This window comes from Ovis aries, chromosome 22 (assembly GCF_016772045.2).
Source record: "Ovis aries strain OAR_USU_Benz2616 breed Rambouillet chromosome 22, ARS-UI_Ramb_v3.0, whole genome shotgun sequence".
NCBI classification, from domain to species: domain Eukaryota; kingdom Metazoa; phylum Chordata; class Mammalia; order Artiodactyla; family Bovidae; genus Ovis; species Ovis aries.
Window position 1 is genome coordinate 24,211,407 of NC_056075.1, and position 117,857 is coordinate 24,329,263.

The 117,857-nt window shown below is 43.2% G+C and overlaps 2 protein-coding genes and 1 long non-coding RNA gene across 4 annotated transcripts; 1 reads left to right on the plus strand and 2 right to left on the minus strand.

The window, feature by feature from the left end:
• Positions 1–336: 336 nt before the first annotated feature.
• Positions 337–7,635, minus strand: LOC132658460 (uncharacterized). Its single transcript, XR_009598133.1, has 2 exons — positions 7,162–7,635; positions 337–7,017 (listed from the first exon to the last, which is right to left on the minus strand). It is a non-coding gene; the product is annotated as an uncharacterized LOC132658460 (long non-coding RNA).
• A 117-nt stretch (positions 7,636–7,752) lies between these two features.
• SLK (STE20 like kinase) lies at positions 7,753–69,253 on the plus strand. Of its 2 annotated transcripts, XM_004020168.5 has the most exons (19): positions 7,753–8,483; positions 30,659–30,823; positions 32,421–32,469; positions 34,813–34,962; positions 40,159–40,231; positions 40,390–40,584; positions 41,120–41,201; positions 42,408–42,536; positions 43,155–44,519; positions 46,528–46,658; positions 46,878–47,001; positions 48,437–48,616; positions 51,046–51,138; positions 58,597–58,726; positions 59,571–59,695; positions 60,227–60,415; positions 60,941–61,066; positions 62,326–62,439; positions 65,597–69,253. In XM_004020168.5, exons 1-19 carry the CDS (start codon positions 8,334–8,336, stop codon positions 65,741–65,743), a joined length of 3,717 nt encoding a protein of 1,238 aa, XP_004020217.2. In that variant the 5' UTR covers positions 7,753–8,333; the 3' UTR covers positions 65,744–69,253. The 2 variants fall into 2 exon arrangements, with proteins under 2 accessions (XP_004020217.2, XP_004020218.2); XM_004020169.5 differs by lacking the exon at positions 51,046–51,138.
• A 988-nt stretch (positions 69,254–70,241) lies between these two features.
• On the minus strand, positions 70,242–117,196 carry COL17A1 (collagen type XVII alpha 1 chain). The gene is made up of 56 exons (XM_027960412.3): positions 117,121–117,196; positions 112,315–112,374; positions 110,353–110,397; positions 109,326–109,430; positions 107,740–107,871; positions 106,668–106,715; positions 105,749–105,784; positions 104,565–104,612; positions 103,112–103,255; positions 101,714–101,872; positions 101,063–101,134; positions 99,695–99,766; positions 98,666–98,734; positions 97,192–97,353; positions 96,743–96,820; positions 95,522–95,566; positions 94,271–94,489; positions 93,329–93,547; positions 92,968–92,997; positions 92,566–92,592; positions 91,317–91,343; positions 91,152–91,214; positions 90,337–90,441; positions 89,983–90,045; positions 89,302–89,337; positions 88,637–88,690; positions 88,359–88,394; positions 87,815–87,850; positions 87,148–87,210; positions 85,890–85,925; positions 85,546–85,617; positions 84,810–84,836; positions 83,840–83,875; positions 82,035–82,070; positions 81,716–81,796; positions 80,447–80,482; positions 79,849–79,926; positions 78,899–78,952; positions 78,538–78,591; positions 77,859–77,918; positions 77,493–77,519; positions 77,158–77,190; positions 77,007–77,081; positions 76,648–76,698; positions 76,060–76,185; positions 75,408–75,545; positions 75,011–75,079; positions 74,607–74,726; positions 73,998–74,087; positions 73,788–73,898; positions 73,292–73,438; positions 72,712–73,029; positions 72,083–72,220; positions 71,806–71,868; positions 71,574–71,654; positions 70,242–71,208 (listed from the first exon to the last, which is right to left on the minus strand). The coding sequence occupies exons 2-56, from the start codon at positions 112,361–112,363 to the stop codon at positions 71,156–71,158; spliced, it is 4,452 nt and encodes a 1,483-aa protein (XP_027816213.1). The 5' UTR covers positions 112,364–112,374; positions 117,121–117,196; the 3' UTR covers positions 70,242–71,155.
• Positions 117,197–117,857: the final 661 nt, after the last annotated feature.

The window sequence follows — 117,857 nt, forward strand, 5'->3', positions numbered from 1 at the left end:
GTTCAGTTCTTCTGTGCATTCTTGCCATCTCTTCTTAATATCTTCTGCTTCTGTTAGGTCTATAATGTTTCTGTCCTTTATTAGGCCCATCTTTGCATGAAATATTCCCTTGGAATCTCTCATTTTCTTGACGAGATCTCTAGCCTTTCCCATCCTATTGTTTTCCTCTATTTCTTGGCATTGATCACTGAGGAAGCCTTTCTTATCTCTCCTTGCTATTCTTTGGAACTCTGCATTCAGTTGGGTATATCTTTCCTTTTCTCTTTTGCCTTTTGCTTCTCTTCCTTTCTCAGCTATTTGTAAGGCCTTCTCAGACAACTATTTTGCCTTTTTGCATTTCTTTTTCTTGGGGATGGTTTTGATCACTGCCTCCTGTACAATGTTATGAACCTCTGTCCATAGTTCTTCAGGCACTCTTTCTATCAGATCTAATCCCTTGAATCTATTTATCACTTTCACTGTATAATTGTAAGGGATTTGATTTAGGTCATACTTGAATGGCCTGGTGGTTTTCTCCACTTTCTTCAATTTAATTCTGATCTGGAGTTCATAATCTGAGCCACAGTCAGCTCCCAGTTTTGTTTTTGCTGACTGTATAGAGCTTCTCCATCTTCAGCTATGGTACTGTTTTTATAGGGTTGTAGTACTCTTTTTTTAAAGTAAAATTCTGAATTATTTAGCATTGATTCAGTTGTAGATTGCTGCTTAAGAAACTGTTCTGAAACGTAGTCACTTAAAGGAGTTGTTTACTTAGCTCATGAATCTGCGATTTGGGCAGGGCTCAGTGGGGAAGGCTTGGTTCTCCTCCATTGGATGTCAGCTGGGGTAGTTTGAATAGCGGCAGGAGGATCTACTTTAAGATGGTTCACTAGCATGGCTGGCACGTTGATGCTGGCTGTCAGGTGGAGCTCAACAAGAACTGACAGTCTGGGGCCTCTTTCCTTCCATATAGTCCCCTCCACATGGGCCTCTCCATGGGTTGTTTTGGGCTTCCTCAGAGTATGGTGGCTGGGTTCCAAGAATGAGTGTTCCAAATGGCAGGAAGTAGAAATTGCCAATTTCTTAAAGTCTGGGTCTGGAAATTTGCATAGTGTCACTTCTGCTGTATTATATTAGTTAAGCAGTCATAGATCTAAGATTCAAGGGGATGAAACGTCGATCCTTCACCTCTTGGTGGGAGGAGTTTCAAAAAATGTAGTGGGTGTATGTTAAAATTATACAGGTAGAAAAATGCACCAACCATAAGAGCAGAGTTAAGAGAAATTTTGCATAATAAGGGTATCCATGTAATCAGCAACCAGAAGTCACCCTTTACTCACCCCCATACACTGTCCTCTTCCACTCACTATCTCAAAGGCAGTCAACATCCAGGACTCTAATACTCAAGACTAGTTCAGTGTTTCTCAACCTTGGCTGGATAATTCCCTGTTAGGGGTGGGATGGGGAACTGTCCAGTTCATTGCAGAATGTTTAGCAACATCTTTGGCCTCTACCCACTGGATGCTAGGAACACCCCATCCCCTTATTGTGACAACTAAAATGTCTGTAAAAACTGCCAAATATCTGGGTGGGGGGCAAGCGAGGTCACCCCTAGACCCTAGTTGAGAATCACTGGGTTAGAGGATATTATCTCTTCTTTATTATTTGTCTAAATCCCACTCAATCATCAAGAACATAAGTTCCAAGAGGCCTCATGTTTTTATTTTTTTATTATTATTATTTTTTTAACTCTGTTTTTATTTCAACTGATTCCTCAGTCCCTAGGATACTGCTTGGAGTATAACAGAAACTTGAGACTATGTATTGGATGAAGGAGTGAATGAAAGATAGCAATTTTGAACAAGGATTTAAAGACTCAATTCTACATATGTTTATGCAGCTAAACATTCAGTCACACATAATTTGTTCATTTTTGTTAGAGATGCCATTTTATGAAGTTTCCATGGATAAAAAGTTGAGAATATATACGCTTGTAATAAAAATCTATATTGGTTAATTTCTTCCTGCAGCAACAAAAAATATGGGTCATAAGAATAGAAAAAAATTATAATCACCCAGACAAACAGGCAGCATCTCATGATAGTGTTAATGATTTACTGTAATAGGCCCCAAAACGTGGTTTGTAATTGCTGTGATGGCTTTGCGAAACAGGAATTTGCAGTAACAAAGTTTTCATTAAAACCCTGGGTGAGGCACTAGGTTCTAAAAGATTAGAAGAGGAAGAGGAAGAAATATGAGATGGTAACAAGGGGTTGGTAAGTTATTTCTTTACAGGAAAAACCTAAAAATTTCTTTTGGAAGACAGCCACTGACATTATTCTGAAAACATACCTCTTCCCTCCAGCATGTGACAGTGTGACGTCTTACTAGGTAAATTTCTTAAAGGTTATCCCAAGAAGAGTTTTCAGAGAGATTCTCAATGACTTTTGGCAGACATGCCCTTCTTTTTAAAATTCCTAATTGCATTGATTTACTCTTCAGTCAAAATTGTGTCAGAAAAATGGACACAATTACTAGCATACAAGGCAACTGAAGTTAGGGGTTTCATGAAAACAGAATTTTATAGTTGAGAAGGCTCTTAAAGATCATATGATCATTCTGAAGACGCAAACTATAATACTGCAAAATTTTGAATGCCTTGGGTGTTATCCTGCTTTCTGGGTCATTCTGAATTATTTTATCTCCTTGAAGCCACCTCTGTTAAAAGTAAAACTTGTGTATTCCTCCGGGTGTAGAGTAGTGACTTGCCCAAAGAACTGGTTAATCACAGGAGAAGTATTTTTTTTTAATATATTTGATTTTTATTTATTTATTATTTATTTGGCTACACCGGGTCTTAGCTGGGACATGCAAACCTTTAGTTGTGGCATGTGGGGTCTAGTTCCTTGACCAGAGATTGAACCGCCACTGAACCACCAGGGAAATTCCAGGACCAGTAATTTTGAGCCAGTCCTCAAAATAATCCCACCCAACATATATCTTATGTAGCAAAGATAGAAGAAATGTAATACATAGAAGCATAAAGCAATAGATTAGCACGAATGCTTCTATCAGCCTTACAGGCTTGATTGACTTCTATCAGCCTTACAGGCTTGATTGACTTCACAGGCTTTGTTGCCTGAATGATGTGGCTAGTTAACGTCTGAATGAAATAAATTTGATATGGATCATTCAAATCCTTAAAGTTCAAAAGATATTACGGTGTCTTGATTTTTACATTGGAATTCGAATACCACTTGTAAAAGAAATACGTCTGTATAGTGTTGTTTTTTTTTTAAATTTCCTAAAGATCTGAATATGTTAAGACTTTTTACGCTATGAAATGCTTATGATTCATTTCAGCAGAAGTGGCTAGGGATGAGGAAAGGGTGGGAGTGTAAGTGTAACAGCTCTATATGACGCAGAAAGGGAGATGAAGGAGAAGGGAGGATATTTTTGGATTCCCTTTTTGAATAAAAAATAGCTTAAATCAGGTAATTTGTTTACTTTTAAAACAGGAAAAAATGACCAAAAATCTGGTTTGGATTTTCGTGAATGACACACAAATTCTATTTCAGGAGAATAATTGTCATAACTGCAGTTTGCTTTCTTAAAATACCTGAAAAAATTCCTTCCTAAACTGTAACTCCACAAGGATAGGAAAATGTATTTATACCACAGGGTACTTGTACACGAAAGGTATTTGCTCCTTCCATGTAACTTCTACAGCAATATTTAAAGGACTTGGCAAATTTACTGCTTAACTTAGAAAAAAGGAAGGGAAAAGGAATTGGCATGTAGTTTGCTTTCCTAGGTATAAAGTTCTTTTATTTTCATTCATTATCCGACAAAAATATATAGAATATGACAGATACACTGGGCTAGATGCAGGGGGTGTAAGGATGAGCAAGACACAGTCCCTGCCCTCCAAGTCTACAGGGAGAAACATACACATCCCTTTAGAGACACATGCTCACACACACAAATACACATATAACATATACACACTCATACTCAAACATACCCAGCACCCATACACTTTCACACACTAATACACATTCATATGTAAAAATATTTATACACACACACACACACACACACACACACAGAGTTTGGGAGCTCACAAAGTGGAGACCATGAGTAGAGGATGCTTTCAAGTTACAAAGGGAAGGAGAAAGAAATAGCAGAGACAACAATCCTGTGCGACAGCTGCTACAGAAGCTCAGTAAGGACGAGGACAGAGTCACAGTGGAGTTGTTAAATGCTAAGGAAGTGGTTTCCTGAGATCTGCATTCAAGTTCGAGTCTTCCATTACTCCCTTTGAGGCCATGACCTTGCTGTTTATATTTAATGCTGTCTCAGTTTTCCTCACTTTTACATGGGAGCTATCGCAGAACCTACCTCAGGGTTGATACGAGGTTTAAATGAGATGATGTGCATAGACCACACAGCGCAGTGCCCAGCACGCAGTGAGTACTCCGTATATATTCAGTTTCTAATTTTCAGTGGTATCCCTGCTGTTATCAGTGAAGATTAGTGATCTGGTAAATTGTGAAGATAGTTCTCCTCTTACCAATCTCTTACCAAGTGAGTGTTAGTGACAAAACATTGGGTATTAAGTGAATATCATATATATATTTTTTTCCACGTGGTCACTGTTTAAGCTTAATTTTTAAAGGATTAAAAATTCAAGGGAGCCAAATTATTTTTTACAGATAACACAAACATCTAGATATTACAGGAATCCTAGTCATTACTGGGAAAATTGGAATCTGTTTAAATATCATCTCACTTGGCATTATTAAATAATTTCTGTGGGTGTAGCTCCATGGAAAAGCTATAAAAGCTATTATTAACTCTCCATGATCATTTCACCAAAGTATGTTAGTGAGATTCTTGATCATCTCATTTATACAATAATGACAATGTCATCTGATATTATTCATTGATATGATGAAACAATTTATAAAATATGAGGTAAAAGTGGCCAGTATACATTTGCAAAGGTTACATCACCAAGAATCAGAGAAATGTCAATAAGAGATAATTTTGGACTACCTTGGCAAAGCTTAAAAAGATGGATTGGTGCCATTGAGAGTCTGGTGGAACTGACATTCTCATACATGGATTGTTAGTAGGAACAGAGAGCAGCACTCTACAATCTTTCTGGAGGCCAATTTGGCAACAGGTAAAAGCACTTTAAATTATGTTCTTTGAGTCAGCAGTTCCACTTCTTGAACATTATCTTAAAGAAATATAATCAGACAAATACACAAAGATGCTTGTATATGCATGCTCACTGCAGCGTTGTTTATAATGACAAAAAACTGGAAACCACCTAAATGCCTGCCAGTGGAGAAATGCTTCAATAAATGATGGTAGAGCTATATATACTGGGACTCTATGTCCCTATTAAAAAGGATTAGATATATCTGTTCGTGCTGGCATAGAAAGATGTCCATGATCCATATCAGATGTCATTTTATATTAAAAATCATATGCACAGAAAATAATTTGGTCATACTTTTTTGGTCATATATCTATAACTTTTTAAAAGTGGTTTTGTTTTGGTATAATTCCTTTCTCCAGGGGACCTTCCCAACCCAGGGATCAAACTTAGTTCTCCTGGATTGTAGGCAGATTCTTTACCATCTGAACCACCAGGGAACCCCCAAATTCATCCACTGTAAGTCTACAATCCAAGGATTCTTGGTAAATGCCTGTAGTTTTGCAATCATTACCACAATCCAGTTTTAGAACCTTTTTATTACCACTCAAAGTTCCCTCCTGCTCATAAGGTTTTAACTCTTTACATGGTTAGGTTGGGGGTGAAGTTGGGTAGGGTGAAAGCAAGAGGGAGAATTATAGACAGCTTTAGTTTATCATTTCTGCATCATTTGAATTGTTTTACAAGACTATGCTATCTTTTAATTGAGAAAATGGTAAAGGTTTTTCTATTTTTAAAAGAACAAATAAAGGAAAGATATATCCTTGGACCCAAATCTACTTCTTATAATTTATCCTAAGGAAATAATCAAATATGTGGAAAAGAATCTGTGAACAAAGATATTCATTACTGTTTTATCTGAAACAGAGAAAAGTTATTATGTAATCTATTAAATATCTCATGATGGGAGAAAACATTAATCACTGAAATATGAAGAGCACAAGTTTCAAATCTTTATAGGCAGTATAATATTATCCATGTAAAAAAATTTAATGTACGGCCAGAAAGTTCTGTTTGGAAATATGATGAAGTCTTGCCAATGGTTATCTCTAAATGGTAGAAGTATAACATTTTTTATTTTCTTGTGTATTTCTTCAATTGCCACAATGAGCACATATTATCTTTTCATGTAAGCCACCTACATAAATGATAGCAATTGAAAATAGATTAATTACGGCATTGTTTTCACAGGTGTTTATGCTTGTCAAAACACAAAAGTATATAGTTAAATTTTATTTATTCCTTATAACGACTTATTTTTTAGTTTTAATTTTTATTAAAATATAGTTGATTTACAATGTTATTTTCAGGTGTACAGTGAAGTGATTCAGGTATACGTATATATATTATATATACATGTTCGTTTTTATTCTTTTCCATTATAGGTGATAAGGCTATCAAAAAATACAGAGTCTTGAGAAACAAAATCACCATATCCCTCTTACTAGAAGCCGGGTTTTGTTATGTCACTTTGGGATTGGAAGGCAAAATGATTTGGTAGGGTTACACAGCAATATGTCTTCTGCTCCAGATCACGTACGTTCATTCATTCATTCACTCAAGAGATGGGCTTACCTATCATATGCCAGGAATGTTGGTACAGTAGCTGGATATCGTGATGACTCATCAGCGACCGTCTTGAAAGAGCTCTCTTTCGAGGATGGGAAGGCACCATCTGACAGAGCCTAGCCAGCGCCCACAGTAGGTGGCCTTCCACTAGTGCTGTAGAAGGGGGTAGGAGGCAGGTCAGGAAGTGCAGGCCTTAGCTAGCGGTTCAGATGGAGCCATGAAGGGCGACACCAGGATGACGGCTATGGAAGTGGCCAGAAGAAGACAGATTACCCTCAAAAGAAAGCCCTAGGCATCACTTAAGAAGTGGGCTTAACTTTTACATATTTATGTCTATTTTACTTGCACATTTTTAACAACAGCAGGAATTGAAATTGAGCATTTACCAGCGCAGGCACAGAGCATAGGGATTTTTCCCATTGCCTTTAGTCCTCGCCACAATCCCCAGATCAGGACTTCAAGGACCTTGACTTCATCATGAAGAAACTGAGGCTCGGAGAGGTTACCCGCCCAACGTCAGAGAGCTGATAAATTCTGGATCCAAAGCAAACAGCCATCGCATATTCTTCCCTCCCACTCTATTCTGGGGCTCGTTTGAGAGAGAAAAAGTCCAGATCGGGGCAGCCCAGCTTTCACTCTTTTCACAGATTTTCCCAGATCCAGAATGGAGGCAACATCCGCTAGCACAACTAAGAGGGTCGTGCGCAAAGGGCAACTCCGCCAAAGCCGTGGACTGACAAGGATTTGGGGCTTGGAGGGCAAACCCCGAGGAACCATCAACCCGCTACCCGTTCTATAATCCACATCGCACCGGGAGCAGGGCGCCCGCAAGCCTCTTGGGCAGCCAGCTTGCGGGACTCAACGCGCGTGCGCGGGGCCAGAGGTGCCACCCCCGCGCGAGCGCGCGGAGAGCCGAGCGCGCGGCCGGGGGAGCTGGCGGGCGCGCTGCGGCGTCGGCGTCGGCGCGCGCTCCAGGCAGAGGCTGCGTGGGCTCGGGAGGGAGCGAGGCGGCGGCGGCTGCGCCCCAGAGCCCAGGGGACGCGCGGGCCTCGAGCCGCGGGAGCGGACTGCTGCAGAGGAGACCCGGGGTTTCCGGCCCGGGGCGGGAGAGCTCGGCCAGCCGACTGCTCGCCTCAGAGCCGCCAGCTGCGTCCCTAGCCCGGAGTAGCCGCCGCCCCTGGAGACTCGCTTTGACAAGGGCCTAACCGCCGCGGCCGCTGGCGTCCGGACCGCTCGGACCCGTCGGGCCGGGCCGGGTGGGGACGAGCGTCGGGGCAGGTGCCGCCCCACGAGGGCCGGCCGGGGGCCAGGCGTTTAAGCCGTGCAGCTCGCGGGCCGGGCTCGGCGGAGGGGCCGCCCGCGCAGCGCCCCCACCCCGTGGGCCGGAGGGGGAGTCGCGCCCCGCCTTCCCCCGGGACCGCCTGGCCGGAGCGGCGGGAGCCCGAACTGCCCGCGCCCGCCGCCGCCCGCCGGGCTCGCGCGGGAGACGAGGGAGGAGAAACTTTGCCTCTTATTGTTTTTGATCCTTAAGTGTGAGGAACTCTGTTGGGGAGGAAAAATGTCCTTCTTCAATTTCCGTAAGATCTTCAAGTTGGGGAGCGATAAGAAGAAGAAGCAGTACGAACATGTGAAGAGGGACCTGAACCCGGAGGAGTTTTGGGAAATTATAGGAGAATTGGGCGACGGAGCCTTTGGCAAAGTGTACAAGGTAAGAGGGAGAAAAGGGAAGTTACACTTGAGAGATCAAACAGCCAGCGGCCGGGAGTGGCACGAGGATTTCTTGCTCTCGCGTCCCGTTCCTGTCTTTGGGACCTTCTTTTGACTTCGTAAACGTACGTTGAAACTTTATTTAGGTTACCATCCGAGGAGTAGCTAAGACGTAGGGTTTAAGGTTGAACCAAATAGGGCCTGGATGTAGTTTAAAGAATGGTTGCCAAAGGGAGACAAGAGATGCAGTCTACTCTGTTCATCGTTAAAGGAAATGAGGGTGTTCTTTCATTAAAAGGAGGGGTCTGGTTTGGCCCTGAAATGTTTTCATATCAGAAACTCATATTTTAAAGTGGATTTCTATTTTTCTGTTAAGCTGTTTGCATTCATTTAAAGTGGATTTCTATTTTTCTTTAAAGCTGTTTGCATTCATATATATGCTTATACTAAAATAGTTTCCTTTTGGGGTCCAGGGTATGTATTTGGTTGTATGTATAGGTTATGCATAACCAGTCTCTTGGGATGAGAGCAAAGCCATTGCTACTTGCAGACTATTCTTGAGTTGGTTGATAGAAAATTTCCAGAAGGAAACCTGCATCTGATACTAGTTTCTAAATATAATAAGCATTGACTAGAAATCCATTCCAGGGCCTAAGAAATGAAAAAACACATACCCCCCGATATATATACACAAATATTTTTTATACCCAGATATTCGTTTCAGTAGAAGGAAGTTTGCTGTTTCAGTCTGAGGGCATTTGTGTTAAATGTTTACTATCCTGTAAGGAGTATATGAATGATGTCATTGGAATATTTTCATCCGAAGGGTGAGGTTTTCATGAGACAGTTTTTAAGGGGAAGGACCCACAGGGTTGCCTAGATGTGAAATATAAATAACTTATGTTTAGCTTACTCGTAATTTGGCCCCCACAAAAGTCCTGGGAGACATGCAGGTCACTAGTATCTCCATTTCATAGATGAGGATGCTGAGACACAGAAATTGTTCACATTCACACCAGTCACGGCCTAGATTTGAACTCAACCCTTCTGACCCTGTGTTTATGATTACTGCTTTTTTTTTTTTTTTTTTTTTTTTAGCTTAAACCTCTGGTGGTAGAAGTGATAGCATTTTTCCTTCTTTCTAAGCACCATCCCACCCTGCCTTTGCACTGGCTCTGACACATCTCAAAGCCCGCCTGCTTAGTCTGAAATATCTTCTCTTTTCTGTGTGCTTTCAAAACACATTGTTCATATTGCTCCTATGGCACCTGACACATGTTAATGTGTTTATGTTATTATGATAAGACCAGGGGCCCAATTATGGTATACATTCGGGTTACTTCTATTGCCTTAGCACATAGTGCATTTCTCTTTATATTTGTTGAAGTGAAAGAATGTGTGTTACCTGCTTGTGAGTGCTGTTGATGCTCTTGTGTGCTGTGAAAGTTGACAGAGTAAACTTCAGTACCTATTGTGGAGGGTATGGATTTCAACAGGAGCTTTCAGTATAGATGTGTGGTAGACGGGCTTTTAGTGCAATGGGAAGATGCTTCTGGGAGTTAAGAATTGTGTTTTATTGCTGATTGTCACAGACGAGCTTTGAGGTCTTAGACAGGACACTTAATGTCTCTGGACCTCCTTTTTCCTACCTGGAAAATCATCGATTTCCCTAAATGTTTAGATTCCTTTACTCATTAATGTTGTGTCAATATACAGCTATCTAGGAAAGGCGTAATAGATCCTCAAGGCATCTGGGATCTGGAAGTTAGAAGGCAGTAGGTGATTATGGGCAGTTTTCATGGTATGAATGTTTTATTGAATAGAAACAGTGTAGCATTAAGATACTGGCTCTGGAGTTGGACTGTATCTTGGCTCCCTCAATAGCAACCTCTTGCGTTGGGTAAGTTACTTAATCATTCCATGTCTCGTTTTTCTCATCAGTAAAACCTACTCCTCAGTATGTGAGAATTAAAGGAAATAATAAATGTAAGGCACGAAAAAGGGCTCAGGAAATGGCAGAAAATTACTGTCGTTCTATTTAGAGCTTGAAAACGAAATATGGGATGGGGCAGGAAAAGGGACCTAGGAAAATAGTAAAACCATTTTCTGGCCCAGGCAGATTGTGTTGACATGCTAATACTCTGTGATTTAATTCTTTCATGACATTGCAAAGTGAATATGTCTTCCTATTGTGAGATACCTATTGAAAATTTTCTGAAAAATAAAAGCCTTACTCCATGTGGTTTAACACTGTAAGACTGTGTCAAGGATAATTTTTGTGGGCTTGGTATGTATTTTAGTGTGATATTTGAAGAATGGGAGTTCTTTGCATCTTCTCTTTTTGTCTCACTATTTTATGCTTCCAAGGAGTAAGCTGTGAACTTTTTAAAACAGAAAATTTAAAATTTAAACTTATCTCACCTGTTATGTCTTTTTCCTAACCTCTTTTCCTGTCCAAGATTCCCTAGAAAATTTAAATTTATAAACTTCCTTCCGTGTAGGAGGAAAAGCAATCAAACCGTACAATAGTATGTATAGTGTGCAATAGAAAGCTGTTTCTGAAGTTGATTCCAACTATCATATGCTTATAACTGTTTACAAAGGTTAATTTCTAAATAGGCAATTGTCTTGTATATGTAGTTTCTTTGAAACATTTTTTTCATCATGTAGTTGTATTCTTTCCACTTAGTCCTGCACCACATAGCTCTGTGACAGTTACTTTCTTGCTTGAAAGAGCTTCCTGATTTTAAATTTATTTTCTCTTTTTTTAATAGTATTATTTGACATATAAGTGAAGATATGTAATATCCCTCACTTTTTTTTTATGTTTGGATTTCTGTTGCTTTTAACAGAAAAAAAGGAATGCCATACTTGTTGAATTGAAGCTGGGTTACTGACTTGCGCTGGATGAAAAGTGATTCATTTTATGACCCTGATGGGCATGCGCCTTTTTAAAAAATAGTGAAACATATAATCATTAGATTGAAAAGTACAACACATAGATGTACATTGAGCAAAGAGTAATAAAGTGAACTCAATATTAACAACATCAGAGTAAACGAATTCTGCCAGTATTCTAGAATCCTTTTCACCTCCTTTCTGAATTGATTCTGCTCTCCCACTAAAGGAAACCACTATCCTGCCTGTAAGTTAGTCATTTCTTCGTTTTCCTCATAGTTTACTATCCAGCAGTGTATAACCAAGCATCATACCTTTAGTTTCGTGTGTACCGAGTGTACTTTGTGTCTTACCTCTTTCAGAATCAGCTTTAGGTTTGTGAGATTTGTCTTTGTTATCACTAGAGTTGCAGTTAATTTTAATTGTTCCATAGAATTCCAATATATGATTACATCACCAGTTATTTACCGTTGTCCTGTTGGATATATCAGTTGTTTTCAGTTTTGGGCTTTTATACTGGTGTATGTATGCATGAATTTCACTAAGACTTAACTTAGAAGTAGAATTGCTAGGCTATAGGGTAGTGTATCTTTAATTTTACTAGACTATACCAGTTTACACTCCCACCAGCATCCTATGAGAATTGTCCTGACTCTGCATTCTCTCCACCATTTGATATTGTTGGAATTTTTAAGTTTTGACAGTCTGATGTTTTATTTTTTGTGTGGTTTTAATTCATCTTTTCTCTGACTACTAATAAGCGTTTCTTTTCGTAGGATTGTTAGTAACTTGGATTTCTTCTTTTGTGCTTAGTGTCTTGTTCATGTTCCTCTTGGATGTCTTTTTCTTGTTTATTTGTTGTGTGTTCTGGATTTTAACCATTTGCTGTTTATGGCTATTGCAAATACATTCTTCTGTGCCCATCTTTTCATTTTCTTTATGGTGTCTTTTTATGAACAAGAAATTCTTGATTTTAACATACTTCATTTTGTCTGTTTTTTTTTTTCTTTTTCAGTTAATGATTTCTGTATTGTATTTGAGAAATTCTTTCCTGGGGCACCCTTGCAGTTGTTGGGTGAGATGCTGCCTGATCATGAATCACCTAATAAAGCCAGTTCGATTTTTGATTAAAAAAAAAAAGGCGAGAAAAGTTTTCCTAACCTTAGATCATGGAGATAAATCGCTATCTTACTTCTAAGAGCTTTTATGATTTTGCCTGTAACATTTATGTCTACAACCCACTTGGTGAAGATTTTTGCACATAGTGGGAGGTAGGGGTCTTTCACAGTGGGCACGCAGGTGTCCCATGGCTCAGCACTGGGGGGACGACTCCTCACTGCTCTGCAGCTTGCGTCTGTTTCTGGGGTTTCTAGTCTCTTCATTGATCAGTGTGTCTGTTCCTTTATCAGTTTTCCACTTAATTAGGAAAGCATCAAAACAAATCTCTGCTAGAGAAAGACTTCCTTTTCTTCTTCAGCAATGTCTAGTGTATTCTTGGCCATTAGGGCTTTCATGTACATTTTAGAATTAGCCTAACTGAGTTACACAAAGGGCTTCCCATGGGGCTCAGTGGTAAAGAATCCTCCTGCCAATGCAGGAGACGCAGGAGATGTGAGTTTGATCCCTCCCTGGGTTGGGAAGATCCCCTGGAGAAGAAAATGGCAACCCACTCCAGTATTCTTGCCTGGGAAATCCTGTGGACAGAGGAGCCTGATGAGCTACAGTCCGTGGGGTCCCAAAGGGTCAGACACGACTAAGTGACAGAGCCTGCACACACGCATGCACGAGTTACACAGGAAACCTGTTGTGCTTTTTTGAAGGAGTTTTATTGAATTTGCAGATTAACTTTGTGAAAAATAACATCTCCATAATACTTGGTCTTTCCATCTATGCATCTGTTTTATTTCTAGATCTTTTTAAAAAAAGTCTGTCAATAATGAATCATAATTTTCGCCTCTAGAATCCTAGGAGCTCAGACTACTTGGGGAGTGTCTTAAATGCTTTGTTTTTGCCATTGGGATTTCCTCCTTGTTTTGGTTATGTACATCCTTCAGTAGTCTTCTGAGAAATGATACATGGAAGGTTTATTTTTTTTTAAGACTAGGCCTGTCTGGATATGTCTCTATTGTAATGTCACACTTGATGTATAGTTTGGTTGTAGAATTCTAGTTCAAAAGTACATTTTTCTTAGGATTTTAGACTTTTCCATTCATTGCCTTTTGGCGTCAAGTGTTGCTCTTGAAAGTCCGTTGCCATTTTGTTTTCTGGTCCCTTGTGATCTTTTTCTCTTGATAGCTATTAGAATTTACATTTTATCTTCTGTGCATGGTAATGTACTTTGATATAGGTATTTTTTTTCTTCCTTTCATTTTGCTGGGCTCTTGGTTAGTCTTTTCAGTTCAGAGACTCATGTTCTTCAGTTCTGTGACATTTTCTTGTTCTTTTTATTTGACATCTCCCTGCTCACCTAATTAAATGTCTCTTGTTGTGGTCTTAGGATTCAAGTAAAAGAGTTAAATGGACACTTAATTCTTTTACTTGACCTCTCTCTGGAGCACTTGAGACCTTTGACCGTCATTTCCTTTAAAAAGCTGGCTTTTAGGTCACCATAGTCCTGATTTTTCTCATACCTCTGTGTCTGCTCTTCAGATGTTTTTGCTGGCTCTTCTTGCTCTTCCTGACTTTCAGTGTTGGGGTTCCACAGGGCTGGATATAGGCCCTCATCTTTTCTTTTGAGAGCCCATCTTCTCCCGTGGCTTCAGTTACCATCTACATGAAATTTTGGTCTCTATCCCGAGATCTCCTTTCTGAACTCTGGATCCACCCATCCAGCTATCTATTAGAGCTTTCCACTTGAATGTCTCACAGCTGCTGCTGCTGCTGAGTTGGGTCAGTCGTGTCTGACTCTGTGCGACCCCATAGACAGTAGCCCACCAGGCTCCCCCATCCCTGGGATTCTCTATGCAAGAACACTGGAGTGGGTTGCCATTTCCTTCTCCAGTGCATGAAAATGAAAAGTGAAAGCGAAGTCTCTCAGTTGTGTCCGACTCTTAGCGACCCCATGGACTGCAGCCTACCAGGCTCCTCCGTCCATGAGATTTTCCAGGCAGGAGTACTGGAGTGGGTTGCCATTGCCTTCTCTGTGAATGTCTCACAGATTCCTTAAACAGCAAGTAAAAAACATGAATTAATTGAATTCCTGATGTCGGTCCCAAATTTGCTTCTCCTGTGTTCCTCATTCAGTAATTGACATCTCCATCTACCAATTGCATAGACCAGGGACCTGGAAGTCATTCTTAACATCTTCTACTTCTTACCCACCAGACCCAATCAATCGCCAAGCCTGTTAATTTCACCTATAAATATTTCTTGAATCTGTCTCCTCCTTTCTTTCTTTGTTGTTGTAATACTAGTCATAATTGCCATTATCTCTTACCTAGACTACTGCAGCGTTTTGGTGTATTTTGGGGCTTCATATAAATGTAATCATACGTGTGTTTTGTGTCTGGAATCTTTTATTCAACATTATGAGTAAGAATCTGTCTCTAGCTATATGTAGTAGTCCTCTCATCTTTTTTGTTCATTTGTTCTATAGTCTTGCAATATATGAAATATTAAAATTGATCCATTCTACTTTTGATGGACTTTTGGATTATTTCCACTTTTTGTATATTAAGAATAAGACTTGTGAATATTGTTATACATGTTGATGTACATTTACATTCATTTCTATTGTATATGTACCTGGGAATGGATTTTCTAGGTTATCGGCTACGTGTGTTTTAAGATTCAGAACATACTGCCAGTCTTCTAAAGTGGTTGTACCAATTTACACCCCCATCAGTAGGGGATGGCAGTTTTCTGAATTGTTCTATATCCTCAGCAACACTTGCTATTATTATTAATACTGTTATTAATATTTTATGTTAGCTACTGTGGTGAGTGAGAAGTGGTTTTATTTACATTTTCCCGATGACTGAAAAAATTGAGTACCTTTTCATGCCTGTTGAGTATTTGGGTATTTTTTCCAGTGAATTTTCCTATTTGTTGCCGATTAAAAAAAAAACTTTATCAATGTATATAAAACACACAATTCGCCCGTTCTATGTATATAATTTGGTGAGTTTTAATAAATTAGTACAGTTGTGCAACCATGACTGCAGTCTAGCTTTAGAATCCTCTTATGACCACCTGAAGCTCTCTTGTGCCCGTTTACAGGCAATTCCTGTTCCCACTGGGGTTTTGTTTCTATGATTACTGATGGGATTGAGTTTCTTTTTATATACTTATTGGCCGTTTGGGTTTCTTCTTCTCCGAAGTGCTTATGTTAAAGTCTTTTGGGTTCCTTTTCTCGTTGGTTTATGGGAGCCTGTGTTTTCCTGATATTAATCCTCTCAAGGTCTATGTGGTGCACCTTCTTTTCTCTTGCTTTATAGTGGGTCTTTTGTTTCTCCTTATGATGTCCTTCTTTATATAGGTGTTTCAGATTTTAGTGTAGTTCAGTATATTAGCTTTTTATGCATAATTGGTGCTTTTTGTCTTTAAAAATTTCCTTACCCAAAGTGATGAAGTTGTCCTTCTATGTTACATTCTTAAAGTTTTATGGTGTTATCTTCTATATTAGGTCTATAATTAAACTGATGTTGGTTCTTGTCTGTAGTATGAAATAGGGAGTCCAGTTTCATTTTTTCTCTGTAGATACCTAGTTGTCTCAACAACATTTACTGAAAAGATCACCCTTTCTGTACTGCTTTTCAGTGCCTCCAGCATATGTCAAATGTCCGTATACTCATGATATATCTCTCTGACATTCCTTATTTCTTTAGGATGAATTCTTAGAATTGTTAGGGCAAAATACGTGATCATTTATTAATGTTTACTGTGAAATTAACTCTAGAGATATATAAACTTACCTTGAAATTAATTTTTAGTTATGCAAAGAATTTCTGTTGATAAGGAATATTAACTTATTAGGAATAAAGTTAGTCTCTTTGGCCATCACTCTAATTATTGTTTCTTCTCTTCTCTCTGTAAATGTAACTATTTGGTTTCTGTATCAACTATCATGGTTTCTTTCTTTCTTTTTTTTTTTTTCCTTCTGGTCGTGCTGCACAACTTGCAGGATCTGTTTCCTGACCAGGGACTGATCTAGGCCGTGGCAGTGAAAGTCACCACCAGGGAACTCGCCATCATCAGTTTCATGTATATGTTCCTCGATATTTTTCTGTATACTTAACATACATGTACATGGGTTATGCCTGTTTAAACAACCTAACAACGGTCTTTTTCTGTGCCTTTTTGTTCCTTGACCTTTTTGAAGGTTAGTTTTTATCCTTTTAAAAAATACTTGCTTTTTCGATAGACAAAAAGAGTATCTATTTCATTTTCCATATCTTTGATTTCTAAAGATATCACCATTTTAAAAATAATTGAATTATCCATATTCTGATGAGTTGTTTGTTTTCTTGTTGATCTGAAAGTACTTTTTATGACTGTGAAAATGAGCACTTTATCGTAATGGTGTATTTATTTTAGTTAAATTAGTTTATGTTGCTTTTTTGATATAAAGACATAGTGTTCTTTATTTTACAAAATCTGTCAGTTGTTTCTTTGCCTTTTCTCTTCTTCGCTTTCATGCTTAGAAAAACTTTCCCTACCCAGGAATTAGATACGTATTTATCTATATTTTCTTCTTGACTTTTAATAGCATATTAAGAATTTTAATTTTAATGCACCTGGAATTTAATTTTTTCCTGTGGATTGACATGAAGCTCTGTTCACCCTTGTTTAGTCACTAAGTTGTGTTTGATTCTTTTGCAGCCCCGTGGACTGTAGCCCACCGGGTTCCTCTGTCCATTGCATTCTCCAGGCAAGAATACTGGAGTGGATGGCCATTCCCTCCTCCAGGTTGTCTTCCCAGCCCAGGGTTCGAACTTGCGTCTCCTGCATTGGCAGGCGGATTCTTTACCACAGAACCACCAGGGAAGGCCCTGTTCCACCCGAAAGAAAAAACACCCTAAAATATGTTTTATCTGTTTCTAAAAATGTAAATACTATTCTGAAAATATTGCAGAGTATAAAGAAGACTATATACATATAATACCTTTTAGGTTATATCTGTTGGTTAACCTGTTAACAAAAATTCAAGGGGAGACTAATGTGGTTAGAAGCTTGAACAGTACAAAAATGATACAATTGAAAAATGAAACGTTTCCGACCAGTCCTTTTCCCCAAAGTCAGTCACTGTAACAATATCTGTGTGTCTTTTCGGATAAAATTTTATGCCTGTTTGAGCATATGTATGAATGCTTGTTTGTAAAACTGAAAATATATTTACACACACACACACATGTATATACAGGTGAACGTAACTGCATATCAAATTGATAACATAGTCATACTGGAAAAGTGCTTGAAATAATTTTTGAGTAGAGTACTCTTGACTAGTGGGATATATTTATTTATTTATTTTAAAATTTATTTTAATTGGAGGCTAATTGCTTTACAGTATTGTGGTGGTTTTGTCATACATTGACATGAATCAGCTATGGGTGTACATGTTTTCCCCATCCTGAACCCCCCTCCCACCTCCCTCCCCATCCCGGCCCTCTGGGTCAAGACTAGTGGGATATATTTGAAGGATAAAAAGAATAGTAAAGAATGCTTGAACTTGATTAAATAGGTTTATTACTAGTAGTGATATTGATGCTATAATTCTGAAAATACTTTATATATACTATAGGATAGAACAAATTAGTTAATATAGTTTTGTTTTAAGAACTAGGGTTATAACTGAGAGAAAGGGGTTAAAAGCTTGAAATGTAAGGAAGAACCCTGTGATGATTTTTGAACTAGAGGTTTTAGTTTGAACTTATAACACATTCACTTGTGTGCACAAGTACACACACACACAATCAGTTCAGTTCAGTTGCTCAGTCGTGTCTGACTCTTTGCGACCCCATGAACCGCAGCTCCCCAGGCCTTCCTGTCCATCACCAACTCCCGGAGTCCACCCAAACCCATGAACACCAGGACCCAGGACATCCTTTAGGATGGACTGGTTGGACTTCCTTGCAGTCCAAGGGACTCTCAAGAGTCTTCTCCAACACCACAGTTCAAAAGCATCAATTCTTCCGCACTCAGCTTTCTTCATAGTCCAACTCTCACATCCATACCTGACTACTGGAAAAACCATAGCCTTGACTAGATGGACCTTTGTTGGCAGAATAATGTCTCTGCTTTATAATATGCTGTCTAGGTTGGTCATAACTTTCCTTCCAAGGAGCAAGCGTCTTTTAATTTCATGGCTGCAATACATATATACATATTCCTATTTTCTACTGACAAAGGCCTAGAAATGATGATAATTAATACTCCTACCTCTTGGTTTCTAAATACCATTCCCCATTAAAACTAACCAGGACTCATTGAAATGTCTGATCCAGGTCTAAACTAGAGAAGTACAAGGTGATAAAATTGAAAAGTAAAATCCTCTCCACTCCTTGTTTTTTCCCAGAGGAGCCTGGGATATATTGTATGAGAAAGCTCAAGGGTATAAGCTTTATGCTCATATGCTCAAAAATCAAAGAATATGGTCAAAAATTAATGGGGATGTGCCAAAGAATACAGGTTAGTTTGAACTACAAAAATATCAACAACAAAATAGTAACCTGCTAGAGGAATGCTAACTAGTTGATACATAAAGATTGATATAATTCAGAAAAACTCATGCAACCATACGATAGTAATTCAGGCAAAAATTATTGATGGATATTAAAATCATTGTGTGAAAGAGTGTGGAGGAACAGGGTTTCACCCCATAAGTATCATAATACCACCCCATATAACGTACCTTTACGGTAGAGAGAGCTGATGGATACCATCTTAAGTGATCAAACCTAGGGTTGATCAACAGTAGTAAGATAAGCTGTGTTTTCTGGTGCTACTCATTGGGAACTGTATAATCACCTAATGTTATGTTTTTTATCAAAGATATTTAACCTGAATCTAATAATGAAGGAACAGACAAATCCAAATAGTGGGACAGTCTACAAAAGAGTGATTTGAAAGCAAGGATGACAAAATGTTAACAGTTGGTAACTCTGGGTGAGGGGTATATGGTTGGTCACTGTCTGTTCACTCAATTTCTTTGTAGGTTTGGATTTTTCAAATTAGAAAAGGAAAGGATCATATTTTAAAATCCTATTCTGCACATTGCTTTATTTCACTTAACAATTCTTCTTTTCACATTTTTTTCTCCCTTTATATATTCATCATTTTTCTCTTTCTATGAAAGTAAAGTCTCTTTTCAGAATGGGTAACTACTTCTGTATTATGCTACTGCAGTTACCTGCTGTTTATTAAATACTGCATTGTATTTTGAACTCAATACCACATGAAGTCCAAATTCCTAGCATATATACATTTATGTTTTAAAAAAGGTAACTGAAACTTTGAATTGTAAAAATGGCTTTAATGTGCTGGCTTATCTTTTTTCCTTATAAAAATCTTTTGTGTTGAATTTCTTATCTTGACAGCAGCTTGTTTGGGCCCTTTACTTTTATAATTTAACATGGAGAATGTTTTTGTGGTAATGATCTTCCTTACCATTTGAAAGCCTTTATTTTTCTTGAATTAATTTCCAGAAGTAGTATGTCTTTGTCCTATTTCTAAATATTAAAAAAAAATTTTTTGTGTTCTCATTTTTTCAGCCTTTAAACTATGTAACCCGTGCAAATTCCTAAAGCTTATCTATCACACAATTATCAAAAATGTTGCAGTTTATTCATGCTGCTCAGTCAGCAAGTCCATGAAATAAATGGGAAAACTGTGTTATTTGAGAACTGGTAAAACATTTTAGAAATTGCTGATTTAACCAACATTAACTTATTATTGACACTTTGTTGTTGGTATCTTGACTGACCAATAACTAAGTTTTCTGTAAATAATGAGAGCAGTATAAATAAAGTAGTGTTTGGGAATATAAAGAGAATATTAAGTATATTCTTTTCTATTTTGTGGAATTCAGGAAATGGCATGAAAATGTGTTCTTTTAAAAGCATTTAAATTAATTAATTTGGCCACACCACGTGGTATGCAGGATCTTAGTTCCCTGACTAGGGATCAAACCCGTGCCCTCTGCGGTGGAGAATTCCTTTAAAAAAGGATATCTGTAATATTTTCCGCCTGTTAATGGAAGAGTATATTGTATAGCTGATCCTTATTATTTGCAGACTCTTTATTTGCAGATTTATCTACTTACTAAGATCTATCTGCAGCCCCCAAACCTGTGCCTGCAGTGCTTGCACAGTTTGTGTACTCGTGCAAAGTTGTGTAAGATGTGAGTGCCTAGATGCACTCTTTTCGTGCTGAGATCGAACCTGGTAGTGCTCTGTCTTGCCTCACCTCATACAGAGAGGCCCAGAGGATGGAAGGAGAGGGGGCTGCGTACTGTAGTGCAAGAGGCTCCTGGTTGGGGACGAGCTGGATGGGGTTTGAACCCAAACTCTGGCACCTATTGTTGGAGCAGCCTCGAACAAATCACCGACCATTTCTGAACTTCATTGTCTCTTTTGTGAAACAAATAGAATCTACCAGGGGGGAATGTGTGTGTGTATTTCTTCTAGGAGCAGTGGTTCAGTATTCACTAGTTCAGAGTTTGTAGTGACTCTGTAGAACACATGAGAATAAATAGTGGAAATTAACTGTGTATCTTTGCTAAGTTATGTTGAGTAATTTTGTTCTTATCTGATATTCACTCTTATTCCTACCAAAATCTTATCTGGGTTCTGAGACGATCACCAGGATTAGCATGTAATATAAAACAGTTAATAGTATCTAAACAGTCTAAAACTATCTTCTTTCTCTAGTGCTATTTTTTTTCCCAGACTGCTCTTTGGAAATTTGAATATTTATTAACCAAATATTTAATATACAGTTCTCCCATCTGTCATCCTCAGCTCCAAACACCCCTTTCTGTGGTTCTGCTTTGTGATGTTGTTCTGAGATTTTTGCAGATCACCGTTTCTGTCTTGCCAGGTGCTCGCTTTTAGTTTTCAGAAGTGTTGAACACTACAGGAGGAGGTGAGAGAGCGCCTGCATCTTTCTGCTTCCTGTGGCTCCCTGTCTGCTTTGCTGTTATTTTGACCATCATCCTAGGGAACTTCTCACCCCAGCAATAGCTGTCCCAGATTCAGTTTGTAGTTTTTCTAACACTCACAGAGCTAGTCTTATCATAACCCTTACAAACACCAGCTCTGATTGGCTAGTCCTCTCTTCCTCAAAAGGTACCCTGGTCTCACAAGATCCCTCTTCCAAGTTCAGAGACTCAGCAGCAGCTGAGCACCACTCTTTCCTCAGGGATCTGAGTTTCAGCTCTGCAGAATCTTTTCCTCCAGGTTGCTGAGTTTGTGTCATTGCCGTCTCTTTCCTTGGCTCCTGTGATTCGTGAAGATAAAAACATAGTGATTTTTAAGTGATCATGACTGATTTTTGAAAACTTTACCCATTGAAATTATAGCTCCTTTATTTTTTTTTTAAATTTTTTATTTTTATTGTTTTATTTTTTTTTATTTTTTAAATTTAAAAATCTTTAATTCTTACATGCATTCCCAAACATGAACCCCCCTCCCTATAGCTCCTTTAAATTAACATCTGAATGTTTGTTATTTCATTCTTGTTTTTATTAACATTTGTTTAGTTAAAATTTTGTCTAGAATTTTCATGCTTTTTGGTAGTAGATGCGATTGTTTCTTTTTAATGCCTTATTTGCATTATGTCTGTTTAAAGTATGGTTTTGCACACATCAATTTATTTCAGTTTTGAATTTCAGAGTTCTCTCAAACCAGATCGTGATGAATGTTTTCAAGCAGTATGTAAGAGGCACTATGTTTTCTAATGTAAATTTTATTTATTCTTTATATTAAACCAAATGGTACTATCGCTGACTTAATCAGTATATCCAGGGCAATGGAATAATGAAATTTGTTGCTACAAAGAACTGTAGATTATCTAGTATTAATTATTTTTCCTTTCATGCCATTCTATTAACAAGTAAAAGATACATCTTTAAAATCTCTCCTGCCATGAGTAGAGGCATGCAAAAGAAGGATGACTTTTTACCTCTACTCACAATATCCTTGGTCTCCTAGCACTGCTTGTGTTTTATAGTGTTCCTTTTCAAGGACAGTTGCTCTGCTCTCTTTCTTCCCAAAGTGTTACATGAAAATGGTGAGAGAAGGACATTTCTCACTGACTTATTTCCTGGCTTGGGGGAGGGTGAGTTCTGTGTATTATTTTTTCAACTGAAGTGTCTTTCTTGGGTAAACTTAGTGCCATGTTTCACCCAGTTAAGATAGACCTTCAGCTTTTTAACGTTTCTGAAACTGGGATAAGTCCCGATTCATTGTTTGATGCCTTAACGTTGTTCGCCAGGTGGCAGTTGTGATATATATATCATTGTGCATTCTGAATGCAGCTGTATCTCAGTATCATACAGTTGCAACCCGTTGATGTTTCAGTCAATAAACCATTTAAGAATGTTGTGAAGAAAGAATGTGAGTCCTGGTTGTCATCTAAAAGCTTCTTTTAGCAGCTGTTACAAGATCAAGAGAATATCAGCATTATGATTTCAAAATAGGAGGTAGTGTTCAAAGAAAATTTTCTAGACAGTAGCAGAGGAATACTTTTTAAAGAAATGCTGTATCACCAAAGCTTTTCGTGACCAGAGGATAATATTGTGTGAAAACACAGATATTAGATAATTCTGAGTGAAAAAGTGACTCAGAAGAGTCAACTGTGAAGCGTTTTATTTTTCCTGTATTTACAAAGATAATATGCAATAGCAGTTTTTCTCTAGATCTATCCAAAAGAGCTCTTAAAAAGGAATAATGTGAAAATTCTAAGTGACAAACTTCTGTCATAGTTTATTAGCAGTTTTTCTTTCTTTGCAGAACATAAGATAATGGGCTTCCCTGGTAGCTCAGTCAGTAAAGAATCCGTGTGCGATGTGGGAGACCAGCTTTCGATCCCTGGGTGGGGAAGATCTCCTGGAGAAGGAAATGGCTGCTGCTGCTGCTACGTCGCTTCAGTCGTATCCGACTCTGTGTGACCCCATAGACGGCAGCCCACCAGGCTCCCCCGTCCCTGGGATTCTCCAGGCAAGAACACTGGAGTGGGTTGCCATTTCCTTCTCCAATCCATATTCTTGCTTGGAAAATACATGAACAGAGGAGCCTGGTGGGCCACAGTCCCTGGGGTCACAGAGAATCTGACATGACTTGGTGACTACACCACCATTCTCTGAACCCTAAATATTAGGGTTACTTTGTTAGTAATTAGCATTAATTTCTACCTCTGTTTTAACCTAAGGAGGTAAAATGAAGCAGAGTATACCAGGAGAATTCCCACATAGAAGCTTATACCTAGTTTAATTGTTCTTCCATCGTCATCTCCAAGATTAGGTAATAGATCCCTAAGAAATATCCCGTAGACTGATGTTTTAGTACCTTATTGCCTCTATAAAAATAATACATGTCCATTAAAAAATGTAAACAGTGTGAAAACTACAGAGAAAGTCAAAGGCGCGTGAAACTGCCATCCCCCAATGATGTCTTTCCAAGTATTTCTTATATAGCTATCCCTATGTAAAAGTGGATGTGTAGTTTTTGTAAAATTGCATACATTTCCTGTTTAGTAAGTTGCTTTTCTTCCATTCAGAAATATATTGTGGTTTTTGTTCTATCTTAAGAAATATTAATTGATTAGTCAGTTAATTTTAATGGTTGCATAATTCTCCATTATAGAAGCATACTGAATGATTTAAGTAGGTTTTTGTTAATGGACATTTAGGCTGATTAAGTTTTCTTTATTATAAACAGTGCTTTGGTGAATGTTTTCTGCATATATATATTTATTTTATAAAATTTTCTCCTTATAAATTATTAAAATGGAATTGGGCATTTATTTATTAAGACACTTATTACTAGCTTTTGAAAGTTTGCTGTTTTTTCTTATAAAATTATAGATTTGCTGAAGTGATGGTAACATGCATAATGTTGAAAATCTCCTTTAAAGACCTTTGTGTGTGTGCTCGGTCGTTTTGTCTGGCTCTGCAACTCCGTGAACTGTGGTCCACCAGACTCCTCTGTCCGTGTAATTTTTTAAAAAACCTAGTTAGTATTTTTGACTTCCCTGGTGGCTCAGACGGTAAAGCGTCTGCCTACAATGCGGGAGACCCGGGTTCAATCCCTGGGTCGGGAATGTCTCCTGGAGAAGAAAATGGCAACCCACTCTAGTATTCTTGCCTGGAGAATCCCATAGACAGAGAAGCCTGGCAGGCTACAGTCCATGGGGTTGCAAAGAGTTGGACACGACTGAGCGACTTCACTTCAGTTAGTATTTTATGATTTGATTCCTAACTTTAAAATAACGATCTTGACTTCTGCTACACATTTGGAAACCTTCCCTTTGTAATAAATGGAAGTGAGAAGTTATTCAGTTAAAGAAAGAAAATGGAAAAGTTAAAGTGCTAAAAACAATGAAAAATGATTAAACTGATGGAAATATAGGGAAACTAGGAAGGGTAATGATTAAGATAAAGAAAGAGTTTTGGAAACAGCCTGGATTTGAATCTCGATTCTGCCTCTTTCTTCTTCCTGGCCTTGTGGAAGCATTTTAATCTCTCTAAGTTTATCCTTCTTTAAAGCAGGAATGCTAATATATCATGGTATCATTTTGAGGATTAACAAATAATAGTAATAATTCCAGGTAACATTTTTGAATTCTTTTTACTATGAATGGCAGGCAGTGTATTAAATGTTTACATGTATTTTTTCCCTTGGCAAATATCTGTTATATTAATTCTCACAAACTTGTGAGTTGTAAGTACATTTTATTGATGAGGAAGCTAAGTCTAAGAGAAGGATTTTGTAAGTTGCTTAACGTAGTTATTAAGTGGCAAAATCATAATTTGAACCCTAACAGTCTGATCCAGTAGAACCTGCAACTTGAAATTCTGTCTGTATTAAGCACTTAGCATGTATCTGTTAATATTTATGTTTAGACTACCTTTAAAAAATAAGTATAACAGAGAATGAGAAGATAAGCCACTGACTGGGAGAAAGTGTTTGCAAATGACATATCTGATAAAGGACTGTAATTTAAAATATATTAAGAATTCTTGAAACTCAACAGTTTGAAAATCTGTGGTCTGATTAAAATATAGCCCAAAGATTTGGGCATCTCACCAAAGAAGATATTCAGATGGCCAATAAGCATATGAAAAGATGCTCAACATCGTCTGTCATTAGGGAGTTGTAAATTTAAAGAAGCGGATACCACTACACACGTATTAGAATGACAGAAACCTCCACCAGCACAACCAATGCGGGCAAGGGTGAGGAGCAACAGTTTGGTGCAGTCACTCAAGTTGTGACCGACTCTCTGCTACCCCATGGACTGCAGCACGCCAGGCCTCTCTGTCCATCACCAGCTCCTGGAGTTTATTCTAACTCATGTCCATTGAGTCAGTGATGTCATCCAACCATCTCATCCTCTGTCATCCCCTTCTCCTCCCACCTTCAATCTTTCCCAGCATCAGGGTCTTTTCCAGTGAGTCAGTTTTTCGCATCAGGTGGCCAAAGTATTGGAGTTTCAGCTTCAGCATCAGTCCTTCCAAAGAATATTCAGGACTGATCCCTTTAGGATGGACTGGTTGGATATCCTTGCCATCCAAGGGACTGTCAAGAGTCTTCTCCAACACCACAGTTCAAAAGCATCAATTCTTAAGCTCTCAGCTTTCTTAATAGTCCAACTCTCACATCCATACATGACTACTAGACTATTGGAGCAACAGGAACTCTCAGTCATTGCTGTTTGGAATACAAAATAGTATAGCCACTTTGAGTTCACTTCAGTTGCTCAGTCGTGTCCGACTCTTTGAGACCCTGGACTGTAGTACACCAGGCCTCCCTGTTCATCACCAACTCGTGGAGTTTACTCAAACCCATGTCCATCCAGTCGGTAATGCCATCCAACCATCTCCTCTGTCATCCCCTTCTCCTTCTGCCCTTAATCTTTCCCAGCATCAGGGGCTTTTCCAATGAGTCAGCTCTTTGCATCAGGTGGCCAAAGTATTGGAGTTTCAGCCTCAGCATCAGTCCTTCCAGTGAATACTCAGGACTGAGTTCCTTTAGGATGGACTGGTTGGGTCTCCTTGCAGTCCAAGGGACTCTCAAGAGTCTTCTCCAACAGTATAGTACAAAAGCATCAATTTTTTGGAGTTCAAAAAAAGTTGGACTTTATAGTCCAACTCTCACATCCATACATGACTACTGGAAAAACCATAGTTTTGACTAGATGGACCTTTGTTGGTAAAGTAATGTCTTTGTTTTCTAATATGCTGTCTAGGTTGGTCATAACTTTTCTTCCAAGGAGCAAGCATCTTTTAATTTCATGGCTGCAGTCACCATCTGCAGTTATTTTGGAGCCCAAAAAATGAAGTCTCACTATTTCCACTGTTTCCCACTTTAGAAGACAGTTTGTCAGTATCTTGCAAAACTACACATACTTTTGAAGTGAAGTGAAGTTGCTCAGTCGTGTCCTACTCTTTGCAACCCTATGGACTGTAGCCTACCAGGCTCCTCAGTCCATGGGATTTTCCAGGCAAGAGTACTGGAGTGGGTTGCCATTTCCTTCTCCAGGGGTTCTTCCCAACCCAGGGATTGAGCCTGGGTCTCCCGCCTTGTAGGCAGATGCTTTACTGTCTGAGCTACCAGGGAAGGTGGTATACTATACACTTAATTTTACCGTATGATCCAGTAATTCTGCTCCTTTGTACTTACTCAGAGAAGTTGAAAACTTAAATCCACACAAAAAGTTGCATGCAGATGTTTATAGCAGCTTTATTCATCATTGCTAAAACTTGGAAACAACCAAGATGCCTTCAGTTGGTGAATGAATAAACATGCCTACTACATCGGTGTATCCAACTATTATTTAGCACTAAAAAGAAATTAGGTATCAAACCATGGAAAGATGTGGAGGAATCGTAAATGCATGTTACTCAGTGAAAGAAGCCAATCTGAAAAGGCTACATACTGTACGAAAAACAGAAAACGGTGGAGACAGTAAAGAGATCAGGGGAGGGGTTAGGAGAAAGAGTGGGGTGAATAGGCCGAGCATAGAGATCTTTAGGGCAGTGAAACTACTCTGTATGATATTAACATGGTAGATACATATCATGTATTTTCTCCAGACCCATAGAAGGCACACCAGGAGTTCATCCTAATGTAAACAGTGCACTTCAGATAATGATGATGTGTCAATATAGATTCCTCAGCTTTAGCAAATGTACCACTCTGGTGCAGAATGTTGGTAGTGGGGAAGGCTGTGCATGAACAGGGAAGGGTTGTATATGGAAGCTCTTTGTACTTTCTTTTTTTTTTTTTTTTCTTTGTACTTTCTGCTACATTATATCTACTTTTCTGTACATTATATCTACTACTGTGGGCAAGAATCTGTTAGAAGAAAGGGAGTAGCCATCATAGTCAACAAAAGAGTCACAATGCAGTACTTGGATGCAGTCTCAAAAATAACAGAATGATCTCTGTTCATTTCCAAGGCAAACCATTCAATATCACAGTAATCCAAGTCTGTGCCCCAACCAGCAATGCTGAAGAAGCTGAACGTTTCTGTGAAGACCTTCAAGACCTTCTAGAACTAACACTCCAAAAAAGATGTCCTTTTCATTATAGGGGACTGGAATGCAAAGTAGGAAGTCAAGAAATACCTGGAGTAACAGGCGCATTTGGCCTTGGAGTACAGAATGAGGCAGGGCAAAGGCTAAGAGAGTTTTGCCAAGAGAATGTACTGGTCATGGCAAACACCCTCTTCCAACAACACAAGAGAAGACTCTGCACGTGGACATCACCAGATGGTCGATACTGAAAGCAGATTGATTCTATTCTTTGCAGCAAAAGATGGAGAAACTCTATACAGTCAACAAAAACAAGCCTAGGAGCTGACTGTGGCTCAGATCATGAACTCCTTATTGCCAAATTCAGACTTGAAGAAAGTAGGGAAACCCACTAGGCCATTCAGGTATGACCTAAATCAAATCCCTTACGATTATACAGTGGAAGTGAGAAGTGGATACAAGGGATTAGATCTGACAGAGTGCTTGAAGAACTGTGGACCAGAGGATAGTGACATTGTACAGGAGGCACGGATCAAGACCATCCCTAAGGAAAAGAAATGCAAAAAGGCAAAATGGTTGTCTGAGGAGGCCTTACAAATAGCTGTGAATAGAAGAGAAGCGAAAGGCAAAGGAGAAAGGAAAGATATACCCATTTGAATGCAGAGTTCCAAAGAACAGCAAGCAAAGATAAGAAAGCCTTCCTCAGCAATCAATGCAAAGAAATAGAGGAAGACAATAGAATGGGATAGAAATCTCTACAGGAAAATTAGAGATACCAAGGGAACATTTCATGCAAAGATGGGCACAGTAAAGGGCAGAAATGGTATGGACCTAACAGAAGCAGAAAATATTAAGAAGAGGTGGCAAGAATACACAGAAGAACTGTACAAAAAAGATCTTCACGACCCAGATAATCACGATGGTGTGATCACTCACCTAGAGCCAGACATCCTGGAATGCGAAGTCAAGTGGGCCTTAGGAAGCGTCACTTCGAGCAAAGCTAGTAGAAGTGATGGAATTCCAGTTGAGCTATTTCAAATCCTAAAAGATGATGCTGTGAAAGTGCTGCACTCAATATGCCAGCAAATTTGGAAAACTCAGCAATGGCCACAGGACTGGAAAAGGTCAGTTTTCATTCCAATCCCAAAGAAAAGCAATGCCAAAGAATGCTCAAACTACCACACAGTTGCACTCATCTCACACGCTAGTAAAGTAATGCTCAAAATTCTCCAAGCCAGGCTTCAACAGTATATGAACCGTGAACTTCCAGACGTTCAAGCTGGTTTTAGAAAAGGCAGAGGAACCGGAGATCAAATTGCCAACGTCCGTTGGATCATCAAAAAAGCAGGAGAGTTCCAGGAAAACATCTATTTCTGCTTTATTGACTATGCCAAAACCTTTGACTGTGGATCACAATAAACTGTGGAAAATTCTTGAAGAGATGGAAATACCAGACCACCTGACCTGCCTCTTTAGAAATCTGTATGTAGGTCAGGAAGCAACAGTTAGAAATCGACATGGAGCAACAGATTTGTTCCAAATAGGGCAAGTAGTACATCAAGGCTGTTTATTGTCACCCTGCTTATTTAACTTGTATGCAGAGTACATAATGAGAACCGCTGGGCTGGATGAAGCACAGGCTGGAATCAAGATTGCTGGGAGAAATAACAATAACCCCAGATATGCAGATGACAACACCCTTATGGCAGAAAGTGAAGAAGAACTAAAGAGCCTCTTGATGAAAGTGAAAGAGGAGAGTGAAAAAGTTGGTTTTAAAACTCAACCTTCAGAAAACTAAGATCATGGCATCTGGTCCCATCACTTCATGGCAATAGATGGGGGAACAGTGGAAACAGTGAGAGACTTTATTTTCTTGGGCTCCAAAATCGCTGCAGATGATGACTTCAGCCATGAAATTAAAAGATTCTTGCTCCTTGGAAGGAAAGTTATGACCAACCTAGACAGCATATTAAAAACAGAGGCATTACTTTGCCAACCATGGTCCGTCTAGTCAAGGCTATGGTTTCTCCAGGAGTCATGTATGGATGTGAGAGTTGGACTGTGAAGAATGCTGAGAGCCGAAGAATTGATGCTTTTGAACTGTGGAGTTGGAGAAGACTCTTGAGAGTCCCTTGGACTGCAAGGAGATCCAACCAGTCTGTCCTAAAGGAAATCAGTCCTGAATATTCATTGGAAGGACTGATGCTGAAACTGAAGCTCCAATACTTTGGCCACCTGCTGTGAAGAACTGAGTCATTTGAAAAGACCTTGATGTTGGGGAAGATTGAGAGCAGGAGAAGGGGATGACAGAGAATGATATGGTTGGATGGCATCACCGACTCAATGGACATGAGTTTGAGTGAACTCCAGGAGCTGGTGATGGACAGGGAGGCTTGCCATGCTGTAGTCCATGGGGTCACAATGAGTCAGACATGAATGAGTGACTGAACTGAACTGCACTGTACTTCCTGCTTAGATTTGCTGTGAACTGAAAACAAAAAATAAAGTTGATTAAAAAATTATTATATTTATAAAGCAACTATGCATTGTAATCGTGGACATAATGATACTTTTGTTTTTAGGCTCAGAATAAAGAGACCAATGTTTTAGCTGCTGCAAAGGTGATTGACACCAAATCTGAAGAAGAACTTGAAGACTACATGGTTGAAATTGACATATTAGCATCTTGTGATCACCCTAATATAGTCAAGCTTCTAGATGCCTTCTATTATGAGAATAATCTTTGGGTAAGTATTTTTGGTTAATCTGTAGGAATAGCCAAAATAAGTAATTGTCCTAAAGAGATTTATAAGTTGTGTAGACCTTTTTTTTGACTACCTCTTCTGTTCAGTTACTTATGCTACTTGAACAAGAATTGACCCATTGATGAGAGGGTGATTAACAACACAGCAACGTATCCTTAGCTTCAGCAGGTGTTGAGATGTGTGTTTCAGAATACTATATTTCATGTTTGACATCGGACCGAAATGTAGAAACTTGGTGAAGAATTTTAAATTTCCTAAATAATGGAATTAGAGTCCTTTTTTGTTTTGAATTAATATTTTTTTCCCAGTTGGAACTTCTTTCTTTCTTTCAATTCTTTTTTTTTTCTCCCCAGGTCTTTAATTTATTTATTTGTTTTTTAATGTTAGTTTGAAGTGTCTTATATTAATTTCTTAATTTACATTTAAGTATTAAAATTTTTTTTTAACATTTCTTTTGTTTTGGCCAGGTCTGTATGTAAAATTTTTATTCATTTTTAGAAAATGTTAGGCATAAATATATAAATAAAATGTTAATATTCATAATAAGCACTCAGTCACTTGCTCTGCACCAACACTAATTTAATCAAGAGGACTTTTTTCAGTGGAGTTTTAGTTTGTCTTCTTGAAGAAATAAGCAAAGTATTACAAAAGAAGAGTAGATAGTATAAGCTATACCTGGTTGCGAATCAAAAGAGCTTTCCTTTTTTATTTTGGTGATGCTAGGCAGGAGCTTGAATAAATCAGTTAATCTTTATTAGTCTGTTTACTCCACTCCAGGATAATAATGATCTGTCTCCCAAATTATTTTTCATATCATATAATGAATTTGAAAAACAACTTATTGTAAAAAAATAAGCTCCTGTAAAAAATAAAGTGGTGTTCTATAGAGGAGAAAAAACTATGAATCTATACAATTTGTTACGCTATGTAATTAACAGAAACAGCTAGACAACTGTGAGGGACAGTGGGAGGGAGAGAGAGACATGAGTTAATTGAAGAATCATAAAAATACAAAATGGAAGCAGTGACGAGGATTAGGAAGGAAAAATGCATGGTGATGTGTACCAGGGAGGTTTGGGAAGGCATCCAGTGGGAAGTGATAAGTGAGCTAGTATCTGAAGCTCTTGTGTATGTTTTCCCCAAGTTTTTAGAAAAACTAAAAGCAACCTTTCAGGATGTATTCCTGTTAGTAAAGTTAAAAAATATACTTGTTCATTTAACCCACAATAATTACCTTAAAAAAGGAGATTATAAAGTCTTTGAGTGGTGAGGAAATGGATGTATAATATGGCCCTTAATAAAAATTCTGTACCTGGTAATTTTAGAGAGCCTGGGGCACTACAGGTGGCGGTGAACAGAGGTGTGCATACTTCCACAGTGTGCTCCCTTTGTGCTTTCTCACATGGATAGCAAGACTTATAACTCTGTTTACAAAGAAAGCCTTTATGGTTGTTAGCATAGTATTGTTTATGTAACTTAGGTTATTTGATAGCTATTTATCTATCTTTTTTGCTAGCTCGAAGGAAAAATACTCAGAGTCAGTGTTGTGTTAGACGTGTGCTTTTTTATTTGCCTGCAGATCCTCATTGAATTCTGTGCTGGTGGAGCAGTGGATGCTGTGATGCTTGGTAAATGCCTTTTTGTTCCTTACATTTATATCTTAAATGATACTTTAAAAAAAGTCAGTGGATTTCAAACATTTATACATGTATATTTATCTTATTGTCAAGTAACATTCAGTAAGTTAAATTAGCCTAATTATTTTTGTATTCTTCAGTTCAGTTCAGTAGCTCAGTCGTGTCCGACTCTTTGCGACCCCATGAATCGCAGCACGCCAGGCATCCCTGTCCATCACCATCTCCCGGAGTTCACTCAGACTCACGTCCATCGAGTCTGTGATGCTATCCAGACATCTCATCCTCTGTTGTCTCCTTCTCCTTCTGCCCCCAATCCCTCCCAGCATCAGAGTGTTTTCCAATGAGTCAACCCTTCGCATGAGGTGGCCAAAGTACTGGAGTTTCAGTTTTAGCATCATTCCTTCCAAAGAAATCCCAGGGCTGATCTCCTTCAGAATGGACTGGTTGGGTCTCCTTGCAGTCCAGGGGACTCTCAAGAGTCTTCTCCAACACCACAGTTCAAAAGCATCAATACTTCGGCGCTCAGCCTTCTTCACAGTCCAACTTTCACATCCATACATGACCCCTGGAAAACCCATAGCCTTGACTAGACCATAATGAAATTTTAAAATTAAATGTTGCTTCCTGACCTGCATATAGGTTTCTCAAGTGGCAGGTCAGGTGGTCTGATATTTCTGTCTGTTTCAGAATTTTCCACAGTTTATTGTGATCCACACAGTCAAAGGCTTTGGCATAGTCAATAAAGCAGAAATAGATGTTTTCCTGGAACTCTCTTGCTTTTTCCATGATCCAGCGGATGTTGGCAATTTGATCTCTGGTTCCTCTGCCTTTTCTAAAACCAGCTTGAACACCTGGAAGTTCATGGTTCACGTATTGCTGAAGCCTGGCTTGGAGAATTTTGAGCATTACTTTACTAGCATGTGAGATGAGTGCAATTGTGCGGTAGTTTGAACATTCTTTGGCATTGCCTTTCTTTGGAATTGGAATGAAAACTGACCTTTTCCAGTCCTGTGGCCATTGCTGAGTTTTCCAAATTTGCTGGCATATTGAGTGCAGCACTTTCACAGCATCATCTTTCAGGATTTGAAATAGCTCCACTGGAATTCCATCGCCTCCACTAGCTTTGTTCATAGTGATACTTTCTAAGGCCCCCTTGACTTCACATTCCAGGATGACCTGCCTCTTGAGAAACCTATATGCAGGTCAGGAAGCAACAGTTAGAACTGGACATGGAACAACAGACTGGTTCCAAATAGGAAAAGGAATACGTCAGGGCTGTATATTGTCACCCAGCTTATTTAACTTATATGAAGAGTACATCACGAGAAATGCTGGGCTGGAAGAAGCATAAGCTGGAATCAAGATTGCCGGGAGAAATATCAATAACCTCAGATATGCAGATGACACCACCCTCATGGCAGAAAGTGAAGAGGAACTAAAGAGCCTCTTGATGAAAGTGAAAGAGGAGAGTGAAAAAGTTGTCATAAAGCTCAACATTCAGAAAACTAAGATCATGGCATCTGGTCTCATCACTTCAAGGCAAAGAGATGGAGAAACAATGGAAGCAGTGTCAGACTTTATTTTCTGGGGCTCCAAAATCACTGCAGATGGTGATTGCAGCCATGAAATTAAAAGATTCTTGCTCCTTGGAAGGAAAGTTATGACCAACCTAGATAGCATATTCAAAAGCAGAGACATTACTTTGCCAACAAAGGTCTGTCTAGTCAAGGCTATGATTTTTCCAGTAGTCATGTATGGATGTGAAAGTTGAACTGTGAAGAAAGCTGAGTGCCGAAGAATCGATGCTTTCGAACTGTGGTGTTGGAGAAGACTCTTGAGAGTCCTTTGGACTGCAAGGAGATCCAACCAGTCCATCCTAAAGGAGATCAGTCCTGGGTGTTCATTGGAAGGACTGATGCTGAAGCTGAAACTCCAGTACTTTGGCTGCCTCATGTGAAGAGTTGACTCATTGGAAAAGACTCTGATGCTGGGAGGGATTGGGGGCAGGAGGAGAAGGGGATGACAGAGGATGAGATGGCTGGATGACATCACCAACTTGATGGACATGAGTTTGAGTAAACTCTGGGAGTTGGTAATGGACAGGGAGGCCTGGCGTGCTGCAATTCATAGGGTCGTAAAGAGTCCGACACGGGTGAGCAACTGAACTGAATTGAACTGATAATATGTGAAGACAGTAATATTTGTTACACTTTTTAAAAAAACATTTCATTGTATATAATCTTCAACAGTGACAATAAAGGTATTAAAGGTATATAGCCTGCTGATACACTTTCATGGTACAAAAATGCTTATTTGTTTACTTTTTCGTTGCAGAGCTTGAGAGACCATTAACTGAGTCCCAAATACAAGTAGTTTGTAAGCAGACTTTAGAAGCTTTGAACTACTTACATGATAATAAAATCATCCACAGAGATCTAAAGGCTGGCAACATTCTTTTTACTTTAGATGGAGATATTAAGTTGGGTAAGTTTATTCTTTTAGATAAAACGTTTGACTTTATGCTTTGAGATTTCTCCCTGTATGTCTGTTACTTAATATTGTTCTGTTATGACTCAAATATTAATATGTGAAACAGAGAATTACGTTAAAATATGTAAAACATGGAGAATTACTTCATGTTAATTTTTTAAATTGAGGCTTCCCAGGTGGTGCAGTGGAAAGAATCCGCCTGCCAAACAGGAGATGTGGGTTCGATCCCTGGGTTGGGAAGATCCCCTGGAGAAGGAAATGGCAACCCACTCCAATATTCTTGCCTGGGAAGTCCCATGGACAGAAGGGCCTGGTGGGCTGCATTCCATGGGGTTGCAAAGAATCAGGCACGACTTAGTGATTAAACAGCAGTAGCAATTTTTAAAATACTTCCTTGGCGGGAATTCCCTTGCAGTCCAGTGGTTAAGATTTGGTGCTTTCATTGCCAGTGGCCTGGAAACTAAGATCCTGCAAGACCTCCTGGCCTGAACTAAGATCCTCCTGGCCTCATGCGGTGAGGCCAAAAAAAAAAAAAAACTTGGGTAAATAATTATTCATTAACTCCCAGAATTTCTAAGTATAGGCACCTGATATAAAGACTCTTTAAACAATAAGAAAGGATGGATTGTTATTTTTAAAAAGACACACTTTTAAAAGACTGCCTAATAATTTTTCCCTTAAATTGTTATATGTAGAATTAATATTTATAAATATAATACATTTAGAAAATGACACATTATATAAAACCACTTAGTTTTGTCTTCATTTCCAGAACTCATCTAGTTGTTTTCTTTTTCCCTCTTTAGTTTTATATTCTATTTTGTAGATATGGTATCTTGGCTAAACTCACAAAGTAACTAAGTGTAAAAAAGATGCTAAATGAAGTATAAGATTGAAAATAGTTTTTTTTTTTTGCACTGAGGGAATAAATGATAATTTCATAAGGAGGAATAGATATAAACTTTAGATGGGAAATTAATGAATTTCATATATACACATACAGATGGAAGATACAGATCCCCAAGATATGAATTATAAAAAAACTCTGGTGATGAAGCCTAAATTTGAGTATTTTGGACAGATATTAAAAGGACAGAATATATCCAAAGGCCATGCTGATACCAGTGATCACAGTTCACTTTGCTTTGTCATGGCCTCTAAGCATGTATACTTTGATATACTACTAAATTTTAAATATTTTTTTGAGAAATAAATACAGGAAACCACGTTAAGAGTTGTGTAGCTTATTGACTTGTAGCTCTGTACACAATAGCTTTGTAATCACCACTTAGATAAAGAAATAGAAATATGTCAGGCACCGGCCACCCACTCCAGTACTCTTGCCTGGAAAATCCCATGGACGGAAGAGCCTGGTGGGCTGCAGTCCATGGGGTCACTAAGAGTCGGACATGACTGAGCGACTTCACTTTCACTTTTCACTTTGATGCATTGGAGAAGGAAATGGCATCCCACTCCAGTGTTCTTGCCTGGAGAATCCCAGGGACGGGGGAGCCTGGTGGGCTGCCGTCTATGGGGTCGCACAGAGTCGGACACGACTGACGCGACTTAGCAGCAGCAGGCACCTTAGGAGCTGCGTCACGTGCCTCATCTCAAGTCACTGTCCTTCTCTTCTCCACAGGTACCCTGTATACTAACCTTTATGGTAATCACTTCCCTGTGTTTCTTGATGGCCCTATCACCCAGTGTTCATCTCTTGACTTTAGAGTTTAGACTTGTCCATGTTTAAAGCCTGCTTTTTCTTTTAAGTCTCTTTTAATGTATGGCTCATGCCCCCCATCCCCCTCCCCACCACTCCTTTCTTCTCTTTATGTTTTATCTGTGGCATGCATGTTCAGGGCATGCTTTCTCAAAGAAAGAAAGAAAAGCTTCGTATTACCATGGTTGTGACCCTCCAAAGGCCCACTGATAGTACATGAACAGATATACAGTATATCTGTGACATTAAAATTTCATGAGAGAGAGGACTGGGGAAAAATGTCTGCAAAGGCTCTTTAGGAGAGGTTAAAAAAGGAGTTGAGAAACACTTGTCTGTGCGACCTGAGCTGTTGGACCTGTAGTTTTTCTTATCTTGCGTTTTACTGGCTGCATACTCCTGATGACGTCAGTAAGTTCCTCTCTGTATTTCCCTTAATTTGCAGAGAAATCCAAAGACTTTTTGGCAAGAGTCTGCGTGGTTTTGTATTCTTCCATTTATTAGGACATGGTATTTTAAGACCACAGCCTGAGTGTCAAGTATACTTATAGTTTCTGGACTGGCCTTCCTTCTAGGCCTTTCCAAAAAACAGAGCAAGGCTCTTCTGAATTCCTACATATGTCCTATTCAAATTCATGTGTTAATTTTCTGCCTTTTTAAGGCTGACTAGTATTCTGTTACCAGCATATGTATACGCCATGTCTGACTTACTCATTCATCCATTGGTGGACACTTTGGTTGCTTCCACCTTTGGGCTTCTGTGAATAATGCTGTTACGAACATGGGTGTATAATATCTGTTTTGAGTTCCTGCCTTCATTTCTTTTGGGCAGATACCCAGGTTGTATGGTAATTCTATGTTTAATTTTTTGAAGAACCATCGTACCATTTTCCACAGTGGTTGCACAAATTTACATTTCCATAGCAATGTGCAGGGGTTCCAATTTTTCTACCTCCTTACCTGCACTTGTAATTTTCTGTGTTTTTGATGACAACCATCCTAATGGGGGTGAAGTGATAGTGGGTGTGAATTGGTTGTGTTTATTTGCTCTTGCATTCCTCTTAGTTTAGTCTTTGTTTCTAAAGTGATTTTTTATTCTGATTTCTCTTGTGTTCTGTCACCTCATTCATGAGTTTTAAAATGCTGGTATATGTTACTTTTTTATGTCTTATATTTTAAAGTCTTGTAGCTTGTTTTGAAATAGTATAATTTTGATCTATTTTTGGTACATGTTTTCTGTAAGTGTTCTAAAATCTTTATTTGAATACAGCAATATACTTTTGTATAAAATAATACATGGCATTAAAAATAACTATTTTTGAAGATTTAGGATGCTGAAATAGTTTTGCGTTGGTTGACATTTAAAATAATTGCATTTTATTTCATTAATTCATGCATACAGAATGTCTTCCATTTCTGTGACATTGTATTAAGTATACACAGATATTATAGAACCGTAGTATCCTCAGGAGCCATATATACATTACAATAACCAAATTTTTATTATCAGATCACATTCTTGCAAATGGAAATAAATATGTAAATGCTATTTTAACAGACCAACATATATCTGCCACATTATTGTAAGTAGAACTGTGAAGTACTTAATAATGACCTTAATTTTCCCCCTTGCACAAGAATGAAGGTGGCTTCTTGTCCTTCCTTAGTTTATCGCCTGCTCTTAAGAGTACTTAGGGAGGTATGACTGTTGGCAGTGGACATTTGTGGTTTAGGTCTGGTTTTGGACCTCCTTGCCCAGTCATGTGTTGAGGGAAAAAAAGTTTAAAAGACTGTTAATGGGTTCTCAAAAAACACTGAAATGGAGTAAATACTGAGTTGACTGTGTGCTTAATCGCTCAGCTGTGTGCAACTCTTTGTGACCCCCATGAACTGTAGCCTGCTCCTCTGTCCATGGGGATTCTCCAGGCAAGAATACTAGAGTGGGTTGCCATGCCCTCCTCCAGGGGAATCTTCCCAACCCAGGGATCAAACCAGGTCTCCTGCATTGCAGGCCGATTCTTTACTGTCTGAGTCACCAGGGAAGCCCAAGAATACTGGAGTGGGTAACCTATCCCTTCTCCAGGGGATCTTCCTGACTGAGAACTGTAACTGGGGTCTCCAGCATTGCAGGCAGATTCTTTACCATCTGAGCTACCAGGGAAGCCCTCATAACACCACATTAGCAAGTGTAACATCATTCTGTAGGCAGTAGGCAGCTACCAAGGTGTTTTAAGCAGAACTACCTGGTCAAAAAAAGAAAAGAAAAAACTATATAATAGATACAAATAGTTAGAATACAGGGCAGGATTTGATGAGTTTTAAAAGTTCTACTGCCAAAGTATCACAGAGGTTAAAATTGCATATATTATTAGTGATAGTAGCTGCCATTTATTGTGTGTATTCTGTGCCAGACCTTGGGGCATGAATACAAATACTAGATCTTTGGTATTTATTCAGTTTTGAGAATTGTGGCATGTCAGATGAAATTTTAGGAGTGAAATGTATATGGCATGAGGTAATTTATGCAGCAATAGCAATTTTGTGTTGCTGTTAGTGATTGAGCTCTAAGCTGAAAAGGAGTAAACAATTGATAAAGTTATGTTGCTGTGCCCTATGATTTAAATCAGGAAGCATCGTTCCTGAGTTCTTTCTTATGATGTAATATTATGAGGAAATTAGTAAGACATACGCTGCCATTTGGGCTTCCCCGGTGGCTCAGCACTGAAGAATCTGCCTGCGATGCAGAAGACGCAGGAGAGGCGGGTTCAGTGCATGGCTGGGAAGATCCCCTGGAGGAAGGCATGGCAACCCATGCCAGTATTCCTGCCTGGAGACTACCATGGACAGAGGAGCCTGGCAGTCTACACTCCATGGGGTCCCAAAGAGTCGGACACAATTGAGCACGCAGGCATGCTGTCATTTAAGGCTTCTTTGGTATAATTTCTGTCTTTCACACTATAGAAAAACTGTCCTTCAATTTAATTGTAACATGTAGCACTACTTGACATTTATTTTGAAGTGGATAGATTGGTCTGTTTTAAAAGTACTATTTTTTTTGTCAGTTCTGGAGAATTTGTGATCTGAAGATGTGTGAAGATGGTGGTGTTAAGTGTATTAATGATGGAATCTTTTCTGTGGCAGTTTTTTTGTGGGGAGGGTGGGGATATGGTAGAAATAGCGTGGTCAAAATTAGGGCAATAGGGAAGTTACTTCTCTTTCCATTTTGTGTGCTGTGCTTAGTCACTCAGTTGTGTCCGACTCTTTGCAACCCCATGGGCTATGTAGCCTGTCGGGCTCCTCTGTCCATGGGGATTCTCCAGGCAAGAGTACTGGAGTGGGTTGCCACTCCAGTTCTATTTTGCTTACTCTTAACAGTGATCTTATTAAAGACTTGATATGCTTTTCCCTTAAGTTGAATATAGCAAACTTTGGTTAAAAACTATCAGTAATACTTTTGTATGGTTATTTGTTTCAAGCGGATTTTGGAGTATCAGCTAAAAACACAAGGACAATTCAAAGGAGAGATTCCTTTATTGGCACACCCTATTGGTATGTATCCAGTTTTATGGATTTGCTGCATCAGTTATGTCAGCAGTTACTATCTGTTAATTTTGTCCACATGTTTGATTATACCGTCTGTCTTTTATGTGGTTTGTGATCACCATTTTAAGTTAAACATCTTAATTTTCAATTCTCTGTCTTCATAGGATGGCTCCTGAGGTAGTCATGTGTGAAACATCAAAGGACAGACCCTATGACTACAAAGCTGACGTTTGGTCCCTGGGTATCACTTTAATAGAAATGGCTGAGATAGAACCACCTCATCATGAATTAAATCCAATGAGAGTGCTGCTAAAAATAGCAAAATCTGAGCCCCCTACATTAGCACAGCCATCAAAATGGTAAAATATTCCTAAACAAAACTTTTTAAGAAGCAAAACTTGAAGATTTATTCTTCCAGCTTTCCAAGGGTATTTAAACTTAGGTACATGGTACAAAGGTTGTATGAAGTAGAAAACTGATATTGGTGTATTTTCGAGACTTAAGGATCATATAAACTCTTGTAATTAACTTTCCCCATCAATTTGAAAATAGCAGTGATTGGAGTTCTACATGAAGAAGTATTTTCTGTGAGAAGCTGAGGCATATATGTGATCTGTCTTTGTGGAGTTTAATATAATAGAATTTTTGTGATTTTTAGCTTTCTTATGAACATTTGACTGTATCTCAGTGACTTAAAACTGTAAGCCTACTTATATACATGTGACTTGTATTTATAAATGAATGACTTATGAATATTAATATTCTCATGAACTAGTTTTATGCTGAGTTAATACTGTTACATACATGATAGAACTCAACCATGGTTTCTCACAGTTTTGATTTTAATAACAAGAAAATAAAATAGAATGTCATTATTAAAATTTTATTTTGAAGGTCTTCAAATTTTAAGGACTTTCTAAAGAAATGCTTGGAAAAGAATGTGGATTCCAGGTGGACTACATCTCAGCTACTGCAGGTAAAGTAGGAGTATGATGACAGTGGCAAGCCATGTAAGTGCTGGAGCATCTCTTTAGGATGAATACAGATTCAGACTCCTTCAGTTTTCCCGTGCAAACACAGGATACATTGTAGTAGTTAACATTTACTTTACAAACATGTGCTCCCCTTACTAAGAGGCATTTACCTAGCTTTTAAGTAATTTCTCCTACGCTTTTCTGATTCAGTTTGTGTTCTTTTCATTTTGTTTAGTTATTTCCACTTTGTCAATCACTTCCATTCGGTTTCTCCATTACTAGAAAACAAGTACCTTGCTGACAGGGGCCGGGAGCTAATTAATTTTTTTTTAGTGTCTCTTGCAATGAGGGTAAATGTTCAGTAAATATTGCTAACTTTAAGAAAAAATGGTGTTGAAGTGATTGAGTAATTTTGTTTTATAGCAGGACTTGTTTGTAATATTTGAAATAAAATTTTGTCAAACAATAGGAGAGGTAGACAAGTAGAATGACAGGTCCTGAAGCAGTTACTAGCAGGTTGAGTTATTGTGCAGCTCCTCCATTATGGTTTTTAGGTTGCTGTTTATCTGGAGGGAGAAGCAAGAAACATTGCCTTTCTGTCTATACAAGTATAACCTTGAAATGCATTTTCTCTTGTTTCACTTCCTCCACACTGGAAGGCCTTAGTCTGTGCCAAACGCTAAGTGCAGAGTATGGAGATGAATAAAATATCTTCTTACTCTTAAAAACATTAGAACTATGTAAAAAAAACAAACAGGTGTTTATAGACACTTTTAACAGAACTCTAAAGCTTTTTGTAATTATTTTATTGAGGTTTTATATGAGATGTAAGCATACTATTATTTTTTAAGAACTTGTAATGTATTTGAAACTTGGTTTACTTTTAATTTAGATTTTAGGTTATGAAATTTTCAGACATACAGCAGAGTACCTGAAGCTATTACCCAGAAGTAATGTATTACCATTTTTGACATAATTCTTTCAGATTCTTAAAAAACACGTGGAGATAAAGTTGCAGGCCGCCCCATTCCTGTTCAGTTCCCTTCCCCGCCGTCTTATCCCAGATGTAGTGTCATCTGAAGTTGTTTGTATTTTTCCTATTTACATGTCAGTGTTTTTACCACATAATAATGTGTTTTATATATATGAAACTCACTCCACAAGCATTTCAGTTGTTACTGAGTGTGCTCTTTTTAATGATCAAACAGCATCCTTTTGTGACTGTTGATTCCAACAAACCAATTCGGGAGCTGATCGCGGAGGCGAAGGCTGAAGTCACAGAAGAAGTTGAAGATGGCAAAGAGGAGGATGATGATGAGGAAACAGAAAATTCCCTGGTCAGTGTTTAAAAAGGAAGTTGTGTTTTGGCGATTTTCAGAGTTGAGTTATGAGTTACGATTCCACGTATGTCTAAGAATTAATTGATTGGGTGGTGGTTGTTTAGTTGTTCAGTCGTGTCCGACTCTTTGGCAGCCCCGTGGACTGTAACCCATGAGGCTTCTCTGTCTGGGATTTCCCAGGCAAGAATACTGGAGTGGGTTGCCATCTCCTCCTGCAAGGGTCTTCCCAACCCACGGATCAAACCTGTGTCTCCTGCATTGGCAGGTGGATTCTTTACTGTGGAACTACCTAGGAAGCCCGATTTATTGGGTAGCAATACAAAAACCTTTAATGTAGAGGTGAAGATTTATTAAGTTTGCTCCTTGCTTTCAAGTTTGTGCCTTGCTCTCCATTTTTGTCATATTTATTATGTGAAGATTTGTCAGTTCTTTACATTATTTTTATAATTTTATCAAATTTTACTGAATAAAAATATTAAATCACTATATATATGAATTCATCTTATATACATATATATATATATATACACAGACACATATATATGAAATATTGTTTTGGTCATCATCTTGAAATTAACGTTTTTAACACTAAAACTGTATAAAATCTTTTTTTAGCCAATACCTGCCAGTAAGCGTGCCTCCTCTGACCTGAGTATTGCCAGCTCTGAAGAAGATAAGCTTTCACAAAACGCTTGTATTTTGGAATCTGTCTCGGAAAAAATAGAACGTAATACTTCTGAAGATAAATTTAACAGTAAAATTCTTACTGAAAAACCCACCAGTGATGAACTTGAAAAGATTGGGGTGGGTACTGATGAACATGTTAATGATACTCATTTAGAAGCTATGGCTGAACTTCATAGTAAAGCAGCAGTAATTGAGGAAAATGGAAGAGAAGAGAAGAGACCCAAGCTTGAAAATCTTCCTGATACAGAAGACCATGAGGCAGTGGACATTAATTCCGTCAGTGAAGGAAAGGAAAATAACGTAATGATAACTTCAGAAACAAATACTGAACAGAATCTGAAACCTGAAGAAGAAACAGATCAGGAAAAGCAGCAAATGCTTGAAAATAAGCTTATAAAATCTGAAGAAATTGAAGATACTACTGTTCAAGCAATGGATTTAGTTTCTGAAGAGACTGGAGAAAGAGAGGCAGATATTCAGGCAATTGAAAATGAAGTTGAGTTTACAAAGGAAGACGCCCAAGAGAAATTGGGAAAAGATGACAAAACTGAAAAAGACATGATCAGTGATACAAGCAAAGTGATAGGAACAAATGAGGCAGAAGACGTTGCTCAGAGGGCAACTGAGAGCAGTGCTGAGGATGCTCAGCGTAGTGATGGGAAAGAAGTGGGTGGCGTAGGCCAGACATTAGCGATCAAGTCCACAGAGGGTCCTGAGGCTGGTGGTACTGGGGAAGTTTCTGTTGAAGAAGGAGTTGAAACTAATGAGGCACACAAAAAATCTGAAGACGGGAAAGGTGAGGAACAACTAATCAGCAGTTCAGAGAACCGACTGGAGACCAGTGAGGAAGTCGGGACAAATGAAGTTGAGATTATTGAATCAAGTGGCACTGAAGGAACAGAGGTCAGAAGTGTAGTGACTGATACTGACCAGAAAGCTTTAGAAAGTGAAACTCCGGATGTTCATAAAGCCGCTGCTCAGATGGACGCAGAGCAAAAAGAAATTCCATGTGAAGTGCCAGTTAAAGCAGAACCTCAAGTTATTGCCGCTTCACAGCCCAGTGAACCTCAGCCTGTTCCAATACCCAGTATTAATATCAATCCTGAAGATGCAGAAAATAAAGGAGAAGTTTTATCAAAAACTGAAACCATGTTACCAGAATCTGAGAATCAAAAGGAAAATGATACTGATTCAGGCACTGGTTCCACTGCTGATAATAGCAGCATTGACTTGAATCTGTCCATCTCTAGCTTCCTAAGCAAAACTAAAGACAGTGGATCAATATCTTTACAAGTAAGTGTATATGGGTCCGTGTTTGGATTTTTCTTTGTTGTTGTGGCAGTTGAGAGTTTATGTAAAACTGATGACTTTCAAACAAACCAACACTAAATCAGTGTAGTATTAACCCTATAAAATTCAGGGCTATGAGAGGAATCAATTAAAAATAAAACTAGAGAGATTCTGGATGTAATCATTAAATTTTTGGGTAGTACCTACCTATTTTTGCCAACTCAATATAAATAGTATAATAAATTGCTTACTGGTATTTGGATTTTCCTACTGCACATCTCTTGCTATAATTTTAGCAAGAATCAGAATATTTGAAAGAATAGAGGGCTTATAAGAATGATCTCTTTAAAGAATGTTTAGGATTTAAACATCCCTTGGTTTACTACTGGCCATGCAGATGACCACTCTTAACTCCTCAGTCATAGCCATTTCTACTGCTGTGTAAATCATTATGGGAAAACCAAACCAAACACTAAAACCCAGAATGCTTGGAGCTGTTAGAGCATAATTCTCCAATCTGAGTGTGCTTAAAAAGGTAATCATTAGGAAGAGCTATGTAGAAGTATGGAGTGAGGCCAGAGAATCAGTGTTTGTAACAAAAGATCCCATGGAATTCTGACACAAGTAAGCCACAGATTGCTTAGAGACTGGATTGACAGGTGGCAGAAAAGCAGGAACTTAGAACTGGCCTTAGGGATAGGACTCCAGGGCATGACTGATCCGCCTGCCTATGTGCCCCAGATATTACCATGTATATTGCTTAGATGGTCTTCAGTTTTTAGTTTATTTTGTTTCAGTGCCTGAAATTCCATTTTTCTGAAGTTCATTTACAGACTTAATAGTTACAGTTAGCCTTTCCAAAAAAAAAAGCAAATATTTCTGAGAATTAAGGCGACATTAATTGTGGATGCTTTAGTAGGAACCGAAGAAATGGAAAATTTGGAGGTTATAGGGAGGTAGGTTAATTTTGGAGCATGCCCACTTTAGGTTTTAGAAGATGTCTGGATAGGGTGGCCATAGTCCAGGGCTTAGGGGAGAGCAGTGTGAGGATACTGGAACCCTAGAGAGTAGAACAGTAAGAGGGTGAAGACTGCAAAGTGCCAAAGACCAACTTAAAAATTCTAATGCCTTTTAAATGTAGTATTTTGACATTCTCCTTTTGATCCCTCTGCTTTCTAACCATTTCCACCTATTACAACTAAGTAATTACCTGTTCTCAGTATTTACATGTTTACCGAGATGTGTTTATAGCAGTGTTACATACTTCTGTTGTTTCTCTCTGCCTTTAAAAAACATTTGGATGCCAGTTGAGGAATGAAGAGTTTGGTCTTGATAAAGAATTTCAGGCAGAAGCTAGCTGGCAGATCTGGTACGTTGGGTGGTGTGGTGGAGGTGCTGTCTTTCTAGTAACTCTAAAATCACTCCTCCATCTCTGACCCTGAAATGAAGGAGGGCTGGTGATATTGTTGATTAAATGAATTTTGAATCTCAGTTGTGGCAGTGTTTTAAAGTTATCTGAGAGCCTTTTCAAAATAAAAGCCTCAGCCTTTTCAGACTTGCTGATTTAAATTCTTTTGAGGGATGTGCCCCAGGAATTCATTTTTAATGGCGTTGTGTTTTTGAAACAGAAAAACAGAGGTGTCCGAGAACCTACAAGGTAAAAAGAGGAAGAAAGGATGGTTAACATGTAAAGATTGTACTAATTACTCATTTTTGTGAATTGATCATTACCACTTGTGCCTAATTGTGATGTAGCATAAAAATTATACATGCATATCAATGCATAATTTCACTTGAAAAAGATTGGTTTCATCTGTAAAGTCATGTGACAGTCAGATGCGGTGTATTTGGTATAATTGGTTTCAGAGATGTCTTACTGCTTTCTGTTCAGCTTTGTGTGTGTAGTCTTCATAGCAGTTAGTTCCCTTTCTTGTTTTTGTTTTTTTAAGAATATGTTTTCCTTCTCTAGTATTCCCCATATAACGCCTAACTAAAATAAAATCTTCCTCAGGAAACAAGAAGACAAAAGAAAACCTTGAAGAAAACACGCAAATTTGTCGTTGATGGTGTAGAAGTAAGTGTAACAACGTCAAAGATAGTTACTGATAGTGACTCCAAAACCGAAGAGTTGAGGTTTCTTAGGTGAGTAGAGAAACAACGTGATTTCAGCTGGTTTTGTGACTTCTCAGGTCTCTGCAGAGTCTGAGAATAGAGAAATGAGTAGTCTTGGCTAGTTTTGAGTTATGTTTTACTTTTCCATTGGAAGAAAATGTTAGTTTTCAAGTTTTTTCTTGTAAAACATTACTTCAGTGGTGTAATTTTTGCTCCTCTTTTTCTGTTGTCACCATTAAATTTTATCAGACGTCAGGAACTTCGGGAATTAAGATTTCTTCAAAAAGAAGAACAAAGAGCCCAACAGCAGCTCAATGGCAAACTGCAGCAACAGCGAGAGCAAATTTTCCGACGTTTTGAGCAGGAGATGATGGTAAAGTCTTGGAATTTTGTACCATTTTGTTCATAAAGAAATTTACTGCTTAAAAAAATCACTGCTGGAAGGTTTTATAACTTTTTCTCTGTTTACTAGATTTCTCTGGCTTTGTGATGTGTTTTTGGCCTTTTCTCTTTGGTGTTCTGGATGTTTTCTTTTTCTTTTCTTCCTGTTTTAGGCCATTTGCCTGACTTACAGTGTGTTGGGTGTCTTCATTTTTCTTTGATTAAAATGTCATGAAAATCTGGAATCATGAAGCTAATAGGTGGTTTGCAAATTTCTATTGCTGGACAACTTTTTATTGCTAAAACTTTACCTCTCAGAATCCAAGATTTTAAGCTACTCTAGAGCAGTTGTTTTCAAAATCGGTTGAGTATTAGAACTTCTTGGGGGATTTTTCAGAATATGCTTACTTCTCTGGCTACTAGTTAAGCTTCCACATCCATTTTCACAGCTGCTGGAGAAGTTAGTGCTAACTTGTCAAGGGTAATTGTCACTGAGTCTTTAAATTTTTACTTTGTGTCCAAAGTTGGAAAAGGAATTGTTAACGTGATATAAAATTTCAGTAACCTATGTTGAACATCTAGCTTAATGTAGGTTAGAGAAAAGGATCATTTGAAATGTTATAGGATTCATGGTTGATTATAGTTCTTATGTTTTATAATTTTAAGTGGTAAGGATTGTTTTGTGTGAAGTTTGGCATTGCTGATTTCATTTGTTGGGTCCTAACTGAGAATTCCTAAGGAAATAATGAGCTTTTGTTTTCATTGAGTATTTTTGCAGTATATTCTGTGTTTTCAGAACCTTACAAAAACTGTGTTTCTCCTCTCCCCATATTTTCCAAATATTTTGCTTTTTAATTTTTTAAAAGAAAACACTCTTTACAAATAAGTACCTATGTCTAAAATTGCAGTGTTATTCAAGTATTATATAAACAGGAATCTTTTGTTGAGAGAATAGCTTTATAATTCTAAAAGGTTTGTTTCAATGAAATAGGATGTTTATTTTAAGACTCTTGATGAGGAAGAGTAATTCTGAAAATGACAAGTAATGGTATGTTTTTAAAATAGACTTCAAATATGACCTTTGATTTATCAAAAATTGTATAGGAAAAATATTGAAATTTTTCTTACTTTAGTATTTCATAGCAATTGGATATTCTTCTGGATTGTCTATAATTTTTGAATATTCTATACTTATATAATAGAAGAAAGTATTTTCCTTATTAGAAAAAAGTGAAAATGCTCATCTTTTTGAAAAATTTTAAAAACATGTTTTAGTGAATTTGACTTGTTCAGTATTGCAGAGGGTACGGATTTTATCACTAAGTTTAAATGCCAGTTACCAATATGTGCTCTTAGGAAACATTTTCAGTATAACAAGTTGATATGAGCATTCATGTTAAATGATCTTGAGCTACATCATTTTACAGAGCAAGAAACGACAGTATGATCAGGAGATTGAAAATCTAGAAAAACAGCAGAAGCAGACCATTGAACGTCTAGAGCAGGAACACACAAATCGCTTGCGAGATGAAGCCAAGCGCATTAAAGGTGACCAAGAAAAAGAGCTGTCCAAATTTCAGAATGTGTTGAAGAACCGAAAGAAGGAGGTAAGTGTAACTGCCCTTTTCAGTGTCCACGTGTTTAAGGAATAAAGAATAATACTTGTTAGTTAAGTGGCACTCATTCTTTTTTTTTTTTCAGTCTTCCCAGCAGTCATGTAGGGTAGCAGTAAGGCCAGATGTTACCTAGTTTTACTGCCAAGAAAACTGGAGTAGAGAAGGTTTTATGACCTTTTCAAGTTCACAGACACGCATTAAATATCCAGCCAACCCGTGAAACAAGATTTCAAATTGAGTCTAATCCATTTTCCTTGTAACCTATCATTCCTCCTTTATTAATGCAACGATTAAGTCCTGACATAGTGATGTTTTTTTCAAGAAAACATGCTATGATCTATTTGCAGATGGCAACAGTATTTTAATTTAGTATTTATTTGCAAATTTAATTCATGCTTAAAAATTATTTTTTCTTGATTATCTTGAGTACCTTTCTCAGATACTGTGTCCAAACAAAAGCTGAATAACCTGAAATTTGAAATAATATCTCCAAGTTTATCAAAGTGTGAGATACTTTGAAGAATCACAGGTGGAAAATATCTGTAAAGTCATTTGACAAGAATGAATTTTTTCATTTTTCCTGAAACTGTTCCATATTGTCATAGAATCTGTTGTGTGGTATTATTTACTATGAAAGATTGTCATTGTTTCAGAAAGTGCATTTACATATTGTATTAATGTGTCTTTTTCTTCCCCAATTAAAATAAGAGAAATTTTACATATTAGCAGTTTTGAGAGATAATTTTATAATTTATTCTGATCCTTTAGTGTAGGAGGAGAATTTATCTTTTAATGATATAAAAGACCCCTTGGACAATATTATGATCAGATTTATTAGTTTTGGAGCAAACTAACAACCAAACTAGTGAATACATTTTCACCTTTGTTGCATGTCCCCAATACTCAGATTCATTGATTTTAACAGTGAAATGCAGAAAATGGAATATCATATTGTTGAACTTCAGGATCTGGTTTTAAAAGGATAGAATCAAATATTAGTCATACATTCTTTGATTTCTGTAGGTAAAGATGAGTGAAATGGTATATAGCCATTTGATGTGGCTTCCATTTCTAAAAATTACTGTTTTGTTACTGTTTATTTTATTTCATATAGAATTGCTTTATATACCATGATGTATGACTTTATTGAGACCAAATGTTAATTTTTCTTAAAACCATGGATAGATGGATAGTTTTTATTAAAAGGTTGTTTTCTAATATCAGATTAAATTTTAAAAATTTTGTAGGTAAATATATGATTTAATTTTAGAGATAAAAATGTTTCTAGTTATTGTTACTGTTTTGGAGTAGGAGAGGTTTAGCCATTGAACGAGTTTGAGATTGTGATATGCATATTTTAAATAATTATGTATTTTTTTCCTTATTGCTAAACTTCTTGCATTTGGGGAGTCTCTTCTTTTTAATGGTGATTTGGTTTCATGAGAGATTACTGATGGGAAATTTTAAATACACTTGTTAAATCAAAATCAGTCTCTTTCACAGACCATAAATGGCATGTGGTGATTTGGAATCTGGTTGCTTTTGGTGCTTCTACTTATAAACACATGATCGTCTTTCATAGTTGGATTATAGATTTGTTCTTAGGTGGAATACACATCTCGGATTTTGAAGTGATTAAAAGAAGGAGCTCTAAAATACACTTTATTTTATAATATACTTTATCTGGTGTAATAAATCATAGCATACTAAACTTATTTTTTGAGGGCTTTATATTACAGATTTTAAAGTTGACAATTGATTTTGGCTTAATTTATCAGCAAAGGAGAATGTTATTCTAATATAACCCCAAAGTTTTCAAATATGTTCATTTTTATCACACCATGTATAAAATGGTGTTTTATAAAAAAAGAAAACTTAGTGTGCATTTATTTCTCCTTTGTGTTATTCTAAGGCTTACTATTTTTCTTTTGATCTCATTAAGTGGATTTCATTTAGAATTATTTCATTGGTTTTATCAAGCCAATCATGAAATGTTGCAGTTTTATAAATGAATGGCGTTAGTTTTCCTTATATCCAGGATATCAAACAGTGTCAGTAGACAACGTCAATAGATACATTTGTAATTTTATGATCTTTCAAGGTCACTTAGGTTTATCACCTTTAGTTCAGCGTCAGTGCTGCAAGTAATTGTTTACTGATCACCTTCGAATTTAAGAGAGAATGATATGTAGGGATAATTAAGCAGCTAATTAACCTTTATATGGTGTAATGTCCCTTTCTGCACTATGATTAAGCATGTTCTATCCTTTCATTCTTTTTCTTCAAACTAACACCTGTGCTAATGCATGTTGAAAGGAACTTTTTAACAGCTTTATCTGACTTGTAGCTTGTCTGCTCACATAAATGCTTGCTGTGGAGAAAGTATTTTTCCCCACCTCCTGCATGCTTATACACTGTAGGTTATAAATGAAGTGGAGAGAGCACCCAAAGAGCTGAGAAAAGAGCTCATGAAACGCAGGAAAGAGGAGCTTGCACAAAGCCAGCATGCTCAGGTAACAGCAGCAGCTTAATGCTACTAAAAACAGAAAGCGGCATTATTCTCACAGCTCAATAAACCATGGTTAAAAGGGTAAATTCTGTACTTATTATATGATGTTGACATCCCCTCAGACAAAGGGTCCCAGGGCATTCTTTATGTAGTACTAAATTCACACTAATGGTGACATTTAAGTTGCTAATATGAAATTAAGTGAAATGTTTGGAAAGCTGACTGCAGATGAAATAAACGTGTATGTTAATGTATAATCCACTGTATTCTTATTTTAATCGTGATGGAAGCTTACATTTTTAAGTGGTAATGTCAATTTTTAGGACAGAAAAATATAGAGGGTGAGTATATAAGCTTTGTGCGTACAAAAAGAATGCATATTAAAAGGCCATTAATTTGGGAAATCCCCTGTTGGCCTAGTGGTTAGGATTCTGGGCTTTCACTACTGTGGCCTGGGTTCAATCCCTGGTTAGGGAAATAAGACTCCACAAGCTGGTAAATGATAATGTTAAATGGTAGATCATACATTTATTACTGTTAAACTCAACAATATAAGCTACTTAAAACCATATTTTAAATATTAAGTATGTTCTTTTTGATTCAGAATCTAGCAGTTATAAAAATAGATAGTTGTTACCTAAGTAAACTTGATTTTAGGTATGATAAGGCTGAACCTGTTAATGGGTAAATTCTTTACAAAGCTAGATAAATTGGTATTTTCAACAGAATTTTCTAGAATTACCTCACATTACTCTACGAGGTCTTTTATACTTGGGATCATCTTTCTTTTAATTAAGTTTGTACTCAGCCTGGAGGCAAAGAGAGAAATGAGCTCAGTTTGTAGTTACAAATGTTAATGGAAGGGAGAAGAGACATGGAATATTTATTATTTGTTGCTTTAAATTGCCTTTTTAATGTGGGTTTTTATGTAGTTTAAAAAGTTGGTTCCCAGCCTCTTGAATTTTGTAGATTCATGAAAAGGAATATAGAAACCAACAGAAACCTCTGGGGACCATGACCAGTGCACTGTCATTAAAATTTTTTTTGTTGTTTTTTGTCAAGGCAGGATATTTGAAACTGTCATTTACTTGTCACCATCATTTCAAACTAGGAATTATTTTAACACCATGAAAAATAAGAAAAATATCTTAGAATTTTAAAATTTTAATAAAACTAGGCTATTTAAATAAATTTAGTTTTTTTTTTTTTTCTTCCTGTGAGTCAAAATTTTGTCTTGGCCTCGTATGGGAGTTCCTACAGGCACACCTCTTTGCATTGTTCTTCGCTTCTTTGTGTTTTTGCAGCACTGTGGGTTTTTTCCCCCACAAATTGAAGGTTAATGCAACCCTGCATCAGGCAAGTGTGTCAGCACCATTTTTCCAACAGTATTTGCTCGCTTCATGTCTCTCTGTTACCTTTTGGTAATGCTCACAGCATTTCAGACTTTTTCATTATTGTTATATTTGTTATGGTGATCTCTGATCTAAAATCTTTGATGTTACTACTACAACTTACTGAAGGGTCAGGTAATGGTCAGCATTTTCAGCAATAAACTACTTTTTAATTAAGGTATGTATGTTGTTTTTTTCAGACAATGCTATTGCATACTTTATTTAATAGAATACAGTATAGCATAAACATAACTTGTGTACTTGGGAAACCAAATAATTCACGTGTTTTGCTTTATTGCGTGGACTAGAGCTGAACCTACAATATCTCCAAGGCATGCCTGTCATCAAGGTGGTAATAGCAGACACAGTGTTTACCGTGTGTCATACTGATTTCACCTGTATGAACTCGTGTAACCTCACAACGCAGGAGGTAGTTGCCCGTATGACCCACATTTTGCAGGTGACGGAGCGAAAGCGCAGGAGGTTGAATGACTCGCCAGGTTCACACATTGGTTAATGTTGGAGCTGAAATTCCCATCTAGGCACGTTTGCCTCCCTGTCTCACACACTGCGCCATGTCATCCTGCCTCGTATGTAAGCTGCCTGTTCTGTGCCTAGTCTCAACTCTTACTGGCTGGGCCAGTGGTCGTTAGCCATGTCTTACTGACAGCTGAAGAGGAGGTCCTTGTTGGCCCCACATCTGTTTTTGGATAATTCAGATTTCACTCCAGAACAACAATTTGGTTTTACCTTGTGAAGGGATATGGAGTTTAATTCCAAAAGGCAGTGTGTCAGACTCTATTATAGAGTCAAAAGTAAGAATTTATTTATTAATTAATTTATTTTTTTTTAAAAGTAAGAATTTAGTGTTGACCGAATCAGGTAATCCAGTGCTTTAATAGTGCTTTAATAAAACTTTGTAGGTGATTTTTCATATAGTTTGCGATGCCAGCCTGTATTTTCCGACTAAAGCTAAAATCAATAGTAAATTTCTTTCTGTAAATTTAATGACAAATTTAGTAATTAACTGATTTCAGAAGTATTTATATTTAGCTACTGCTTTTGATGAAGATGCTAGATTACAGAGCCTAATATTGTAAACTTTTTAAAGACTATGGATAAGAACCATACACATGTGAAACTAGACTCTATTGGATGATCTAGTCCAGTGGTCTTCAGACTGTACTCCCAGGGGCTGTTGAGTTTGGAAGAAGCACATTGCGAATTCTTCAGAAATGAGAACAGTAGAGCTCTGTACCCCTACGTCCAGAGCAGTACCACTTTTCATCTGTTTTATAAACTGTTTTGGTTTTTTTTTTTTTGGCGAATTTTTTAAAAAGAGAGTTCAGCTGGCTTAAAAAACAACAGCAGCAAACTAGAGGTTGGAAACCACTGATCTAGTTCAAATCCTTCATTGTACAGGCCCTTTTGTTAACTGACTTGTTCCAGGCCTCAGGAAGCTCAGCGTTTGTATAATTACTCTTTCCATTTACAAAAAGTCTCTCCGCTCTGTTCTCACCTGGGAGGCGCTGTATTCTGACCCACAGGGCGTTGCTCAGGCCATGATTCACTCTTTTCAGCTGTCGTCCTGCGCAGTCTTCAACGCCCAAATGCAGGACGTAAGTCCCCCGTGCCTTACAGGAGGATGCCGTCTGTTCTACCTGCTTTTCTTTGGCTCACATGTGCCTTTTCACTGTTAGTTTCACTTGTTATAGATCTAGAAGATTGATAAATGACAATGTCAGTAGTAATAACCCTACATGAGCTTTATAGTACAGTATTCTTTGAAGAGTGTTCACATTTAATTCTCACTGCCAACCCCCTAATACGGAGGTGGAGTGTACCCATTTTACAGATGAAGAAATCGAAGCACAGAAGGCTAAGTGATTTGCCTAAAGTTGCAAAAGAGATTAGTGGTAGAGCTGGAACTAGAACACGTCTACTATAGTGTTCTTTTTTCTGTCTACTCCACCACAGATTTTAATCTGAGATTTTCATCTTTTTTCAAGAAATGTCTTCCCAGTAGTTTTTTCTGTGTTTTTGCACATGTGAGAAATTGAATGCTGTGATTAGATTTTTATCTTCGTGTGAAGTGACGTTTTGATTGCATATATGTTTACGTAGATATTTTAATTATGGTTATGGTCAGAAAAGCCATGCTGAAAGTGGTGATTTCAGTTCCATTTAGTTTTCACTATTCAAATTGTCCCATTATGCATAGTGGGTTGCTATTCTCCATGTTGCAGTTTTAAATTAAGTGTGGAATTCCAGGCTGTATTCTTTCTCACAGTTTCTATAGGGGAACGAGTAGCTTAATTAACACTATAATTCTCTTTGTGATGTTTGATATACACAACTGGAGTAGATAGAATACAGCTTGATTTCAACCCCTTCTTCCCCCTCTCCTGAAATTACTTATTTATCTTTATTATTGACAGCCATTGGAATCTCTCATTTTCTAAAAGAGTAAGCAAAATGTTATTTTATGATGAGAGGGAGGAATTAATGAATTACAAACACTTTTCTGATCATTACCATTTTACACTTTTCTTTTAAGTTAAAATGATCAAATTCTGTATTAAAATAGCCCCACATATCATAATTCTTCCTTATAGTTTCCTAGAACCCAAAGCTGTATTTTTAATGTTTACCGTTATCAGACTAATAAAATTCCATTATCAGAATTAAAACTTGTACATTTAAAGGGCGCTCATTTTACAATTTATATGTCCATTTTGAAATTGTTATTCCTAGTGATAGAATTGATCTGTTGTTATTTTATTAAAGTGAATGTAGTTTGTGCAGTTTTTTTGGAATATTAAGATCACTTTTCTTTTAGATCCTAAGTAACTTCTAATTACAGGTTCCCCTGTGAATGGATTATACTCGGCTTTTGAAGTTAGGAACTTTAATGAAAGCTCAGTGATAGTAAATCTTCATTTCTTTTATGATAATAAAATATATTAATTAGCATGTAAGGAACCCTTTGATCTTCCCTGTAACTCAGATGGCAAAGAATCTGCCTGCAATACAGGAGACCTGGGTTCGATCCCTGGGTCAGGAAGATCCTCTGGAGAAGGGAATGGCAGTCCACTCCAGTATTCTTGCCTGGAGAATCCCATAGACAGAAGAGCCAGGCGGGCTACAGTTTGTGGGGTCGCAAAGAGTCAGACACAATGGAGTGACTAACACTGCCGCTACTGCTAAGGGCTCAATAAATAGGAGTTAATTATGTTGGTATTGAGAAAGAGGATAGATAACTGTGATGGAAGTCAAATCTTAACCATATTTAAAATCAATATAAAGAATACCTAATGAATAAGGGACCCTTTTAGGTACTTTTAAGCTTTAATATAAAAAATCAGTTGCAAATATTTTGGCCGTGTAATCATCCACACTCTGCTTAATTATTCAAGCCCATAGCTCAGTAAGGCAGTTGGTGTCTTTGCAGACTTGGAAGATGAGGAAACATTTCCATTTTATGTGCCTTGATTCCTACCTGTTGATCTTCGTTTTATCTTCTGGAGGAGCATGGTGCTAGTTCTGCCAGCTTCTAGATAACAGTCTTCACTCTTTTTTTCCCTCTTATACACTGGCCACTTCAGGGCTTGCTTCTGCAGTTCTTTGTCATTTACTTTGAATCTTCATTTCAGGATCCTTTTATTCCTTGCATTGCGTTCTCTGTGGTTTACTTTGGAACTTTTAAAAGTATGTTACTGAGGGAAGGGGCCCACTATGCTTTATAGGGACTGACAGATAAAACCAAATTGGGACCAATAGAGTGGAAGCTCCTTGAAGGGAATGCTGTCTTTTATTGATTTTAGTAACCATGTAAGTAGTACAGACCCCAGCATTTATTAAGTGCTTGAAAAAAGTTTTCTTTGAACTGAACTCTTACTTAATTTCGACAAATACAATAATATAACCAAAAATTGCATTGACAAGAAATCACATTCACTTTTTTAATGGCACTGGTTTATACAGTTGACCCTTCAACAATTTGGGTTTTGGGGTGCTGACCCTCTACGCAATCGAACATTCACGTAAAACTTTACAGTTGGTCCTCCACATCACAGTTCCATATCTGCACAGTCAGCCAACCACATGATGTTTAGGACATATTTAGTGAAAAAATCCACGTTTATTTGGACCCATGCAACTCAAACCTGTGTTGTTGAAGGGTTCACTGTGTTCACCTTTTTATTTTCACATAGGTACTTATTCATCCAATCTTTTAAACTTGATTTCTTTGTCTAAATGTAATATTTATATTTATGATAATTTGGACCAATTATTTTTGTCCACACATATTTTTTTAAGTTATATATGCAAACTAATGATAAAAATACTGAACAAAATAAAATTTTTGATGTATCTGCAGGTTATATTGTTTATTAAACAAGTTTACATATAGAAATTTTACAGTGAAATTAGAGAATCAGTTTAATTTTTATTATAAACAATATTTACTGTAAGAAAAGAGAAGCTTGAACAACTTATTTTGTTATAACTGCTTATAAGATAGGATGGAGATTTTGCAATCTTATTAAATAAATCTAATTAGGTTTGTAATAGTTATTGAGTTCTTTTCTTTTTTGCTATGATAAAGTTATGTGACTGTAGTCAAGTTGGCATTTGTAATTTTTTTTGTATAAATGCTCAGCATTAATTTTATCTACAAAACTGACAATGTACATTGTGTCTTTTTAAATGACACATAAATACATTTCTTGTCCCCAGTACAAAAGATCATAATCGATACAAAACTCTACTGGTGGAAACAGTTCACTAGTCTTTCTGCTGCTGTACATTTGTATTCATGCTAAAATACAAATCAGAGTGCAGACGAGACAGCAGCATTGTGACGACAAATTAACAGGATGTCATGGATGGTGAGACCAGATTCTCATTTCCAGAGAATCAGTAGTAAGAGAAGCATCTTGAGGAACACTGCTAGGCTCACTCTGCATTGAAGACCAGGCTGGTAGTGATCCAGATGCTTCCAGATTCTGTCCAAGGCCTGAAAAATGGTTCCAAAATGAATCCTGAGGTTTTATCATCTCTTAGATATGCAAGAGAAGGGATTATAGGTGAAGTGCTGCTTCAACCCTAAATCTCTAAATCCACACTCAAATTGATAAGAATATCCCTTGAATTAATTACAAGCTACCATAACTGCCAAATGAGGGATAGAGATCCAATTGGTTACTTGAAAATTTTGCATTTCTTCAATATAGGTATTGTTACTGTTCCATCTACAACTGTATAATCTAGCATAGCAACCATAAGTCCCTTTAACCTTTCCTTTCCTTATACAATAATTGAGAGATTTTGAAAAAAGCATAAATTTGGCATTTGAGCAGATAGTATGTATTCAGTAAATATTTGTTGAATGAGTGACTCCCAAACATGTTGGTGGACTTCTCTGATTGTAAAGAGTTTTGTTTGTAGAGTTATATAATGTAGCTCGCTTTCCTGTTTCTAGTTCCTGCTTCTCTAGCAGAGCATTATTTCTCACTAAGTCCTTAAAGTGTGGCTCTTCTTATGCACAGGCTGGAGACGCAGAAACGGTCTTTCTCTGCTAGTACAGCCACGGTGTTGCTCCCTAACTCTGTTAATAGAAAAATACAGACTTTAAAGTTCCCGGCTCCTGGTTTACTTGTTTGTTCTTTATTGCCTCTCTCCCTAAAAGGCATTCTTCTTCATTTTTATTGTAGCCACACTCTAGTGGATTGAATAGTCAGTTTTAGAAGGTGTAAATTTATTTTTTTCTCAAAGATGTCAGCATAATTGGGCATTTTAATCATGACTAGTTTATATAGACTTCTCTTGTATGTATTATTCTTAGTAGTGAGTTCACAATATTAAATATTCTAGTACTTTCTGGTCTTGAGTTGGGTGACAAATATATGATATGCCTATACTGTATAATTTTGGTGATTTTTAAATCTAGTTAACTTTAGAAACTTGGTTCAGAAATCTTGTTAATTACTGATACATACAGCCACATAGATAAATGGATGTTTTGCTCCATAGATACTTACTGACTGATGGTTAACCATGTCTATTAGGAACAAGAGTTTGTTCAGAAGCAACAACAAGAATTAGACGGCTCTCTGAAAAAGATCATCCAACAGCAGAAGGCAGAGTTAGCCAATATTGAAAGAGAGTGCCTGAATAACAAGCAGCAGCTCATGAGAGGTACATGAAATATGTGGCATATGTATATACAGGATATGTCTTGAAACATTGCAGAGATATACCTGGGAATTATTTGAATGCTTTCTTTTGCTAGAGTGGTAGAGGGAAAGAAAAAGGTAAATAAGAGGAAAATACTGTATACAATTCAGAACAACTGCAAGACATAGAATTCCTTTATGGCAATAGAAGTGAACAATAAAAGTGAAGTAAACATATAACCCCTAAAAAATCTTTTTGTCCAGGTGATGCTAGAAATACACCTAAGTAATTTTAGGTGCTCCTAGTAAGGACTTCCCTGGTGGCTCAGACGGTAAAGCGCCTGACTATAATGCGGGAGACCCGGGTTCGATCCCTGGGTTGGGAAGATCCCCTGGAGAAGGAATGGCAATCCACTCTAGGACTGTTGCCTGGAAAATCCCATGGACAGAGGAGCCTGGTAGTCTACAGCCCATGGGGTCGCAAAGAGTCGGACACGACTGAGCGACTTCACTTCACTTCACTTATACCCTGTAATGGTATACTTAATTGGCTACATGATAGAATGGAATTTTAAGTACTTATTTCCTCGAACAAATACTTTGGGTATTTTTTCTTTCTCATTGAGATGATTAAATGGAATTTTAGTGTTGGGAGTGGGGCATTCTTTGTTTACAGGACATTAGAACAGAATGGAAAGTGGTAATGGATATTATCTTTACATTGGTAATATTTCTTTTATAGCTCAGAACGTCTGTGTGTATTAATTAGTGTATTAGAACACTTTTATGTAAATATTAAAACAAGGACCAGCGTACATTCATGAAAAGAGCAAAGTGACATTTTGAAAATTACCTTCTTCTTCCAGCTCGAGAAGCTGCGATTTGGGAGCTTGAAGAACGACACTTACAAGAAAAACACCAGCTGCTCAAACAGCAACTTAAAGATCAGTATTTTATGCAAAGACACCAGCTGCTTAAGCGCCATGAGAAGGTTAATGAAAGGAAATTTGTTCACTTTTTTGTTCATTTTAAAGTTTGCAGAGCTGTTTATTTTTGAAACTTATATATTTTACAGAATAAGTTTTAAGTGTCTTTTCTTTCTTTTGTCCTAAAATTTCTTTGATGAAATCTGGAGTAATTAATTATATGTTGATCATTATTGCAAAACTTCTTTTCTACAAATTCCAAGAAAGGTAACTAATAAACAGTGCTTAAAGACCTGTTACACATTATAGTCTTCAACTTGTCTCTCAAAGGTAGCTATTTTGGCTCCTTTTTAATTCAGATATCTTAAAAATGTGGACTCCCTATATTTAGTATAAGAGAGTTAACATAAGACTCTTATTACTATTAGCTTTATTTTTCTTATAAATTTTTTTTTTTGGCCTAATGCTTTATTGATCAGTATGTAACAAGGGAGAGAATAATTTGGGGAACAATAGCAAAATGACATGTTTGAGCATACTTGTGGGTACTGGGTATTAAATTATCTCTATATCACTGGATTCTGAAACTTTCTCAGGAAACAGAACAAATGCAGCGTTACAATCAACGACTTATCGAGGAGCTGAAAAACAGACAGACTCAAGAAAGAGCAAGACTGCCTAAGATTCAGCGTAGCGAAGCCAAGACGCGAATGGCCATGTTTAAGAAGAGTTTGAGAATTAACTCAACAGCAACGCCAGATCAGGACCGTGACAAAATTAAACAAGTAAGTAAGCAGATTACTGTCTTCTTTTTTTAGGTATAGAAGTTTTGGATGGTCTTTAGAAGTACCACATAATTGTGTTGTAAACATTGGAGCCACTTTGGGCTCTGTAAACACATGGCTTGTCCTAGCTCCCTCTCCTCCAGTGCTGGCCACCGAGAGCTGCTGTCTCCCATGCCCCACACAAGATCCAGGGCTAGATTAATCCCAAGACCGGCCCTGGGAATAAGGCGATGTGACCAGCTTTACAATCAAACATACGGCCTCACTGTACTTCTGTAGTCACAGTTCCCACACACAGATTAACTGAGGTCACTAAGCAGATAGGAGAAACAAGGATTGAATCAGCAATCTCTGCCCGCCTCCCTACCCCCACCAAAATGTAGACTCCAGCTTTGAGTCCTAGCGTATTATTACTTGTAGCTTTAGTTTATTGTACTTTAAGCTTTGTTAAATTCCTTAATTACACTTTTGGAAGATGCAGAAATTACATTGCCTATTAACCATATTTGTTTTTCTTTCTTATAGTTCGCTTCTCAAGAAGAAAAGAGGCAGAAAAATGAGAGAATGGCTCAGCATCAAAAACATGAAAATCAAATGCGGGATCTTCAGCTGCAGTGTGAAGCCAACGTCCGTGAGCTGCATCAGCTGCAGGTCAGCTCCAGAAGCCAGAGAGCAGAGCTGGCAGCAGAGGCGCAGTGCCGGTGGCTGGCGTTGAGGAAGCGATAGGTGCTCACAGTAGGCCGCACATGGCTTGAGAAGATGCCAGAACTTAAAGGTTTTCTTTCCTCTGTAGACCCAAAGGAAGATCAGTTTAGTATCACAGGCACCTGTTGAGATTTTCTACAGCCGTGATTAGTATAAACATGAAGCTAATTTATGATATAGGAAGTTGCATCTTTCAAAAGTACTGTTGAGAATTTTTAGTATATTTTGCAAAGAAGATGAACAAAGTTTTGAAAATGATGTAGGCTGTTTTGTTACTTTCTGAATTTTAAAATTCTTTTTATCTCAGGATAAATAGTTCATTTTCTTCAAGGTTTTTGAAAAAAGTGATCAATATATGAGAAATTTTCTCCTAATATATAATTTCTAAAATGTTTACAATTTCAAAGTAGTGTATATACATTGTGGATATCATATATACTTAATTTTCTAGAGCAGAAAATAGTTTCTAATCCCGTGTTCTGGTACCATTGGATAAAATGCTTGCAAGGTGCCCTCTGTAGTGTCAGTTTTGTGAGTAAACCTTAGAATGGGAAATCAGGATCAAACTAATTTGTTCTTTCTTTTTTTTTTCTTTTTTTTTCTAGTTTAGTTCTTTTTTTTCTTTTTTTAAATTTTAATTTTTACTTTATTTTACTTTACAGTACTGTATTGGTTTTGCCATACATTAACATGAATCTACCACGAGTGTACATGAGTTCCCAAACATGAACCCCCCTCCCACCTCCCACCCCGTGTCCTCTCTCTGGATCATCCCTGTGCACCAGCCCCAACCATGCTGTATCCTGCATCGAACATAGACTGGCGATTCGTTTCTTACATGATAGTATACATGTTTCAATGCCATTCTCTCAAATCATCCCACCCTCTCCCTCTCCCTCAGAGTCCAAAAGTCTGCTCTACACATCTGTGTCTCTTTTGCTGTCTCGCATACAGGGTCACAAACTAGTTCTTTCTAGTCAAGTTCTTTTTATATGGTAAGTAACAGATCTAGCCTCTAAACTTGCCAAAGTGAAACTATGACTCATTTCATAATTCTTGGTCCTTGGTTGTTAGAAGAGAATTTCAACCTCAGTAATAGCTTTATGTTTGATGGATATATATTTTTTTAATTTTGGAAGATAATTGTATTTGTGAAAAATTGCTAATGTGATCTGAAATTTTTTTAATTCAAACTTTCTTTTCAGAATGAAAAATGTCACCTCTTGGTTGAACATGAGACTCAGAAACTAAAGGAGTTAGATGAGGAACACAGCCAAGAATTAAAGGAATGGAGAGAGAAATTGAGACCTAGGAAAAAGGTAATTTTAAAAGCTTTATACACTTGCATTCGTCCTCCTGGCTGTTGGCCCTTTACCTAATATGTGTCAGGGACGGGAGACACAGAGACGAGGAGTCCAAGTCCCAGAGGTTCAGAGTCTAGTTGACAAGCAGCTGCAGATCAGCAGGGGTGTTTCTCTGAAGGAGGTAAGTGCCCGGTGCAGAGCAGAGTAGCACAGTGTGCCAGCAACAGAGGAGGAATGCTCCAGTCTGCCCGGGGGAGGCAGGAGGCGTGCGAGAGGAGATGCCTTGTGAGCCAGATGAGGCTTGATGGATGAGCAAGAGCTTGCTGAGAGGACAGACAGATTGGAGTGGGATGGGGCAGTGTAAGTACAGAGAAGAGAAAGAGTGAAAAGGATGTGTGCAGGAGTCTCATGTAGCTCCCTGTCACGGTAGGTGAGAGGGAGCGTGTGCCTGTGTGTAGGCATTAGGGAGGGAGAGAAGGAAGGGATGACAGCTTAGTCTGGATGGGTGAACTGGAGCCAGATTATAAGGCCCTTACGTGCTGTGTTCATTGACAGTCTAGTGAAGTAAGAAAGGCTTCCTACCCCACAGCCAGCCAGCCATCTTCCTTGTGTGCGCTTGACTCCCTGCTAGCCTGGCCCAGCTGGTCAACCATCTTTGAACTCTGTCTTTTCTATTCCTTATATGATTCTCTCTCTTAGCTTTAAACCTTTATTTTCTCTTGGGCTGCCTGCCTGCTATACATTTCAACCATTCCTTTCTTCCATTCATCCAGTCAGTTAATCAAGGAAATAATATTTAGCTCCTACCATGTGCTAATAAAACTTTCTAGAACTGACCAAGTCAGCTGATAGGGTGGCTTTTTAACTTGAATTTTGTTTATTGTTACGTTTTTGAATAGGTGGTACATTCATGTGTTTCTGAATTCAAAGGGTACACACAGGGATGAAAGTGAGAAGTCCCTTCTCCAGTTCCTCCTTTCACCCTTTGAAGTCTAGCTTTTGCTTTAAATTCCTCCCCAGCTGAGCTGGTTGACAGTGGTCACAGTCCAGTGACATTATCCCCCTGTTATTCTTAAAAGTCTCTTCTCACCTGGCGTTTGTGACATAGTCTCTTCTTTCTCTGTGCTTTTTTTTTTTTTTTTAATCACTTTTCTTAGTCATCAAGTCACCTGAAAGGCAGACATTCCCCATTTTGCATTCTAACCTCTGCTCTTTGCATGATGATCTTGTAGACTGTCCTGGCTTCAGCTGTGGAAGCTGAAGGACATGTTTAAAGACAATTCCAAAACTTGTATAGAATACAAATTCTAAAGTGATGCAAGTCTGGGTTCGAGTCTCAATGCTGACACTGGTTAATTTTTTCTGCTTAACACTTCTGAGCCCTGTTTTCCTCATGTGTAAAATGAGGATGTTACTGCCTCCCTAATTGGCCTTGTTAAGACAGTAAACAGAAGCTGTGTGTGGACAGTACTTGTCAGTTCTTGTATAGTACTTAAGATTTGGTCAGGATCCAGTGAATGTTTGTTATTGCTGTAATTTTATTGTTTTTATTGTGGGTTCATGCTCTCACTTCCCATGTCCCCTCTGGATGTTCCATTCCTCCTCATTTTATTCCTTCTGTTCCATTATCATCTCATCAGAGGTTTCTTTTTTGATGACTGGGCATAAAATAGCTTCAGTGAGCACCTTGAACACTCCTCTGTCCCCTCACCTTTCTTTGTTTCTCTTCATAATATTTATCCCCACCAGCCGCATTTCTTTATTGTTTGTCTTCTCTCACCAGAATGTAAGCTCCTTGAGGGCAGGGGCATCATAGCTTTGCTCACTCTTACATACCCGGTTTCTGGAACAGTTCCTGCACATTGTAAATGATCAGGACGTGCCTGTTGAATGTTATTCAGTGTTGACTAAAGAGTGTAAACTCAGTGGAGGTAAAACTGAACTCAGTAACCCTTTTAATTCATCTCCATCTCACCTTTCCCCTCTCTCCAGTCCTACCCACCATTGGGTGTTCTTCCCGATATTCCTGTCCTCTTAACTGGCATCTAGGCTAGAAAGCTGAACTATCTTTCATTTCCATCAGACCCCACGTTCAGGCAAATAACACATAACCTGGACTCTCATTTCCTAATCTTTCTCTCCCTTTGCTGTCTTCCTTCTTAAAATTGTTGGTAATGTCCTAATGGCCCGTCTGGGATCTTGTTCCCTTTCCTCTCTTCCTCCTTGGCTGCCGTCACCAGAGTTTATCCTCAGGAGCATCTCTGATGCTGTCGTCGTGGTATTGGTAAATCTTTAGTTTCATCAGAACAGAATGTGAACACCTCTCTTGGACTTTGAAGCCTTCACGGTGCCACACTTTGGCCACGTCAGCCCTCCTGACTTGCCTCCTGCTTGCCACCTTGTTCCCAGTTCCTGGTCCAGTGCTGGGTATGCTCACCGTTACTCACAGCAGCTCCAGCTTCCTGCCTCTGCACTGGGTCAGCTCACTCTCCCCGGGGTGTCTTCCCCATCCTGTCTGTTAAATTCTTCTCTTTCCACTGAAACCAAGCTCACGGTCTTCCTGAGAAACTTTCCTGTGTCCTTCCGTCTTTTCCTGTACTTTGTTTTCTGCAGCAGGACTTCTCCTGAGTCACTTGTCCACAAAGTAACTGATTACCTCAGATACTTAGCAAGTACTTAACATAGTTGTCCCACACTGTGTGTGAAGATGAATCTGCCGTAGGTCTTACCTTTAATCTGTGGTTCAGTGTGGAAGAGAAGACATGCATATCAGCAATCAAAATAAAAAATAGAAAATGCTGAAGTTCCATGTGGAAGAGACAGACAGTAGTTAATAATAAGTGCCATCTGTTGAGTGCCGAATATGGGTTAAGTGCATTATTAACACATTTAATCCTCATGTAACAACCCAGTGAGGTAGATGGTGTTATCGCTGTTTCACAGCAGAAGAATGAAATGGTTCTGTAATATAGAGAAGTAATTGAAGTTTCATGTCGCTGAGCCAAGACCTGAACCCAGAGCTGCGCAGCCTGTGGTCCTAGCTGTTGAACAGTGTCTTCTTCGTTAGGATAACATACAAAGACTTTGGGGCAAATAATTTTATCTTGACTGTTGCAGAGTAAATTCTATTTGTAATACTAGTGCATTATTTCTTTCTCCCTTCCTTTTTAAGACACTGGAAGAAGAGTTTGCTAGGAAACTACAGGAACAGGAAGTGTTCTTTAAAATGACCGGGGAGTCTGAATGCCTTAACCCATCGACACAGAGCCGGATTTCCAAGTTCTACCCTATTCCCAGCTTGCATTCCACTGGATCATAACAATGGGAAGCATGCTGTGGTTGGGTTTGGCTTTTAAGTACGTCATTCTGTTCTCTTCATCTTTAGCCATAGTCTATCAGAGAGCTCATGAAGACAATCACCTGCCTCACCTTCTAGGTGTTTTTTGTTTGTTTTACTTGTTTAGTAATGATGAAGGGAAAGGAACTAAGACAGATGCTGGGCCATGTTGGCAAAGTAGCATCTTGCAGTAATTCCCTAAGGTGATTTTTGTATATACTCTTAAAAATTGTGTTATTTAGATACTGTTACCTGAAAGTTATTTAAAGAAAACTGTTACGTCATTTAAGTATTAGTAAATATCTTTTTACATGACTTAACTTCTCAGTGATGTCTAAAATCTATAATTGAAGCTCTCTACACTGTGGAGAATTGTAATAATTTTGGGGAGTAAGTAGCTCTCATGAAAAAATTTTGAGTTGCTCAAAATATGATATTGATTCAATAAATAAATCTATTATCTTTAAATGTTAGCATTGGACTCTTAAAAGAGAAAAATTATTTCAGTAATTTGTCTAAAATAATTACTTGTTTAGACATAAACTAATAACTAAGGTGCTAGCTTTATTATATAAAATAGTGCCTAAAACACTAAATTTCAATTCAGTCTAAAATAGCATTTCCTCCTTTTGATTCAACAGGGACAAAACACCCTTAGCATTAAGCATTACTGTTTTTTAAATCTTGCTCGTATTACCATTTGATAGAAATTTTCATCCTAAAGTATAAGTTGGAAAGATGAAAACATAAAAGGTAGCTGCTAGACGTCCAAATTGAAAATATAAAACTCACCAAATTAAAAAAATATAGATTTAGCTATCTCAGCTTATTTCCTGAAGTAATACATGAGCTGGTTAAATGGCTTCTCCCATCTTAGCAAATTCTGTTTAAAATTCTCTCATAGGCTGGCGGGCTCTGAGTTATATTTATGAATATATTTTTCTGAAATTAATCTCAAAAGAGGCATTTGTTCAGAGTAATTTTGAAGGAAGAATTTAAATGAAATATTTAGGCAAATACCAGAAATGACTTTCTATTGTTTTAAGATAAAGTCATTCATATTTTGGTTTTGTTTTTTCCATGTTTAAATTATTTACATGATCTGAGTGGGAAAGTCCTGAAACCTTTATCCTGTAGTTGCTTGATATGTGTAATTATTAATGAAATGTTCACTCTAGTCCCTCTTGAGGGTTAGATTTTCAAGCACGTGTCAGGTCAAACAGTATTACAAACCATATTTTGAGGTTGTGAGACAGCACATTTGTAGATGAAGCTTGCTGCCTGCCGTTTGCAGCTTATTAATGAGTGCTAGGTACCAAATTGTAGAAATGTCAGTTTTTAGTTATGTTACAGTTGAGGCTGGTGAAAAATGCAAATGAAACTTTGTGGGAACACTGATTCATGTTAAGAAAATGTAAATATCTGTAGCACTTTCTTACAGTTAATTTGAAAACTTTGAATGCTGAACCTTATTTTGTCAGTGGTTTATAGATGATTTAAAAATGCATGTGATTTTAATTTTGTAATTGTTTTGACAAGCATAATTTACTTGGACAACTTTGTAGGTAGCCTTAACTTCTGCCCAAGTTTGTTTTTTATATAAATATATATACATATATATATTATGTATGGTTGTAAATTCATACACTTATCACATGAATGTGTTACTGTATACAAAACTTTTAACGCTTTATTCTCAAATGCTGGACTGAAAAATGTTTTGAAAGCCTTTTAAAAAAATATATATATATATCTTTATAATGTTCAGGATGATGGAAATTGTTTATATTGCTATGATAGAAATGACAGTATAATGTTACCCAGTGTATTTAATGATTTATTTGAAGGAGAGGAAGAAGGTTCTCATACCACTTCCTCCTTTGAGATTTTCAGTACATTGACTTTTAAAAAATGAATACTTCAGGCAGTACCGTAGACATTTTTTCAGTATCATTTAAGTGATATCCTATGTGCTGAATAGCTTATGGCCCATAGTTAATTTGGTCTGAATATTTGGTTCTTTTTATTCCTTTCAACTTGACAGTCAGAGCATTGAATAAAGGAAAGAGGCTCAGAGTAGAAGGACTGCCCCTCTGCCGAGTTTATTAGCAGCTCTTGCATCTCTGTGAAATTGCCCTTGGGTTCCTTGTTCACACTCGAGTTCTCTTTCAAATATGACCAGACCATATTCATGTGGGAGCAGGACTACAGAATGATGCATATGTAGAGGTAGAACCTTCGTTTTAATACTTAGAGTTACATAAATCTTTTCCAAAAGTGTTTTGTTATAGACCGTGCTGTTTGTGCCCATCCCTGCCCCCTTCCTGCCGGGCCCTGTATTCACATACAGAAGAGTGGTCTTTCTCTCTTCCATGAAGTGTACATAGGAGGCTGGGGAGGGGCAAAGACGCCTTTGAAATTGAAGAGTACAGTCAAATCCGTTCCTGATTTGGTGATTTTGTTGCTGTGCCAGAATGTGCTAGGAAATGTGTGAAAGCAGTTCTCCGTGCGTGCCCCGTGGTTGCTCAGCCTCGCCCCCGTCCCTGCGTGCTGTGGACGCGCTGGCCACCACACTTCTGCAGGTCTAGCTCATGCAGCTCGTTGCGCCAGGTTGCCTTTCCTAGTCCTGTCAATCCATGGTTAGGAGTGAATTGCTGAATTAGCTGCTATGACTCTATGGAGTCAGTTAAGCTTTTTCTTACCCTTTTCTGTGGGGAAGCTATAGGGTGGGTTAAAAGGAAATTTGGAGTGCTTATACCTTGCTGAAAATGTTAAAACTTCCCCGTGACAGGATACAGCAAATTGTAATTAAATGTAAACTAGAACCAGAGCTACCTCTAAGGAGTGTTTCCTCAAGCACAAAGCTCTCAGGCATATGAGACTCACTGTCACAGAGGGCCTCTGATTTCTTGAGCATCAGTGAGTTTCAGAAGTGACTGTCCTTTTGTACTCTCCTAGTTCCCTTGTAACTACAGTTTTCCCCATTCCACACTGTGCTGAAATGACAGAGGCTCTTCTGAGAAGCCAAATTCTGTCAAACGATTGATTAGCTCGAGATACTGTTGACTAAAGGAAAATGTAAAGCTGAGGCGGAGGAGGAGAGCTCTTCAGTTCCAGTTCCAATAGGCTTCTGATGGAATAAATCCATTCTTTTCTGGGAAATGATCTTTTATAGGAAACGGGATGTTTTCGATGCTTTTCTTAAGTTGAAGGCACAACAATTAATGCCACTCTTGTTGCTACCCTGTGACCGACATGGTTTTGATATAGCTTTAAAACTTCTGCTCCTCAGCTTGGGGTAGAGTGTTACACCAGTGTTAAATGTTGGCTGTAGCTTTTTGTGGTCCTTCTCTGATTTGCAGTGTAATAACTCCACAAGCTACATTTTTCAGAAAGAATTTGTTTTAGAAAATGCCTCTTGTCTGTTTGGGAGCAACATGTCTTTTCAATCATGGGATTGACAAATGAAAAATAAAGTTATTTCTTAATCTACTTTGGGAAGCAGTCTTTTATTGAGACTCTTTGAAACTAGATTGTCCTGCGTGAGAATGTTTTATAGCAATTTTAAAAATCCTAGCTGTATTTTAAAGCTTGCAGTTCTCCAGATCGTCTGACTGGGACAATCAGAGGTACTGTTGTTCCAGACTGTCTACTCACCACACATGAGTGTCCTTTTCACTGCTAACTTGGAGGGAGTGTCTTTTGTCAAGCAACCCCTCCTTTGAGTGGTGCTTAAAATATTTCCATCAACATATATGTGTATATATACCTCTCTTTTAATGTCCTTTTTTTCCCTTGAAATAGATTATTTTTCTCAAACATTTCACAAACCATATGACTCACTTCTGCTAAAATAACCTGTTTTTTTCATCACTAATATGTTATGTGAGATTCAGTAGACATTAGGCAGCATCATCTGGCGAGTGGTCAGCTTGGCTGGAGGGAGGCACAGTGTGTCATTTTCTAATCCAGGAGTATTGCATACTGCAGAGCTCACGCTTGACTTTTTTTTTTTTTTAAATGAAACAAAACAGGCTAAGACCCACTGCCATCCAGCTGAGGACATAACTCATTTCTGGGTTCTGTTCAGAGAAGTTAGCAGTTTAGGGCTTTTACCCTATTTCTCTTGGGTGTCAGATTCTGTGAAGACTTTTGGATAGCTTGGATGGGTAAGTCTCAACTAGGACAAAACTCAAAAGTTCGGTTAATTAAGATAAGAATCATTAACAGGGATATGAATACTTGAGCTTCTAAGGCTGCTATTACAAAAACAAATTGAGTCAAGCCTCTAGGTAAAACTAAAATATGAAAAAGGCACGATGCAGTCATTCATTATGCATAGTAAGTTTTCATTAGTAAAACATCAAAATAAACCAAAAACTACTTTCTTTGCCTTCTTTTCCTCCTTTCCTTTCTTCGTTCTCTCCCTCACCTTTATTTATTTAGTTTTTGGTTAGATAGATCACATTAAAACATAATGTTAAAAAAGAAAAAAGCCCTTTAATTGGAGATTTTGCAGTTGAAATGACTCTTCATCTAACAGACCACATAAATGTTTATAGACATTGAAAAGTGCTTTCAAACCAACTGCACCCAGTCCCCCACGCGCTTCCGAGGTGCAGAGCAGGGGTGCTGGCTTCCCGGCAGGCAGTCTGCTCTCCCTCCCCCTCCCCTTCTCTCCTCTTTGCCCCTTGCCCTTCTCTTCCTGTCTGCCACAGCCTAGTTCAGTGTAACATACTATCAGCTCTAGTGTGGGCCTACGGGACAGCATAGCTGCGATCAGACTTCCTAAGTGAGTGGAAACGTGATGCACAGTGAGAAGTAACTAGTAGAGACCCTGTCACCACCTTCAAGGGAAGTAGATTTCTTAACGTTTTCAGTTGCAAGAGTTTCTTCTCAACCAGCTGATTCTGTTTGTTACGACTAGAGAATGCAGGGTAAAGAGGAGAGGGAGGAGCTGGGAGCACAGCCCTGCAGCATTAACCAAACAGCCCCCTCGAGTGGTACCCCAATCCCATCTTCCAGTTTCTGGGCTTGTTTTTAAGGAAAAGCTCAAGGGCTCCTGAAACAGCTTTTATGTATCTGGCTTTCCTAGGCTGGTGTTAAAAGAAACCAAGGCACTCGGGCCTGGACAGCAGGGAGACCGGCCTCATCCTACAACACCGCACATGGCCACTCCCGAGTCCACCCTGTGAAGCTGTCTCAGACTGTGTATCTTGGACTGAATTCTGCAGACATACACATTGTCCCAGACTAAGATAAGGGTTCTAGCTGACTATTTGCTGTGTCGGTAAGACAGTGAGACTCCAGCTTTTACCCTCTGGAGAGGTCTTGACATAAGTGCTGTAAGCCACTGCAAGAACTGGTCCAGGGGGCTGTTCCACCATGGGTTGCTTATGGCTTGACGGCAATGCTCCTCCTCCTCCGCCCAGTGTAGACTTGGTCACCTAGAAGTGGGATGGTGAACAGGAAGTTAGAAAATGTCTTGCAGTCTGTGGGGACTTTCTCTTGGGTAATCACAGCAACTGTGGCCACTGCAAAACTGGCTTGAAAGATGAACTCTTCCGTAAGACTGTCAATTGATTTAAATGGGTTTCCCCATTTCATTACCAGCCTGGTTTTCCCTCTCCTCCTTGCACTGACACTCTCCTTCCTTCCCCCCTGGTGGTTCACTTGATTGTTACACAATTGACATTGTTGGCAGTGTCTCCTTTTAATAACTGGCATTTGCCTAAGATTTTCAGGCTTGCTGTGGAACATGCGGCCTGTCTCCCAGGCCTCCAGAAACCCAAACCGTAGCTGTGAGCCTTACCTTTGTCTCCTTTTTCTCCCTTGTGCCCTCGAGGGCCGGGTGGCCCAGACCGACCTGGTGGCCCAGCAGGGCCCCTCTCACCTAGGAGGACAGGGGGGCACGGCTAAGTGGGGGCACAGTAGTACAGGGCTCCTCCCCCAGGAGGAGCTGCACGCACTCCCCCATGGCCCTGGCGAGGAGCTGCTTCCCATGGGTAGTCGTTCCACAGGTGGCTGTTTCAGCCACCATTTACCTTTGGGTCCAGGGATGCCCATCTCTCCCTTCTGCCCAGGGGGTCCTGGGATGGCTCCATAAGCTGCAAGGGGGAGAAACGGGCCTTAGACTAGAGATCACCCTGGTGCTTGGCAAGTAAAGTGATTTGTTGATAGTGGTAGAGTTTGGACTTGTAAGAGGAAAACAAAGTTTAGAATTTATCAGCCTTTTAGCATCTCAAGTGTTCTCAGTGACTCTGGTTCATGAGACTGTGCAGCAAGGTAAGTCTGGGGAAGGTAAATGGGGACTACCCTTACTTCGGAAAAAGTCCATGAGGTCTTCGGTCACATTGCTGTAGGCGGAGAAGATCTTGCTGATGCCAGGGGGTCCCTGGGGCCCAGGCCGGCCTGGGGGTCCCTGCACCGTGTAGGCCATCCCTTGGAGCAGACCCTGACCTGTGAAACACAGAGTGTGGTGGGCGCAGGGAGTAGGGGTCACCGGCCCCCTCTTCAAGGTGGGAGCACAAGACCCTCTGACTAACTCCCAATGCAGTTTTGACTCTTATGCAGCAGCGAGGAAAGAGCCCTGCAACTGCTTTTGTCTCCCGTGTTGACGGACAGGTCTCCACCTCCAAGGGCTCATGTTGCAGGCCTTTCACCACTACATAGTTGTATTGGTAAGCCACAGGGGAGAGGGCTTAGCCAGCAGCCTTCCCTCAGCCCCCTCCATAGTCAGGCACTTCTGAGAAGCACAAGTAAGAAGGGGAAACAAACGACCCCCAGCTTCTCTGCTCCCTGCAGCACAGGTTGCAGTGCTGACTGGGCCACTTGAACCAAGCTCGTCTTCAGTCCCCGCCCATCTGATGCCAGGACTGCTGTCCTCCTCAGTGTGGAGATGCTCTCATGCTCCCAACCCCACAGCGCTGAGGCTTTGTGTCCCCACTTACGCTGCAAGCTCTCTGACACCCGAACAGCCAGCTCGTTGTAATCCAGGCCTCCGGCAAAGCCAGCCCCGAATCTGCCATCACCGCCATACATGCCACCCTCGGGCACGGCCCCGTAGCCTCGGCCCATGTCCATGCCAAAGGCTCCCCCTTCGCCCAGGGAGCCTCCACTGGCTCCTCCTATGCCCATGGAGGAGCTATAGGAGGTGTCCCGACTGAAAGAGGAGGAGCTGCCGCTCCGGCTGTAGGAGCTGTCCCCGGGAGGGCCCTGGGGCCCGGGGGGACCCGGGGGGCCAACGATGAAGCTGCGCACATCAGGACCTGTGGGGAGGAAGTGGCATTACTGAGAGCTGGGTCTGAGGGGGAGGAAGAAGTGGGAGCTGGGGGCAGTTCTTGACACCCTTTAGCAGGATGTGAACTCACGCCGAGTGGAGTGTGTGCTGGGAAGAAGCCGGACTTCCCCTGCTGGGGTGGCTAAGGTGTTCAGCCTCCAGGCCCTTCAAACCCCGGCCACTCTCTCACAGAGAGAAGCCCAGAGTGGGAGAGGGGACAGAGGAGGGACGGGGACGTCAGGGGCACCTACTTGTGAGATAGCTGATCAGCTCACTCCGGAAGCTGTCACTATTTTCAGCTGCGTATGTCGCCAGAGCTCCTGAGATGCCCGGGGGCCCTCTAGGGCCTGGGGGGCCTGGGGGACCAGGAGGGCCTGGGATGGATGACAAGCCGGCAGCTGAGCAGGAAGCAAGAGACAGAGAAGGATCAGGGATCCATCGCCAGGACCACTGAATTCCCAGCCTGGGCCCCCCCAGAAGGAGGCAGAGGGAGACCCGCACACCCAGGTCCTGGCTTCCTCCAGAGTGAGTGTTCCCCACTGCCCTCCACCCCCAGCCCCAAGCCTCGTTCAACCCACATCACATCCCCTCCCCCAGCTCTTCTGGGCCTCGGAGCTCCCGGCTGGGCACCTGGGCACCTGTTGGACCCAGTGCTCTCGTGACTTCGGAGTACAGTATTCCCCCAACCCCACCCCGCCACATATCCCCCTGCGGGGCTGAGAGCAGCTCGCCTGCCTCACTCCTTACTCTGCAGGTAGGATGAGAGGTCCTCCATGCTGATGCTGGACCATGAACTGCCTGGGAGCCCTGGGGGCCCAGGGGGACCTGGGGGCCCAACGATACCTCTGAATTCAGACCCTGAGACACCGAGGAAGAGTAAGGATCAGTTATGCCTGGGCCAAGGGGCTCTGCCCTCCACCCTGAAGCACTTGATCAGATGGCCCTGATCAGCCTTACCTTGGAGCAAGGAAAGGAGCTCCTCATAGGATGTGCCCGGCAAGCCTGGGGGCCCCGGGGGGCCAGGAAGCCCGATGCTGACTCCAGTGCCTGAGGAACAAAACCCCAAGTTGTGATGGATGCAGGTCAGGCAGGGAATGGAGGGTGGAAACACCATGTCAGAGAGGAAGCCGGATGGAAGCAACTTGAATGGAAGTAGGGGCCAGGAAACGGGTGAGCGGGGCCGTAGGGAGAGACTGGCAGAGACGCAGGTGTGAGATACTGGGTAAGGACACTGCAGAGGAGGGACTCTGAGGCTGGGGAAGAGTGCAGGTCAGCTCTATCCTGCTGGGCATGTGCACGTGTGTGTGCACGTAAAGGTGGGCGTGTGTCTAGAGAAGTGTGCATGTGAGTTGTGTGCACAGTCCTTGCAGAACAGTGCCCGGGGCACTCGCTCTGGCTTCCCTCACCAGGCTCTGTGACCAGCTCTGGGGCACAGGTTTGAACCGCTCTGAATACCACCCCTCCTCTGGGTTGGGTGCAGCCTAGTGGGAGAGGGTCAGGGATGTCTAGCCCCCGCATGCCCACCCAGGCCCTCCTGCCCCCCTTGCCAGGGAGGCAGACACTCACTGGACATGTAGCTGAGGATGCGGTTGCTCAGCTCTGCATAATCCAGAGACTGGAGGAACCAATCTCCACTGGCTCCTTGTGGCATCAGGTACTGCCGTAGATACTGACGCACATCATCGCCTGAAAGGAGAGGAGGCGCCATGGACCACCAGCCAGCTTGGCCTCCTTGCAGACCGGCCCGAGTGATGTGTGAGCTGGGACATTGGCAAGCTGCCAGTAGCTGAAGGGGTACCTGCTACACTCATCCCTCGGGGAGACTGACACCCTCTGTCCAGCTGACTGCTGGGAGCAAAGTGAGAGTGGCTCCTTGTCCCGAGGGACCACCAAGTGTGCCTGGTAAGTCAGCCAGGAGAGAAGGGCGCCCTCCAGCCCCCCGACCCCCGCTGCCCACCCAGGCAACTCACGCCGGAGCGCAGCCAGGATGTCTTCAGAAGAGATGGAGGTGGAGGATGTGCCGATGCTGTACCCGGAAGCTGTGGGGAAGGAAACCGGGTCACCTGCTTCACTGATACTGAAGCAGTGCCCTCATAACTCCAGAATCAAAGGCCTGGTCACCCAGCTGCTTCCCTTGGGGGGAAATGAATGAATGGGGCATTGGCAGGATATTTATAATTTCTGTTTTTCTTAATCTGAACAAACCTTTTTGGATGCTAGATCCAGCAGCCTGATTACTATGAATTCAACACTGAACATCACATTCACAAAAAGGGCAAAGCAAACAGTAAATTAAGAGACGAGGCTCCAGGAATGACCGTGGACCCGGGAGGAGACTTGTCATCACAGGGGTGGCAAGAGGCTTACTCTGTAAGTAGCTCACGACGAGGCTGGCCAGCTGTGAGTAGTCGAAAGTCTCACCGGTGATGGTGGTGACAGGCCCAGGGGGACCAGGTGGGCCTGGGGGACCCTGAACTCCAGACAGATAAGACCTGATACTGTCACCTGCCAACAAAGAAATCAAGTCAAGCCTGTCCCCAGGAGGGCATGTCTCCCCCACAGAGGTGACCTGAGCACTTAACCCACGCGTGGGCCAAGGCAGGTCCAGCAGGAAGCCTGGACTCCCCTTGTTACAGATGGAGAAACTGAGGCAGAGTCTGTGCTTGGCCAGGTGGATCTTGAGGGCTGTGGGCCAGCAAGACCCCAGGCGGTAACATCTGACCAAGCTCTGGTGCGGAAATCTGTGGAAGTCACGCCCTCGCCTCTATGGAGCGTGCAGGGATGCGGTTTGGGGCACGCACACAGGGGTGAATGTGTGTGTGTGTGCCACACATGGAAAAGTGTGTGGGTATATGAGTCTCTACTGGGGCTCTATGTCCATGTATGAGTCTATGTGTGTGGGCAGGTGTGAGAAGGGGGGAGGTAGGGAGCTCATGGACCTGCACTCCTAGCACACACCTGTGCACACACGCACACACATACACACACATGCAGCCCCACTCAGACGTGGGACACTCACTCTGCATGTAGTCAGAGATGTATTGCTGAATCTCCAGGCCAGAGCTGCTGAGGGAGCCTGGAGGCCCGGGGGGCCCTGGTGGGCCTGGCGGACCCTGCATGAACATGGTGCTTGACGACGATCCCCCTGCAGGAGAGAAGGCCACTGAGTTGGTCTGTCCTCTCTGGGGTCAAACCAAGGAGCCCAGGCAATGCTTTCACAGTCTGAGGAGAGTCTTTCTCAGGAGAACTAGGACAGTGGCAGAGAGCTCCTAGGAGCTCTCCCAGGCTGAGTCCTCCCTTTCCTTCAACAACCTGTGCACTGCCCACACACCCCTCCTCGCCCCTGAACCCCTAGCTCCCGATCCCTGTTCTCGCCATCACTGTCATCGGCATTGTTACTCATCTTTATCATGCAGGCATCCTTGTCTCCCACCCCTGCTAACTTGTAACCTCCTCAGGGGCAATTCAGAATCTAGCATGTAGAGAAAGTACCTCATTAACACTGAATCATGGATTAGTGAATGAATTAGTTAATCAATATCCTTATTGGCACAGTCAACCTCACTTGAAGACGGGGAGAATAATTTGGGGCACCTTGGGTTCTTACCTCGAGAGGGCCCACCAGAAATGCCAGGAGCCCCTGGGACTCCGGGATCACCTGGAATCCGAAACAAGAAGCTGTTAGCATCACCTCCTCCAGGAAGCCTTCCCTGGTTAAGCTCAACCACACTATATCAGCTTGTAACTCAACAACTGTCCCATGTTTCTCAGTCTCATTTCTGGAATGATACCACAGCTTCCTTGGGCAGAGACTGTATCCCTCCAACCCTGTCCCTTTCTCCCTCCAGGCTCTCCTTTCTTCAGCCTCTTCTTCCTCCCACGGCTGGAGCACCAGCAAGTACTCCTTGCCCTCTCTTCAGGCTCTGGGAGCCAGCCTTGTTCCCACTCTCCACTGCCTGCACTGACCTTTGTCACCCTTAGGTCCCTGAGGGCCGGGTGGGCCTGGTGGTCCCTGCAGGTTGAGTCCAAGAGAACTGGCGCCTGTAGGCCAACAACACAGTGCAGTCAGCGGGTGGGAGAGGCTCCAGTGGGGGGGACAGCGGTGTTTAGCACTTACCTGAGCCTGACAGCCCTGGGGGGCCTCGCTCGCCTAAGGGACACAGCAGAGAGGGGACAGTCAGCTGTGCCTGCCCCCCTCTCCACACACCCCAGCCGAAGACACCACCTCCCTCCCGAGGCTCCCTAAGACTCATGACACGGCTGGGGCAGCACCAGCCTTTGGGCAGTACCTAGAGCTGCCGCACAGACACGTGCACACACGCACATGGAGGCGCAGAATTCTCAACCACAGACACCCTCTAATCACTCATTTGGACAAAACCCCAGAAGCTCAGGGATCTCGGAAGGTCAGCCCCCGTCCCCTAGGATTGTTTGAGGCCAGTTCCCCTGTACCTTGGTGTCCTCGGGGGCCTGGGGGGCCTAGGGGAGAAAGCAGACAGTTGTGAGACATGTCCCAACCAGATGCTGTGACTTCAAGGGGCCCGAGGAGGGGGGCGGGACAGGGATCTGGGCCCAGAGCAGACTCAGGGCTTGGGGCTCCCCACACCTCTCCTCCAACAGGACAAGGCAGAGGCGGATATGCTTTGCAGAGCTTCTGACCAACCCCCGGCCCCTGCTCCAAGCTGCTGAGCTCCTAATGGGATGTGGCAGGAGAATGAAGACCTGCCCCAGCTCGCCCAGTCTTGTCCAAATTCCTCTGGCCACCAGCAGGCCAAAGAGGGGCACACTGACTCCCGAGCCCCCTGACACTGCTCTCACCTTGGTCTCCCTTGGGGCCTGGGGGGCCAGGTGGGCCTGGAGGGCCAGAGAAGAAGGTCTCTGTTGAGGGAAGAAACAGTTTTGAGTGTGGACGCAATGATGTTTGTGAGGGAGCAGCATCTAGAACAGCACCAGTTGTTCTGTAGACGATCAATATTGGTCAAATGAGTGGATGGATGGATGGTTGGTCGGAAGTTGGATAGAAAAATATGTGTAAAGAAGGAATGAACAGGCTGCTGCGTGGATGGATGGATTGTCTGCTAGGGACAAGTTCTGGGCTAAAGTTTGCTCTAAACTTATTTCCATATGTTTCTGTGTTTTACTGTCAGCGTTTATCTCATTTCAGGAGCATGTGTCCTGCCCACTTTATCAGAACTGGACTCCCTGAGGACAGGAGCTAGGTCTCTCCAGTCAGCCCAGAAGCTCCCCAAGGGCAGAATCAGCTGCCTCCCCCAGGCTAGGCCACCAGGGGCTCTCAGGGTGGCTGGGTTGACATCAGCACCCTCTTTCCAGGCAGCAGGTAGCATGGCGTTTATGCAAACACATCCATGGTGGCAGGTCAGAAGGAGGGAGCATGGAGAGTAGGTCAGAAGACCACATGCCCGTGACCACAGCGTGTGTTGGGGTTGGGGCTGGGGCTGAGATGGGGAACAGGAGTGCTTTGACTCCCCAGCATTACCTGAGCTGGTCAGGAGAGATCCTGGTGGGCCCGGTGGGCCTGGCAAGCCTTCCCCTAGATAAGAGAACCGCCCAAGACTTATTAATTCCAAGAGGTGGCCAGGAACCCTCTGCCCAGGAGGAGCAGCAGAGAAGCTCTTTTCTAAGAACCAGCCAGGAAGCAGCCCAGGCTCTGGTCCCATTGTCTCCTACCTACCCAGCTCTCAGCTGCTGGGCCTTGGGGTCCTGGGGAGCCTGGAATGGACAGTCTTGTAGAAAAGGGTAAGGAAGAGGCAACGCGGAACCCAGGGCCTTGCTTCCTCACTAAGCCCCTGCCCCGTCCCCAAGGTTTCCCACTTTCCAAAGATCCCTGAGGTGCTCACCTGGTGGCCCAGGTGGTCCAGGTGGGCCTGGGGGGCCTCGTAAATCAATACCTTCTGTGGAAAGAAGAAACCAGAAATGAGTAAAAGCTGTCATGAGACTGCTCTCTCTGCCAGCCTTACCCCTCACCAGGATCATCAGCAACTCTACTTACACCCCCACACCAGGTCATGGGTCATGGCCTGGGACCTCCAAGACACCCTTGGCTAGAGGCGCCTTTGGCTCTGAGTAGGGTGGGGCTGAGTGGAGCTCCCTGGTGGCTGTTGCCAGTGTGGCAGTGATGAGTAGGAGCACGGCTTCGGTGTCAGATAGCCTGAGTTCAAGACCTGCCTCACCACTGCTGGCTTGTGACCTTGGGCAAGATCTTGAGCTCTTTCAGCGTCAGTTCCCTCTGCTGTAAACCAGAGGCCCAAGACCTGTATCACCAGGGCGTTGCACAGACTCAGTGTGCCACAGTGGCAGGCACATGGCGACTGCCGGACCAGGGCAGGCATTGTCTTTGTTGTTAAGGTGTCCAGGAGGGCAGCCCACAACATCTCTGCCAGGGCTCTTTAAAGGATGGGGAACAGGAGGACCCAGGAGTCAGCCCTGCCAGGCCGAGTCTGGGGCTGAGAACCCAGGGACCCCTGTGGCTGTTTAGGGCGGGGAGGTCCAGGACTCCTCTCATCACACCCACAGGGCTCGGTGCAGACACCCCATGTGGCCCTGGTCCTCCTGGAATTGGAAGAACCTCTCTGACAGCCGCGTCATCGCCTGTGACTCATCTCCATGGCTGATAAAGCCCCTCTGTTCTCCTCTCAGCTAGCACTGCGTCTTGGCGGAAACGGCCATCCTTACACTGGGGCTCACTATGACTCACTGGTGCAGCTGCCGCAGGCCCCTATGCACGGCCGCCTCCCCCACTCCCACCCCCTACCCCGTCACCTGTCCCAGAGAAAACGGTGGTACTCACGGGTGGACAGGACCTCAGAGATGGAGCTGCTGCTGCCCATGAATGATTCGCCAGCTAGGCCTGGCTCCCCTCGCGGGCCTATGGGGAGGACACAGAGTTGGGGGTCACCGCTCTCAACAATCTGTCAGCATGGGGCTGAGCTGAGGATGGGCGGGGCTGAGCCAAGTGTGGGTGGGGCCAGAGTATTGGCTGGGAACCAGAAACACCCCAGGAAGAAATGGAGGATCTGGAGCTGGATGGTATTTTGGATACAGTTTGGATATTTGGCTAAGTTGCTGGACAGTGACCTGATTCTCAGGATCTGGTCACAAGAAGCCTGAGGCCTGTGAAAATTGCTAAGCTTGATCCTGATCCAGGAGCCTCAATCTCCCTTTCTAGGGGACCCCTACCTCCTCAGAAACATGGAAGGGGGTGGGAAGAGGTGTCTTCTCTGGCTGCTGAGGCCTTGCAAGGGCCTTGTGATGGGCTGGGGGGCCCCCTCACCTCCCTTCCCAGGGTGCACCTCTCTCACTTCATTTAAAGATGGGCACATTTCCACCCTGGGAAGGAAGCTCTCCCCACAGCCTATGGTTATGCATTCTTCCAGAGCGATACATACCTTGCTGTCCTGGGAGACCAGCTGGACCAACAGGGCCTGGAAATGGGGTTGGGGAAGAATAGGTTTTACCACACCTTGAGGGTCAGAGTTCTAGAAGAACTGAAGAAAAGGCAGGGGCCTAGATATATAAGTAGCTTCCTCACAAGGCATGGCTCAAAGTGGTCAGCTTGCTTATTTGAAAGCAATAAGCAATTTGAGACCAGCCCTGTGGTCTGTTCTGGTGAGAAATTCTCTGTCAGGCACTGGGGCCCCTGGGATGGGCAGGACTCTGACACTGTCCTCTGATGATTAGAGGTTTCTAAACATCCACAGTGTCCCCTCTGTCACTGGAGTTTATCAGGAGAGAAGGCTGGTCCATACTTGCACTAGCCGTGTTAAATAATGTATTTCATTTACACATAAACATTTTAAATAATTGAAAAAGATATTTTAAAACAACAGGCATTTTAGATAAATAGAAAAAATATCACCCATAATTCTTTAACTTGCAGGCATTTTGTTTTATTTCCTTCCAACAATTTTTTCCTATAAAAATGTAGTTGCAACCACCAAGCACACATTGAGTATGCTGTGCTAAGTCGCTCAGTCATGTCTGACGCTTTGCGACCCCATGAACTATAGCCTACAAGACTCCTCTGTCCATAGGGATTCTCCAGGCGAGAATACTGGAGTGGGTTGCCATTTCCTTCTCCAAGGGATCTTCCCAACCCAGGGATAGAATCCAGGTCTCCCACATTGCAGGCGGATCCTTTATTGACTGGGGGAAGCCTGTTATCGAGTATTCTCCTCTTTAAACATCTTTCTTTTAAGTCTTCATATTTTTGTAGCCATCTCATTATTGTTGGACAATTTAAGGGATGTTTGCTTCAAATAGACTCCTAGCATTTTTGTTGCCCTTGATGCATATTATCAAGTTGTTTTCCAAGAGGAAACAATTTGAGAACAGACTCTTGACAGGTCCAGAGGCAGAGGAACCTGGGCCGAACCCTGACTCAGCTACTTCTTAGCTGCGTGGTTTTAAGCACATCATTTACCTGCTGGAGCCTGCAGTGGTGCTGTGGGGCCCTATGGAAGCAAAGCACACACAGGGCTTGGGATACTTGGTGGGGAGTAATCAGAGCTCACCAGGCTGTTGGGGAGGGGCTATCTCAGCCTCTTCCTATTCTTCCCTGGGTTCCAACCCAGGTTTCAGATTTGACTGAACGCTACTGTAGTCAAACGTCAGCAAGATTGATGCTGACCTGGGGCAAAGCAAGAAAACAGACTGACCTGGGGCTCCCGGAGGTCCTGGAGGTCCCATGGCTCCAGGAGGTCCCGGGGGACCTGGGACAGTGATAGTCGACGATCCCTCTGTAAACAGAAGGCACGTTCAACGCTGAGCCCCACTCTCCTCATTCAGAGGCACAGGGACCAGGCCGGGCTGTGGGCCAGGTTGGGCCAGTACCACCTCTAAAATTCCCCCACCCTCCTCCCTCTGACTGGCAGAGCTCAGCACTGCATTCTGCCCAAAGCACCGAGCCTGCAGATGTGGAGGGTGTGGAGACAGAACCAGGACAAATGCCCAGTACCCTCTGCAGGGCCTGCCTACCTGAAGTCACAATCTTGCCTGGAGCTCCTGGTTCACCTGGGAGGGGAGGAAGAGGAGAGTGGTCAGTCCCAGGATCAGTTAGTGGTTCAATAAATCATTTTCAAGGCTTCTGATTGCATCTGAGACCCACTCCTGGGCTTCTAACCCTCAGGCTAAAGGCATTTCAATGAACTGAAGGGGAACAGGCAGGATGCATTAAGCACCAGTCTGTGCCCAGGAGACCCTGGAGGCCAGAGCGTCAATCTTCTTGGCTCACAATAGCTTTGGGACGAAGCTGGGTCTCTGCAAAAGGGCTTCACTGGTGGGTGTTGGAGAGTGTGCCTTTTGATGAGGCCAGAATATGCCAACTCAGGAGTCTTTCCCACTCCCATAGTCTATCTTCTCCCACCATGGGCATCGAAGGGAATTTCTTTAGGTGGAAAGAGTACTGAGAGGTCAAAGAGCAGAGGTAGTAAGCCTGCAGGGTCAAGTCTAAGTCCCATGCTCCTCAGGTGCCAATTCCCTGTGACAGGATAGGGGCTGTGCAGAGTTAAGGGGTGGGGCATCTGTGGTCTGAGGAATCCCGAGTTATGTAAAGGTTAACAGATGTCTTCTCTGCCTTGTGTTTCAGAGGGTTGAAAGGGCAAATGTGCATGGAAGACTTCCAAGAAGGGAATGGCAGATTCACACTTTCTCAAGGCCATCTCAATGAGGAATCTCTGTGGACTGGAGACCCACAGATTCTAGAGAACCGAGAGAGTGAAGTAGAGGATGGAAAAGTCCTTGACTGGAACTTTCCGGTCATTTCCCAAGGCCTGTGGGTATTCAGTCATCCACTCACTGAGGGGTGATGATGCTGATTTCCCCCTTTGGGGGAGCAGAAGGGTGGTCTCTACTTGTGTCCTGCCAGCCCCTGGGGGTCAAATCTAAGAGAAAGTACTTGAGTTATTTTTGTTGGAACACAGTCTAGTAGCAGGGACAATGTCCACCTCTTGTGCACACTGGACAGAAAGCCACAGCCCCTGGAGAAGGGCAGGGGGGGGGCTCTCCTGGAGAATCCCAGCCTCTCGCTGAGCAGATCTGTGGACCCGGAGATGTGTCTGGCCGGGATGTGCCCGAAAGAACTCCTTGGCCCCAACCAGTTGTTGGAAATAGTTTCTGGAAAGTAGGTCTCCACAAGGTGACGGTGACAGAGGGCAGCTCTATGGAATGTCAGGGTTCAGGATGGTAGGCTCACAGGGACAGAAGGCGAGGACCGTCCCTGAGCAACGCCTGTCCTATACTGGCTCGGGGCTGGGGGCGGATGCTAGCTTTGCCCAGTGAGGAAGGGTCCAGTCCTGAGGCTGCTCCCCCCAGAACTCTGACTTTGCCCTCTCAGTAGCATCTGAGACCCTCCTGAATGAAAGCTCCCTCTCAGAAAGGGGGTGGCAGTGTCCCAGTTACACTGAGGTCTATGTGGATTATAAAACCTATCCCAGGGAAGAGTCACACTATGGGGGGACCAGCCTAAGTGAGGGGATGGAGCACTCTTGGGGTGTTTTAGAGGTGGGATGGAAAGGCCTTCAGGGGTGGGGGCAGCATCCTTCCAGATCCTCTTTCATCAAAGGCTGGGGAAACCCAGGCCCCAAAGTGAGGTTCTAGACTGTGGGGAACAGAGTGGGGCTTGAAGATTCAGGGCTTAGTTGATAGGAAGAATCCTTGGCTCCTCAACCTCCCAGCCTTCCTCTGAAGCCACTAGATGCCACTGTTGATCCAGGCTCTTGCCAGAGAGGGGCCTCCTGCAAAAACGACTAGTGACTGTCTAGTTTGTTTGCAAAACCACTTACCTTTAACTCCTGGTCGGCCGGGGGTACCAGGAATCCCTGATGTGATGGAAAACAAGCGAGTCATGATGATGAAGGGCCAGCAGTCTCCCTGTGGTGGCACCTAGCACTCGGTCACCCAGCAAGGCTGCAATCAGGCCCAGCAGGCCTGCAGGCCCAGCTGACTCTGACTTCCACCTGGGCCCAGCGGCCCCACGGGCAGCTTCTTGCTCTGAGCCCTTCTCCATCTCTAGGAAATGGGGCAACAGCTGGGCTGGAGGGAGGCATAGGTGCATGGACCCTGCTGTGGGGGATCCCAGCCCCTGCAGCCTCGGGGAGTAGGGGCTGGGCTATATATCTGATATATCAGATATATTCCTATATCTGATAAAATTGCCTCTTGCTTTCATTCCACCAGGAAGCATTAGAAACAAGTCCCTGTGCGCTGAACTGTTGGGGGAGATGTTGTTTGCTTTTATTTTACATCTCTGCCTAATTTCCTTTAGGGGTTGGGGCTGGTATGGCGACAGTTTCTCAGATCCAGGTGGGTGCACACTCTCCAGCTATTGGACAGAAAGGACACTGGGGCTGTCCCTGAGAGGCTGGGCCCTTCTGCGTGACACGACACCCACTCCCTGCTAAGCCATGGAGGATGTGGTCTCTGTGGGACTAACAGAACTTCTGAGCCTGGAGCCTCCTCACAGGGTGGGGGGGAGTGTGTGTGTTGCGGGCGGGGGTGGGGTGGGGGTGGGTCCCTGCACCATAGGGGGCCAGGCTCAGGCAGACAGAATTTGCTTGTGATCTAACCTCATCTCTTCCAGAGTGCCTTTCTAGATTGTTCTGTGAGTCTTTTACCTGCCTAAGGTGTTTCTTCAGACTCAATAAAATGACCTGAACCCATTCTTGCTGGAGGGTGAGGGGAGGAATGGAAACACTCTGGTGACTGGAGAAGCTTCTGCCGAATGCCAGGGGTGGGAGTGACCCAATAACTCACCCTGAGGTCCTTGGGGTCCAGTGAGACCTATGCAAAAAAAAGACAGGAGAGGAGAGGTGAAGGGCTGAGGAGCGGTGCAGGGAGGCAAACCCTGTGTGTGGGGCAGCCGGACTCCAAGGTCCTCGTCACCCTCTGGGTGACGTGCAGTTCTCTGACCCACTGCTCCACTGGGGGATGGTCCTTAGCCTTTTTGGGGTCTCAGACCCAGAAAGTTCACACACTCATCGACTCTCATGCTGTCCCCTAGGCTATCTCCTTGGCGCTCCCCATCTGTGCACCCGCCAGAGGAGCCAGGGGCCCCCTGCTCCTCACAGGCCCCGGAGGACTGCCATCCGCCCTCATGACTTTCTTGTTCTGACTTAGTCCCCCTGCAGCTCTGGGGATCTTGCTCCTGTTGGGCCTTTGGCGGTGACCCTAACAGCCGCTTCTTTTCCCAGACTGGCAGCGGCTGGTGACTGTTCCAGCTATGGCCTGAGGAGGTCTGGAGAGCTCAGAGGAACCAGGAACTGAGTGGTGGTAAACTGCCATTTTTAAGAGACTCCTTGACGCTTTCTAGAACTCCTTTCTTTTGGTGTTGATCTTTTTTCCTGAGTTGCGTGACTGGGCTGTCAGGACCCACAGTCATTATGCCCGGCTCAAGCCAGCATTTTCCTGATGAGCTTCTCGAGGAAAATGCATTCAGAAAGGTATACACACACACACACAGCACTGCCAGCTCCCTCTTCCCGCTCTTTACCTGGCTTCCCTGGGTCCCCAGAAGGTCCTGGTAAGCCCCGGGTTCCCGGCATTCCTGGAAGACCTTGTTCCCCTAGAGAGAGCAATGCCGCATGGAGAGTTTTCCCTCTAGGCAAGCTGGCTGGCCTGCACATGGGAGCTAGGGGCTCTTGGGTTCTACTGAATAACTTGCCAGCAGATGGAAGGGAGGAAGGGGGTGAGACTCGGGCCGTGCACACCTCCCTGTGATATACACCCCCTGGCATTGTGATTGGGGGGCTGGGGGCTGCCTGCTGGGATGTGGACGGGGCTCGGAGGGGTAGGCAGGGGAGGTGGGGGAGTGAGGAGAGCAGCTCCGTGACCAACCTCTTGGGCCTTGATGTCCGTCGGGGCCAGCGGGTCCTGGGAAAGCAGATCAAAACTCTTCAGTGACTCTGGGAGCTTCCCTGGGACTCCTCCTTCAACCACCCTACAGCCTCGCAAGCTGTCTCCTAGGTGGTGGGGTGGGAGCCCACGCAGCCCCTCCTGCAGCCATGAGACTCGGAAGAAGCCCCGTCCTTGTCGCACTGCTGGGCACGCTTTGCCCCGCCCTCTCCTCCTTTTCCCCCGCCCTCTCCTCCTAATGCCTCTTTTCCTGCCGAGAGCTCTTCCACGGTCCCCACTGCGTGTCCCCCACAAGATGCTCAATGCGTGTTGGCCTGGAGGTCAGTGTCCTCTAAGATCTTGTCTTCTCTGCTGTAGGCATCATTCTAACCTCTGTCCAAAGTCATGTCCATCTGGGACCAGCCCTTGCTTTTTACCACCTCTCCGTCTTTCCTCACTCATATGGCTGCCTCTGGGGTTAAAATCTTTACTTTTTCAAACCATCTGAAGAGCCCCTTCCTCCCTCCTTCTGGTTGGAAGAAGACTCTCTCTCTGCTGTTTCCTCAGAGCACCCTGTACCTCTCATGACCCTTGTCACCCTGCATAAGCTTTATCTCCCCTCGAGGGACGTAAAGCACCTTATTGCCCACCACAGAATTGTGAACTCCGTCAGCACTTCCTAATAGTTTGTTAAATGAATGAGATCATCAAGGCACCACATCCCCATCAGTGGGACTTAAACCCTTCTAGGACGTGTTGCCAAATGCCTGGCCACATGGTGGGGGGGGGTCTTTGGCCAGCTTTCTTGTCCTGGCTGACAGGCCCCTCAGGAAGGGTCAGCCAAAGGGCTGAACCCTGCGATCTGGCTGTGAGACCAGCCCTGGAGTATCAGGGCTGTGCCTAGAATTTTGCAGGTTCTGAAGAACCTCAGCTCTTGCCTGTCCTCCCCAGGGACCTGAGTACCTTGGAGGCAGGAACTGGGGGGTGGAGGGGGTGCAGAGGAGGGTGGCAGGGAAGGGGGATGGACCATGTCTTGCCAAGGCCCCCCACCCTCAGAGCAGTAAGAAGCTGTCAGAGACAGTGGCAGCTCTGAGCCCCAAGAGTATGCCCAGATCCAGGAAGAGACTGTAAATGGAGTCTCTGCCAGGCATGGACAGATTAGAGAATGGGAGACACAGCTCTAGATGGATCTCAGCTCTAGGGCCACGATGATGATGGCAGCGGTGCAGACCCATGGTGCGTGCTGCTTTGAGACACTCACCCATCGCTCCTTTAGCCCCGGGCTCACCCACGGCACCAGGTAAACCTTTCAAGCCAGGCTCGCCTGCAAAGGAAGTGGACTAGGTGATGGAGGAGCTTGACCATGGTAGAGCATGCCACCCTGCCAGGCACCCTGAAGCCTGCCACCTCTCCCACCAGAGGAACCTGGCATGCCAACCGGAGGCTGGGGACGGTGTTTGCTTTCATTCTAAAGTCAGGCCTCCCACCCCCGGCAGCAGGCCTGGACTGGCCCAGAGGCCACGCCTGGTCTGGAGGGGCCTGTGTATGAGTCTCATTTCCTTGGCAACAAAAAGCTACCTCTTGTGGCCAAAGCACTAGTACTATTTCCTTTCACTCATGCAAGTTGGCACGAGGTAAGTGAGGAAAGGAATATGAGTAGTGTAAAGGGTCTGCCACTTTGGGAAAAACTTAGTTTTCCAAGTAAATTCTTCAAAAGAATCAGAGATAATCATAAACTATCTTTTCTGTCCCAAACATATATTGCTGATGCTGGCTTATACTCCACTCTAGATTGCAAGTCCTCTGAAGGTTTTTAGACAGAGATTCTATCTGATGCTTCTGTATTTCATCCCCATTCCCCACTTACAGTATCCAATGGATTTATAAAAAGTCTTTAAAGTAACCATAGATTCCTGTGTGGGACTGACCTGTGAGGCCTCGGGGTCCTTTCTCACCCTGGTCACCTGAAATAAACATGGGGGGGGGGCATGGGTAGAGGAAGCAAGCATCAGTCAGGAGCAAGGAAAAGAATCTCACTCAGCAAGAGGGACCCTGGCTACAGAACAGGTCCCATAGTATCTGGAAGCTGCTGTCAGCTGAAAGTTGGTGAGAACTCAGCATTAACAAAGACCCAGAAAGCAAGCTAGATAGATTTCTTCTGGGTCAGGGCCCAGCTGCAAACTGACCCAGGCCTTTCTGTCTCACCAGTGGGTGCTGGGGGTAACAGGGAGTCCAATCTAGTGGGGAGAGGCCTCAGGGCCTTGTCCTCGCCCCTCCGGGGGCCACCCGACTGCAGCACTGTGACGCTGGTGCTGCCTCCCCTCTCTGAGCCTCAGCAGCACTATCTGAGAGGCTGGACTGGAGTCTTGGGTCCCTCCCAGCCTAGGGTCTGGCCGTCAAAGCCCGGGGGCAGGGTTCACATCTGGGTCCCCAGGCTGTGGTGGTGTCCGAGCAGCAGCAGGAGCAGCCCACCTTTGGGTCCCGGTGGTCCCATGGGTCCTTTGTCACCTGAAAAGGAAACGGTCACCTCAGCGTGAAGAGCCTTCGTGGGACGAACAAGAACGGGCAGAATCTGTGTCTGAAGTCAGGCTCCCCCACCGTCCTGACTGCCCCTTCCCTTCACACACCTGTCGGCCTGCGCAGGCGGTTGGTGTGTCCACCAGACCCTCCCTGTGCCCCAGACCTCCTTCTTGAGTGAGCTGCATGTCTAAGGTACTGTCCCCTCCCTCCAGTCCCTGCCCCCAGCTCACCTTTGATACCAGGGAGTCCCACTTCACCTCGGAGTCCTTGGGGACCTATAGAGCCTGCACACAGAGGAAACCACATGGGTGGATGAGTATCCCCAGCTTTGGAAGGGATGGATGTGCACACGCGTACATGCCTACAACCACACACACATACCTCCTGGGCACAGACATGCACAGACAAACACACTCCCTGGCGTAACAGTCAAGCGCTGCTGTTCACGGTCTCCTCCCACGGCCCCGCTCCTTCATCCTGGACTAGGTTCCTGGCCCCTGCGATTCCCAGGTGCAGGCATGAGAACCTGTGGGGACCCTGGCAGGGACACTGGACCACAGGACAGTGTGGGCTGCAGCTCAAGACACCGGGCACGAGCTCTGGCCCACAGGGATGAGGGGAGGCAGGCACCTTGCTCAGAGCAAGGCAGAATGGGAGCCGCCTGCTGGAAGTGCTGGAGGGTCTGGTCCCCCAAGTCGGGTAAGAACAGAGTCTCATGGGACCCAATGTACCTGACCTTAGCCACAGGGGACACACAGGCAGAAGTGAGCTTTGTGTCTCCAGGAGGCTCTCTTTAGAATTGCTTCTTTGGCTTTAAAAATGTTTGTTTCTCCATTTTAACTTCCCTCTCCTTGCCTCAGAAATAGCATTTATTTTTGAGAAGAAGGCCACTGACCTGGGGGACCCTGTGGGCCAGGAGAACCACTGGAACCTGAGGAGGACAACACAACAGTAATGATCAGATGGGTTGGGTACAGGCCGGGACACTGACCCCATGCAGAGTGGCATGTGGAGAGGGTGGGGCGTACACCCCAGGTGAGGGCTGCGTGTGTGCACCAGGACCCCAGAGTCAGCGGGTCCAGGAATGACCCCAGTGTGGAAGTCCTCCTTAGGGAGGAAGCTGCGGCTGCCAGGATCAAGAGACCCCTTACTCCTTCCCAGTCGAACACTTGGGCTGAGGCAGGGGTAGAGAGGAGAGGGGACCAGTTGGACATCGCACTGTGAGAAGGCCCTATCCCTTGGTGTGTCCAGACAGATAGCTCTCAAATGTTTGCCTCTGGGCCCTGTCTGGCAAGGAAATTGTCTGACTTCTGATTTCCAGATCCATCTGCCCACTTAGGGGCCACATAACAGGGTCATTTATCAGAGATGGAGGCATAACCCCCAAATTCACCACAGAGCCAAAAATACAGCTCCAATCCTGACACCCAGGGACTCTTTTCTGGGGAGGGGGACCCTCTCTGGGCCTGTCAACCCTGGAGCTGTGGATAAGGGCTGTCTGGGATCCCAGGGTCTGGACCTCTGAGATGCCTCCTGGACAGGGCAGACCTGGGCACTGTGTGGGCACTTGACTTACCTTTGGGACCGACAGAGCCTGGGACACCAGGTGGGCCCGGAATACCTGGTTTACCAGCATCCCCTGGGGAGAAATAAGCACTCTGAGAGAGTACCCCCACTTCGGTTGCCCACTCAGCCCATGTGGTATCATTTGCAGGGTGGAAAACACTTCCCACCCTGCTGGTGGTCTCAGATCCATTGGGCCTGAACCCACATCCCAGCCCATGCCCCATTTTTAGACCACAGGATCCAGCACAGACCCCGGCTCAAAGCAGGTGCTCAGCTAATGCAAATGAAAGAGAGGGGGAGGGAGAACTGCGTGAGGAGGAGTGCGGATGCAGCCGGTCCTCCTAGTGAAAGAATCACCTCTTACCTCGGTCTCCTTTCTCTCCGAACCCAGGGGGCCCTGGTTCACCACGAGGTCCCATGGGGCCTTCTCGCCCTCTCTGGCCCATGGGTCCCTCCATGCCAGGCTCACCTAAAGACAGAAATGCCAACCTCAGCTAGTCACCAGCTAGGCAGCAGCTTGCTGGCAGGACACCTGCCTGGAGTCTCCACACCCACCTCCCTACTTTTCTCCCTCTGCAGCCCAGACTCAGTGCAGAAGCCAGAGAATTTGAAAGTGCAAGTGGATCATGTCCCATTTCTGCCCCAACCTGCAAACAGCTTCTCAGCTCACTGAGAATAAAAGCCATATCCTTGCAAGGTCTCCAAGGCCCCTCCCTCTTGACTCTTGGCCTCCTTTGAGGGCTCCAGATGCCCTCCTCCTCCTCCTCCTCCTCCCCAAGCTCCTAGACCCTTGCCCCAGGCCTGTAGCTGCTCCCTCTGCCTGGAAGGTCCCGCTGGATCATCTTAGGCCTGGCTCCCTCTCCCACTTCACATCTCTGCTCAAATGGCACCGTCTCAGCAAGGCCTTCCCTGCCAGCTTTATTTTCAGTTACCCTCAGCCCTTCCAGGCACCCTGGGCTCTATGTTCCTATTTTACCAGTCACTTCCTCCCTCTGTATACTTCGCTTATCTATTATGTCTACTGTTTATCTGCACCCAAAAGTAGGCAGGGGTTCTCTGTTTTGTTCACCACTCTCTCCCCAGCACCTAAAAGAGGGCCTGGCACACAGCAGGTACCTAACAAAAACATTTACTGAATGAATGAATGAGGGAATAAGTGAACAGAGAAGTGATTCTTACCCATGTTGCCTTTCTGTCCCTTTGGTCCCTCTGGACCTTGGTGGCCCAAGGGCCCAGGTATACCTGTGGACACACAAGAATAGCTCAGCCTTGCTTTCCTCCCAGACCCCAGGAGCCAGGACCCACCGGTTCACAACCCTAGCAGCACCCTCAGAGGCTACACACCTGGAGTTCCAGGGAACCCGCGGTCTCCTGTGGGAATGGAGAAAGAAAAGTCAAGCAGAGGACCCAGGCTGATCACCTGAGGGAACCTCCAGTGGAATTTAGGTAGGATGGCCAAACTACAATAAGGGACGCTCAGTTAAGTCTGAATTGCAGATAAACACGGAACGAATTTGTAGTGTTTGGAACATACTTATAGTGAAGAATGAGTATTGTTTATCTGTGATTCAGATTTGACTGCATGATGGTGTGAAATGAAAATATCTCCTGTATTAATGAACAAGAAATTTCACAGCCATCAGCGATTTCTGGCCTCCAAATGTGAATGAGGACTCCCCAAACTGCGATCCAGCAGATGCTGCTGCCCCCACGGTGATTGCTGGGGAGCTGGGGGAATGCGAGAGGCAAGGTGAACAAGGAAACAGTATTGAGGCCAGACAGCTGGGTGCACATGAAAGAAATGAATTCAGCGAGCCCAGAGGCTTGCCTCCTTCCATACATAGAGTGCTCACTTCCTTACCTGGATACCTGATCTTTGATCATGTTCAGACTGCCTGCTCCCTCTGTTGCAAACTTCTATATAGCCTGACCCCCACTACCCCCTCAGAGCAGTTCTCTCAGAGATCCTGACATGCTGTTTTCCAGGCTCAGAGTCCTAAACATTCCCACCAAACAAAATAACTCTCTACTTTCAAGTTGTGACTGTATTTTTTAGTCCACAATAGTCAGGATGGGTTCACAGCCTGCAAGCTGGAGCCTTGGGGAATGGAATACAGAGGTGATGACCCAGAGTGTGCATGTGGGGGGCAGGGAATCCTGAAGTTGGGAGGCCACCAAGTAGAGGAACCCCAATTCCTGCACTGGGATCTCTTGAGAAGGGTGGCGAAGCTGAGAAGAGAGGGGGTGACCCTGCCATCTCCAGTAGTGATTCTCAGAATGGTCTGTGTACCCCTGGCCTTGGAACCACCTGGGCTGATCCAGACCACAGGCCTCATCAGGGTCCTTGCTGTGGGAACCCCTGAGATCGGGCTAGCAACAGTACTGCCCCAGAGGTGCCGCTCTGTTCTGCTGGGAAGCCCCCTGCCCCTTCCCAAAAGCCTGAGGGTCTGCATGCTGCTCTGCAATTCACGGTCCTATCACAAGTGGGGGATGGCCAGGGAGGGTGGGAAGTGTCTTTTCTGGCACTTGCTGATTGCTTTAAACTGTCAACCCTCACTAATAGTTAAGGTAAAAATGTACGTGTTCTATTTACCTTTAGGGCCTTGAATTCCCATGTCACCTAAAATAAGAGAGACATGAAAACTGTGAGATGTGGTGAGAAGCCAAGGGCCATCCCCTCCTAAAGGTCAGTGGACAGCATGTAAATGACATGTCATAGTGAGCTGGCGTGTGGTGTGGCTTCCTCTCCATCGCCATTGGTGTCTCTTGGGCTCGTCACTCGCCTCTCTTAGACGACACTTTAGCTCCCTTCCCGTTCTAAGATATTCTGACGGTAGAGCCAGTTCTCAGCCCTCCCAACAGATTCTGTAGGATCTTTCCACTGCTCATCCTTCAATTTGAAAAAAACAAAAAAGGTTTCCACCCCCACCCCCACTCCCCACCCCCAGAAAACTTGGCTCCAAGTGCAGGAAGAGGGCTCTATCCACTGCGATACCTTTAGGCCCAGGGCTTCCTCGGAGATTTCCTACAAAAGACAGGAAAGCCGGAGTTAGCTGCACATCTGCGTCACACACACACAAGCACAACACACACATACCTGAAGGGGATCAGTGGTATTGTGGGACAAAACAGGCTAGGGCTAGCTACCTGATTCTAAAGTATGCAGGTTGGACAATGTTCCCTAGCTCTCAGTTTTTCTAACCATAAAATGGGATACCAATATGGGTCCTCCCTCCCTCCCAGAGCTGTCAAGAGAGCTGAGTGAGGGGCTCTGGGGATTGCCCTAAACAGACACCACTCCACATACAGGAGCCAGGACTGGAAGCTGCTGGCCTTTTCCCCTGTGATGTACTCACCGTTTTCCTGTTCTGTCTTCAGCCTGACACTCACGAATTGCCAGATGTCCTCCAGATTGTAGCCATCAAGCCCAGATTTTCCTAGACCTTCCCCCAGCCTGGGCGCAACCCCCTGCACAGAGTCCTGGCTGCTCCTCTCCATCTTCTCGTTGTAAGACAAGCGGCCCCTCATTTTCTCCAGCTCCTCCACACGTGCCTTCAGTTTCCTCACCTCCTCGGCTGGAACAGACACACAGAGACAGCATCAGCACAGGAGCCTGCCAGCCAGTGCCTTCCTAGTGCTCCAGGGGAGGCTGAAATTGGGGCTCTGGAGTCTGTGGTGGCTTCCTTACGCTGCGGGGACATTTTACTGGAATATTTTGGGGGAGATAGTCTGCCGTGGCTACCAGCAGGTTGAGCTACTTAAAAGTGGAACTGAGCCTTGAAGAAGCCTGGCCATGGTGACGGAGCTGGCCCTCAAGTCTCCCAAGGGAGCTTGTGTGAGAGTCAACGCAACGTGGAAAGTAGAAAGGCTATGGGAGGTCTGGCCTGATTATTAAGCGTAGCCAGGTGCTTGGAGCAAGGAAATGGCAACCCACTCCAGTGTTCTTGCCTGGAGAATCCTAGGGACGGGGGAGCCTGGTGGGCTGCCATCTATGGAGTCGCATAGAGTCGGACACGACTGAAGCGACTTAGCAGCAGCAGCAGGTGCTTGGAGCAGGATGCCACTGGCATGGGGCCCTGGGCCCCTGGGCCCCTGAGAACCAGGAGCTGCCTTAGAGACCCAGCTCTGCCATGGAGCAGCCACAGGACCTCGACCAGGGGCCTCCTGGAGCCCCAGCCTCCTCATCTGCAGGAACAAGGGGTCTGCACCCATGATCTCGGGCCCCTTGGCACCTGACACTTGGGATACTTGCTGGTTCCTGCCCTTCTGAACAGGCAGTGGGGAGCTGCCACACATACCCAGAGCGATGAGGCCGAAGAGCAGCCCCAGGAGCAGGAGCCAGGTGAGCAGCAGGCCCAGCAGCCACTTCCACCAGCTGCACCAGGAGCCACAGGGGCACCAGGCAGGCGCCGCCCCCCACGAGCCCTTGCCCCCTCCACCAGCGGCCCCACTGCCAAGGGCACCGCCGCTGCCACCGCCGCCCCCACCACCATGGCGGTGGTCGTAGCCGTGGACGTCTGTGGAAGAGAGGGCAAGGGTAAGGTGAATGTCGGCGGCTCGTGCCCCCTTCCCTCCAAATTCTCTGACTTGTGATGATTTCCTGCAGGCCTGAGTGAATATGAGTGGGCTTGCGTGTAGGGCCCTGTGGCTCCTGGAGTAAACATGGAGCTGTGGTGGCTGGTGATGAGCAGAGGTCTGGCAATCCTGGGCTTGAGCTGTGTGAGCCTGAGAAGGTCCCTTAACCTCTCTGATTACTCTTTTTATAAAATGGAGTTCAAAGTTGACCTTTCTTCATGAAATGGATGTTAAATGAGATAAGGCATGCAGCGTAATTAGCAGAGGATGTAGCAGAGAGCATCAGGGTTAAAATTCTTGATTATGAACATGGATCTGCCACAAGCTCCCGCATTTTATGAAGCCCAAATCTGAATAATCGCCATCTCCACATCTCAGTTCACAAGGCTCTTTCTTTGTAATCCCCACAGTGCCTAGAACTATACTCAGCACTTAAGGGTGGCCAGGAGGCTTTTTATTTCTTTTTAGTGAAAGTGTATTCTGTTTTTAATATCTAAAGTGGGCCGATACTCCTTGATTTCCTTCTCTCACAAGATTATGGGAGCAGGTGAGGAAGGTGTAAGGGCCTGGAGACGTGTGTGATCTTAGGGTCACCTTGAAGGCGTGTGGGCAGGGGGAGGAGAGTGGTTTGTAAGGCCCACCAGTAGCCCTGCTGTATTGCTCCTGCTGTGTTGACAGATCCTGGACAGAGAGTTGGCACCCAGGCAGTAGGCACCCAGACAGTGGGCATCCCGCAGGTACACTGTGACTGTGAGCATGTCTCCTGAGCTGAGCTCCTTCTGCAGCCCTGCTTTGGCCCCCAGCCAACCCCTCCACCGCCCTCCACCCCACTCCCTTTGAAGGCTTCTGGGGACACTCTGGAGCTGGGGTGCTCATGTGTGCACTGGCTCCGTGCTAGGGGGCTGCTATCTGGTCCATTCACCATCAACAGCTCCTCCACTCCTGTCGCTGTGGGACCCGCCGCTCTTACTCACCTGCAGAGGAGCCCTTGCCCTTTGCAGACACAGTCTTCACATCTCCTGAAAGAAACACCGAGATCACTGTTGTGGCTGTGCCCTTAAACTGCAGGAGCCCGCAGGGTGGTCCAGCCTGTGCGTGGACCTGCTGTGGGGCTTGAAGTAGGTGTGCCCCAGGGACCTCGTGGAACAGCCATGTGCAGGAACACCATCAACTCAGTCCTCACGGATCTCATACTGCAATAATTATGTTGATGAAGACTTGGCTTGGCAAATGATTCACAGTGGGCAAAAATACACTGTAATAAACTTTTGTGACCTTAAAGCCCAAGACATTTTTTGGAGGACATACTAGGGGTGACCATGGCGTTCACACAATAAATGTGCTTGTGAGAAATGACTCTTGATTTCTTGGTTAAAAGGCTTTGCACACAGGCTCCTAACCTGAACTGGAAGGAAAAGAAAGGCAAAGATGGGCCGGCAGGAGGGCTGAGAGTGAGCCCCAGATGCTATACGATCACTGAATTTGTGGGCGTGTGTGCGATTTTCTGGAAAAATTGTTTACAGCTTTCACCAGGTTCTGAAAAGGGTCCTTTGGCTCCACAACCCCACCTCCACCCCTAAAATGTAAGGAACTGCTAATTTAGAAAACCTAGCTTCAGATAATCAAAGAAGAAACACTTAAGTATCTAGGAAAAAAAAAAAGTAGAAGACTTAGTGTTAGACCTTGAGAGGATTGTAACTGATTTCATTTGCATTAAAAAAACATGTTCTGTGGCTTAACTTTTCTCTTCCTTTATTGAGCTCCCTGAAATCCATGATTTGGAGAGATTCACAGGAACCACCATGTGAAGAAATATGGTAATCCAGGACAGGATCCAGGTATTTGGGAAGAAAAAAAAAAAGCTAGCAAGTGGTTTGCAAAGCTTTTTTTCTATGAGTTCTGAAAGTCATGGGAGGACTAGTAAGGTGAGAAAAAAAATGCCACTTGGACTTTAGATGTGCCACAGAAAGTCTTTGCTTCCATGATAAACACACACGAATCAATAGGGGAGTTTGGGAAAATGCAGTCTCTGACACAGCAGGTCTGGGTTAGGGCCCAGGACTCTGCATTTCTAACATGCTCCTGGGTCTTATGATGCTACTGGTCAGGACCACACGCTGAGGTCTGAGGTCTCGGAAGACAGATCAATGACAGACGGAACGGCCAAAGTGGACAGCGATCAGATTTGCTCTTACCGTTAGCTTCTGACACTAGGTAGGTGTCGGTGTATGCAGCTTGTTTTTCCTTTTTTAGGGTGTCCTCTGAAAAAGAAGCTGTGCACACAACCCGTGATGATCCCAGATCTTCTTTCCCCGCTCCCCCACCCACATCCTTTCCCGCTTGCAGAGGTAGAGGTTGGCCTGGTAGGAAGAGGGCCCTGCTTTCCTAGGGTTAACCCCCTGCCCCAGTCTGGGCCTGTAGTTAGCTAACTTATTATTGGCCAAAGACCCTGTTAGGAGCTCTTTGGTGGAATTTTCCTAGCTTGTCTGCATTCAAGACAGACTCTGGGACATTACTCAACAGACAGTTTTCATTTGAATGGAATGACAATGGTTCTATCATTCAAACATCTCATACCACCTTGGTAGGACATTGCCTACACTGTCTTTCGTCCAAAACCTGAGTCTCATGGGCTCCCACGTACTTGCAGTGACACTGGCTGGGGAGGCTGTAAAGACCTTCCCGCTGTCCTTGGTCATGATCAGCAGCTCCATCTCCTTCTTGGCGGGCGTGTTGTCCTTCTCCAGGATCAGGAATTTACAGTCCTTGTGCAAGAGGTCATCATTCTGGACATTTGTGGTGCTGGCTGGAGAGGAAAGAAGTGGGTGATGAGGATGGAAAAGGTGGAGGGCAAGGAAAAGGGAAGGAGTAACCAGGAGAAGAAGAAAAGGAGGGTGGAGGAAAAGAAAGGGATAAGTGGGTGTGTCTAAGGGGCTTCTGCTCTCGCTGATACTGACAGCCATTACTAAGAAGCATCTTGGGGACCAGAGACATCTTCCCCCGAGTGGCATCTTCCCCCGAGTGGCTGGGCCTGGCCATCAGGAGGTTGGGTCAACATCAGAAGCACGGGGGGCTGGCCTGTGGGGCTTCCTCCCACCTGGACTCTATAGGATCTTCAGTGAATGGGCCAAAGTTGCTATGCCAGGCAGGCCCTTCTTTAATTAAGTGGGTAGGTTCATTTCTAATGGAAAGTCTCAAGTGTTTGCATGCTGGGGGAGCTTTTCCGGACCACTGCATCCAGCATGCACACATCCCTGTCTCTACCACCTCACTATGTCTGTCCTTCCACTACGTGTCATTTTCTGTTATTATATTGTATACTTTGTCCAGTTGTCTGTTATCTGCTTCCTCCACTGGAACTGTCAGCCTGGTGAGAATGGGAATCTAGCCTCTTCATCTGTGTCTGCATACTGCGTGCCTGTTCAGTCGCTAAGTTGTATCAGACTCTTTGCAACCACATTGACTGTAGCCCACCAGGCTCCTCTGTCCATGAAATTTTCCAGGCAAGAATACTGGAGCGGGTTGCCATTTCCTCCTTCAGGGTATCTTCTCAACTCAGGGATAGAACGCTCATCCCCCTGCGTTGGCAGGTGGATTCTTTACCACTGAATCACCTGGCAAGCCCCTGTGTCTACGCCAGGCACTCAGAACACTGTCTCACACAAAGCAGGTGCTTGGTAAACAGGATTTGGATGGATAACTTGTTGAATGGAGGGAAACACACCAGGATCAGAGCAGCGGAGAAAACAGGCTACTGTGTGTCATGCGTCTGAGTTGATAAAGATGCCACAGAAAGTAGGGAGGGTGTGGCAGTTTCCAAGGGGCACCCTGGCTCTTGTGATGGGGCTTCCAACAGGGGTGGGGGCTGGGCTGTGTGGGCCTGACCTTGGGCAGGTGTGGCGGATGGAGCTTCACGGCCCCCTTGGACAGGAAGGCCAAGGTAAGGTGAGAGGCACACCCAGCTGCTCACTCCTGGAAACAACCAAGAGGCCTTCGGGGTGAGTCCCATTTGTAGACCTCAGACCACCCATGGGTTATGTTCCCTCCTGCCACATGTGACTACGGAACAGACCTTCCGGTGTGCTGGCCTGCCTCCGGGAGCTGGCGGCGGCACTTACCTGCAGAAGTGGACACCCCAGTGCTCACAGCAGTGGGGCTCTGGGGCATGTTTTTCTTCACACCGTATGCTGCAAGGCAAGAACCACTAGATGAGTGGGGCACAGGAGGCAGCTCCACACTGTGCAGAAGCAGCTGACCTGCCCTGGCAGACAGGCGGCCTCCCCAGGGGAGAGAAGATAATACTGAACAATAGTAATGAACAGAATAATAATGAATCATGAAATCAACTCTCTCCAGCCATGAGGACAACAACAACTTAGATGAAACTTTGTATGATATAATCCTCATCCTTGGAGGAGTGTTCCAAAGGCCACCTCCTCCATGAAGTCCTCCTAGACTCCCCCATCCCCCCACATCTACTTCCCTTCTGAACTCCTACAGTACCAACACCTGCTCTGCACAGCTTAATTCATGCTCTCTTACAGGATCCCCCAGATGTTTCATATGCATGAGATGTTCACTCTTTGTGACCCCCTGGACTGTAACCTGCCAGGCTCCTCTGCCCGTGAGATTTTCCAGGCAAGAATACTGGAGTGGATAGCCATTCCCTTCTCCAGGGGATCTTCCTGACCCAGGGTTTGAACCTGGGTCTCCCACACTGCAGGCAAATTCTTTACCATCTGAGCCACCAGAGAAGCCCTCCAACTGAACAGTAAGCAAGCTGAGGGCAAAGGCTGAGGCTCGCGCCTCTTCTTTCCTGCATCCTCCAGGTTTGCACAGAGGGGTGCACTATAAAGTCAGCCAAATGATTGATATGCAGTGACAGTGGGCAGTTAAGGACAGTGATGAGACGTGGGACACAGAGGACACACCCCCAGCAAGGCTCTCACTCATGTCTGAGCCAGCACTTGACTGAGACTGGCATCTCTGGTCAGTGTACGGAGGATTTTTCTTTGGTGGGAAAGGTCAATTGACTTTTAGGGACATTTTGGTCCCTCTAATTCCATTGCTGAAAAGGGCTATTGTGAGCTATAGCTGCAAAGAGGCCTTGCTCCCCAGCTCCTAGGCTCCAAACCCCAGTTACAGACCTGTGGAGGTGGCAGCCATGCCGTGGGACAGGGTGGATGAGCTGGGAGCCAGATTGTTCTGCATGCCGAACACTGAGAGGAATTGAGGACAGGTGAGAGCAGGTACATAGATGAGGCCCTCTAAGTAAGGCAGCCAGCCCCAGGAGCCCCCTAAACCACTTTCATGATGATTGCCCTTGCATATGATAGAGACTCTGAACCTTCTCAGTTCCCACACTCTTACTGACATGGTAATTTTTTAAACACTACTCTTCCCCTCACTGCCCCACCCAGAAAATTCCTAAGCTCCATTTATTGAGTAACTTAGGTCCACACAACTTAATAGTAGTAGTTTGCATAGGGTCTGACAGATGTTACTATATGCCTCAAAAATTTCAAATATCCCAGGGGTTCCCTTCTCTGCAGGACCCTAGGGTGCCTCGGTACACAGCATGGGAACTGCAGATCCAGACACAATGGCTGAGGCACTAACAGCACAGGACCTTATTTTTCCTTCTGACTCAAGCACCTAGAAGTCCCCTCACCCCCAGCAGTATTTCAAAGGCTGGTTGGTTGTCTGTTTTTAACAGTGTAGAAGCTCATTCCTCCCTAGCTAACAGCTTCTTGTATTCCATCCTATCTGGAGTTTGGGGCACAAAATCCAACATCAGCCCATCCTCCTCAGTCAGGATTTTGCAGAGTAAACTAGCAAAGGCAAGAGGAAAAAAAAGCTTGAATCTGATATCTGCTGGGTTTGTGGGACACTAGTTAATTGGTGGTGTTGAAATCAGAAGTTAAGAAGGCCAAGGAAAATAAAAACGGCCTACATCACTATGTGATATTAGTCATGATAACACAGAAAGAAGACAAATTCCTTTAACAAAAGAAATGGGCTGATAACTTATTTACATATAGGCTATGATGATGTATGTGGAAATAGAGTGAATAAATACTTTAAAAAGATTATACATCTGCATTGGAAGCAAAGCAGTAACATTGTTTGAGACTCCCAAGGAACTACAACATTTAAGATGCGGTTAAGTTCTTTGTAAATTAACAACGCTTTCCACCTAAAAATGTCACGAGCTCTGCCTCACTTAGTCCCTTTACTTCCATCTCTCCCTCTCTCCTATTAGATAGAGGGACAGGCACAGAATAAGCACGTAAGCGCAGCCTCTGGCCCCCTTTTCCTTGGGGACTGAGCTGTGTCTGTGATGGAGGGCAGGCTCTGAGTCTTCTAATGCAGCTCCTTGGTTACTGCTTCTGTGCTGCCATGTGTATGGAGGAAGTCCTCATGCTCTTGGTCAAGAAGAACATCTTCCCTACAAACCATTCCATTTCCCTCACTAGGCAAGAGCAACCATTTTTTTCAAGCTGGCAAGCACTGACCTGAGGAGCTGGTGCTGATTCCGGGCTGCAGAGTTGGGGAGCAGGAGGCCATGTTATTTGGAACTCCAAAGACTACGGGAGAGGGAAGAAGGTTAGTGAGAGTACATCCGCACAGAACAGGGGCAGAGAAGCGCTGGAAGAAAGGCCAGCATTGCACTGTGTTACACTACTGTTTTTAGGAAAACCTTGGGCTCCTGCTTTGCAGCATGGAACCAATCATTAGTCCATGGTGTGCCTTGGGTCATAATAGCCAATGGGCAGTTGCAGGTTGGTGGGGCTTTGAATGGACATCGATTCCAGCCAAGCCCTTCTCGTTCATGACTGCTTCAAAGAGAGGGCACTTAAAACCCAGAGAAGTTAAATGATCTCTCAAGTTCACACAGTTAATCCTTATATTTGTTTTCATGTTCTTTCTCATTATATATAGGTGTGTGTGTGTGTGTGTGTGTGTGTGTGTGTGTGTGTGTGTGTGTGTGTTTATTCCACCAGAGGAATCAGCATAGAAATTGAATTGAAGTTCCAGTGGAAAAATCTTGGGCTGGTTGGCCACAGGAAGCCCTTCTAGGAAGCCATGGGGTGGGGCCGTTCAGCTCCAGGGTGAGATGTGGAGGGGTCAGGACAGGGAGGGGCTGTGAGCTGCGAGCCACATACCTGATCCTGCAGAATAGGCATTGGTGTTGAGCAGGGATGAGCTCTGGGTTGTGATGTTGTTGTGATAGGTGCCCATGGAGGACCCTGCCGGCAACGTGGAGGACCACACATGGGAGGGAAGGTTGGCATCCAGGATGGTTGTATCATAGGTGCCAGACACTGAAAACATACACACACCCCAGTGAGACAAACCCATTCTCTGTGCTGGGGAACCCAGTGGGCTTGGTTTGCCAGAACTTTCCCAGTTTTAGCCCTGAAGGTCCCTAGTCCTGACAACTCCCTCAGTCTAAGGAAACTGCAGCAGTTGGTCATCCCACTTCTGTCTGAAATCTTGTTGCTGGTGAAAACCTGATCTCTTGAGTCAGAAATTCTTGTTGGCTCTTGATGAAATTTGAAGTAGGTAAATTTTGCTCTAGGGTCGCCCATTTCTCCTTCTAAGCCCCCCTTACCACCTCCCAGTGCACTGTCCCCACTAACGGTCTCTCTCTCTCTCTGTTGCTGACTCCCCTTCACAGATGCCACGGAGCTACGACTCCTTTACAGTAGAATTGCAGACAGCAGCACAGGAAGGGAAGTCCTCAGTTCCGAGGCCACTCGGTACCGGTGGCAGCCTTCTCCTGTTGAACGCTCCTTAAACATTTCTTTGTGCCAACCAGGCCCAAGGGGCATGCTGTTACCCTGAGTGGCATTGGGCACATCTCAAATCTGAAACCAATTCTGCCTATTAATAAACTGAGTGGGAGTTAGCCACACAGGTCACAAACTACTCTGAGGTTTGGTTTTATATTGAAAAACAAAAGATTGCTATCTCAAGGGTTTGTTTTTTTTTTTTTTTTTTTCCCAGTAGTGAGAGGAAAGCTTCAACTCATATATAGCAGAACTGGCTTCTCTCCTCACCTCCCCCCAGGGACCTGCTGATTCATCTCTCTGCCACCCACAGAACCCGCCTTGCACTTGGCAGGCACATGATGTATGAGTCCTGAACTACACTCAGCCTGCTTGTCTTCCCCTCAGTCTACCCTGCTCACTGCCTTTCCGCAGTGCCCAGTGCTTGGAATAGAGGGAGTACATAATAAATGTTTATCGGATGAGTGAATGAATGACAGAAAACACTACAACTTTCCCCAATATTCTTCCTTCGGGGAACCTGGCCAACACATTCCCAGGACAAGTCGAGAATTTCCTGGGAGAATCTCTAGGCTCTAGAGCCAGACGATGGCCAGCACGTGGGAAGGCTGATCAGATGGAGGTGAGAAGATGCAGTCCACATTTTCACGCTGCAGGAAGAGCAGTGCTCAGGGTTTTGCAAAGTCTCCGCTGCATCCTGAAAAGCCTGCCTGGGCACACCTATCACCTTACTCCCTTCCTTCCACAGCAGCCTGGGGCTGGGGGGCTTACCTGACTGGGAGCTCGCTGTCACCACCTTGGTCTCCACGGTGCCTTTCTTGGGGATGGGGAGTGTGTTAGAGGAATTCCGGGTGGGGCTCACACTTGCTGAGCGGCTCCCCTTGAGCAAACGTTTGACGTCATCCAATTCTGTCCCTGAAAGGAATCCCTTAGCTTTTCATTTGGCTTGGGATTCCTTCCCAAGCTGCAGTGGTGAACATTCACGGCACCCTGAACACTGGGGAGGATGAAGCCTCCACTTCACCTGCTGGGACATTTCTGGTTAGCCTTGTCATTTCTGCATTTTGTCAATTTATAGCACTGATTAACCTGGCACTTTGTAATGTTAATAGCCTCATAAATCTAGTGGCTCTACAAGGAGGTCAAAGTCCTCAGTAGATATTTCCTAATTAGACATCACAGGGAAGATTCTGTGGCTGGAAGACCCTGTCATCCTGGATCGGGGGAGCACTCACACCTGGGATAGCCAGAGAACAAGACCCCTTGAAACAAATGGTTCAGCGGTACTCTCATCCGGGCAGAGGCTGCCTCGGGTGTGGGGTCTCTGACCTTGTATGCTCTGAAGTGTCAAAGGGAATGTGTGGCCCGTAACTCTTAAACATTATGTTGCTTTCCTGTGAGTTAATTTCCAGACCCTCTGGCAATGAGGATTTGCAATGAGGTGATTCAGTGGAGTAAAACATGCTGTGCCTCCCAAGGTGGCAAACAGAAGAGGAGGGTGGCATGGTGCAAGGGCAACGTGTGAGAGGAGACATTTGCTGATAACATGTGCCAGAGGACCACCCAGGCACCCCCACCCCTGAGAGCTCCAGACTGTGTGCTCCACAACCCCCTTCCCAAGCCTGGAAAGACTAAGGTGAGACCGTGTCAGGCCTGGCGTTGGATCCCACGGCCCAGGCCCTGAGCTCCTGGGACAAGTCCCAGTCTCTGATTCCTGAGCCACCTAAGCCAGCTCTTTCTCTTCCTGGTCTATTCTTGGCTCCCACCTACCCACAACAGGAGTGCCACACAGTCAACAGAGACAAGGGAATCCCTGACATCTGAGATAACCAGGTTTGAACTCTCATACGTCTGCCTACTCTGGTCTTAACCACCTCCTGGAGTCCCCTCCTGCTCCTTTTCCTGCAGGTGTACAGAAACTTCCTCCCGCGTCTCTGCCCACTCCTCTCGCTGAGACCCTCCTTCAGTCTCCCTTCCAGTGACTGACTGACCCGGGAAGACTCCTCTGGCCCCCGCTCCCTCTGTCCCGGAGCTGTCATGGCTGGGGCTTTATTGCCTGTGAACTACAGAGCAGCAGGGCCCAGGACTTGCTCAGCTCGGCACCGCTGCGTGCAGCCCTGGGTCCCCGTCACAACCTTAGACCTGTCATTTATGGCACGAGTGGCTGTGCACACGCAGCAGGGGCCCTGGGCTCTTGGGTCCCTCCCAGGACGGAGGCACTTACAGCGGGTGGACGGGGACGCGCTCTGCAGTCGGACTCGGATCTCGCTCTCTGTACAGGGGAGAGATGGAACAGCTGTGAGAGAAGAGGCTGGGCCCACAGTGCCTGACTGAGCTCTGAGCTGCAGATTTATCTTTGGGCTGCTCTGTGACCCGGGGACAGAAAACCTAGGTGTGCCCAGGATGAGTGCTGCTTAGAAAGAGGTGTCCTCTCCTTACCCCAGATCACAGCGCTGAGAGCAGAAACCCCAGGCTGAGTCTGGAGGTGCCATCACAATCAGCAATAACCAACCCCTTTCCTAGGGCCCTGGAGGAGGAAATGGCAACCCACTCCAGTATTCCTGCCTGGAGAATCCCATGGACAGAGGAACCTGGTGGGCTGCAGTCCATGGGGTTGCAGAGAGTCGGACACGACTGAGCGACTCAGAACAGCTTCCTAGGGCCCACTCCCCTTTACCAGAACCAATCTGCTCTCCTGTCTCCAGGGTTTCTTAGCCAATAGCAAGAGAATTCTAGTATTTCCTTAGTCAATCTTGGCCTCATTAGGGCAGCAAGTGGGTGATTTAACATTCTAAGTTTCAGGAGGAGCATCAGCGTCAATCAACTATCAAGTTGTGTGTGGTTGGTATGCGCCTAACTTTCCAGGGCCCTGGGAGGCTTAGACTGACCCTTACGAATGCCCAGGGCCTAGGAATCCTGCCTTCAGCACAGCCCTGACACACTCCTTGCCACCCTCACCGGATAAATCAAGGGCAGCTTTCTCTAGGACCACATTCCCTCCTAGGGCCTTATCCACAAGCAGTTGTGGAGAGTGCAAAACTCTCGCAGAGAACTTCGTTCCCTGGAACAATGAAAAAGAGGGGCTTGTGCTCATTTTTTTTTCGCTGTGTAAATGCAATTACAGCACAACTTGCTACAGTCACGCAGGAGACTGGACGTGAAATGAGATGTGATGCTAGCACCTTCACACGGTCCAGCAGAGCGAACCACTCCACACGCTTGCTAGTCTGCTGTCAAAAATCCACCCTTCCCAAAGGAGACCCCCAGGTGCTACAGGCTCCTTGAGGTCAGAAACCATGGCTATTCATTCTTCACTCCTCACTTTTCCTGGCTCATGTCTGGATACATGGTAGATGCTCAGAAAATACTAGTTGGATGAACTGAACTGAACCCAGTGACAGAGATTACCTCGTGTTTGGCTACGTCCTCTGGTTGAAGAAGATGCTGAGAAACAAAGAAAAGTAATATTAGGCATATATAAGAGGTGGCATGCTAAATATCTGTGATATGGAGGCAGACCTATTTGGGTGGGGGAGGTTGTTTTCATAGTGCATTTATATCCAGATAGAAACCTTTATGGATAGTGGATGTTTAATAAATGATGCCCACATGGCCAAAGGGCAGCGAAAGTTATGTAAGCCCCAGTGTGTTTAGGGTGTTAAGTTAGCAAATGAATGTTAAATTGGCTCACATTTAGAATGTTAACTAAGGTAATCATGATCCGTTTGGACTGGTTGATCACATTGATTAAATATATCAAGACTGCCAGGTCTTTCCTTTAGTTTTTTGTTAGAGACTGTCTTGGTTTTTGCACTGTAAGCAAGTAAATAAATGAAATTATAATCATTCATATCATCAATTCTTATGCAGAGTGGGAACCCAAGACTATGGACTCAAGATTTAAGATCCCACCTCAGGTTTCATTTGGTTAAAACGTGCCCCTTTGAGGCTGCTGTGGTAGAGGGGCTGGGATGTTTGATATTTGTGCATTCTCACCCCTGTTCCCCTTTGTAGGAAGGTCTCTGTGGGTCCTGTGGAAGGGAAAACTCTATGATTGTTGCCTGGCCTTAGGGCTTATCTGCCCAAGCCTGAGCCTTGTATGAGAAGCTTGCCATTTCATGAGCAAAGACTTTTGATAGCAAACTGATGCGTCTGACCATTTGTCCCCTTAAGATGCTTCAGGAAAAGAGCCAAGAAAAAGAGGTCAGCAGAGGTCAGACTCTTCTAGAAGAACCCACTTAACTCATGATGTTAACTCATGATGTTCCCTCTCCATCCCTGCCAGGATTTACCGACCATTTCTTTAGAAAATAAGGATAGGACATACCAAATTCCTTCCGAGGATACTCAGGGGAAGAGTTGCCGCTGGAGCTCCCTGGAGAAAGGACAAACATTTAGTACAAACGGCCACTTAAACCCAAATAGCTTCTGAGAGAGTGGGTCCTTTCTGCACCTTTGCAGCCTGGGTGTTCAGCCCAGGATTTAAACACATTATGCCCAAGGGCCTTGCTTGTGGCACTTCCTTCTGGTCACTGATCTACTTCGGTGGGACGAGGTTTGAACAAAGGACAGCTGTTTCGTTTCCTTTTTGTTTTCACTTCCTCAGCTCTGCCCTATGCAGTGCTGATGCCGCTGGCCCATCTCTGATCAAACGAACGTGCGGTCAGCACCAGCAGTTCTCTGAACTCGTGCGGCCTGTTCCGGAGATGGGCCTTGTTACATGAAGAGACCGGTGCTGGCAGAGCAGCAGGGTGCACTTGTGGTGATCCTCTCCACCTGGCCTGGATTTAGGGTTCTCCCTACCCTTGGCAGCCCTGGGTCAAAATCATTTACTGGGATGTCCTGAAGCAGGATACCCTGCTTTTCCATCACTAGTCCCCATCTCATTCACTATTAGACCCACTTGCACCTGGCTTGTCTGTTTTCCACTAAAACTGTAGATTTATGTAGATAGCCAGGAATTCCAGTAACCTTAGGGACCCAGATGTCTTCCTCTCACCTCTTCCTTCTTGATCATAAGCTTTCCCCCTCTCTCTCTGACTTAAATGGCATTGCCATTGACTCCTCCTTTCTGTGACCTGGCTCTTCTTTCTCCATTTCCCCCCAAACTTTATCTTTCTGCTGTGTTCCCTTCTGCTTTTGAACTCTCTTCCCTGACAAACTCCTTCAGTTTCCAACTTCTGCTAATAACCCTATGTGGATAACCCCACGCTGGGTGTCTTGCCTTGACTTCTTCCCTGAGCTCAAGTCCTATGTGTCCTGTTGCCTGCGAAGTAGCCCCACCAGAAAGTCATGCCAGAAGCTCTGCTTTAGGACAAAATAACTGAATTCATTCAAAGGATGAGAGAAGCTACTGAGGGGAGAGAGTAGTTCTTTCTTAAAGTCTGTGGGGCCCGTACCTTCATATGTTCCATGGCGGGTGACATGAGTCTTCCTCTCGAAAGTCGAGCCTGGTGAGTTGGGCAGAGTGGAGGCAGGTGAATGGGCCCTCCTGTAACTGGAGGTGGAGGCATTGCCTCGCATGCTCCCACCTACAAGTGGGGAAAGACATAAACCCTCAGAGCACTTCACAGGGTGACATACAGTTATACTAGGTACATGCAGTCAGTCCTAATGAAGGAGAGCCCTGTGGAGGGGCCAGAGGCCTTCAGCAGAGCGTGACCGAAAGGCTGCTCAGAAATAAGGGTGGAATTACTGCTGCTGCCCTTTCCCAGAACCCTGAAAGACAGGGAGGTCCTTTCTGTCTGTAGCCAAAGTGCATGGAAGTGGAGAAGCAGAATGTTTCCTAAGGACCTGGCCTGTAATTGTAGACCACTGCTGGGTGCACCAGAATGCAAGCCCACATGCAACTGTCTCTCCACAGGTAAGGACTTGTGCAGGTAAGGAAATCCGGTGACTTACAACCCCAGACTCTGTGAGTCGGACAGCTCAGCTGTTTGCATACCTTGGGTCTTCTCTTCAGTGTCATTCCAAGATTTAAAAATGACTCTGGACTCACAGACTTAGAGGATGAACTTCCAGTTGCAGGTTGAGGGGGCGTGGGCAGGGGGAGAGAATGGGGAATGGAAGTAAAGGATTGTTAGGGAGTTTGGGATGGGCTTCCCTTGTGGCTCAGTTGGTAAAGAGTCCGCCTGCAGTGCTGGAGACCTGAGTTCAATCCCTTGGTTGGGAAGATCCCCTGGAGAAGGGAAAGGCTACCCACTCCAGTATTCTAGCCTAGAGAATCCCTTGGACTAGACAGATCGCAAAGAGTTGGACGCGACTGAGCAACTTTCACTTCATTTCACTTGGGGATGGACATGTACACACTGTGGTATCTTAAACGGATAACCAACAAGATCCTACTCTACAGCACAGGGAACTCTGTTCAATGTTATCTGGCAGCCTGGGTGGGAGGGGAGTTTGGGGGAGGATGGATACATTTATATGTACATCCACCTGAGACTACCACAACATTGTTAATTGGCTATGCTCCAATATAAAGTAAAACGTTTAAAACTATAGCTTTAGAGGCAATGTGTGTATATATGTGTTTTCCCTGCTTTGTTTGTTGTGTTTCAGTTGAAAGTTACCAGGAACTATTATTTCTTTGGGATCTACTGGGTTTGTGTTGGATGTTTGCCCAGTGGAAACTCACACAGTCTGGGATTGTATGTCACCGGATTTCCTTAGCACAGTAACCTAATCATTAAGTTTCTTTTGTTGATTTGTTGTTGTTAATTCAAATTGTAAACCCTCAGACATGCATACCCTTTTCTAAAAGAAATGACTTACAGAGAGTAAGTAGTTCAGTGGGAAAGGAGTCACCTCTCTAGGAAGGCTTCTTAACCATGTTACTTATATTGGGGACATAATGACAACTGATTCCATTTGAAATAGGCCTCACAGCTCTTTGGGGCATTTGGAATGGGTGACAGACAGTGGTGGTGATCCCTTTCCCTGCCCAGCTCCCCTTCCCTGACCCCTCCCACCAGCAGGCACTTACTTGAGTTTATGTAGCCGCTGCTGCCATGAGTCAGGCTCTGTTTCTCCAGCCGGCTCCCTCCACCCAGAGACCCTGTTTTAGCATAGCCATTGCTGGTCCCCCCTTCTGCAGAAATGAGGAGCAGGTGACAATTTACAAGTGGACTCAGCAGCCCCTCTCACGCACCTTCCCTGGCCTCTCACCCACGACCCTCTTGGTTTGGGGCCCCTTTCCCACCGGCACCACATGGATCTTATTTTGTTTGTTTTTGATACAAATGTCAAGAGGAAATATTCTACTGAATTTAAAAAGAAAGTTTGCAGGGTGGTTGCTGATTAGGGTAATTTAAGTATTAGAAAATTCAGCAAGTGATGAAAACTCCTTGAGGCCAGGGCCTGGGTTGGACTTTTATGAATGCCTGGCCAGTGCCCTGGACCTGGCAGCCCCTGGAAGTGTCAGAGGGCCGAGTGACAGCTCTGTGAGGATGGTGTTTGACCTGGCAGCCCATCATGCTCCAACCTATGTGTGGATGCAGGGGCTTCCCACCCCCTCCTGAACCAGGACTCCCAGGAGGTGCAGGGCTAGCTCGGGGGCTTGGATTTCCATTATAGAATCCACTAACCCCAGCGACCTCCTGAGAGAAGAGCAGATTCAAACAGAAGCCTGACTATGGTTCCCTCCTCCTAACCCAGGCCCAGGCTGGAGAAGATTTCTGATATTTTAGTGTCCAATCAAATCTAGAGAGACAGAAACCAGATTTGTGTATTTTAGGGGCCAGGGAGAGGGGAGAGAGGATGGAAATGTTCTAAAATTAGATTGTTGCAAAGGGGCCACACGACTATATGGATGCACTAATGACCATTGAATTACACACTTCAAACTGGTGGAGTCTGTGGGATATAAGTTAAAGTCAACACAGCTGTTAAAAAAAGATTTCCGATATTCTGGATTTGCTGGACTGACGAGTGAGAGCCCATGAAAAAGGTTACACGTGGAGCCCTTCACATGAGCCTTAGTGAGAAGCAAGTTCTCAAAATAAGTCACTTACTTGGTGGTAAGGATGTAAGTCTTGTAGTTACTGTTTCTGTGATGACTAGAAAAAGACAAAGAAAAGAGGAGATCTTACATAATGCACTGCAATTCCTCCACTTTGGCAAGGCCTCGCATCTTTCATAAGCTCAGCACATTCAATTAGGTTCAAGGTAGATTTTTTTACACTTGTGCTTCAAGGGATTTGATCTGACCTTCTGTAAAAGCAAATAGGTGCAATAACAATGGGACTTAATGTACCTAGAAAATAGGTTTATATTTCTTTGGGACCAAAAGTAGTTAGTTACCCACTGATTTGAAAAATGAGTTACCATGCATTAATGTCTCTCATCTAACAATTAGATCTAGCCCAGGCCTGGATTCACCTTTGAAGGAGGATCAGAACCTCAAGCCACTTTTCTCTGCACTGTCCCTTTTGAACAGTCACCCAGTCCACCTGAGGCTAGGACATCTTCCTGGCTGATTCCACTGTGATGTAGATAATGACCCCGAACTTCTTTGTGAATTTGGGGGTATCTCAAGGACGCATAATTCATTCTAAAATCTTCAGGGCCATGCCTGAGTGTGAGGAGATGTATGAAGGAAGGGGGTTGATAAGCCACATTTGGTGCTTGGTGAAATCATGGACAGGTGAATATTCAAGACAGACTTGAGAATCAGTCCCTTTGCCTCCTGAAACAGAGAAGGTGCCAAGTGGTGGTGAGGCTATGGCGGTCATAAATGTTTTTTGTGTTTTTTAAAAACACCAGTTAGAATAAAGAACTCTTGCCTTCCTGAATCACTCCCTCCTCTACAGCAGCATGGGGGGTGGGTAGATTCTGAAACCATAACTGGGCCAATTTTGTGCTCTGACTGTGACCGTCATCAAGCACTGCCTCCCCCTGCATTGGACATCAAGGTGCCCCTATATAGCTGAGGCCCTGTCTTCTGAAATCACACTTCTCACGCATACATGTGTGCACAGGCCCAAGTATATGCTTGTATGTGGTATGCATGCAGGTGCAGCTCATGAAAACAGAAAAGGATGAAGAGGATGGTGGGGCGCCACTTTGTGTGCTGGCAACTGCTTCTTCCCACACGGCTATTAGTGCTCCCACTCGTCACCCTTTCTTTCTTCACTCTGCGTGTTCCTATTAGTTTGGTTGTCTTAGCAGCAACGCGGGGTTATTAAAGGAGCAGAAGCAGCATCACATGCATAAAAGGAAACGGTCGTAGAGACAAAAATGGCAGCTTGATTTGAATAACAGTCCTTGAGCTTTCACTAAACCTCTTGTTGTGTGGACTTTTGGGATTCTATGACACATAAAAATAAATTATTTCTGAAGAGTTCCAAGTCTGTGGACGCAGAGATTTGTTTTTTTTTTATTGGAGATATATGAAAGTCACAGGATAGATGAAAGAGTTAGAGCTGCTAAGGGGACAGTTTAAATGTCTCTGAATTTATCATTTGGGCAGTTTCACAAAAGAAATGTGCCTGTTTTCAGTTTTCAGTGTAGATTGCAACTATGACACCAGTGTGACTCCAATTTTGTCCCTGCAGTAATGGGGATATTATTCTTTTGGATTTCCATCACGCTGTATCCCTAAATAAGAACACAATTGAATAAACTCTAGTAAATTCATTCAACAGGATATTATGAAATCATTAAAAGTGCTGGTTATAACAACTGTAACATTGAAATGGCAATTCTGGTCTTTGAAGAAAAAACAGAACACATTTCGATTACAAGCATATTTAAAAAATCAACAAAAGCCTTCTTAAAGGAAAAAATAAAGCCTATTTAGAAATACATTTAAAATTGTACAGTGAAAAAAAGAGCAAAAAACTAAGAAAAAACTAAGAACGAAAAACATAAGAAATAGAAAAAAAGATACAGTAGTTGTGGTAGAATTAGGGACGAATCATTTACTTTTTCCAAATTTTTTATCACTTTTATAATGACATTTATCATGCTCTTACTTCTTTCAGTGACTTCAGTGCCATCTCGTTTGTTCTTGGTTACATCCATGTCATCGCCACCTACAGAAAAAGCCAAAACCAGGAATAGCCATGTCCATTACCACCCCTTTTCATAAGCGCAGGTCCCTACTATTCAAGCTGAGAACTAAAACTGGGTTCCCAGGATTCAAAGCATAATTCTTTCGTGTGCATATATTTTAATAAGAGCCATTCCCATTTCTTGTATTAGTTAGGGAGTAATTTAATAGTTCCAGCTTGGATCCTATTCTTTTGTACTGAGATCTTTTTTTTTTCCTCAGGGTCCAGTTGACCAGGTTGCACCCTGCTGAGCATTAAAGGTCTTACATAGATCTGGCACCCTGACATTTGACTATAAAACTTCCACTTTCTGCCAAGTAGTACAATATCTCTCAAAGCATGTGGTGCTTTCAGCTAATTCATTTTTATGTATCCCACAATGTTCAGTGTTCTATACAATGCTCTGTGAATAGAGGACATTCATGCTTCATTATTTAGAGTTCAGATGTGAGAATGATGTTTGATGGGTTGAAATCAGGATAAAAACCATTATGATGGTCATACTTGTGTGGAACTTTATACTTCACAACATGAAATTTTCTCTTTAACAACAACCCTACTATGCTTCTTTACAGACTTATGTAGGAAAAAAAACCAACAACAAGAAAGTCAATGTAAAATCTATTGAAATATGTAGGAAAAGATTTGTACAAGTGATCTGCGTTCTCCCTTCACTCTTACTCTGGGCAGAAAAATCACTGAGATCTTGTCCACTGTGTCCTGAAGCGTGGATGGGATGAGGCAAGGCTGACTTCAGGGGTGGGGCTGGGCTGGGCTGGGGAGGAGCACGGTTCAGGAGACCAAGGCAAGGATCCCTGTTCCAACTGGGTGCTTTTTGGCTGTAGTTACCAGTTTCAGGCTCTGCAAGGACTTGAAACCTGGCTTTCCCTGGGGTTCTCTCTGCCCAACCTTCCTTTCCTCCTACTTGATCTTTTGGGTGCAGTTCAAATCGGGATTTTAGAATTCTGGAGCAAGCTACTCCCACCCAGGACACCCCTTTCTTGAAGATCTCTCCTTTCAGTCTTTTTCTCCTGCCTGGTGACTTTATGGTCTACTTATCCACTAGGTGCAATGGGCACAGGGCCTAGTCCCATCATACTTTCAGGGGCCTGCAAAAATTGTTTAACTTCTTTTTAAAATCAAACAGAAAAATGAACACACTCTAACTTGGATTATATTCTTTCATGCAGTTTTTTGTCTTTTTTTTTTTTTTTTAATAGAGGAAGGACATCCACAAAGGCAAAATTATCTAGGCCGACAGAAGTCCTAATGCAGCCCAGGGTGAGTTCCCCACTGAAAATCAAGACCACGCAAGACCAACTGGTCAACTACTTGGTGGAATCCACCAAGATCCGCACAGTTAGCGTCAGAGCCTGATCGAATGTGCCAACTCTTTGCTCACTGGGGTTTTTTAAATGTAGCTCTAGGCAAGGAATGAGGCATCACGGAAAAATTCCTGGCTGCATCTAAGAAGACACAGAAGTTTTTTGCAGGTATGTTTCCAAGAGCTGAAGAGCAGAGGCTCCATGAGCAATTTAACAGTGGAGTCCAGCTTTATCAGAGGGCCAAACCTAACTTGTAACTCTGTCTGTACTCCTGAAGGACTATGTCCCACCCGTCTACATACAGCCTGACACCCTCTTTGAAATCCACCGTTAAAGCATTAATTGCCTTTGGCATCTCTGAAGCTCCCCCCACCTCTTCTTTTTTTTAAATTCATCATCAGCTCTGAACCAGAAGGCATTTTGGAGATTAAATGTTCACATGCCCCTGGCTGCCAGTGGGGAGCCACCTAGCATGGCAGCACCTGAATTGTTATAAACAGTTCCTTTCAGGATAATATTTCATAACAACCTATGGAAACTTTAACTTTCCACAAGTTATCACTTATTACCATCCTTAAATGAAAGTTGCTGCTGGCAGCTATAAATTTGGATTGGCTGGGTCGTTTCCACTTATAGCCATCAAGGCAGACTGATGATAGCTCCAGCCCATTTGGTAAGAGTCTCAGCGTCTAGGCAGCCAACCTGGCAAGTGTTTTCTTGTTCTTTCTGTACCTAAAAATATAACAAACATTTCTAGGTAGCCCCTATTTTTTTCTTAGGTCCCAATGATGAAGCCTTAAGATCTGCAACAAAAAAGCCAAGAGTTCCCTAACTTCCAGAGGGCGCAAGGAGATAGCCTGCTAAGAAATCAGATGCCCCCCTCCAGAATGGGAGGGAGGGGAGCCCTCGCTGGCCAGTGCTCTAGAGACAGAAGGGCCCCTGGGTGGGTGAAGGTAGATGCAAGCTCTGTCTCAGCCTGGAGTTCCTACATGGCTGCATCCCGTGGCCTTACACAATGAGTTCTCGGGCCTGAAGTAAAGAAGGAGCTCTGCTGGCTTTACCCAGACTGATAGTCAGAAATGGCAGGGATGGACCAGGAGACAGATGCCTTTCAACCAGAGCCGAGAGGAAATTTCCTGTGAGTTATCAAAGTGAAAGTGATGGATTGAGGCACAAACCTGGATGGGGATCATCCCATGGGGCTACAGTTTTCCCACAGGATTTCCTTCTTAAATATTTTAAGTGCCAAGAGTTTTTAAAAAGTGTAACATAAGGGAAAGGAAAGTACATGCCCAGACTCGTGGCCGAGCCTGCCTCTCCCAGCAGTGCTTATCTGAACGCCTTGCCCCAAAAGTAATATTTAACGAAAGCACAGTCAAGTAGCATAATTTTAAACTTCTGGGATGTTTGGGCCACTTTACTAGAACTGAGGATAAGCAGGTCATTCAAGTCCTCAGTTCCAAAATTATGTTAATTTCCATTCATAGTTCTAAGGGGCTGCTTCGTGGTCATTTCATAATGTTCTTTTGAAGACATAAAAGTGATCCTGTGCCATTTTATTATGTAAGAAAACACAATTCAGAATCACTTTTCTACTTTCATGAGTTTTTTCCCTTTCTGCTTCATTTAAATGATGTCACATCCACCTAAAACTATTCCTATTGATGATGGTGTGTAACCCAGGCACAAACAAGGCCAAATTGCTGATACCAAGAGAAAACCATCTCAATTGACCTTCTTATAACAATTTATGAAACACTTTGTCTTTAGCACAAAGAAGGGAATAGAGAAGAAAATGTTTTTCTATTTTAGGAATAAATGTCCCTATACTCTGCTAAGGAATCATAGGTATCCTTACAGCTCTTGTTACTCCAATCTCTGTACACTTTACATTTTAAAACAACAACAAAATAACCAAAGTGTGGGAAAACCACCCACTAGCTATTGCTCTGTTAACACAGAAGGGCCAAGCAGTTTGCAGGGGCTATGAATACCAATGCCCTAGGGTTGATAGTCTCAGAGGCTTCTGTCTCTACACCCCTCTGGCAAGCAATGGGTGCCCTCACCTCTGCATTTAGCATCCTCCATTTTCATAACCAGGGCTGGGGGAGCTTGGGCCCTAGCTTCGTGATTAAGTTGCTTGTTTATAGCCATGTTTGGTTAAATCCTGCTACCACTAACAATGGCAAATGAGCCAAACCAGGCAGATACAAACTTCTTTTGGTCAGGCATAATTTAAAAATGTGGTTAGTTCTTAGGTCAGAGCGGTTTCAGCAATCTGGGTTTCTATCCAAGCTTGAAGCAAGAATCCTTGCTTTAAGTGCCCTCCTGTTAACTCTGATCAGATTCATGGGAGGGTTTTGATGGGGCTGAGAGTAAAGCAAGCTTTCTCTGATTTTCAAAAGGGCTCCACTGGGGGCTGTACATTTGCTTTAGTTTAGTTTCGACTTAGATTTGTGCCTTAGCTGTAAGAGAAAGCACATGGGGGTAAGAGGAATGATTCCGCTTTTCAAACAGATTTCTTTAAAAAATCCCCCTACATTTTATGGAAAGAAAAAATCCAACCATTAAGCTACTGATTAGCTGCTTCTCAAAGAAATGAGGTGCTAGAGGATTTGCCAACACTTCAAAAAAGTAAAGCGGTAAATTGTCAGTTAGTAGTTAATGTGGTCTGTGAGAGGCCTAAACTGGTAGTTCTCATCCCAAAATGGATTTCTTTTGGTCTCTACATTGGCCTGCAAAACGTGACAGATTTTTTTTTTCCTTGTTCCAAGTTTGACTCCCGGAAGTTCCTGGATTAACTATATCATTTCAGATATTTCACTTTACTTTAGATTAGGGGTAATAAGTGCAGAGTGTGATATACAGCCAGCCCCTTGAGCTTAGTCAGAACCTGCCAGCACAGACTCTGGGGGAGCACACTGGTGCTCAGGGGTTACTTCTAGAAACCCCCACTCAGCTACACTTTGATTTCTGAGCTGTTCTCTGCTATCAAGGGGAGAGAGGGGAAGTAAAGAAGGGTAGGGAGAGAGAAGGAGAGAGAAACTGAGATTGAGAGAGAAGGAATTTTAAACTCTTTATATTCTATAAAACAGTTTAACACAAGTCATTTTACAATACTGAAAACAGTACCAAAGAAATCTTGTCATCAGAGTTCACTTTATCTTCACTGTTTTTTTATTCTCTTTCCCACTGTCAAAACTTTCTTGTCCCTTTAAAAGACCTACCCTAAGTAGAACACATAAGTCAAACTAATCATTTATGATCAATTAATCACATCAACAGAACACTGGAAATTAAAGAATGCCATCTTAGATTCTCTGACAAACATTCAAGTTCTCAGCGGCAAACCTCAAATTAAAGTCTTACAGGAAGCGAGAACCACCAAATTCCTATGACTTACCTAGTTTGAGATGCCGAAGGAATCGGAAACAACTTTGAGTAAATGCCCCTTCTTTCTTCCCCTGACGTTTTCTTCTAGACTGTTTGCCGTTCCCACTTTTTTTTTATCCAGACCCAGCCAAGGTGTGTTAGAGCTGAGTGATCTTTCAAAAATGTTCACTTCTCTCCCCCTTGTTTCTTTCAGTTCTTTGCTTCCAAACAAGTCCTGACAAAGGTGTGTTGAGGTTTAAAGCATGACTCCACCCTTCCAATTATCTGACACTTGCAGGATTAAAAAAAAAATCTGCCTCCAGGAATCAAACTTTACAGGAGGCAGAAACCTTCTCCAGTTTAGAGCTATGGGGTTAACCATTTATGGGCCATGGGAAAAGGGAACAAAGGTTCAGCACAAAGGAAATGACCTTTTATTACTCCTCCTTACCTTTCACAGCCAGAGAACTGCCACAGCTTGGTATTCCCCTCCCTCGCTGTCATCAGTTCAGCTCAGTTCAGTCACTCAGTCACGTCCAGCTCTTTATGACCCCGTGGACTGCCGCATGCTAGGCCTCCCTGTCCATCACCAACTCCCAGAGTTTACTCAAATCCATGTCCATCGAGTCAGTGATGCCATCCAGCCATCTCATCCTCTGTTGTCCCCTTCTCCTCTCACTTTCGATCTGTCCCAGCATCAGCGTCTTTTCAAATAACATAGTTCTTTGCACCAGTGGCCAAAGTATTGGAGTTTCAGCTTCAGCATCA

Excerpts from the sequence above, each read along its gene's own strand:
- SLK (XM_004020168.5), top strand. The coding sequence starts at position 8,334 with ATGTCCTTCTTCAATTTCCGTAAGATCTTCAAGTTGGGGAGCGATAAG. Across the intron at positions 58,727-59,570 it reads CAAGCAGCAGCTCATGAGAG|CTCGAGAAGCTGCGATTTGG; the intron begins GTACATGAAATA and ends TTCTTCTTCCAG. Across the intron at positions 61,067-62,325 it reads GTGAGCTGCATCAGCTGCAG|AATGAAAAATGTCACCTCTT; the intron begins GTCAGCTCCAGA and ends CTTTCTTTTCAG.
- COL17A1 (XM_027960412.3), bottom strand. The coding sequence starts at position 112,363 with ATGGATGTAACCAAGAACAAACGAGATGGCACTGAAGTCACTGAAAGA. Across the intron at positions 83,876-84,809 it reads TGGACCCCAAGGACCTCAGG|GGATTCCTGGTACCCCCGGC; the intron begins GTGAGTTATTGG and ends CCATCACATCAG. Across the intron at positions 73,030-73,291 it reads GCTGATCAGCTATCTCACAA|GTCCTGATGTGCGCAGCTTC; the intron begins GTAGGTGCCCCT and ends TCCTCCCCACAG.